General features: G+C 43.2%; 2 protein-coding genes across 4 annotated transcripts; both read left to right on the top strand.

Moving 5' to 3' along the window:
* The first annotated feature begins 8,185 nt into the window (after positions 1–8,185).
* LOC140118033 (complement component C9-like) lies at positions 8,186–31,364 on the top strand. Its single transcript, XM_072135409.1, has 11 exons — positions 8,186–8,486; positions 11,539–11,644; positions 14,276–14,420; positions 16,032–16,173; positions 19,929–20,067; positions 23,263–23,487; positions 23,809–24,049; positions 24,858–24,986; positions 27,351–27,529; positions 29,771–29,999; positions 30,950–31,364. Exons 1-11 carry the CDS (start codon positions 8,404–8,406, stop codon positions 31,120–31,122), a joined length of 1,791 nt encoding a protein of 596 aa, XP_071991510.1. The 5' UTR covers positions 8,186–8,403; the 3' UTR covers positions 31,123–31,364.
* Positions 31,365–36,874: 5,510 nt separating this feature from the next.
* Positions 36,875–98,470, top strand: FYB1 (FYN binding protein 1). Of its 3 annotated transcripts, none has more exons than XM_072135360.1 (19): positions 36,875–37,000; positions 60,327–61,389; positions 76,179–76,305; positions 79,048–79,079; positions 79,728–79,747; positions 82,281–82,327; positions 82,914–83,037; positions 83,432–83,588; positions 85,033–85,174; positions 85,652–85,674; positions 85,790–85,862; positions 86,892–87,023; positions 91,509–91,525; positions 91,765–91,825; positions 91,935–92,031; positions 92,898–93,060; positions 94,037–94,070; positions 95,523–95,554; positions 97,324–98,470. In XM_072135360.1, exons 1-19 carry the CDS (start codon positions 36,998–37,000, stop codon positions 97,344–97,346), a joined length of 2,370 nt encoding a protein of 789 aa, XP_071991461.1. In that variant the 5' UTR covers positions 36,875–36,997; the 3' UTR covers positions 97,347–98,470. The 3 variants fall into 3 exon arrangements, with proteins under 3 accessions (XP_071991461.1, XP_071991451.1, XP_071991470.1); XM_072135350.1 differs by lacking the exon at positions 36,875–37,000 and adding an exon at positions 52,777–52,880; XM_072135369.1 differs by lacking the exons at positions 36,875–37,000; positions 86,892–87,023 and adding an exon at positions 52,777–52,880.
* The last annotated feature ends 4,011 nt before the right edge of the window (positions 98,471–102,481 follow it).

Genomic DNA, 102,481 nt, shown 5'->3' with positions numbered 1-102,481 from the left:
CCCAAGTGCACAATTCTTCCCAAAAATAGTTGTGTTAAAAAAGATAAAAATATATAACAAATGGAGGTATATTCGTGGAGGACGCTGAAGAGTATTGAATGGACAATTATCGGTATAGTTGTTAATGTCCAAATGCGGAAAAAATGACAGTCTATGTGTGTCATAAAAGTGGCGACTGGTGGTTGATGGTTAGCGCAAACTTATATAGCGCGTGAAGTCAATACAATGGGGCAGATTTACTTACCTGGCCCATTCGCGATCCAGCGGCGCGTTCTCTGTGGTGGATTCGGGTCTTCCAGTGATTCACTAAGGCAGTTCCCCCGCCGTCCACCAGGTGGCGCTGCTGCGCTGAAGAACATCGGAACGCACTGGAGTACACCGAGCCGAGCTGAGTGAAGGTAAGCGCGTGCCGAGCGACTATTTTTTTTTTTTTAAATGCGGCGGTTTTTCCGAATCCGCCGGGTTTTCGTTCGGCCACGCCCTCCAATTTCCGTTGCGTGCATGCCGGCGCCGATGCGCCACAATCCGATCGCGTGCGCCAAAATCCCAGGGCAATACAAGGAAAATCGTCGCAAATCGGAAATATTCGGGTAACACGTCGGGAAAACGCGAATCGGGCCTTTAGTAAAAGACCCCCAATGTATTGGAATAGCACTTGGTTTTTATCATAGATTTTTATGCAAGCTTGTTGTACTTGCTGCTGAAAAGTAAACGTCAGATATGCACTCACGGTTTCACCCCGATATTATTAAAGGGTTCTTGAAGCCAGCCGCCACGGACTCGGCGTTCTGTGGGTCGTTGTGCACATGCGTGAGACTGCTGTGCCTGGTGGGATTGTGTCTGCCCTGTCCCAACCAATGTGTCTCCCAGTAGTCCAAATCCACAGCAAAACGGAGGTAGCCCCGTAGGTACAAATGGATATTAACCCCTGTTTAAAGTTGTCTTAGATGCTTCATATAATAGAATCTCCTCTTTTTCTGGCGTTGATCTCCACGGTAACCATCCAAGAAGGTATTTAAGATTCAGCTACAGTGCTTTTCTTACCCCTCTTTTTTAGCCCAGTCTGAGATCCAAAACATATAGTATATTTTGTATTTCTATGTCATGTGTGAATGATATTTTGTGCAATTCTGAAATATAATGTTTTAATAATATTTTAATATTAAATATGTTTAATACTGCACACACTTATATCGTCAATTGAGTATAGATAGGTGCTCGGCTCTATATCTTTTCTTCTTGATCGTTTTTCATTATTACAGATAGGCACCTGTAATTGGCCGCTAGCACATCTATTAGCCACAATAGTCCGTTAACAGTTGGCCAGTTGGGAGATTGTCCTTGACTTTGTCTTGCTTGGTCCCGTACACTAGAGCCGTAGAGCAGCCGGGATTAGCTTTCTGCTACCTCCATACACGTCTGCTTGACTGATCTTGTCTCTTCTATTTCGAGTCTAGCAGAGTTGGAAGAAGAGAAAGCAGGACTATTGCGGGGAATGAGGGAAAGGTAAGTAACAAATGTTTTTTTGTTGTTTAAAACAGTTACAGAAAAGGGGCACAATATAAAATGGATGGAGCACAGGAGGCCACAATATGAGGAGGATGGAGGACAGGAGGCCACAGTATGCGGAGGATGGAGGACAGGAGGCCACAATATGAGGGAGGATGGAGGACAGGGGACCACAATACGAGGAGGATGGAGGACAGGAGGTCACAATGTAAATAGGATGGGGGACAAAGGGCCACAATATCAAAAACATACTGGTAGGGTGATTAGATTGTGAGCCCCATTGGGGACAGGGATTGATTTGGCAAGCTCTGTGCAGCGCTGCGTAATCTGTGTGCACTATATAAATAAAGGAATTATTATTAAGAGGCCAAAATATGAGGGGGATGGAGGACAGGGGCAACAATATGAGGGGAATGTAGGACAAGGGCCACAGTATGTGGGGATAGAGAACAGGGGACCCAATATGAAGGGCATGGAGGAGAATGCACCACAATATGAGGGGGGTGGAGGACAGGAGGCCACAATATAAGGGGAATGGAGGACAGGAGGCCACAATCTGAGGGCAGTGGAGGACAGAGGACACAATATGAGCGGATAAAGCATAGGGAACATAATATGAAGGGGATGGAGTGCAGGACCACGATATGAGAAGAATGGAGGACAGGGGCAAAAATATATGGGGGATGGAGGACAGCAGGCCACAATATGATGAGGATGGAGGAGAGAGGTCACAATTTGAAGAAGGTAGACAGAGGGCACTATATGAGGGGGTAGAGGACAAGGAGCCACAATATGAGGGGATAGAGGACACAATAAGAAGGGAATAGAGGTGAGGTGGACACAATATGAAGGGGAGAGGTAGGAGTACACATAGCCAGGGCAATATAAGTGTGTAGGGCCAAAGAAAGGGCGGATGAAATGAAGAGAGGGTCCAAAGGGGGGTTTGCCACAAGAAGGGACATTATACTATGTGGGGAACCATTACGGTTTATAGTATACTATGCTTAGATATAGATTGGGCATTGTCTATGGCACAAATTCTCTTTTGCAGCGCACTACGTGTGCCACTCTTGTCCCTTTTTCTATCTGTCAAAAATTGGGAAGTTTGCATTGTAAAACATCAGCAGAGAGAGGTGTGCAGCTGCTGCTGATGTGTTTAGCAGGGAGATAGTCCTCCACATCGGATGACTTCAGGGTTAATGTCTTTTCTATACATCTATATAAACTGATTACAAATCGCAGTGACAACATTGGGGATTATTCAGGGATATTTTACCCATAATTCAGCAATTTGTTCTCTCCTCAAACCAAGGTTTATTGTTGTCTGTTCCTCTGGAGGGTCCAACAGGTCAAAATCTCGACCTTTCCTCGATGTTGAAACCAGACGTAATCTCTATGTAAATAAGACACAGGCGGCTCATACCGGAGCCTATACATTCTATACACTGTGCTGCCTAATGTTACATAATCTGACCTGCAGCTTCATCCCTGTAATACACCCGCAATGGTGAGGTTATAGGTGTGGAAATATCACGATAAAATGATAGATGGAAAGCTGGAACAATGAGTAAGCGAAAAAGATGTGACAATGGAGGCCACAGAGTTAGAGTATATCCAGAATTGTGGGTCTTGTGGGTGTTCCTGGTATGTGGTGGTCAGTACCTACAGCATCTGATTGGCTCTTGAATGCGCAAGGTGGATATGAAGACGACAGACACAATGGGGCACATTTACTTACCCGGTCCTGTCGCGATCCAGCAGCGCGTTCTCCGTCGAGGATGTGGGTCTTCTGGCGATTCACTAAGGTCGTGCGCCCGATGTCCACCAGGTGTCGCTGCTGCGCTGAAGTCGCCGGAGTTCGCCGCAGTTCACCATCCTATCCTGGGTGCAGGTAAGTGCGTGTCAAGCGACACATTTTTTTAAAAAATACAGCGGTTTTTACAAATCCATCGGGTTTTCTGACGACCACACCCCTGATTTCTGTCACATGCAACCCGGCACCGATCCAACACAATCCGATCTTGTGCGCCAAAAACCCGATGCAATTCAGCGCAAACTGGTAATTTTTGGGAAACCTGACGAAAAAGAGTGATTCAGGCCCTTAGTAAATGACCCCCAATGACCTCATCACATTGCACCCACCGGCCTCATAGTTGCAGTAAAAATGGTGGCGCCAGGTGGCAAATATGGTTAAATAGGGTGGTGGGGGCCCCTGGGCGAAAAAAAAAAAAAATAGAATCAGTAATGTCCAAAACCTGACACTGAAATACATTATACATAAATAAATCTTTATTTCTTTGGCACCATCAAATCACATCACATCAATAAAATCATAATTCTGACCTGAACTGCTGGAGAACCTCATAATATAAACCCCAGCTGCTGCAGAACCTCATAATATAAACACCAGCTGCTGCAGTACATTATAATATAAACCCCAGCTGCTGCAGAACTTAGAATGTAAACCGTAACTACTGCAGAACATCATATTACACACCTCAGAAACTGCAGAACATCACAACACACATCTCATCTGCTGCAGAACATTTTAACTCACTCAGCTGCTGCAGAACATCATAATATACAACACAGGTGCTGCAGAACCACGTAATGCCACAAAACCTCATAATACATGCCACAGCTGCTGCAGCACATCTTAGTACATATTTCAGCTGCTCCAGATTTACATCCAATTTGCAATAAAGAGCTGTGACCATTCACCTTTCCAATAAAAAAATGTGTCTGTGTTTTATTTGTAGTTTGGTGGTGGTCAGGCTAGGGGGGTATTGTGGGTCCTTCCCTGGGTGCCGAACTCGGCCATTGCCTGGTAATGCACTCCTCTGCTCCTTTCACCTTACGCATCAACAAGAAGCCTGCGGTGCACTTGGAGGAACTACAATTGTGGAATATAAATACATATATCACAGTCCTGCTGCTACTAACTACATACACAAAGGTCTAACAACACATCTCTCCGGGGACAATCCATAACACGGGCTGCACACTACTGTACTACTGTAAATGCAATGTCCGGGTCATTTTTCAGCACCAGAGATCAGGGTTCTGCCCTTTGCCTTGGTTCTGAATTCCCCAGAACTCATTGTTATCGATCACATGTTCTATGGACTGGAGAACAAGTCTGATCTGGTCTAAAGCTGCAACAAACACATTGCAAATTTCATAGGAATTAAGGGGGTGGTCCCCAGATGAAAATACGGATGTCCCCTTGTTTGGAGAGGTCATCAATAATTTACACAAAAAGAACAAAAGTCCATGAGACTAATACACATCTGTAGAGCCATAGTACAATCCCGAGTAGGGAGATACAATCCCTGGACTGCTATGATGATAATACACCAGTCATGTAGTGCAGGCCGTGTATTCACCTGTCCTCTCTATGACTTAGAAAGTTAGAGTTTCTTAAAGGGAACCTACCACCACGAATCTACCTATAAAGGTAGATCGGGTGGTAGGTGGATGTAAGGGACGTGAGGATAGCTCTTTTTAGAGCTAATCCTCACGTCCCCGCTAACTTTAGGTACACTTTATTCCCCTAATATGTAAATTTCGTTATGCGGCTACTGGGGCGTGGAGTAGCCGGCACGAGGCTACACAGCGCGGCTACTCCACGCCCCAGTAGCCACATTACTCCTCCTACCCGGTTGCGTGCGGCGCGCAGCTCCTCGTAGCTGCGCGCCCTCGTCCGACAAGCCGGCTACTGCGCATGCATCATGACGGACGAGGGCGCGCAGCTACGAGGAGCTGCGCGCCGCACGCAACCGGGTAGGAGGAGTAATGTGGCTACTGAGGCGTGGAGTAGCCGCGCTGTGTAGCCTCGTGCCGGCTACTCCACGCCCCAGTAGCCACATAACGAAATTTACATATTAGGGGAATAAAGTGTACCTAAAGTTAGCGGGGACGTGAGGATTAGCTCTAAAAAGAGCTATCCTCACGTCCCTTACATCCACCAACCACCCGATCTACCTTTATAGGTAGATTCGTGGTGGTAGGTTCTCTTTAATGTCATATAGTAGAAAAAAATATTGGTTGAATAGACCTCCAAGAGACCTCCAACCACTCCCACAACTTGAACTCTTGATTTTTTTTTCTGGTCCCCATCAGACTGGCTGCCCTGTTAACCTCTTACTATCTTTCACCACTAGAGGGCACTTAAATATAACATTATAAATAAACATTTAACCAAATAAATAAAGACAAGAACTTTTACTCCCCGATGGGTGTAAAAATGGTCACAGCATTTATTATTATGTTTTAACAATACCTGTGTAAAAAAAACCAATGAAGGCACCTGAAAGAGTGTGACAGAAACTACTAGTTCAGCCACTGTATGCCAGCCCGACTCCCAGCTGGAAAGTCGGCCAGCTGAGCAACACCATCTCCAGTATCTCATTCTGCCAGCTGTGATTTAAGAAAGGACTAAGAGCAAATAAACTGTGTAAAACAGTAAAAAAACACATAAGTGCAATAAAAGAGGAAAGGTGGGACTGCTTGTGCACACGGTGGAGTCGGGAACCACCACTTATATCCCTCCCCTATGTGCCGCAAGAAGGAGGGGAAACGTCAAAACATCCCTAACTGGAAGTGGTGAGTGCCCCCACTTTGCAAAACCCTGCGCACTGTCCCTATCTTACAGTACTAGTCCAGGGGCACCCTCTCTAATTGGTCAGTACCTAATTCCACAGTACATTATAAGGGTACTCAGTATGCTAATTAGTTTTTCCAGGATCAAGTGGGCGGTAATGTGCTGAAGCAAGGGGTCTGGCACCACCTAACTGACCCTGGTCAGTCTGGGTTGATAACCTATTATCATTGATCGCTTACAGATCATTGAAAATGTCACCCACTGAACAGCAGAACAGGCAACATAGGAGCCAAGTCTGGGATCAGGAACCATTAAATTCTCAGATGCTTTGGTCATATCAGGTCGTGGTATCTGAGAGGTTATCTTCAAGTAATGCAGCGCAGGAGATGTTCTGCTTCTATGGTGGCCCGTAGCCTTCTGAAAGCTTCCGCCATATTGTGCAGCGCTGGGACATATACAAATAAGATAATAGGACACTACATAGTAACAACATCATCAGTTGAACAATATGAATATGATGATATATAAGATGAATTATGATACACGTGCCCCATGGAGGATGAAGCGGGTGGCACAGAAGGTGACTTGTACAATGGTCAAGCCTTGCTTTAAAGTGTAACCGTCATTCGGAGCAAAAAAAAACTAAAATACATCATTCTGCTCCAGGTGTCCCTGGGAATCATTCTTCAAAGTATTTTGCCTCTCGGTCCTCATTTAGTTCCTTTTTTGGCCAATAGCAACCAGGGTTTCCAGCTCTCAAAAAAACTACAATCAGCAAAATGGTGGGGCGGGGCCTGCCTCCTGTGACATCATCACAAGCGCCTGCTGCTGACCAATGGCACCAGAGCTATCTATCTATCTCATATCTATCTATCTATCTATCTATCTCATATCTATCTCATATCTATCTATCTATCTATCTCATATCTATCTATCTATCTATCTCATATCTATTTATCTCATATCTATCTATCTATCTATCTCTCTATCTATCTCATATCTATCTATTTCATATCTATCTATCTCATATCTATTTATCTCATATCTATCTATCTATCTATCTATCTATCTATCTATCTATCTATCTATCTATCTATCTCTCTCTCTATCTATCTCATATCTATCTATTATCTATCTCCTATCTATCTATCTCCTATCTATATATCTCCTATCTATCTATCTATCTATCTATCTATCTGATATCTATCTATCTATCTAAGTAAAATTTCAGCACAGCACATGAGGGGACAGCTTGAAGACTTGGAGAGTCTCTCCTGCCATTTCCTGCTGTAGAGTGTGAGGTGATGGGGTAGGGGGATTGTGATAGATCTGCAGTTTGTGTCTGTGTGGATTATTTGTTTATATACAAGTGTATGGAAAGCTGAGGGAGAGATAAGTGTAAGTGTTTTGTTACTACATTAGTTAGTGTTCCTTGCAGCACATGAGTAAGTGCTGGAGCACAGAGCCATGAGGTGAACGGCTGAGAGAAAGGAGAGTTAAGGGGGTGTGTCTCCTGCTCCGTAGTCAACTCCTCGGTGAAGACGGGAAGTGCCTAGCAACAGCCATAGGAGAGATCACTGACATCAAGGGGAAGTCTGCAGGATACAAGAGGAAGGAGCAAGATTTGGGTAACTAATCCAATTGCAAAAGGGCTTAAAATTACCTGCACTACAACATGTCAAAAGTTTTTTGAAATGACGGTTACACTTTAAGTGATAGAATAAATAAATAAAATAAATAATGATTAATGGACCCGTCATCAGTCACTATCAATATTTACCCACATTTATTAAAGCCCCTGCACCAATTTTTGTCTGACTTTGCACTTTCTTTTCAGTGCAAACTGCTTGTACATGTATTTATAATGTGTCCATGTTATAGTATCTATACACATTAGGGAATGCATCATTTTATACCAGAAAATGAATATTCCACATTGAAATCTACAGATATTAGTGGGTTGCGTAGTCCTGGTACACAATGTTATCCACACCGTGTGATCAGGGGTCATGGTTTGATATTTGAGGAGTTGCTCAATGTTTGTGACTTGCACAATGGGGAAGGAAATCTAGCAGAGAATTACCGTAACTACAAAGCTATAGGTACACAATGGGCAGACTCTTCCAGGAGACTTAGTGCTGGTCACATTGTATCTACCAGCCCAGGTACTTGGATACAACCCCCCTCCGGGGGTCGCTGTGGGAGGGGGCTGGGTTTCTGTTTGGGTTAATCAGTGACCTCAGACACTGCGTATAAATCTGTCCCAGGAGTCATCCCCAGCATCAGGCACCATGACCCGCTGCTACTACATATCGGGGGTGATCGCAGTGCTATGCCTGCTGTATTGTGGGGGGACGGCCTCTGACGATGCAGGGTAAGTCACCCATCTCATTGCTCTGCCTTGTTATTGATCAACATTGTCTTTATTTCATATTATTATAGGACATCTACAACCAGGATGAAAGATTGTAAACCAAGCACACTGACATTCTGGTGTGTGCCCTCTCTTCCAGGATCTGCTCTTCTTTTAGCTTCTTATACCCTGTTTTTTGTTTGAAATGCTTTTAGAATTATGCAAATGAGCCTGAGGGGCTCCAGACTCTGTAGGCGTTAATGGATCCAGGAGCCCCTCACACTTATGTGCATAATTTTCTAAAGCCTTTTTTTCTGAAAAACATGGGCATAATAAGCTTAAAGAAGAGCAGATCCTGGCAGAGGGGGCACACACCAGTATGTCAGTGTGCTTGGTTTATAATCCTTCATCCTGGTGTCCTTTAAGTTTCTTTGAATAAAAAATATGTATTTTGGGTATTGACACAGAGAAAATGTGCAAGAACTGAAGGAACCGCACCTTTGGGTGACCACTAATATTGTCTCTAGATATGGGAATACTAGTGGTTAAGTGCATGATAAAATGCTATTTTTTTACTTTTACTAGCAAGAGATATAATGCAAGTTGCGGGGGTGCATTATACTTTACACCAATGCCGTGTGGTTTGTGTGCTACGTCCAGTGTGTACTGTGTCCTGTGCAGACCAGAGACAGATCGATACCGGTGATATTAAGTGTCTATTTAGATTCACTAGATCTTAGAATAAAACATACCCAGGTATGAATAGGTTATAGTCACAGACGCGGATGTTCTGGGATAGTCTCCATTCCTTGGTGGTCTTTAGCAAAAGAGATGCCTAGCGACCTGGTGGTCTTGTGTTGCATAAAGGAAGTAAAACCCTGTGAATATTGGGGGGTTAATTTTTAGGGAGTTTAAGTAAACCTACCGTCACAATCCATCATGATAAACCAGGAACACTTGAGGAAACCTACCACCAGGATGAAGGATTGTAAACCCTTAGACTTGTAGTCTAAGTACATTAGAGGGTTAATAATATGGTGGTATAGTATAATAGAGCATTATGAAGATGTAATACAGGGTAAATTCCTCTAGTCCAAGGCTAAAATGCAGCACTAGGAATGTTTTATGTACAAGGCTGTGGGCAAGAACCTTATTCCTAACATTTCTCAATGTCCAGGTGGGTTGGAGGATCACTACTGATACTGATACCCATATTCAAATGCACAGCATTATATGATAACATTGTGACTGCATGTCCCGCCCCTAGAGGGCGCTCACTAATAATAATAATAACTTTATTATCCTAATGGAAACTTAAAGTGTCACATCCGCAATACACATTTCCAGCCACAATGTTGACTAAGATAAAACACACATACAAACAATAAAAAACATAGATTACACACAAATATAAATCTCCCTATTTCATTTCTAAAATACCCAAAATACAATCCTGACTTGGTCTACCCCTCCTTACTACCCCAATGGTATAATTTTTTTCTTAAACCTCTCCGACCTGCATCGGATAAGAATAAAACGGGAACTGAAACCACTCATCTGTGCCCGGAGGACGTCATACATGGGGGGAGGGGGGTCGATATTATCTCTGATATTATCTATTTTCCTCAATATTCCAAACTGTACCAGTTCCTCCCATTTCTCAAAGGACGCGCCAACTATTGAGGAAGCCTTCTTAATTATCTTATGCAATCTTTGAATATCTCTGCTAGAGATACAGTTACCCCAAGCTGCAAACACAAAAGCAAATGCACTCATCATAACTACGATAAAAACATAGCATCATTGTCCTGGACACATCAAATGACCTTAATCTGTGTAAAGAGAATAAGTTACTGTTAGCGCGTCTTCATACCTTTTTGATGTGTTCATGCCAACTTAACTTATTGGGGTTCATTAACTGACTGGTCCTGCACGCTATCCCCGATCCGGACTGTACGACAATCCCGGGTTGTGACGTGATTCACGTAGCTCGTGCGCCCAATATCCTGTATGTGTCGCTTCCCCGCTCAGGTCCGCCGGAGTTCACCTTCTTCTTCCTGGTGCATGTAAGTGCATTGTCTTGCGACACAATCTAACTAGTTAAATCCCGCGTTTAGTCCGAATCCGTCGGATAGTCCGTCGGCCTGCCCCCCCCCCCCCAATTTGTGTCGCGTGAAAGCTGGCACTATTGTGACAAAATCCGATTGCGTCCGCCAAAAAAACACATATTCTGACGATAATGCGGACCGTGGACCCTTAGTAAATGAGCCCCATTGTCTAAAATAACACCCAGGTATGTGGAACTATCAATCTCCTCCACTTCTGTCCCTGCTATATTCAGTGGTCGGGACGTATCACCCCATCTCCGTGAAAAATTGATAACCAATTCTTTTGTCTTATTATCATTGATCATTGAAGACCATTTGACTTACACCACTCAATAAATGTGGTCACTGCCTGTCTGTACTCACTATCATCCCCCTCCTTAATACAGCCCACTAGTACAGAGTCATCCGAATATTTCTGAAGAAAGCAGCCTGGACCATTTTCCCTAAAGTCTGAGGTGTACAGGATAACCAAAAAGGGAGCTAACACAGTACCCTGGGGGGCTCGAGTATTACACACCACCTCATCAGACCATGAATTTCTTAACTTCACCCTCTGTTGTCTTGAGTTTCAGATATGTCATCAACCATTTAATCAAAATTGGTTCCACCCGCATAACCTGTAATGTCGACTCCAGCAGCGTCCGAATGATAGCATTAAACGCGCTGCTGAAGTCGAAAAACGTTAGTCGAACCTCTGTTTTTGGGGTTTCCAGATGAGCACGTAATCTATGTATTAGATTGCATCATCGAATCATCTACTCCCAGCCCGAGGCGGTATGCAAATTGTAGATAACCCCTGCAGAAGTGAAGGATATGTGTATAATCTCTATGCAGCAGGTTGATGAGTTCAAGTTCAGACCTCCTACATGGGCTCTGGAGCTGCTACTAATACTTTTTAGAACTTTTGAATATTGATACAATGTATAGAAAAAGTAGACTTTCAGTAAACATGATGTTGTTTCTAGGTTTCCAGAGAGGTTGCGTAGATCTGCTGCGGAGCCACTTCCCGTGGACTGTGAGATGGGCGACTGGACGGAGTGGAGTGAATGTGACCCCTGTACTCGGCTGAAGGTAAATATGGACTTCGGGTCAGGGGATGTTTGTGCTCAATATTAGGAGAATGTAGAAATATGTACTGTTATGGGAATGGCTGTCCATGTAATACCCGCACCACAGCAGGGGGCGCTCTCATAGAGGAGGAGACCCTTCTATATGTATGGACACAGAGAATCATCACTATGTCACTCGGATTATCCACCATTGCCCTCTTTGGTCAACCATCTAGGACAGTGGTGGCACTCGGAGCCCTCTCTGTGGGCACCTAGGCCATCGCCCCAGCATGAAGTTCACCAGACAGGACTCAAAGAATCTGCCTGCAGAATCTTCCTACAATGTTGGGTGAATTTGCCCTCCTCCTTTCAACTGTGTTGGTGTCGTTAGGAGGCTGAACGATTGAAAGTTGTCAAAGAACAAGAGAAATAAATTACTGCTTAAATTGCTGTGCTGGCACTTTGCAATAAATAAGTGGTTGAAGTTTGGGCACTCAGGCTCTAAAAGGTTCGCCATCACTGATTTAGGACCTTCAATGGACCAGTCTTCTCCCCCAAGACTATGATGGAAACATACGATGTCATAAGAGTCACATTAAAATTTACATCTTACAGGCTAATGCATCCTAGATATAATATAGCTATCACAATCATCCTTAAAATGAAAAGGGTTGTCCAGCACCACAACAAAATGGGGCACATTTACTTACCCGGTCCAGGTCGTGCGTCCGATATCCAGCAGGTGTCGCTGCTGCACTGAGGTCCACTGGAGTTCACCTTCTTCTTCCCGGTGCATGTGAGTGCTGATCTTGTGACACAAATCGTTTTTTAAATTCTGCGTTTTTTCCGAATCCGTCCGGTTGTCCGACGGCCACGCCCCCCGATTTCTGTCGCCTGAAAGCTGGTGCTGATGCACCACAATCCGATCGTGTGTGCCAAAATCCCTGGGCAAAATGGAAATATTCGGGAGTTTTTATAAATTTGGGTGCTACCAGTGGATATGGGTTTTTGATCCCACCTCCCAGTTGCTGTGGATAGAGTGATGTCTCCATGGTCAGTGGTTCTTATGGAGCCATTATGGAGAGAGATGTCCATAACCCTGTTTTTCAATGGTAAAACCCTAAACACTGGCCCATATTTATTATGGGCTTTGCACCAGTATTCTGACAATCTTTGGACATAAATAAATGTGCAAACTCATGTATTTATGAAGAGTGTCAGCCAGAATTTTGTCGTGGCTGCACTGTGTCCGTCATACAACAACACTGGGGCACATTTACTTACCCAGTCCAGTCGCGATCGAGCGGTGGGTTCTCCGATGCTGATTCGGGTCCGGCCGGGATTCACTAAGGTCCGTGCGCCGATATCCACTAGGTGTCGCTGCTGCGCCGAGGTCCGCTGGAGTTCACCGGAGTTCACCTTCTATTTCTAGGTGCAGGCAAGTGCGTGTCAAGGGACACTTTTTGTTTTTTAAGTACCGCGGTTTTTCCGAATCCGTCGAAAATGGGAAACCTGACGAAAATGCGCAAATCGGACCCTTAGTAAATAACCCCCATTGTGCACCTAGAGGGGAAATCCCGGGCATATTAGCACCATAATTGTGGCGCATGACCATTAAACTGAGTGCACCGTAAAAAAATAATTGGTGCCACAAGACGCCCTTAGAAAATTCTATTCCGGAGTGAGATTGTTTTGTTAGAAATGTCTGTCTAGCTCTTACTATTCACATACCCATCCTGTCCTCCCTCTGTTCTAGATTGCACACTAGTTAGGCTGGGTTCACATCACGTTTTATGTATACGCTAAGCGTATACGTCGGAGAGGCACCCAACATATACACTTAGCATATACATTGACAAATAGTGGAGGTATAGTTGTTGCGTCCGTCTGGCCACTAAACATCCAGAATGTCCAAAAATGCAGGATGGAAAGAGCTAAGCGATGCATGCGCTCAGCGGAGGCTATGGGGAGTGGATGAATTGAATTGTATTGAACAGTGTATATGTCGCTTGGTAGGAAGGAGGACCCCATATTAGGACATTGACATGACTGGGGGAACACCCCATCCACGTACACAGGGAAGCCCTGGGTGCCTATCAGTGCCAAAGCCTGTGCCATACATTGTAAGGACACATCAGAATCCTACTCATGTGTCCTTACAACATATAGCAAAAAACGAGGTGTGAACACAGCCTTACATGTCCATTAGTGTGGACCTACTTCGTAAGACCTGTTTTGTTTTTGTTTCAATGTTCTTCCATATATCTATTTTACACTCGCCTTAATATAAGTGTATGGAAGATGGTTACAAGTAAGGAGGAGCGACACGGCACGTGGTCCTTCACTCCAGGTGTTGGTGTTACAACATTGTTGTTCTCTGCTATATTGTATGGATTAATGTATCTATGAAAATGCATTTATTTTCTTTACTTTGTATGTATGTATAAGAAAAATATACTTGTATAAGAAAAATTAGAATGCAGGGATGCCCCAGATTAATGAAGCTCCGGTCTACCATAATGCACCGCACTCTGCACATAAGCGAGGCACACTGCACCTAGTGCCTTACTGCCTCACTATTAATAAATGTGGCCCAATGTGTTACCCGTTATGTGTCATTATCACCTATCGATATGTCTCCCTGTCCTTATAGTACCGCTCACGGAGCTACGTCAGGTTTGCCCAGTATGGCGGTGCCCGGTGTCTGGGTGCACTGGGAGAATATCAGCGCTGTCAGCCTCATGCCTCTTGTGGAGACTCTGTGATTGACTGCGGCAACGACTTTGAATGTGAATCAGGTAGGTCCCCAAAGGTAGGAATATAGGATCTATCTATTGTTCAAAGCGACCTGCTGTATGGTATAAGAGGGAGCCAGGGGCGTCACTAGGTGGAAAGATCCGGGACACGGGCCCTGGATCTTCTGTCCTGTCCCCCAGATGTCTGTGATCAGGGACACAGCAGCCCGAGTGGACACTTTCTTATACATTGGCCCTCCAGGAGACCGGGTTCGGGGTAACATTAGGGGCAGTGAGAGGGAGCAGGGCCCAACACCACCACAGCACAGGAACCTTCTCCAGCTTTTCAGACTCCCTGCACAGGCTGTCAGATCTGCTTCCCCCAGCAGCTTCTCACACAAGCCCTGTGCATGCCCCAGTGTTCATACGGAAGTCCAGCTCTTCTTAGTGAGCTGGCTCATTAGGCTCCGCTCTTTAAGAAGAGGCTCTTCTGGCTCCTTATTAAATATACAATAGGGAGCCTCAGGCCAGTCAATCACCACAAACCACTTTTAACCCAATTTTATTGGTGAGCCGATTAGGGGCAGCATTACGTGAGCTATTGGCTCACTGCGGGGAGCAGACTTTCGTCGTTCATGCGACAGAGCCGGCTCATTGTGCCCTCTCATTCGCAAATGACTCATAACTAATACAGAGGGTGAGGGAGGAGGCTGCAGCCATAACCTCAGCCCTGCCTGTCGTATAAAAAATTGGTTTTACAGAAAAAAAGATATGTTATATAGCACCTTTCATGTGCTCTGTGACTAGGCACTCGTCCCCTGGGCGTGGCTATAGAGGAGCAGCTTCAAACTGCTCCTCCATGTGTCCTTTTCAAATATATGAAAACACCCATCACTTGGCTTAGTGACGCCCCCTGCTCCTCTGCAGCCAATCCCAAATGATGGGAGTTATTCATTAATTTGAAAAGGACACATGGAAGAGAGGTTTCCCAAGGGTGGGTGGGGCTGTTCCTCTATAGCCACTCCCAGGTGACAAGTGCCTAGTCACACAGCACAAGGCATTGAAAGGTACAATATAATATATCTTTTTTCTGTAAAACCTATTTTCTATACAAAAAACTGGAAGTGTATGTACTATGCTCTGTGGGGACTGGGGGAGTGCTAAAAATGGGTCTCCTGGTGACAGGTTCCCTTTAAAGTTCTCTAGGGGGGAGGGGGTCTCAAAAAGTAACATTTAGAAAAAAAGGTTCAAATCATCCCCCTTACCCTAGAACTGATATAAAAATAAACAAATAATTAACATGTTAGGTATTACCATGTCCTTAAAATCTTTCAAAATATAATAATGGTTACTTCCGCCATTTAACCCAAATGTCTGTGTCCACCTTCGGCCAATCCAACTTTTTAAGTTTTCATGAAACACTTCTAGAACTTTCAGCCTTGGACCCCAGTTCTAAATCTGCACCAGCCCCTCTCCCCCCCCCAGGTGCTATTTCTAGGACTGTGTGGCAATGAGACACCAGGACCCTGCTGGAACTTTTACTCTTGTTATATGTTGCTGCCGCCTAGAAAAGAGCGCCACCTAGGAACAAAACACTGCTGAATGAACCCATGGTATTGGTGCTGGTCTCTGAGGTCCTAAATCAACAGATTTTGTTTTGTTGCACTTTTCCAGGGAGATGCGTAAAAAGAAGGCTGATGTGTAATGGAGACAACGACTGCGGAGACAACTCTGATGAAGAGTGTGACGATGGCAGGGACCCGAAACCTGTCTGCCGCACAGAAATGTCAGAAATAGGAAGAACAGCAGGTAATGGGTAAGTACTATAGTAATGCTTAATAATGCAAAAAGGAAACGTGTGTCTCCAATACATGTATGTGCACCCCTCAATGAATCTATAGCACCATGTAATAATGACTGCTCAAATAATTAACACTTTCTGACCCGGAGCCGGATTGGCCCCGTTAATGCCGCGTAGTCCGTATATAAATAACCACACAGAAACCATTGCTAAACCCTTCTCAATTGTGGGGTGACTCGGGGTCGGCCACAGCTTTATTGAAACCATTAATAATTTAACCATTTCTTTATTTGAATATATACACACTTTTAACCATTTACGCAACACCAGATAACACCCTGTATGCCTGCCATATGTAAGGGCATGTAGGGCAGTGTTATGCCTAAAAAACCGCCCATTGTGGCAAATATATACGAAAAAACTATATAAAAAAGGGAGGGAGAACCGATGAAGAAGAGGGTGAGTCGCTGCTGTGCACAGTATTTAAGCATCACCTCCTGTACCGCCCACGTTGCTAGCCACGCCCCCAGCACACATCTCTCTCATGCATGAAGATGAGAGAGGGAAGAGCAACCTCCACACACCTTCTATTGTATTCTGACTGCTAGCCACCTTTGAGCAGTCATTAGCCCAACGGCTATACGCCTAGGGGCTATCAAACTACTCTATAATAAATAGGTCCTCCCCTATACAGACATTACAGGAAGGAAGTGTGTGTCTCCAATATGTCCTCCCCTATACAGACATTACAGGAAGGAAGTGTGAGTCTCCAATATGTCCTCCCCTATACAGACAATACAGGAGGGAAGTGTGTGTCTCCAATATGTCCTCCCATATACAGACATTACAGGAAGGAAGTGTGAGTCTCCAATATGTCCTCCCCTATACAGACAATACAGGAAGGAAGTGTGTGTCTCCAGATGTCCTCCCCTATACAGACAATACAGGAAGGAAGTGTGAGTCTCCAATATGTCCTCCCCTATACAGACAATACAGGAGGGAAGTGTGTGTCTCCAGATGTCCTCCCCTATACAGACATTACAGGAAGGAAGTGTGAGTCTCCAATATGTCCTCCCCTATACAGACAATACAGGAGGGAAGTGTGTGTCTCCAGATGTCCTCCCCTATACAGACAATACAGGAAGGAAGTGTGAGTCTCCAATATGTCCTCCCCTATACAGACAATACAGGAGGGAAGTGTGTGTCTCCAGATGTCCTCCCCTATACAGACAATACAGGAAGGAAGTGTGTGTCTCCAGATGTCCTCCCCTATACAGACAATACAGGAAGGAAGTGTGTGTCTCCAATATGTCCTCCCCTATACAGACAATACAGGAAGGAAGTGTGTCTCTCCAATATGTCCTCCCCTATACAGACAATGCAGGAAAGAAGTGTGTGTCTCCAATATGTCCTCCCCTATACAGACAATACAGGAAGTAAGTGTGTCTCCAATATGTCCTCCCCTATACAGACAATACAGGAAGGGAGTGTGTGTCTCCAATATGTCCTCCCCTATACAGACAGTACAGGAAGGAAGTGTGTGTCTCCAATATGCCCTCCCCTATACAGACAGTACAGGAAGGAAGTGTATGTCTCCAATATGTCCTCCCCTATACAGACAATACAGGAAGGAAGTGTGTGTCTCCAAAATGTCCTCCCCTATACAGACAACACAGGAAGGAAGTGTGTGTCTCCTATATGTCCTCCCCTATACAGACAATAGAGGAAGAAAGTGGGTGTCTCCAATATGTTCTCCCCTATACAGACAGTACAGGAAGGAAGTGTGTGTCTCTAATATGTCCTCCCCCTATACAGATAATACAGGAGGGAAGTGTGTGTCTCCAATATGTCCTCCCCTATACAGATAATACAGGAGGGAAGTGTGTGTCTCCAATATGTCCTCCCCCTATACAGACAATACAGGAAGGAAGTGTGTGTCTCCAATATGTCCTCCCCTATACAGACAGTACAGGAAGGAAGTGTGTGTCTCCAATATGTCCTCCCCTATACAGACATTACAGGAAGATACAGACAATACAGGAAGGAAGTGTGTGTCTCCAATATGTCCTCCCCTATACAGACAATACAGGAAGGAAGTTTGTGTCTCCAATATGTCCTCCCCTATACAGACAATACAGGAAGGAAGTGTGTGTCTCCAATATGTCCTCCCCTATACAGATAATACAGGAGGGAAGTGTGTGTCTCCAATATGTCCTCCCCCTATACAGACAATACAGGAAGGAAGTGTGTGTCTCCAATATGTCCTCCCCTATACAGACAGTACAGGAAGGAAGTGTGTGTCTCCAATATGTCCTCCCCTATACAGACATTACAGGAAGATACAGACAATACAGGAAGGAAGTGTGTGTCTCCAATATGTCCTCCCCTATACAGACAATACAGGAAGGAAGTTTGTGTCTCCAATATGTCCTCCCCTATACAGACAATACAGGAAGGAAGTGTGTGTCTCCAATATGTCCTCCCCTATACAGACAATACAGGAAGGAAGTGTGTGTCTCCAATATGTCCTCCCCTATACAGACAATACAGGAAGAAAGTGGGTGTCTCCAATATGTCCTCCCCTATACAGACAATACAGGAAGGGAGTGTGTGTCTCCAATATGTCCTCCCCTATACAGACAATACAGGAAGGAAGTGTGTGTCTCCAATATGTCCTCCCCTATACAGACAATACAGGAAGGAAGTGTGTGTCTCCAATATGTCCTCCCCTATACAGACAATACAGGAAGGAAGTGTGTGTCTCCAATATGTCCTCCCCTATACAGACAATACAGGAAGGAAGTGTGTGTCTCCAATATGTCCTCCCCTATACAGACAATACAGGAAGGAAGTGTGTGTCTCCAATATGTCCTCCCCTATACAGACAATACAGGAAGGAAGTGTGTGTCTCCAATATGTCCTCCCCTATACAGACAATACAGGAAGGAAGTGTGTGTCTCCAATATGTCCTCCCCTATACAGACAATACAGGAAGTAAGTGTGTGTCTCCAATATGTCCTCCCCTATACAGACAATACAGGGAGGAAGTGTGTGTCTCCAATATGTCCTCCCCCTATACAGACAATACAGGAAGGAAGTGTGTGTCTCCAATATGTCCTCCCCCTATACAGACAATACAGGAAGGAAGTGTGTGTCTCCAATATGTCCTCCCCTATACAGACAATACAGGAAGGAAGTGTGTGTCTCCAATATGTCCTCCCTATACAGACAATACAGGAAGGAAGTGTGTGTCTCCAATATGTCCTCCCCTATACAGATAATACAGGAAGGAAGTGTGTGTCTCCAATATGTCCTCCCCTATACAGATAATACAGGAAGGAAGTGTGTGTCTCCAATATGTCCTCCCCCTATACAGACAGTACAGGAAGGAAGTGTGTGTCTCCAATATGTCCTCCCCTATACAGATAATACAGGAAGGAAGTGTGCATCTGATGATAAATCTGGCATAGTTTAAGTCAGTGTAGCCTAACTCTGGACCTCCTATTAGCCCATTTATTTTACATCTAAAAAATCTGTCAAAATGACTTTTGTCCCCTTTGACATACTAGTCATTAAAGTCTCTACAAACAAGGAATAGTGGAGAAATCTTCCCCAATATTACTTCCATACTAAAATTTAACAAATTAGCTTAATCTTGCATACCTAAGACGCTGCCTATAATAACTGCTGCATTTATATGATTTGTCTCATGTCTATGATGTAACTTTTTCTAATATTTATTTTATTGTGTTAAATTCTCTTTCTTTTAGTTTTAACTACCTTGGAGTACAAACAGTGGGTAACCCCTTTGACAATGAGTTTTTCAATGGGCTTTGTGATAGAGTCCGTGATGGTAACACAAGAACCTATTACCGCAAGGCGTGGAATGTGGCTGCTCTGAACTATCAGGTAAGTGATCTGAGGCTCTCTGTATTGTGTAATTTCATTCTACTATTACATATTTACCCCTCAATGAGCATTTGGGAATCAATTGGGAGAGTTATTGAGTGCTGTGTATATGATGGAGCACTACACTGCAATTCCCTCATTCACCCTGGTTATTGTATGATCACAGGTACATTAGTCCCAAAATCAGGGTTGTTTTACAATAGTGGTCTCAGTTATGTCAGAAAGCTTTACTTAAAATATTTAAAACATGTTGAAAAGAGTAAAAGAAAAACTAAAAATAATTGTGCATTTTTAAAATAGATATACACTCACCGGCCATTTTATTAGGTACACCTGTCCAACTGCTCGTTAACACTTAATTTCTAATCAGCCAATCACATGGCGGCAACTCAGTGCATTTAGGCATGTAGACATGGTCAAGACAATCTCCTGCAGTTCAAACCGAGCATCAGTATGGGGAAGAAAGGTGATTTGAGGCCTTTGAACGTGGCATGGTTGTTGGTGCCAGAAGGGCTGGTCTGAGTATTTCAGAAACTGCTGATCTACTGGGATTTTCACACACAACCATCTCTAGGGTTTACAGAGAATGGTCCGAAAAAGAAAAAACATCAAGTGAGCGGCAGTTCTGTGGGCGGAAATGCCTTGTTGATGACAGAGGTCAGAGGAGAATGGGCAGACTGGTTCGAGCTGATAGAAAGGCAACAGTGACTCAAATCGCCACCCGTTACAACCAAGGTAGGCAGAAGAGCATCTCTGAACGCACAGTACGTTGAACTTTGAGGCAGATGGGCTACAGCAGCAGAAGACCACACCGGGTGCCACTCCTTTCAGCTAAGAACAGGAAACTGAGGCTACAATTTGCACAAGCTCATCGAAATTGGACAGTAGAAGATTGGAAAAACGTTGCCTGGTCTGATGAGTCTCGATTTCTGCTGCGACATTCGGATGGTAGGGTCAGAATTTGGCGTCAACAACATTAAAGCATGGATCCATCCTGCCTTGTATCAACGGTTCAGGCTGGTGGTGGTGGTGTCATGGTGTGGGGAATATTTTCTTGGCACTCTTTGGGCCCCTTGGTACAACGCCACAGCCTACCTGAGTATTGTTGCTGACCATGTCCATCCCTTTATGACCACAATGTACCCAACATCTGATGGCTACTTTCAGCAGGATAATGCGCCATGTCATAAAGCTGGAATCATCTCAGACTGGTTTCTTGAACATGACAATGAGGTCACTGGACTCAAATGGCCTCCACAGTCACTAGATCTCAATCCAATAGAGCATCTTTGGGATGTGGTGGAACGGGAGATTCGCATCATGGATGTGCAGCCGACAAATCTGCAGCAACTGTGTGATGCCATCATGTCAATATGGACCAAAATCTCTGAGGAGCTTCCAGCACCTTGTTGTATCTATGCCACGAAGAATTGAGGCAGTTCTGAAGGCAAAAGGGGGTCCAACCCGTTACTAGCATGGTGTACCTAATAAAGTGGCCGGTGAGTGTATTATAGTAGTTATAGTCACATAACATGATACCACGTTGAACAATACAACAATACAAAAGTTACCACTGTGAAAAAGAAAATTAATTTTCTTTTAAAAACAACTCCGTTCTTGAAGTGGTTAACAATTTTTTTATTATCAGAAACCCTAGTCAGTCGTCCATAGCTAATAGTTAACAGTGCCCCAGGCAGCCAATAGTCATAGTGTCTGCCTCCATTAGACAATAGTTATAGTGTCTTCCCCAACAGTAGCCAATAGTTACAGTGCCTGCCTACAGAGTAGCTAATAGTCACGGAAGCTGCCCCAACAGTAGCCTGTAGTCACAGCATTTGGCACCAAGTAGCTAATAGTCTGGCAGCCCTTCCAAAAAAGGGCCAATTGTCACATCGGCTGCTCGAACAGTAACCAATAGTCACAGCTTCTGCCTCCACAGTAGCTCATAGTTACAGCACCTGTCCCATTAGCCAGCAGTAACAGTGTCTGTCCACATAAGCCCATAGTCACAGATCCCCTAGAGCAGTGGTGGAAAAACTATGGCACGGGTGCCAGAGGTGGCACTCAGAGCCCTCTCTATGGGCACCTGCACCATCAACCCACCTCAGAGTTCTCCAGACAGGACTCAAGGCCTCTTGCAGTCTCACACAGCCCAGAACCCTAGAAGGATGCTACAATGATAACCAAAGCTATTTCTCCTTCTTTCTACTGAATTGGTGTCCCTAGGTGCCTATACAATTTGAACATGTGACAGAGCAGGGAGTAAGTTATTGTTTAAATTGTCGCATCGGCACTTTGCAAAAAATATGTGGGTTTTGGATGTAGTTTGGGCACTCGGTGTCTAAAAGGTTTGCCATCACTGCCCTAGACTATCCTATAGTCAAAGCTCCTGCCTTGGTCACAAAAGCTGTTCCCAGTGGCCTACTCTACAGGCTCCCCTCTTCATTCTTCTCTAGCTTCATCCTGTAGTTGGCCTATGGTCTTCAGCAAGATGGAGCTGGCTTCTCCCTAGCGACGAACAGCTTTCCAGCTCTCATTGTGAACTGAAAATGCACAGTGTTAAATTTACTATAAGAGGAGATAGTATTAGTGCCTAGTTTCCTATGTACCGTGGAGCCTTACTACAATTGTGCCTGTGTCGTGAAGAGACGTGTGCACAGATATGGCTGCCCCATATACATATATTTAGGAATGTTTTAATAAATAGTAGGGAAAATGTGTAATAAATGATTTTAATAATATACGTTGCCACACTATCCCTTTAAATTACTTTACTTGGATGGTACATAGAAATATAAACTGTATGGCAATGGAGTCTAAAACATAGATGGGATTTTACATCTTCTTCGCGTAGTTAAAACAAAAAGATGTTGTAAACCGTTGGATAAACATAGTAATAAGTAAAGATAGTAAATTTATAAAATGGAAGCCCAAATTGTAATTTTAAAACATGCAAAAAATTACTGAAAAAAAGAAAGTGATAGCAGTTTACAGAACATGTGAAAAATATGGCTGTAATGTGCTTAAAACTTTAGATACTCAATAGGACTCCTTAGCAATTGGAATTACACTGAGTTATTCCATTACAAAAATTGTTGTGTAAATTAGGACAAAATGAAGTACCGTACATTTTGTAAAATTAACAATATTTTTATTATCTATTTTATAATCTATTTATTATCTATCTTACTCTAGACCAAAGCTGATAAAACGTTCACCACCGAGACCTACGAGGATTCCGTGAGTCTTTTAACGGAGGTTTTAAATGAAAAGACCCTGGATCTCGATATCTCATTGACTGTCAAAGTAACACCTGACTCTTCTTCTCGGCTGAATGGCAGTAAAATTACAGGGAATGTAGGAATAAACGCATCAAGAAATGAGAGTATTAAAGCAATCAAAGAATATTCTTCAAAAAAGGTAAAACATTAGATATTCACGGTTTATAATACAACTGTTAAAAAAATTACATCAAGAATGTCCCAAGTAGGTCTCGACTTGGGTAATAGGAGGTCATTTATCGATACTAGTAAAAAAGCCTCGTAGGAAGTGTTGTCTTGGCAGGAAAACACCTTTAAGAATATGTTAGATCCACATAGAAGATTAAAGTATAATAGAAAGCCACCAATGCAGAATGGTGAGGATAGTGTTGAGGGAACCTACATGGCTGAATTGTGTATTATGTATTGTCTATGTAGAACTTAGAAGAAAGTGTATTCTTTCATTTATTTTTTTCCCCAGAACAAAGTTTTTTTGAGGGTTTCGGGAGCTATACAACTGGGGACCTTCCAAATGAGAACTCGAGGCACCACGTTATCGACAACTTTCATTGAAGACTTGAATGCGCTTCCTTCATCCTACCAAAAGGGAGAATATTTTGCTTTTATAGAGATGTATGGAACTCATTACTCCTCATCCGGAACCGTTGGAGGGAAATACGAACTTGTTTATGTGCTGGATTCCATAGCTATGAAATCGAAAGGTACGGTATATGACGGTACGGTAGTGCAGTGTCCCCCAACATGTGGGCTTTTCGTAGTTGCAAAAGTCCCAGGATTCCCTGAATGCACTACAATGCTGTGAGGCAATGATGGAAGGAGGAATTTTGGAATAGGTGGAAAGCCACATGTTATCGAACATAAAGTATGTGTGACCCTTCTCTGGCTAATCTACCTATATTTTTACTACCCCTCACCATGTGCCAGTTCTCCACCAACAATTTTACTACTGTGTCAAGGTATCCAAATGAAAATATTCAAAATCTGTCAATTTGTGTGTACAGCATCTACAGCATCTTAAATGTTATGTCTCCATGGTAACAGACTACACCAAGCCCCATGTAGTCTGATGTTGTAGTCATATTTCCTGCCACTTGTTTGCTACTTGAGATAGAGGAGAGATCAGTGATGGAGAAACTGTGGTGAGCCCAATCTCCAACCTAAATGTGGAACACAGAGGTGTAACAGGACAACCAAATTTGGAGACTACTATGTTTTATTTTCCAGGGGTTGAGGATGGGTCTCCAGGATCATCACTGGGACAGATTAAAGATTAGAATACACAGAGTTGGCTGTCAGTAAGGAGATGTATAGGACTGTAAATGAGCTGTGTACATAATACAATTTTACAATTAATATTTTTTTTAAAAACTTGGCTATTGAAGTATAAATTTCAAAATTCTCCAGGACCCTTCAAGGGTGGCGACATATGCATCGAGACTAGATTTTGAGAGAAATTAATATATTAATGCTATACTGTAGTCACTGAATTGTACTTACCTGCCATTTCAGAAATTACCACCGAAACCGTCACTCAGTGCCTTGGATTTGATGCTGGAATTTCTGTGGAAGCTAAAGGGGTTGATGTTGCAGCTAAAGTAAAGCCAAAAATCTGTGAAAATATTGGTTCTAGAAAAAAAGGTAATTTTTTTTTTCCTGATGTCCCCCAGGCTTTCTATATTTATATCCCTATAAGGCAGGGCGTAGTAGGATGCCATCCAAAGTGCAAAACACTGCAGACACATTGGGGCTCATTTACTTACCCCGTCCCTGGCGCGTTCCCCGAAGTGCATTGTCCGACTGGAATGCACTGTGCCGCGATTCACTAAGATTGTGCACCCGATATCCTGCATGTGTCGCTTCCCCGCTCAGGTCCACCGGAGTTCACTTTCTTCTTCCTGGTGCATGTAAGTGCTGATTCTTGCGACACAATTTGAAAGGTAAATCCCCCGCTCAGTCCGAATCAGTTGGATCGTCCGGCGGACCGCCCCTCCCTCCCTCCCCCCATTTCAGTCGCAGCAAAGCCGGCGCAGCTGCGCCAAAATCCAATCGTTTGCGACACAATCCCCTGGTAAATACCTGTCACAGCCGCGCAAATCCCCAAAATTTCAAAAATCCGACGAAAGCAAAGCCACGGACCCTTTGTAAATAAGCCCCATTGTACTTTATTGTACCAGAAAGGAAAAAGGATCCCTTGTCCAATTCTCTTGATAGACTAAAAATACAAAAGTTAAAAAAAATTATTAAAAAAAATAGTCAAACACCCGTTTTTATGTCCCCATTTATTGTAAAAAATATTTCAACAATTTTCTAAAATGTTTAAAGTACTTTAAATATCATCACACATATTTTCCCTCTGTGAAGGAAAAGAAAAGGAGTTGCCAGATTACACTTTTGGTCAGCTCTCCTTTTTTGCCAAATTTAAAAAAAATGTTAAAAAAATCATCAAAAAGCAGCACAATAAAATTAAAAAGTAACCCTTGATCAGGAAATTGTGAGACAAAGCAAATTTAAAAACAGCTGTAAAGTATAAAAACTTTTGCCTAATACACGGTAAGCAATTCTCTAATTTACTCTCTTTGGCTATCTGCAGTCGTTTGCCTGCTAGCAGGTGCTTTACCTTGTTCTTCTGGCTGTCTTTGTTTGGTTGGTTGCCATGGGAATCCGTGACTAGATAGTGGAGAAAAGTAGAGGAAGGGTGGATGTCATTGTGAGGAGCACTATCAGATGTGCACGCTTCTGATCAGTAGCCTGCTGGGTGCAGGAGAATATCAGTCCCGGCAGCATGTAAAAAAAACTCTAGGACCTTGAGTGATGTCACAAGCATGTGACTGATCACATGCTTCAGGTCATCCAATTACTAACAAGCTGCAGTCTTTATGCATCCCGATGAATGGTATGTAGCAGAGCTGTTTGTGTATGGAAGTGTAATGCAGCACTAATTGGATTCTAATGAATTCTAATGAATGACATCAGATCCTGCACACAGATCATGGTGTATATACAGTGAAACCTCTTTGCACAGCAAAGAGGTGGTGGTCTGCAGATAGGGTAAAGCTTCCATAGGGTATAATGGCAAAAAAATGTAAAAAAATTTTCTCTCTAAGAAAAAGTTAACAAAAGTTGATACGTGGCATATATGTAATGGTGCCATTCAACACCCTGACCTGTCCCACAAAAAACAAGCCCTTCATACATTGACCAAAAAATTGGATTGTATATGCAAGCCCTTTAAGGAAGCTATTTAAAAAAAAAAAACCTTAAAAGTTAAAATCCTGTTTTACTAGGGAGCACGTAACAATGTATGTTTTCCTATCCCATAAGTGAATGAATTTGTGATCGTTATGATTGTAGAGAAAAGACAACACAAAAATGAAACATAGAAACACTGGGGCTCATTTACTAAGGCCCCTTCCACACTAGCGAGTGTGATGCGATGAACTCGCATCACACTCGCAACGCAAGCTGCCGGGAACGCACGGCCCGAACCCTGCACCGCGGGAGTGAACTCAGCATGTCAGTTCACTCCCGCGGTGCAGGGTTCGGGCCGTGCGTTCCCGGCAGCTTGCGTTGCGAGTGTGATGCGAGTTCATCGCATCACACTCGCTAGCGTGGAAGGGGCCTAAGGGTCCTGCGGCCGCGATTCCATCAGGGTTTCCCGAATATTTCCAATTGTCCCGGGTTTTTGGCGCACGCGATCGGATTTTTGCGCATCAGCGCCAGCTTGCACTCGACAGAAATCAGGGGGCGTGGCCATTGGACAACCCAACGGATTCTGACAAACCGCTAAATTTTAAAACGGAATTGTGTCCCAAGATCAGCACTCACATGCACCGGGATGAAGAAGGTGAACACCGGCAGACCTCAGCGCAGGAGCGACGGATTCAGGAACTCGGGCAGACCCGAATCCTCGTCGGACAACGCACCGCGGGATCGCGACAGGACCGGGTAAGTAAATCTGCCCCATTGTTGGGAAGTGATGATTCTAATTATGTTTATCTCTAGGGGACACCGACAGTCCTGCAGTTATTGAAAACATCGTCTCATTCGTGGAGGGAGGAACCGTCAATTTTGCGACCCTGTTAGATGAGAAGATTGCCCGGAAAAACCCGGATGTGGATGTAGAATACTTTATGAAGTGGGCATCTTCCCTAGTGGACGCTCCAGCTATAATTAATAGAAAGGTAAAGAGACAGAGCAGCAATAGCGGATTATAATATGTGAGGTTTCAGGGACTCCTGGGGGTCCATAGCTGCCTTAAACATTGATCAACTATGGTCCTGCACTCTAGAGGTAATGAGGAGAAGGAACACCGGCTCTGCACTACTGGATACTGCATCACTGCAGAATAAACCAGGGACACTTACTCATAGATCCAGGCACCGTGACTGTGGTAATCTTCTTATACTGGTTATCTATGGCCTCCTTCCTTCTAAAATTATGCTAATTAGTCTGAAAGGAGGTGTTACCAGAGTGCCCCTCCGTGCTGTAAGTTCACAGGCTGTTACACTTAATAATGATCACTTCCCCCATCCCACCGTGTGCTGCAAATTTCCTCTGCTGCAGTGAGATTATATCAGGCAGAAGAAGGGGGGAGTGTGACACACTGCAGAACAGGGGGCTCTGGTGGTACCCCAGGAGCCCTTCAGGCTCACTTGCATAATTTTAAGTTGATATTAGAAGGAAGGAGGCCATGGATAACAAATATAAGAAGATACCACAGTCACAGTGTCTGATCTATGAGTAATGTCCTGGTTTATCAGGATGGATTTTTCATGGTAGATTTCCTTTAATCTATATATGGGCTCTGCACAGTACAACTTTTTCTATTCTTTCATATACAGTGCGGCACATCAAATCATTATTATTCCTATCCTGTATATATGGGCACAGCACAGTACTACTACTCCTATTCTGTCTATGTGGGAATGCTACATAACTACTACTCCTATTCTGTATATATAGACACAGCACAGCACCACTATTCCTATCCTATATATGGACACAGCACAGTACTACTACTCCTATCCTCTATATATGGGCACAGCACAGTACTACTACTCCTATCCTGTATATATGGGCAAAGCACAGTACTACTACTCCTATCCTCTATATATGGGCACAGCACAGTACTACTACTCCTATTCTGTATATATGGGCACAGCACAGTACTAATACTCCTATCCTGTATTATATGGACACAGCACAGTACTACTACTCCTATCCTCTATATATGGGCACAGCACAGTACTACTACTCCTATTCTGTATATATGGGCACCGTACAGTACTACTGCTCCAATCCTGTATATATGGGCACAGCACAGTGCTAATACTCCTATCCTGTATATATGAATACAGCACAGTACTAATACTCCTATTCTGTATATATGAGCACAGTACTACTACTCCTATCCTGTATATACAGATACAGCACAGTACTAATACTCCTATTCTGTATATATGGGCACAGCACAGTACTACTACTCCTATCCTCTATATATGGGCATAGCACAGTACTACTACTCCTATCCTGTATATATGGGCAAAGCACAGCACTACTACTCCTATCCTCTATATATGGGCACAGCACAGTACTACTACTCCTATTCTGTATATATGGGCACAGCACAGTACTAATACTCCTATCCTGTATATATGGACACAGCACAGTACTACTACTCCTATCCTCTATATATGGGCACAGCACAGTACTACTACTCCTATTCTGTATATATGGGCACCGTACAGTACTACTGCTCCAATCCTGTATATATGGGCACAGCACAGTGCTACTACTCCTATCCTGTATATATGAATACAGCACAGTACTAATACTCCTATTCTGTATATATGGGCACAGTACTACTACTCCTATCCTGTATATACGGATACAGCACAGTACTAATACTCCTATTCTGTATATATGGGCACAGCACAGTACTACTACTCCTATCCTCTATATATGGGCACAGCACAGTACTACTACTCCTATCCTGTATATATGAGCACAGCAAAGTACTTCTACTCCTACCCTGTATATATGAGCACAGTACTACTACTCTTATCCTGTATATATGGACACAGCACAGTACTACTCCTCCTATTCTGTATATATAGGCACAGCACAGTACTACTACTCCTATCCTGTATATATGAGCACAGCACAGTACTACTACTCCTACCCTGTATATACGTGCACAGCACAGTACTACTACTCCTACCCTGTATATATGAGCACAGTACTACTACTCCTATCCTGTATATATGAGCACAGCACAGTACTACTACTCCTATCCTATATATATAAGCACAGTACTAATACTCCTATCCTGTATATATGAGCACAGCACAGTACTACCACTCCTATACTGTATATGTGAGCACAGTACTACTGCTTTAGTTTTGTATTTTTCTTCTCTGCAGCTTTCTCCTATTTACACCCTGGTTCCTGTTGACCTAAAAGATGCTTATAAAAAGACAAAGAACCTGGAGCGCGCTCTGGAGGATTACATGGATGAATATAGTGTGTGTAAATGCCAGCCTTGTCAGAACGGGGGCACGGTGGTGGTGATAGACGGGGAGTGTGCATGCAAATGCACCAAATTTTATAAAGGTCTGGCCTGCGAGGAGCTGAAGGATCCAAAGTTTGGTGGTAAGTAACGTCATTGACATCATTTTCATACAAAGTTTCCAAATCTTCTGTCACAGGATTTAGAGTTACAAATGTAAGGCAACTGGCTGCAGCAGGAGCCCTTCTAGGGCCTAGGGTGCAGCACAGCAACAGAAACTGATCTCACTTCCCCCTTTCCAATTTTATAAGTGATCTGATGCCAAGGAGTCTCAAAACCCCAGGAACGGATATCAAAACTTTAGAAATCAGATGAGCAAAAGGGAAGTTGTTTTGCTCTTTTGTTTTTCTAATATAAAATTTGGAAAAACTAGATTTCTAATTTTTTTATTCATAGGTCAGAAAAAGAGTAGTAACTGCATGTAAATATACCCACTCAGAGATATCAAAGTCAGACTACTAATAGCTCTGTACATGAGAGTGTGCTGAGAGTTCCTCGCTGTGGGAGAGGGAAACAGAGCAGTTGCATTCACAGTATTGCAATATATTTTTTGAAGGTTGCTGCTATTATTGAGCCATTTCTTCACATTGGGGGAGATTTATCAAGCTGCCTAAGAGTAAGAATGTCCTTAGTTGCTCATGGTAACAAATTACAGCTTCCCTTTAAAATATTCATGAGCACTGGAAAATGAAAGCTGACCTGTGACTGATTGCCATGGTCAGCTTCCCTTCTTGCCCTAGATAAATCTCCCCCATTATCTCTGTTGCCATTTTGGCAGAATTGTTTTAGTTAGTTAAATATTTGAGTATAAACCATCAAGTCTTTATGTAAAAATCAATGATCATTCCATGAGGACGTGCTGAGGCTTCCCTGCTATGAGAGATGGAAGCAGAGCTGCATTCACAATCTTATGTTTTCTAAAGGTTACTGTAGAAATCAGATACTTGAAATACTAACAGGAGGAACTTATATATTGACCACTTACATGGACTTACCGTGGAAGTTACTGATCTGCCAGTTTCTTCTTCTCTAGGTCAACGTTATCCCGTTAATGCAGGATGGAGTTGCTGGAAATCCTCCAAATCCTGCATAAATGAAGAAGAGACTCGAACCAGAACCTGCAATAACCCAGCTCCGCAACCAGGTGGAAAACCGTGCGTCGGAGAATCTGTGAGGAAAGTGCCGTGCCAAGCGGACATTAAATAAGCTCCGGTTACATGCGTTTTTTTGTTTTAGATTCCACAATATCTTCCTTTTATATCTATACATCTCATCCTAAGGTCTGCCATATTCTATGGTAACCAGAACCCCAAAGGAGCCCAGTTCTGAGTCCTTTAGATCCATCAGTCACCCTTACATAGTTACCCATCTGTCTCGCTATTAGCCCCTTTTGGTCTGTTACCTTTTTATATATCTGATGTTCTAATAAAATTCTTCATATGAAGCTGTCAACGTCTCTCATTCATTGGTCATTTATTCATGATGAACTGGAGAAAAAGCATCAGTTTTGGGATCTTCCCTTACCGATAACACTTGAGCATTGTCTAGACAGGATACAATTGTTTCCACTTCTTAGCTGAGAGCAGGACTAGCTATGCACAGGGAAATATAGAAGATGGCACTCAATCCGATTGGATAATCAATGCTTTTATTTTTGTACAGGTCCACTTAATTACATATGACGTTTCAGTCGGAATGACCTTCCTCAGATGCGGATTGTACTTGAAAAATGATCCTGGATTTAAGAGAAAGGAGCGGTATCCGCCGTCACAGAGAACAGAACGCGGCTGCTATACAGCTAAGGTCCGGAGCGGCGGATACCGCTCCTTTCCCTTAAATCCAGGAGCATTTTTCAACTTTTTTACAGTTTTTTTTTTAAACTTTTATTATCTATTTGTATATGTATGTTGTATTTTACTTGTTTGTATATGTATAACTGTGATCATGAATGGAGGTGTTGTTGTTGTCGTTGTGACAAAGTCAATTTCCACTATGGGGACAATAAAGCATTCTATTCTATTCTATTCTACAATCCGCATCTGAGGTCATTCCGACCGCATCATCATATGTAATTAAGTGGATCTGTACAAAAATAAAAGCATTGATTATCCAATCAGATTGAGTGCCATCTTCTATATTTCTATGTATATATGGGGTTAAGACCCTAGTTTGGCACCATCAAAAACGACAATGAGTGCTATGGAATTCCCATAATCGATTGTAGCTATGTACAGGGTCTCTGCCTCTGAATGGAGACAATTGTATCCAGTCTAGACAATGCTCTGTGAGCTAAACAGCCTGGACTCCTTATTGATACATTGGGGCACATTTACTTACCCGGTCCATTCGCGTTCCAGCGGCGGCTTCTCTGACGAGCGTTCGGGTCTTCCGGCGATTCATAAAGGTCCTGCGCCCGATGTCCACCAGGTGTCGCTGCTGCGTCGAAGTCCGCCGAGGTGCCTCGGAGTTCATCGTCTTCAACGTGGTGCATGTGAGTATGGCCCGTGTGACCAATTTTTTATTTTAAATGCGGCGGTTTTTCCGAATCCGTCGGGTTACCGTTTGGCCATGCCCCCGGTTTCCGTCACGTGCATGCCAGTGCCGATGCGCCACAATCCGATCGCGTGCGCCAAAATCCCGGGGCAATACATAGAAAATCGGCGCAAAACGGAAATATTCGGGTAACACGTCAGGAAACCGCGAATCGGGCCCTTAGTAAATGACCCCCATTGGGTCACATTTACTTACCCGTCCATGTCGCGATCCCCGATCCGGAATGTCCGATAATCATGCATTGTGCCGCAATTCACTTAGATCGTGCGCCCGATAGCCTACATGTGTCGCTTCCCGGCTCAGGTCCGTCCGAGTTCAACATCTTCTTCCCAGTGCATATAAGTGTATTTAAAGGTTAAATCCCGCTTTAAGACTATATTCACACTGCCGTTGCCCGCCGTACGTAGCACTGCGGGCACGCGGCAGTGCCGGGGGAGCGGAGGAGGGGGAGAACCCCTGCTCATCCCTTCCCCTCTCCATAGGAATATATGGCGCACAGTGCCGTTTTCCGAAGAAAGATAGGACATGTCATATCTTTCTAAGGGGTACGGAGAAGTACGGTGCCGTGCGCCCATTGCAATGTATGGGGAACATATATCAGCCGTATATACGTCGCCGTATATTTGTCCCCCATACGTTCGTGTGAATGTAGCCTTAGTCCGAATCTGTCGGATCGTCCGAAGGCCCGCCACCCCATTTGTGTCGCATGAAAGCCGGCGCCGATGCACCAAAATCCTATCGCGTGATCCCCAAAAACGTCAGAAAACCTGACAGAAATGTGGTTGCGGGACCCTCAGTAAATAAGCCCCATAGTGACAAACCAGCGTAGATCTGTGCAGCTCCTGCTGATGTGTTAAGCTCACAGAGCATTGTCAAGATTGGATACAATTGTCTCCATTCAGAGGCAGTGACCCTTTACATAGCTGCTCTCAGCTGAGAAGTGAAGACAATTGTATCCAGTCTAGACAATGCTCTGAGAGCTAAACAGCCTGGACTCCAGACTGCTACATTGTTACCAACCAGCAGAGAGATTTTCTGTTATTTATTACCAATATGTGACACAATTCAGCTGCAACAACATTAAGCCAAGTGCACAAAAAAAAAAGGTCCAAGACTGTCGCATCCACAGTGCCACCCATGTGCGGCTTTAACTAGGGGTCGTCTGCAAGTCGGGTGTCTTTAGGTAGGGGACCGCCTGTACTGTATTTATCTTGTTTGGCCTGGAAGAATGTTCATCCTGAATGAATACTTCAACAATAACAAAGTATCATATAAGTGTCATATGGTCTCACCCAATGCTAAAGTATTTTTAATGATAGTAAAATTTTACAAACCCCAGAAAATTGGTACCGTGGCGTTCATAGCGACGTTGGCCAAGCAGATATAACATTATTTTACCCACAATGTAAAGGGTCTAAGAAAAATGTTAAAAACAAATTAAAATTTTCAATTTTAGTTTTTTTTTTATTATTTGCTAAAGTAGCAAATCATAAGACAACCTGCACATGTTTGCACTAATCTCTAGAATAATTTTATATTTATTATACTGTACAGTGAACTGTGCAAAAGTTTTACAGGCGGTCCCTGCTTAAGAACACTCGACTTACAGACGACCCCTAGTTACAAACTGGCCTCTGGATGTTGGTAATTTACTGTACTTTAGCCTTGGACTAGAGTAGCCAGCTATAACAGATATCACAGGTGTTTGTAATTAAAATTTATTGTTAATCCTGGTTCTCATGACAACCCAACATTTTTTAAATCCAATTGTCAGAGACCAATTATAAAATATACAGTTTCAACTTACATACAAATTCAACTTAAGAACAAACCTACAGAACCAATCTTGTATGTAACCCGGGGGCTGTCTGTAATCAAAAAAACAAAAGGCAAATACCGTATATACTCGTGTATAAGCTGAGTTTTTCAGCAAAAAAAATGTGCTGAAAAACCTCACCTCAGGTTATACACGAGTCAATTAAAAAAAAAATGTAATACTCCCCCTCCGATGCCCGGCTCCCGAACCCGATGTTAAGCACATTAAAAAATAAACCTTCCGGCGATAATCACCCCCGATCCTCGGCGGTGGCTCCCGATCCTCGGCAGTGGCTCCCGATCCCCGGCGGCGGCTTCTGTCTTCTTTCTTCTCTTGCCGGCGGGGAAATCGCATGGCAAGAGAAGAAAGAAGACAGAAGCCATTTTTTTAATGTGTTCAACATGCAGGGGGGCTGGCTGGCTGTATACATTAGGGGGCAGGCTGGCTGTATACATTAGGGAGCAGGGGCTGGCTGTATATGTTAGGGGGCAGGCTGGCTTTATACATTAAGGGGCAGGCTGGCTGTATACATTAGGGGGCAGGCTGGCTGTATACATTAGGGGGCAGGGGCTGGCTGGATATGTTAGGGGGCAGGCTGGCTGTATACATTAGGGGGCAGGCTGGCTGTGAACATTAGGGGGCAGGCTGGCTGTATACAACTTGGGGCTGGCTGTATACCACTTGGGGCTGGCTGTATACTACACCCTCGGCTTATACTCGAGTCAATAGGTTTTCCCAGTTTTGGTGGTAAAATTAGGGGTCTCGGCTTATACTCGGGTCGGCTTATACTCGAGTATGTACGGTAAGCTGTTAATAAGTTTGAATCTTCATGCTATTTGTACCATGAAAAATACAAATCTTACCACAAAAAGCAAGCCCTCATATTTTCTTTCTTTAGTAACAAAAATGTTAAACAAATGACTAGAACATAAAACTCAAGACAATACAATGTGATGTTTTGATGCTACATTGTAACTCTATTTCATTTCCATCTTTTTCTATGAAATAATACAAACATTTTGGAAACGCAGCATTTTTACAAAAGATTCCTGTTATGCAAAGCAGAAAAAAGAGAAGTTGAAGGGGCTAAAAATACATTGACACTGGATAATATCTATGAAATCTACGAAAAAATAGAAATCCATCAGTGTAAGTCGAAAATGTGAATTTTTGTATTTCATCATTGAGACAATAAGGAACAAAGTTTCTAGTCCTTGTAAAGTAAATGTATACGTTCAGTCTTGGTTATTCCTCCATCTTTTTACCAGTAGGGGTGAGACCAGGGGTCAACTTCAAACTACTGGGGCTTAAAGCCCCCCAAATACAAGCAGAATGGCTGCCCGGTGTCTATTGCTCCATACTCCGTACCACAGCTTTCAAGTGTATCAGCACCTACCGGGTGACAATACAGTTTGAAACACACACAGAGGCTTTGGATCTGTGTATACTTATTGCTGTGTTCTCTGCATTGAGCTTCTCCCCATTCCTTCCGCTTTGCTCTGAGTAAAAGCTTCAATAGGGTTCTGGTAAAATATAGCTCTTGGGGAAGCTACAATGCTGGAATATAAATCCTATTTATCAATTTTTTCATAGTCCTGCTGCTACTAACACTATACACCAATGTGTAATTTCACAATTGGACTCGGCTCCCTGCAGTGAGCCAATGGTTTACTTAACCCCGCCCCTAATTCGGACACCACGCCCCTTTTAGAAGAGGGTCACCCTGGCAGGACTGAGGCTCCTTATTATACATGTAATAGGGAACCATTCAAAAGCCAGAAGAGGCTATTTTTAGTGGGCGGAGCCTAATGATCCAGCTCACTAGAAAGAGCCGGAATACAATACATAACACTGACTGCAGAGAGCACAGTGCATAGCAGTGCGAGGACACGGTTGGAAAAGCTACAACCTTAGAATATACTGTAAATCCATATATAACAACCTTCCAGTACACTAAAAAGAGCCGGACTTCCCATCACTACAATAAGTAACACTGACTGCAGAGAGTACAGTGCATAGCAGTGTGAGGACACGGTTGGAGAAGCTACAATCTTGGAACATACTGTAAATCCATATATCACAGTCCTGCTGCTACTAACAAAATACAAAAAGGTCTGATTACGCATCTCTTAATGGACAATACCTACCACTGGCTGCAGAGAGCACAGTGCACAGCAGTGTGAGGACAACCCTCCACTCAGAGAAATAACAATTCTTCAATATAATTTTATATTTGACAGTCCTGCTGCTACTACACACACAGCATACACAAAGGTATGATGACGCGTTTCTCCAGGGACAATCCCTAATACTGACTGCAGTCTGTATGGTCGCAGCTGCTGACAGTTTCCCTTAATAATAATGACAAGAGTTCTTTAGAAAATATGAAGTAATATATAAAATCTGCAAATACAGAAGTAATAAAATACAGAGAACACCCTTCCGGAGAGGTCTGCCCATAGGGTGCTGGATCCTGGTGACCTCTGGCGGTATTACATGACCTTTTCTTGTGTCCTTAGTTGTAGTATAAATATCTATTACACGGAGAACATTCTGCAACAGTAAATCCAGATAATGGATCTATGATAAGAAGGACTGAAAGAGAAGCCAAAAAAAAGGGGAAGTTTTGTGTGCGCAGCTTCCAGTCCATGCAGAGGGATAATCATTAAGCTTCAGATCACTGCACCGCCAGCAAGTGCACACACCGGCACAATGGTGAGTAGCGAGCCCGGGGCGGGGGTATATGGGGGCAGGATACGTCAGCTTCATCTATAACATTGGATTTTGTGGAAAGGATAGACTCCATAGAGAGCAGACAGATAGTAGTGGATAGAATATCCCTACGTTGTGTTTTATTGATTTACTATGCACTGTATGGCGGTATTACTTGTTATTGCAAAATTACTGGGTGCCATTGGGTGGTGCTATCTGTACAGTATATGTCAAATTCTTAACTTTCTATAACTTGGTCCTAGGTGACTACATGATGTTAATTTCATGTCTGACCCTGGATCTTTGGCTTTTAGGAATCAGATGCTTTTGTAATTCTTCTATACCGCCATAATGTGCTGTACATATCATATCTCAGAATCCAATACACATAGGATGATCCCCAGAGCTCCGATATGTGTGATATGTGTCCTTAGGTTACAATTATGTAACATGAAAGCAAAAGCCTTCTTCCCCTTTCACATCAGAATGGATACACTGGGGGTCATTTACTAAGAGTCCGATTTGCGTTTTCCCGACGTGTTACCCGAATATTTCCGATTTGCGGTGATTTTCCCTGAATTGCCCGGGCTTTTGGCGCACGCGATCGGATTGTGGCGCATCGGCGCTGGCATGCACACAATGGAAATCGGGGGGCGTGGCCGAACGAAAACCACATGGATTCGGAAAAACGGCCGCATTTTAAAAAAAAAATGTGTCGCGAAAATTGCACTTACCTTCACTCAGCCCGGCTCGGTGTATTTCAGTGCATTCCGATGCTCTTCAGCGCAGAATCCCGGCCGGACCCGAATCCAGCGCAGAGAACGCGCCGCTGGATCGCAAATGGACCGGGTAAGTAAATCTGCCCCACTGTCATCTTACCCAGTGATTTCCAGGTCTGGGCTGCAATACCACATGTGACCTGATGACAGGGTGGTGCTGTCTGTAATCTTAGACACTTGTGGCACTGTTGTGGTGCGGTACTCTGGAGTGGGGGCTCCATCACAATTACAGGAATAATCCACTACACGCAGTGGACTGTCGAGTCAACCCCCCCCCCCCCTTCTTTCCTGACCCTATTCGTTAGATTGTACTAATCCTATTTAAAGGGTATCTGGATTTATTTTCCAGGACTGTAGCTTCTTCAATTGCACTGGGGGCATGTCCTCACACTGCTGTGTCGCCTTGGAATCTGCTCAGTGCAATGCTCTGTAAGTTAAACACATCAAAAGCAGCTGCACAAATATCTGGTTTGTTACAATGTATCCCTCTGGAGTCCAGGCTGTTTAACTCACAGAGCATTGTCTAGACTGTATACAATTGTCTCCACTTCTCTGCTGAGAGCAGGACTAATTGTGTACAGGGTCACTGCCTCTGAATGGAGACAATTGTATCCCGTCTAGACAAAGCTCTGTGAACTAAACGCAAAAGCAACAGCTACAGATCTCTCTGTTGCATTGTTACAGTGTATAAGTCTGGAGTCCAGGCTGTTTAGCTCACAGAGCATTGTCTAGACTGGATACAATTGTCGCCACTTCTCAGCTGAGAGCAGGACTCGCTATGTACAGGGTCACTGCCTCTGAATGGAGACAATTGTATCCAGTCTAGACAATGCTCTATGAGCTAAACAGCCTGGACTCTAAGATTGATACATTGTAACAAACTAGCTGAGAGATTTGTGAAGTTGCTGATGTGTTTGGCTCACAGAGCATTGTCTAGACTGGATACAATTGTCTCCATTCAGAGGCTAGTAATGTAGATTTGGGAACAGGCTTAAAATGTTAACATTAGTTATTGTGGTTACTACAGACTAATATATGTGACCATTATTGAACAAGAATGTAATTAGGATCTCTCCACCAAATAAGAATTTGTGGGCCCTACATTATCTGCCCACCCCATCAGGATAAGTCCACTCACCCCATGACAATCTTTCCACTTCATCAGGAGCTCTCCACTTTATTGGAATCTGTCTACTCCATCAGAGTCTGTCTGTTCCAGAAGGATCTTACTCCATGATCTGTCTGCCATATCAGGATTTGTCTAACCCCTCAGGATTTGTCCATCCCATAAAGAGTATTCACCCTATAAGGATCTGTCTATAACATCAGCATCTGTCACCCTTATGATCCTATCAGGATCTGTCTGTCACGGGTGCTCACCTGTGCCCCTCTCTGTGCTCCAGCACGGTCTCAGATTCACTTGCCTGTCCCCATTCCGGCGATCGTGCACTTGTGCCCCCATCTCCTTGGGCGCGTGCGTGCCAGCTCCCGAAGGTTTAAAGGGCCAGCGCACCGTTGACCGGTTCTGGCCATTCCTAGAATCCCTTATAGCCCAGCCTCTCCCTGTACACCCCGCCAGATTTTTGTGCCTTGTGCCTTTGAGAAAGCTTTGTTACTGATGCCCTGTGCGCATGTTCTGAATTCCCGTTGTGACCCTGGTTCCGTTCCTGACTATGCTCCTTTGCTGCCTGCCCTGACCTTCTGCTTTGTCCCTGACTCTGATCCGGTGCTGCCTGTCCTGACCTCCTGCCTGTCCCTGTCTATGATTCTGCTCAATGTCTGTGTACCTCACCTGCAGTGTTATATAAGATTTGGGTCTGATCTGAATGGATTGGTAGGAAAGTGAGCCTTAAGACTTTTTACCTTCCCAGGTGTCCCTACCTAATTGCCCAGCCTACCCTAAGTGGTAGGTGATACGTGGTCAGAATTCCCATCTTGCACCTAAGTGAAAACACAGAGACACAAACAAAACAATACCAAGAGGGCAATGGAGCACAAAATTGATGGGCAAACGGATAGTCAGAAAACAGGTAAAGGGTCAAAGTATCCAAAATACAGTAGAAAATATGAATGCCAGTCAGCTCAGAATAAGTCTATAGCAAGAAACGAGGAAATATTCTGCAAACCTTTAATGGGATGCCAGAGCCCAGCTCCATTTGGTGATCTCTGACATCTAGCCGAACCAGCAGGGGAGAAATGTAAATGGGGAGAGATTCTGTGCAACACCGCAGATTGATTAACTGTTTAGAAACCAGAGCAAAGTACACAGCAGACACATGGGTGTGGTGGAAATAAATCAAGGATTCTAGGAAAGGAGTAAACCAGTGTCCAGACTAGTAAGGACTAGTAAGTAATTAAACTAAATTGCACTTATTATGCATCCTCAGTCGCATTCCCTGGACAGAGGATGGTGTTGAAGTCTGACCAGACAAAGATGTTGCTTATAGATTTATTTAGTTCACTGCTGTGTTATTTGTTTTGTGCTTCTGGGGTGGAGCTTTGTGCAGCAAGGTGGTATGCAGGGGCGTAACTTGAGGGGGTGCAGAGGGTGCAATCGCAACCGGGCCCTGGAGGTTTAGGGGGCCCATAAGGTGTCACTTTCCAATATGGCCTGGCACAGACTTTGCACTGGGGCCCTTCAGCTTCAAGTTACACCAATGGTGGTATTTGTCATTTGACCGGTGAAGCTTTTGGTTTATACGGTGGTATTAAGTGTGGCACTGTAGTACTTTTGTTTCTGGGGTGGTATTTTGTGGTATACAATGGTATTTGGCGTCTTTGGGGTGGAATTTGGACTTCAATGTGGCATTTTTAGTTTCTGAGGTGGTATTTTGAGTTGTACCATGGTATTGCATGCTTCTGGGTGGTATATTGTGCTATATTGTCCTTTTCTGGGGTGGTATTTTGTGTTGCACAAATTGTTATAATTGCTGCTTTTATAATTGCTGCTTTTAAGTTTGTGATTACTAGTGCAGTTTCTTGAGATTAAACATTAATACCATGTGGTTGTGCACCCTTCCCCTAAGGACTCTAGAAAATTCCTTTAGAGTACTTTTGTATCACGTTGTTACATTTTTTGCCGCATTATGATCCTTTGTTTTCACACTTGTGGCATTCTCTTAGTTTATGACGCTTTGCATATGACTTCCGCAGTGATTCACATTCTCTTTGTTATGAGGACACCTGAGTGTTTGTTACCTGCCTCATGCAAACATCACATAGTGAGGATCCATTGTACTGTCCATGGAACAAGAGACTCTTCTATAAGCTGTGCCACAGTCCATAAACAAATGACCCCCTGCATTACAGGACCCGAAAAAGAGGAAGTCGCTCACACTGGGCATGTGTCTGGTGATATGTCTGACCTCTGTGACTGATCCAGAAATAAAGTAGGTATTATTCATGCAAATAAAGCTGACTCAGTATTCACCTATTGGAGAAGATCGGAAGAGAGAGAAAAGTTGGAGTGTGCGATGTGCACCATGTGAAATGTTCATGTATTAAGCCACATCCTTAAAATTCAGCCCTTAATACACTCCTAAGGGGCCACAAAACACTTTAATCCTACTTTAGCGGCCAACAAAGTATAATATAACCTTCCTGTGCCCCCCGGTTCATAATGTCACACTGTGGTTCCCATTTAAAGTTGGCGCCTTTTTGGTCCCCATTCACTTATAATGCCCCAACACTGTATAATATACTTACACTCTATAGTGCCAACAAGTGCCCTTCCCTTTTATTAATAGTTCCCCCTGTTCTGCCCCTGCCCACTTATTATTCATTCACTCAGAATGACCCCTTATTGTGGCTCAAGACTGTTTGCTGCAACACAGTACCCCATAAACATTGCCCTCCCATACTGCAGCCTTCCCCCAACTTATTGTAGCTTACACACTGTATAATATCGCCTTATTGTGGCCCAACACTTTATAATGCCTGTGCCATCCCTCCATGTATCTCCAAAAGTACTTGGGTTATATCCTCACACTGCTGTGCTCTTAGGTCTCTGCGCTGTCTGCACTGAACTGTTCCCAAAACCCTCAATTCTGGGTACATATTACAACTGTTACTTAGGGAAGAGAGGATTTTGTTGAGATTTTTGTAGGGGAGATCTAAGAGCTCAGTGTAATGGCCATTACCAAGTCATACTCCTATTAGATTTTATGTGTCATATAGAGCCTGATCACTTCTGTGTGCCATCTACTGTCTATGAATGGTATTGCAGCTGTCCCTGATCTGCATGGAAGGCACATTTTTTTGACCAATCAGAGAATGTTTATTAATTATTAATTGGATATTGTAACAAAGGTCCTGGTTGGATCATCTCTGAACTCTCCGTCCCAGGTGAAGTTTATATCAACTTCCTGGTGGCTGGTGAGCACCCTTTGCTGAACACAGGACAAACAGTGTCCTTGGACCTGGAACAGTTAGACTGTTACCTTGGCCTGTTGCCTCTCTCTAGTCAGTGTTCTGGAAGAAAGGAACCGTGAGTTAATGTTTCACATCCCTTGTCTAAGCGCGATCCCTGGTAGCCGCATACCATCACAGGCCTCCCCTCTATTATCTACCTGGGGATCCTCACATACATCTATACATGGGGAGTGCCGCGGCATCTTCCTCCTTTTCTTGCAGACCACCTGTCGGACACCTGCCCGATGTGGACGAGACCTGTCCCACATGTACCAAGCAACCGGGACCCAGTCGAGTGCTAGACTATGCTCAAGCCCCAAGCCCAAAAGGTCCGGCCATCGTGGGGAGATGTTTCGACAGCAGTGCGAGTACATGACTTATGTATGCCTCGCTGTCCTCCTTTGCACTTAGCTTAGTGCCAGTTCCAGTTTATGTTAGAGATCCAAGTCATTGGAGGGCATAAAATTGGTCATCCCAATATATTAAACCCAGGACATATACAGAATTGTGTCCAGATTTACGATCATATTTACCACTTAAACTTAGGCAGAATGTTCCAGGAAAGATCTGTAACAGACCTGACAAGCAAATTCGAAGTCTATTAATACTTCAGTGTATCTGAATCCAAAATTGAGTTTTGCATGGGAGCTGCAGACACAAAACGAAGGGCATAGAACTGACACACAGTGTCCACTGTATGTGCCAGACCAAGCGTTACATATTTTATCATCACCCTGATCACCATTGATACCTAAATAAAACAAAGAAACATCTCAGAGCTGAGCTTTTGTCACATGTGCAGCTTATACCCCCAGGTGTATTTACTCACAGCGCAGGACCTGGCAGCCACTACTCCAGGTAAACACAGGACAGGACAAGGCGGACAGCGTTCACTTCTACAGCGTGCACCTTCTAAAGATCTAAAATTTCCAAATGTAAATGTTCTGTCTTCCTAACGACAGCACTAGGTGGCGCACTCTGCACTGGGATTGTGTGTAGATTACAAGGAGTTATATGGATGCTATGTATAGGGAGCAGTCAGTTAAGATCTGGATCCTTAAAATGTTCTGGGCTGCTGGACATGGTCTGATTGCAAAAACAGAGACGAGAGTCACCTTCCCTTCTGTCACTTCTGCTTACTATAGGCTCTATCCTCTAAACCAGGGGTCTAAGCCAGGGGTCAGTAGCCAGGTGGCTACCAGATATATAGGTATTCACAACACATACTCCCAGTGATCAGTCTAATAAATAGTGATGGCTGCTGTGTGTCTCTTAAAGATCTGCCTGAGAGCCAGATGCAGCCAACAAGAGCCATAATTTGCTCCCGAGCCATTGGTTCCCTACCCCTGCTCTAAGCCCTCTACATATGTCTTCAATGACATCTTGGCATTTCTTCCTGTACTGTCTGTATAGGGGAGGACATATTGGAGACACACACTTCCTTCCTGTATTGTCTGTATAGGGGAGGACATATTGGAGACACACACTTCCTTCCTGTATTGTGTGTATAGGGGAGGACATATTGGAGACACACACTTCCTTCCTGTATTGTCTGTAAAGGGGAGGACATATTGGAGACACACACTTCCTTCCTGTACTGTCTGTATAGGGGAGGACATATTGGAGACACACATTCCTCCCCATATTGTCTGTATAGGGGGGACATATTGGAAACACACACTTCCTTTCTGTATTGTCTGTATAGGGGAGGACATCTGGAGACACACACTTCCTTTCTGTATTGTCTGTATAGGGGAGGACATTTGGAGACACACACTTCCTTCCTGTATTGTCTATATAGCGGGAGGACATATTGGAGACACACACATCCTTCCTGTATTGTATGTATAGGGGTAGGACATATTGGAGACACACTTCCTTCCTGTATTGTCTGTATAGGGGAGGACATATTGGAGACACACACTTCCTTCCTGTATTGCCTGTATAGAGAAGGACATATTGGAAACACACACTTCCTTCCTGTATTGTCTGTAAAGGGGAGGACATATTGGAGACACATACTTCCTTCCTGTAATGTCTGTATAGGGGGTGGACATATTGGAAACACACATTTCCTTCCTGCATTGTCTGTATAGGGGAGGACATATTGGAAACACACACTTCCTTCCTGCATTGTCTGTATAGTGGGAGAACATATTGGAGACACACACTTCCTTCCTGTATTGTATGTATAGGGGAGAACATATTGGAGACACACACTTCCTTCCTGTATTATCTGTATAAGGGGGAGGACATATTGGAGACACACACTTCCTTCCTGTATTGTCTGTATAGGGGAGGACATAGTGGAGACACACACTTCCTTACTGTATTGCCTGTATAGAGAAGAAAATATTGGAAACACACACTTCCTTCCTGTAATGTCTGTATAGGGGAGGACATATTGGAGACACACATTTCCTTCCTGTAGTGTCTGTATAGGGGAGGACATATTGGAGACACACACTTCCTTTCTATTTTGTCTGCCCATGGAGGACATATTGGAAACACACACTTCTTTCCTGTATTGTCTTACAGGGGAGGACATATTGGAGACGCACACTTCCTTGCTGTATTGTCTTACAGGGGAGGACATATTGGAGAGACACACTTCCTTCCTGTATTGTCTGTATAGGGGAGGACATATTGGAGACACACACTTCCTTCCTGTATTGTCTGTATAGGGGAGGACATATTGGAGACACACACTTCCTTCCTGTATTGTCTGTATAGGGGAGGACATATTGGAGACACACAATTCCTTTCTGTACTGTCTGTATAGGGGAGGACATATTGGAGATACACATTTCCTTCCTGTATTGTCTGTATAGGGGAGAACATATTGGAGACACACACTTCCTTCCTGTATTATCTGTATAGGGGATGACATATTGGAGACTCACACTTCCTTCCTGTATTATCTGTATAGGGGAGGACATAATGGAGACTCACACTTCCTTCCTGTATTGTCTGTATAGGGGAGGACATATTGGAGACACACACTTCCTTCCTGTATTGTCTGTATAGGGGAGGACATATTGGAGACACACACTTCCTTCCTGTATTGTCTGTATAGGGGAGGACATATTGGAGACACACACTTCCTTCCTGTATTGTCTGTATAGGGGGGGACATATTGGAGACACACACTTCTTTCCTTATTGTCTGTATAGGGGAGGACTTATTGGAGACACACATTTCCTTCCTGTAGTGTCTGTATAGGGGAGGGCATATTGGAGACACACACTTCCTTCCTGTATTGTCTGTATAGGGGAGGACATATTGGAGATACACATTTCCTTCCTGTATTGTCTGTATAGGGGAGAACATATTGGAGACACACACTTCCTTCCTGTATTATCTGTATAGGGGAGGACATATTGGAGACTCACACTTCCTTCCTGTATTGTCTGTATAGGGGAGGACATATTGGAGACACACACTTCCTTCCTGTATTGTCTGTATAGGGGAGGACATATTGGAGACACACACTTCCATCCTGTATTGTCTGTATAGGGGAGGACATATTGGAGACACACACTTCCTTCCTGTATTGTCTGTATAGGGGGGGGGGGGGGCATATTGGAGACACACACTTCTTTCCTGTATTGTCTGTATAGGGGAGGACATATTGGAGACACACATTTCCTTCCTGTAGTGTCTGTATAGGGGAGGACATATTGGAGACACACACTTCCTTTCTGTTTTGTCTGCCCAGGGAGGGAATATTGGAGACACACACTTCCTTCCTGTACTGTCTGTATAGTGGGAGAACATATTGGAGACACACACTTCCTTCCTGTATTGTCTGTATAGGGGAGGACATATTGGAGAGACACACTTCCTTCCTGTATTGTCTGTATAGGGGAGGACATATTGGAGACACACACTTCCTTCCTGTATTGTCTGTATAGGGGAGGACATATTGGAGACACACACTTCCTTCCTGTATTGTCTGTATTGGGGAGGACATATTGGAGACACACACTGCCTTCCTGTATTGTCTGTATAGGAGAGGACATATTGGAGATGCACACTTCCTTCCTGTATTGTCTGTATAGGGGAGGACATATTGGAGACACACACTTCCTTCCTGTATTGTCTGTATAGGGGAGGACATATTGGAGACACACACTTCCTTCCTGTACTGTCTGTATAGGGGAGGACATATTGGAGACACACACTTCCTCCTCATATTGTCTGTATAGGGGGGACATATTGGAGACACACACTTCCTTTCTGTATTGTCTGTATAGGGGAGGACATCTGGAGACACACACTTCCTTTCTGTATTGTCTGTATAGGGGAGGACATCTGGAGACACACACTTCCTTCCTGTATTGTCTGTATAGGAGAGGACATATTGGAGACACACACTTCCTTCCTGTATTGTATGTATAGGGGTAGGACATATTGGAGACACACTTCCTTCCTGTATTGTCTGTATAGGGGAGGACATATTGGAGACGCACACTTCCTTCCTGTATTGTCTGCATACGGGAGGACATATTGGAGACTCACAATTCCTTCCTGTATTGTCTGTATAGGGGAGGACATATTGGAGACACACACTTCCTTCCTGTACTGTCTGTATAGGGGAGGACATATTGGAGACACACACTTCCATCCTGTATTGTCTGTATAGGGGAGGACATATTGGAGACACACACTTCCTTTCTGTTTTGTCTGCCCAGGGAGGGAATATTGGAGACACACACTTCCTTCCTGCATTGTCTGTATAGGGGAGGACATATTGGAAACACACACTTCCTTCCTGTACTGTCTGTATAGTGGGAGAACATATTGGAGACACACACTTCCTTCCTGTATTGTCTGTATAGGGGAGGACATATTGGAGAGGCACACTTCCTTCCTGTATTGTTTGTATAGGGGAGGACATATTGGAGACACACACTTCCTTCCTGTATTGTCTGTATAGGGGAGGACATATTGGAGACACACACTTCCTTCCTGTATTGTCTGTATCGGGGAGGACATATTGGAGACACACACTTCCTTCCTGTATTGTCTGTATAGGAGAGGACATATTGGAGACGCACACTTCCTTCCTGTATTGTCTGTATAGGGGAGGACATATTGGAGACACACACTTCCTTCCTGTATTGTCTGTATAGAGGAGGACATATTGGAGACACACACTTCCTTCCTGTACTGTCTGTATAGGGGAGGACATATTGGAGACACACACTTCCTTCCTGTATTGTCTGTATAGGGGAGGACATATTGGAGACACACACTTCCTTCCTGTATTGTCTGTATTGGGGAGGACATATTGGAGACACACACTTCCTTCCTGTATTGTTTGTATAGGAGAGGACATATTGGAGACGCACACTTCCTTCCTGTATTGTCTGTATAGGGGAGGACATATTGGAGACACACACTTCCTTTCTGTTTTGTCTGCCCAGGGAGGGAATATTGGAGACACACACTTCCTTCCTGTACTGTCTGTATAGTGGGAGAACATAATGGAGACACACACTTCCTTCCTGTATTGTCTGTATAGGGGAGGACATATTGGAGAGACACACTTCCTTCCTGTATTGTCTGTATAGGGGAGGACATATTGGAGACACACACTTCCTTCCTGTATTGTCTGTATAGGGGAGGACATATTGGAGACACACACTTCCTTCCTGTATTGTCTGTATTGGGGAGGACATATTGGAGACACACACTGCCTTCCTGTATTGTCTGTATAGGAGAGGACATATTGGAGATGCACACTTCCTTCCTGTATTGTCTGTATAGGGGAGGACATATTGGAGACACACACTTCCTTCCTGTATTGTCTGTATAGGGGAGGACATATTGGAGACACACACTTCCTTCCTGTACTGTCTGTATAGGGGAGGACATATTGGAGACACACACTTCCTCCTCATATTGTCTGTATAGGGGGGACATATTGGAGACACACACTTCCTTTCTGTATTGTCTGTATAGGGGAGGACATCTGGAGACACACACTTCCTTTCTGTATTGTCTGTATAGGGGAGGACATCTGGAGACACACACTTCCTTCCTGTATTGTCTGTATAGGAGAGGACATATTGGAGACACACACTTCCTTCCTGTATTGTATGTATAGGGGTAGGACATATTGGAGACACACTTCCTTCCTGTATTGTCTGTATAGGGGAGGACATATTGGAGACGCACACTTCCTTCCTGTATTGTCTGCATACGGGAGGACATATTGGAGACTCACAATTCCTTCCTGTATTGTCTGTATAGGGGAGGACATATTGGAGACACACACTTCCTTCCTGTACTGTCTGTATAGGGGAGGACATATTGGAGACACACACTTCCATCCTGTATTGTCTGTATAGGGGAGGACATATTGGAGACACACACTTCCTTTCTGTTTTGTCTGCCCAGGGAGGGAATATTGGAGACACACACTTCCTTCCTGCATTGTCTGTATAGGGGAGGACATATTGGAAACACACACTTCCTTCCTGTACTGTCTGTATAGTGGGAGAACATATTGGAGACACACACTTCCTTCCTGTATTGTCTGTATAGGGGAGGACATATTGGAGAGGCACACTTCCTTCCTGTATTGTTTGTATAGGGGAGGACATATTGGAGACACACACTTCCTTCCTGTATTGTCTGTATAGGGGAGGACATATTGGAGACACACACTTCCTTCCTGTATTGTCTGTATCGGGGAGGACATATTGGAGACACACACTTCCTTCCTGTATTGTCTGTATAGGAGAGGACATATTGGAGACGCACACTTCCTTCCTGTATTGTCTGTATAGGGGAGGACATATTGGAGACACACACTTCCTTCCTGTATTGTCTGTATAGAGGAGGACATATTGGAGACACACACTTCCTTCCTGTACTGTCTGTATAGGGGAGGACATATTGGAGACACACACTTCCTTCCTGTATTGTCTGTATAGGGGAGGACATATTGGAGACACACACTTCCTTCCTGTATTGTCTGTATTGGGGAGGACATATTGGAGACACACACTTCCTTCCTGTATTGTTTGTATAGGAGAGGACATATTGGAGACGCACACTTCCTTCCTGTATTGTCTGTATAGGGGAGGACATATTGGAGACACACACTTCCTTCCTGTATTGTCTGTATAGGGGAGGACATATTGGAGACACACACTTCCTTCCTGTACTGTCTGTATAGGGGAGGACATATTGGAGACACACACTTTCTCCTCATATTGTCTGTATAGGGGGGACATATTGGAGACACACACTTCCTTTCTGTATTGTCTGTATAGGGGAGGACATCTGGAGACACACACTTCCTTTCTGTATTGTCTGTATAGGGGAGGACATCTGGAGACACACACTTCCTTCCTGTATTGTCTGTATAGGAGAGGACATATTGGAGACACACACTTCCTTCCTGTATTGTATTTATAGGGGTAGGACATATTGGAGACACACTTCCTTCCTGTATTGTCTGTATAGGGGAGGACATATTGGAGACACACACTTCCTTCCTGTATTGTCTGTATAGGGGAGGACATATTGGAGACTCACACTTCCTTCCTGTATTGTCTGTATAGGGGAGGACATATTGGAGACACACACTTCCTTCCTGTACTGTCTGTATAGGGGAGGACATATTGGAGACACACACTTCCATCCTGTATTGTCTGTATAGGGGAGGACATATTGGAGACACACACTTCCTTCCTGTATTGTCTGTATAGGGGGGGACATATTGGAGACACACACTTCTTTCCTGTATTGTCTGTATAGGGGAGGACATATTGGAGACACACATCTCCTTCCTGTATTGTCTGTATCGGGGAGGACATATTGGAGACACACACTTCCTTCCTGTATTGTCTGTATAGGAGAGGACATATTGGAGACGCACACTTCCTTCCTGTATTGTCTGTATAGGGGAGGACATATTGGAGACACACACTTCCTCCTCATATTGTCTGTATTGGGGAGGACATATTGGAGACACACACTTCCTTCCTGTATTGTCTGTATAGGAGAGGACATATTGGAGACGCACACTTCCTTCCTGTATTGTCTGTATAGGGGAGGACATATTGGAGACACACACTTCCTTCCTGTATTGTCTGTATAGGGGAGGACATATTGGAGACACACACTTCCTTCCTGTACTGTCTGTATAGGGGAGGACATATTGGAGACACACACTTCCTCCTCATATTGTCTGTATAGGGGGGACATATTGGAGACACACACTTCCTTTCTGTATTGTCTGTATAGGGGAGGACATCTGGAGACACACACTTCCTTTCTGTATTGTCTGTATAGGGGAGGACATCTGGAGACACACACTTCCTTCCTGTATTGTCTGTATAGGAGAGGACATATTGGAGACACACACTTCCTTCCTGTATTGTATGTATAGGGGTAGGACATATTGGAGACACACTTCCTTCCTGTATTGTCTGTATAGGGGAGGACATATTGGAGACACACACTTCCTTCCTGTATTGTCTGCATAGGGGAGGACATATTGGAGACTCACAATTCCTTCCTGTATTGTCTGTATAGGGGAGGACATATTGGAGACACACACTTCCTTCCTGTACTGTCTGTATAGGGGAGGACATATTGGAGACACACACTTCCATCCTGTATTGTCTGTATAGGGGAGGACATATTGGAGACACACACTTCCTTTCTGTTTTGTCTGCCCAGCGAGGGAATATTGGAGACACACACTTCCTTCCTGCATTGTCTGTATAGGGGAGGACATATTGGAAACACACACTTCCTTCCTGTACTGTCTGTATAGTGGGAGAACATATTGGAGACACACACTTCTATCCTGTATTGTCTGTATAGGGGAGGACATATTGGAGAGACACACTTCCTTCCTGTATTGTTTGTATAGGGGAGGACATATTGGAGACACACACTTCCTTCCTGTATTGTCTGTATAGGGGAGGACATATTGGAGACACACACTTCCTTCCTGTATTGTCTGTATAGGGGAGGACATATTGGAGACACACACTTCCTTCCTGTATTGTCTGTATAGGGGAGGACATATTGGAGACACACACTTCCTTCCTGTATTGTCTGTATAGGGGAGGACATATTGGAGACTCACACTTCCTTCCTGTATTGTCTGTATAGGGGAGGACATATTGGAGACACACACTTCCTTCCTGTACTGTCTGTATAGGGGAGGACATATTGGAGACACACACTTCCATCCTGTATTGTCTGTATAGGGGAGGACATATTGGAGACACACACTTCCTTCCTGTATTGTCTGTATAGGGGGGGACATATTGGAGACACACACTTCTTTCCTGTATTGTCTGTATAGGGGAGGACTTATTGGAGACACACATTTCCTTCCTGTAGTGTCTGTATAGGGGAGGACATATTGGAGACACACACTTCCTTTCTGTTTTGTCTGCCCAGGGAGGGAATATTGGAGACACACACTTCCTTCCTGTATTGTCTGTATAGGGGAGGACATATTGGAGACACACACTTCCTTCCTGTATTGTCTGTATAGGGGAGGACATATTGGAGACACACACTTCCTTCCTGTATTGTCTGTATCGGGGAGGACATATTGGAGACACACACTTCCTTCCTGTATTGTCTGTATAGGAGAGGACATATTGGAGACGCACACTTCCTTCCTGTATTGTCTGTATAGGGGAGGACATATTGGAGACACACACTTCCTTCCTGTATTGTCTGTATAGGGGAGGACATATTGGAGACACACACTTCCTTCTTGTACTGTCTGTATAGGGGAGGACATATTGGAGACACACACTTCCTCCTCATATTGTCTGTATAGGGGAGGACATATTGGAGACACACACTTCCTTCCTGTATTGTCTGTATAGGGGAGGACATATTGGAGACACACACATCCTTTCTGTATTGTCTGTATAGGGGAGGACATCTGGAGACACACACTTCCTTTCTGTATTGTCTGTATAGGGGAGGACATCTGGAGACACACACTTTCTTCCTGTATTGTCTGTATAGGAGAGGACATATTGGAGACACACACTTCCTTCCTGTATTGTATGTATAGGGGTAGGACATATTGGAGACACACTTCCTTCCTGTATTGTCTGTATAGGGGAGGACATATTGGAGACACACACTTCCTTCCTGTATTGTCTGTATAGGGGAGGACATATTGGAGACTCACACTTCCTTCCTGTATTGTCTGTATAGGGGAGGACATATTGGAGACACACACTTCCTTCCTGTTTTTTCTGTACAGGGAGGACATTTTGGAGACAACCAAATCTTTCTTGGTACATATGTTACATTACAGTTTATAGTTTTATTATCTTGTCTTATCTAGGTCTCCATAAGTAGAGAAGACCACTATTTATAAAGAGATGGCTCTGCTGACCTGGCCCATACTGTATAGCAAAGCTCAGAAATAAGCTTAAAAAAATATAAATAATGTATTATGTAGAAGGAGAGCATTTTGTTTCACTTTCAGATTCCTGTTTATCCTTCTTCCTTAATAAATATTACTGCTATAAGAACGGTGCGATTGTTTGCTATTTGGCAGGCGGCTGGAATGACTCTGAATACAATGTAGTAAGGTGTATTCACCTCCAGTTCCCTGTAGCTCAGGCGCATAGAGTTAGTATTAGTATCTGACTATGGCTGTACACAAGGGATACATGGGCTCTATGTCTGTGAGTATTAGTTATTCACATCATGTGTCTTTGTCTTCTGATATTTATGTGATTGCTACATTGGGGCTCATTTACTAAGGGTCGCGTGCTGCACTTTTGTTGGACTGCACTTTTTTGGGGGATTTCACGGCTTGGATAAGTATTTAGCAGGTGTCTGCGCTGGGATTGTTTCGCATGCAATCGGATTGTGGCAAAGCGGCACCGGCTTCCATGCGACAGTAGTCGGGCGATCTGACGGATTCGGACTGAGCACAAGATTTAACTTTCAAATTGTGTCACAAGACAATGCACTTAATTGCACCAGGAAGAAGAAGGTGAACTCTGTCGGACCTGAGCGGGGAAGCGACACATGCAGGATATTGGGCGTACGATCTTAGTGAATCGCGGCACAGTGATTATTGTCTTAAAAAGAGCCACTGACTGCTTCATGGCGTCCATATTGTATATACTTTACTGCTGATAGCCCCATAGTGAACAAAGCTGTACAGTATTAAGCACAGGCTAAGTTCTCTGCCATAGAGGAGATGAGTCTATAATAAGACTTGTCCAAGTCCTTCCAGCTTCTGTTTCTCAGCCTACTGTATGTTGTGGTTACATATGACACTGTATTTAGCTGTATACTTATCGGAATGATGTTTCTGTTATATGTTTGATGCAATTTTTGTGGATGATAAGTGATACTGTGTATCTGTATGATACTATTTATCTGGATTCTGTATGATAGTATTCAGGGTCGGACTGGGGGGCCTAGAGTCCACCAGTGATCTTGATTCTGGGGGCCCACCTACTGCTACACGGAAATGTTACCTGTATATTCTAAGGCCATGTTTACCGAATGCGCTTTCATTGCGTTTTGAAACAAATGCACAACATTTCCTCGCTCATATTGTGGCCTCTTCTCTCCACCTCATATTTTGGTCTCTCACCTCCCCCTTCTATTTTGGCCGCTCATTTCCCCCTCATATTGTGGCCCCTTTCATATCCTCCTCATATTGTAGCCCCACATCTCCCTCTCATATTGTGGCCCCTCTTCTCCACCTCATATTATGACCCCTCTCATCTCCTCATATTGTGACCTCTCACCTCCCCCTAATATTGTAGCCCCTCATCTCCCCCTCATATTGTGACCTCTCACCTCCCCCTTATATTGTGCCCCCTCATCTCCCCCTTTATTTTGTGCCCTCATATTCTGGCTTCTCTCATCTCCCCCTAATTTGTGACCTCGCATCTCCCCCTCATATTGTGGCTTTTGTCATATACCCCCTTATAGTGTGGCCCCTCATCTCCCCCTCATATTGTGACCTCCTCTCATATTGCTCTTCTATTGAGGCCTCTCATCTCCCCTCATATTGTGCCCCCTCTCATCTGCCCCTCATATTGGGACCTCTCACCCCCCGCCTTTATAGTGTGGCCCCTGATATTCCTCCCATAATGTGGACCCCTCTCATATCCTCCCAAAATGTGGGCCCCCTGGAAGAAGGCTGGAGTAGCTGAAATGTGCTTCAAGGAAGGCACTTTATGTGATTACACAGGCAATCCATATACTACTTGATATGAGGCATGTTTGCTATGAGATTCCTGAAATTTTTGTAACAGGTCCTTTTCATACCTTGTGTTGTACATATATTACCTTGTACATTTATGAACAGTTATGATTTTTGACAGTGACCCTATATTATCACTGGTGCCTTCAGTGCTGCACTGTTTCCATATTTGAATCATTGTGAATTTGTTTGTATACATAAAGATGTAAGATTTTTTACTGTCATTTTTTGTAACTTTAGTTTTGCATTTTCTTTTGTTTTAAACCCTATTATCTTCTTGCTACAGCTTATCTGCCCACTGTGTGCCCTATTGTTGGGGGGGCAACTTCTGCTGTACACAGTAGTGGATTATAGTATAGGTGGTTTGGACGGTTGCCCGGGGCCCAAGGCTCCTAGGGGGCCTATGACCCCTTGAACCAATCTGCAAGTTTGATGCTGCCCTGTAGAGATAATAATGAGAAGGACCTTCTGCCATGAAATCCCCAAGCTCTATACCCATATGTGTACAAGGGTCCTTCTAGGACAGTGATGGCTAACCTATGGCACTGGTGCCAGAGGTGGCACTCGGAGCCCTTTCTGTGGGCACTCAGGCCATCACCAGAGATGACTCCAGGTTTCTTCCTGCAGTCCCAGACAGCCCAGGACTTGCTGTGCACAGAGCTATATTAAAGTGACAGCTGTACCTGGGACTATTTTCTGCTTTATTGGTGTCCTCAGGTGGCGGTATCAATGAAATCTGTGACAGAGAAGGGAGTATAAATCACAAATTACATTTCTGTGTTGGCACTTTGCAATAAATAAGCGGGTCTTTTTAGTAGTTTGGGCACTCGGTCTCTAAAAGGTTTGCCATCACTGTTCTGGGACCTTTCAAAAGTCCCCCAAAGGTCCTCAAGCTGAAGAACTAAAAGTAGACAGAATGGTTCTGTGCAAAAATTATGCCCAATGTCCCTTATGTAGAGTCCTCACCTGTCGGATGTGATGTACAGTAGTCATCATGTAGATTATAGATTCTGATAACTGCTGCAGCACTTCCTGTGCGTAATTTACAGGAAAAATGCTACATGATGTGATTATTACAGTATCAACCCACACTAGTCCCACCTACAAGTAGCTAGGTAGATACACACCGTACTCTTCTCACTACTCTTACAGTACACAAGTATTTTTACAATTCATGTTGTAGGTGAAATATAATTGACAATTGCACAATGATTCAGGAGCAGGAATTGAACTGTGCAACATATGACAAAGCTGCAATACAGACTAACAGGTAGTGCAGCTAAAGGGGGGCAAAGCTACGCCCCAAAAGGTCATTCTGTCGCAATATGAATGGCACAGATACTGGGTGTATCTTTGGATTGCTATGGCTATGAGAACATTGCAATACTTCATCTCACCTTCGGAGGCAGCGCAGTATAACTGAATACTTACAGCCAGGTTTAAGCACAGATAATAAGCTCATCGCCAGGGGACTATTCCTAGAATAAAAAGTTTTGTTCCAAATGGTTGCTATAAGTGTAGCTACAGATTCCACGGACTCATTGTTATATTGGAAATCTTCATAGCACCAGGGAATCATCCAGTGGAAACAGGAGCCAACACAATAAACGGTTCCTGAGGGTCAGTAGAGGATATTCCAGGGTTTAGTTCCTTTGAAATTGATAGATGGAGTCCCCCCACAATCACCTAAGAGTCCAACACTAGAGACAACCACCATCCTTGTGCCCTTTTAAGGCATATGGACATCATACAGGAGGGATTTCCCACTTTGGACTCTCCTCTTTGTGCTCAAACAGGTGTAAGAGTGTCTCCTACTTTGGAGGACCAGGGAGCCATTAGTGTCCGGCATGTAATGTTACATTTGACCTATAGAGGCCGCTACAGGGACTAGTGGCACTAGACACCCCTTCTCCTAGTCATCTGAGGAAGTGACCTACATTGGGGCAAATTTACTTACCTGGTCCTGTCGCGATCCCCTATTCGGATGGTCTGACGAAGATGAAGTCTGGTGTGATTCACGAAGCTTGTGCGCCTGAGTTTCTGCATCCGTTGCTTCTCCGCCGAGGTCCACCGGAGTTCACCTTCTTCTTCCCGGTGCTTGTAAGTGCGTGTCTTGCGACACAATTCGAAATGTTAGATCCCGCGTGTAGTCCGAATCCGTCGGGTTGTCCGTTGGCCCGCCCCCCGACTTGTGTCACGTGCAAGCTGGCGCCAATGGGCCAAAATCCGATTGCCTGCGCCAAAATCCCTTGTTAAATGCGGCAAAAAACGGTAATCGTCGGGAAACCCAACGAAAATGATGTCCGCCCACCCTTAGTGGATGAGCCCCATTGTGTGATGTCTGGTGCAGGGCCAAGGAGGAGAAGCATGATGGGGATTCAAGAAAACTTTCCCCAGACACCAAAATTTCCAACACTCAGAAATAGACAAAATGCAAGACTCCTTGAGAAATCTATGCAGAGAAGTTCCTCTCTAAAAGGAGAAGGAAATTCTGGGGAAATTCACATTCATTTTACATGTTTCATGTCCAAATTAGAGGAGGATGTATCAGGAAAAAAACAAAATAGAGATTTTGTAACTATAAAATTTTTATAAAAATAATTCATAAAAATGATTAAATAACAATAAAAATGTCCTCACAAGATGGTAGAAGAGCAGTAAAAAATCCAATGAAAGTGCGCATCGCGCTTAGTAAATAAGCCCCACTGTGTTTCTGGCAGTGTACACCCAGTAAAGGATTATAATGTGGGTGAATTTCATAGCCGCCTAGGGACTAGTCACACCAAATTTAATACTGAGATGAGAAGGGAACTCCAGCCTTAAAATCCTCAAATATGTGAGCTGCCTCTTGACATGCTAGAGACTTTATGGGTCCTCCAAAGGTCCTCAAACTGCAAAACTGTAAAGCAGCTGAAGGTTGGTTCTGGTACTGTATGTAGAAAGTAAATTTAAGTTGATGAAAATCAAACTTGGTAGGGCTATCATTTGTATAGAGCCAAGAACACATGGCAGTCCTAATCCACCAATGTGTGCACCCAATGCTGTGGATGTGATGCTCCACCATCCAGAATGAAACCATCACCATAACCCAAATTTATCTGCTCAGATTTTAAACTATGGGAGACCAGTTGAGCAAGACTAATTTGCACAGTCAGCAGTTATCAGCAGTTACCTTTACATTTTAAGCCCGGCCCCAGATCCTGCCAATAACATCCATAACAATGAAAATACTCAAAAACTTCCCAGAAATGCTAATTTTGTTGTAAATGTTCTAAAGCTTCTCCACTTTTAAAGTGAAACTGTCAGCAGGTTTGAGGGACTATGGATCAGCTTAATGCAGAGATCACAGAGCACAGCAGTGTGAGGACAGCTATCAGCAGTTACAGTATCTTTGCATATTAAGTCCAGCCCTAGATCTTTCCAATAACATCCACAACAATGCAACTTCTCAACGACAACTTTCCAAAAATGCTAATTTTGTTTTAAATGTTCAAAATCTTCTCCACTTTTAAAATGAAACAGTCAGCAGGTTTGAGGGGCTGTGAAGCATCTCAATGCACAGAGCACAGAGCACTGCAGTGTCAGAACACACCTCCAGTGCAATAGGACAAGCTACAATCTTGGAATATAAGTCCATATTTCACAGTCCTGCTGCTACTAACAACATACACAAAAGGTTTGATTACACATCTCTCCAGAGAGAAGACTCTCTGTAGTAAATTTGGAGAAGCTGCAACCATAGGATTTATAAATCCATATTTCACAGTCCTGCTGCTACTAACAACATACACATAGCTATGATTACACATTTCTACAGGGACAGTGTCTAACACTGTCACAATGGGGCTCATTTACTAAGGGTCCGCAGATTCTGTTGGGTTTCCAGAATATTTCCGTTTTGCGCCGAATTGCCCTGGGTTTTTGGCGCACGCCATTGGATTGGGGCGTATCGGTGCAGGCTTGCATGCGTCAGAAATGGGGGGTGGGGCGTGCCGTCGGACAATCCGACGGATTCGTACAAACCGCGCAATATAAAAACGAAATTGTGTCGCAAGATCAAGCACTCACATGCACCGGGAAAAAGAAGGTGATCTCCAACGGACCTCGACGCGGAAGCGGCACATGCAGGAAATTGGACGCATGATCTTAGTGAATCGCGGCAGCTCCGAATCCTCGTCGGACAACGCACCAGGGGATAGCGACACGACTGAGTAAGTAAATGTTGCCCCAATGACTTTGTAGCCTCTATTACATTGTGTGGAGCTGAAACTTTTTTGTGCAGCAAGTTTCCAAAACTGTAACTTCATCTGATCTTGAATGTAGAGGTTAAACCTAACCCAGCTGTATCATACTGCGGCTGATCTGTGCAGTAGTCAGGAAGTGGCAACAATCACCTGCAGATTTACACAGACGCAACGTAACCCGCTTTATGCTACATTTCTTTTCACAACATTTATCAGACAAAAATAGGGAACACACAGCAACAGATCAATTGCCGTTCTGAGCTTGAATCTCCTGCAACCAGTACATAACCATATCTTTGTGTGTTTTGTTAGTAACAGCAGTACTGTGAATTATGGGTTTATGGTAGATGCAGCCAGTGTTATATATTGTTTCTGCAGTAGTCATGGGTCTTGTTCCGTGAACGACCTGAGCCAGCTCCTGTCAGTCAGCTCATGGCTTACTAAACCCCGCCCCTAAACAGCTCACCACACCCCCTTTAAACCGATAAAATCGTGTTAAAAGTGGTGTCATGTGGGGTGACTGAATGGCCTGCGGCTCCCTATTATATATTTAATAGGGAGCCGTTCAAGAGCCAGAAGAGCCGGCTCTTCTAAATGAGCTGAGCCTAATGAGCTAGCTCACTAGGAAGAGCTGTAATTCCCATAACTACTCTGCAGAAAAATGTAATCAGACCTCTGTGAATGTTGTTAGTAGCAGCAGATCTGCAAAATATGTATTTATATTCCAGGATTGTAGCTTCTGCAAGAGCACTGGAGGCGTGTCCTCACACTGCTGTGCTCTGTGCTCTCTGCAGCCAGTGTTAGGTATTGTCCCTGGAAACTTACTGTATTTAATCAGACCTCTGTGTATGTTGTTTGTAGGAGCAGGACCGTGAAATATGTATTTAGATTCCAGCATTGTAGCTTTACTAAGACCACTGGAGGCAGAAAGAGTTGACTTTTTATTTTATGTCTGTTTCACTGGAGGTGTATAGTCACACTGCTGTGCTTTAGGATCTCTGCATTTATTGACAGCAGAAACCATCCACTACCACCACCTGTTCTCTGAGTTACTGCTGTAACATTCAACCAGAAGCCAGAAGCATTGAAAAAGTTCAATGCAAGGAGCTAAAGGCACAGACGTGAGGACAACCCTCAGTTATTATCATTTCTATTAAGTTTCTAAGGTTTAACTGTTCTTGTTGCCCATGGATAAACCAATCGGAGCTCAGCTTTAATTTTATAAACAGCTGTGAGAAAATGAAAGCTGAACTCTAATTGGTTGGCAGGGGAAACTAGAACTGTTCTGCTCTAAGAGACTTTTGATAAATCCCTCCCCCGTCTCCTTTATCCTCTTCTGGGTGTCTCCTAAATCCTTGGCAATTTATTGCAATGAGTTAACCCAGCAATGGTGTTGGAATAGTGTAAGTGTAGTGTAATAAATACGTAAGCAGAATTGTAATATTATAGTATATCACAAAACACAAGAAAATTAGCAAGTAACTAAATACCGCTCTAAAAAGAAGCTTTAGATATGTACAGGAAGATACTTCTTCTAGAAACTCCTCCAATCAGCTCTGACGCAAGCCTCAATTCAGGAAGCCTTTGAAATAGCTGTGAGTATGTGAGAGCAGTGTAGCAACATCTCACTTCACTTCGTCTTTCTTTTACACTTGCAGGAAAAAAACACAAATGTGAGGTCCCTCACAGCTATGTTTAATGCGGCACCCAATCCCATGGAAGGAGCTGAGAAGTCCCCAGGAAACCCTCCGATAAACTCCTTTCAAGCAAGAAGAGCAGAATTTGCAAAAGCTAACAACTCCACCCCAGTAACCTTCCCTAAGAAACCTACCTCTGCTAAACCTCTGCAGGTTCCTAAATCTGCATCTGATGAAGCAAAACCCCCATTTCCAAAACCAGGAGGTATAAACAGATTTGGAGGTTCTATTCATGGACCAAGTCATGACTTGGAGGGGAAGCCTACATTTCCAAAACCACCAGGATTTAAGACTTTTGATCAACAAAAGGAGGAACCCAAGGTGCCATTTCCAAAGCCTATAGGAAGTAAACCATTTATAAGCACTAATGCTTCCCAAGAACTTAAGTTTGGAATCAAGCCACCCATTCCTATTGAGCCAAAAGAAGATCCCCAGAAACCAGCCTTTCCCAAGCCATCAGCAGTAAAAGCATCAGAGAATGACTCTCGACCCCACATACAGAAGAGACCGCCATTCGGAACAAAGCCTTCGTTAAACAGTGTGGGATCCCCAGGAGAAGCCATTTCCAACAAACATGATATAGCCACAAAGACGTTCTCCAGTTCCTTGGAGAATAGATCTTTGAAGCCAACAAAGGAAGCAACAGATGAAAATCCATCACCAAGTCCTGTATCTCAGACATTTCCTGGTGTAACATTAAGACCAACAGGGATTAAACCACTGCAAAGTCCATTTCTGAAGCAGAATACAGAGGAACCCAATGATAGGACAAAGTCAATTACACCAGTAAAAGATTATCAGGCCAAAGCCAGCCTTGATGGAGGAAATTCTTTACCTCCCTTATCAAAATATCCAAGACCACCATCCACAAATCAGATGCCAGACAACTCAAAAGTACAGAAGGACTCATCAGAACCTAAAAGAAAACCCTTGCCATCATTAGCCCAACTGGGACCTCCACCTCAGAAGCCAACAAGACCTCCAAATGTAGATATAGAACGGTTCCGAAGTAGAAAGACTTTTGGTAAGTTTGATTCTTTTCTATTTTGTAAAAATCACAAATAAGCATAAAAAGTTTCAAAAACATATGAAAAGTTTATTTTATACTTGGTTAGGAGTGAAATGTTTGTTCCTATTTTGTTTCCATGTAAATTTTTGTTTCTGTTTTGTTTTTATAGACAATCAGCTTCTCTTTTCTTAACATTCATATGTGAAGTTGAAAATAGTGGGTAGGATTTTAAAGACAAAAATATCTAAAGAAACATAAATATGTAACAGTGTTATGTGGAATAAATTTAGGGATCTTGATTTAGAGGTACGTAAATTTATACTGTGGAAATGACTTGTGTTTCCCATAATTCCAGTTGGTCTAGTTTTTGAATTACCAATAGGCTAGAAGTTGTTCTTTCCAACCACAAGTATGTAAAATGTTACTTAGAATTTTCTTCCTGATAAACCTGGTTACAACTATCATACACATATTGTGAGATTGAGGGCTTTGGGTGAACTTTTTGTACATGACCTTAAAGGACATCTACCACCAGGATGAAAGGCTGTATGCAAATTAGCCTAAGGGGCTCCAGGCTCCTTTAACAGTCCTTCATCTGGATGCACTAAATCTTTAAAGCTGCAGTCAGGAGCCATCAATAAGTATAAACCAGCTACTCTGGTTTAGATGATGATGATGATGATGACTACTAAACCAGAGCTTGTAGGCCCCATTTGATTATAATTTAAGCCATTTTTTTAAATTTATATGTTTACTATGTTTTATGTTTTAGGGAGAAATCCAAATTTTGAAAATTCCTGTTAACAAAACAGTTTTTACTTGTCGTCCTGCTGTTCCAACTTCCTTAGCATTAGGTTCGGCATCTAATATTACCCATTGTGATAAATGTGGCTAAATGAGTACACACTGACAAAACCTGTTTTATCTCTGCTCACACTTCTTCCTGCCTGAGAGTGTTTGTCATACAAGGCGATTATGGTGACAATAAATGAGATCTAGTTACAACCTTAAACGTCTTTCCCATCAAATGAAAGAGCAAATATATTCCCGGGCTCGCTGACATTGCAGTTTTTCACTTCTCGGTTTCGACAATTTGTACAATATTTACCAGCATTGTGATCAGCCTGTTGCAATATAGAGAAGTGGGTGCTGGGAGAGATATTTAGATGAGGTATATGAACTTTATTAGGTAACAGCAGTAGGCATGGTGGGCTGTGGATAGCTTCATATCTACTATTGGTCAAACGGAGTCCCGAATTGTAAGACTTGTGCAATTGTATTAGGTTACCAATAAAGATGATGCCCATTTCCTTTATGGCCCGTTGACTGCTCCGCCACCGGCTTTTAAAACTAGCGCACCATCTTACTTTGGATGCGATAAGTTAAATCTAAACATCTGTATCCTAATTGATCCAGCGGGTTTTTGTTGACACTGATGTGAGGGAAACGGCACCAGGATATTGTTCCGGTGATACTTCTTTGCATGTGTCATGCCATGTAATATACACAATTCTTCATGTGTAACGTGTTGTGTACTACCATTAAAGTATCATTGCCGGCAGAAATATGCCACATAGTGAGGACTGTCGCTATGTTGTCTGTGACCATTGGATAGACCACATCTAAGAAGGTAAGTGGTGACGAAAAATAGTGACGATGCGAAAAAGCCCCTTTTTAAGAATGTTTTCAGGACTTGGATGTACATAAACAGAATGGCTGGGTCATGAGTTAGCATTGGGCCAGGTGTGTTTTTGACAATAAATAAAAGGAGAGCCTTTCCCACCAGTAGGGATCACAGCAGCTGATGGTGACACCAAACAAATTAGGAGGCTGCTCTAAAAAAGATCAGCTTTTTGTACTCTAGTTGGCCAACCAGTGAGTTGAGCAGCACTCCCTATAGCATGGCCCCAGGGTTTACATAGGGACACAGAAGAGCACTACAGCATGAACATGAAGTGCAGCCATAATCTGGAGTGTAGAATCTAAGTTAAAATGTCTCAGTACAGTATATTTAAGAAAAGAGTTAAAGGGGTTGTCCACTATCAGCAAATAATTGATATTGTTTGTATAAGGAAGATTTATACAAATTTCCAATGTACTTTCTGTATCAATTCCTCACCGGTTTCTAGATCTCCGCTTGCTGTCCTTCTATAGGAAGCTTCTATGTTTACTTCTGGTGCATAGAAATCTGTCCATGGTCACACATAGCTCGTTATATCACACGGCTCTGATTACTCTCTGTGATACTAACGGCTCATACACCTGAGTGTCCATCACATGACCAGGAACAGGTATATATCCACTTGAAGTGAACATAGAAGCTTTCTAAAGGTGAACAGCAAGCAGAGGTATGAAAAACTGTGAGGAATTGATACAGAAAGTACATTGAAAAATTATATAAGTGTTCTTTACACAAACCATATCAATTATTTGCTGAAAGTGAACAACCCCTTTAAGTAGGTCTTCCTGTAAAGGATGAAGTAGGACCACAAGTCTGAACGTGCATGTCTAGAAGAGTTCCAAACCTGAGACCTGTGTCTAACGGACTGTAACATAGGGACTGAGAAAAGTAGATCATGGAAATGTACCACTGAAGAGAAAGGGGATTTGTGTGCAGACCAGTTACCTTCAGGGCATTTCAAAGCAGAGAAATCTGCAAGACAGAGTCAGGTGGTCTGCAATGAAGAGGACTTCTCACCACCTCCATCAATTCCAACATTTAGCATCTCTTAAGAGTAGCCACTCCAATGATTCGTGAGCAGTTGGAATGTTTCTCTGGCCCCACCATTCCAGAGCAATGAGTGTTGTTGGTGTTGGAGCCTTGAGGTTCCTGGAGAACACTTCTTAGTCTTGGAGAACACTGCTCGAGAGCCGTGCCGGGCTGTGTGGAGACCCTTGAGGTTTCAATCTCCCAGCAATGTTATTTCTAGCCTTTACCAACCTGCGGATATGATGTAACATGATTGCACACATGCTGCCTGGTAATGAGAAAATGTTGCCTCACGTCTTGCCAGTAATTTATTTTTACTTGTTCCAGCCTCCTAGTGCTCATACTCATCAGGCCAATGGCATCCATATCTGGACATGGATGGCAAACCATAGGGGGCTCAAAACATCCAACATCCCTCAATATAAAAAATTGTTATGATTACTGGGGGAAAACTAAACCCTTATACCTCCCAACCATCCCATTTGCCCCTTTAGATGCAGGATAATCCAATGGCAGATGTTGCAAAGTGGTTTGCGCCATTTTTGTGTCCATTCCTGAGCAGATCTGGGTGATTCATAGACTTATACTGGAAAAAGTTGAGTACATTTTTGAAGGTACTTTATGCAAACTTACCCTAATTGAAATATTTGAAGGGCCCTATAACCCGCTGGTACATTTCACTGTGTTCCTGGATTACTAAGGCTGCTGTAGAGACCAATTCCACAGTATTTGGCCATATGAAAGTGAAGGTAGAACATTTCAGGTATGGGGTAACATAATACCAGTGCTCACTATTTTTGAGGTTATTCCTCTACGTCAAAGCTCCAAAGTCATAGGGGCTTATTTACTAAGGGTCCTTGGATCGCATTTCCGTCTGACTTCCCAGCGTTTTCGGGATTTGTGCCAGGTATTTAGAAGGGGATTGTGTCGCATGTGATTGGATTTTGGCCCAGCGGCGCCGGCTTTCAAGCGGCAGAAATTGGAAGGGGGGGCGTCGGACGATCCGACTGATTCGGACTGAGCGCATGATTTAAGATTAAAATTGTTTTGCAACCAATGCACTTACATGCACCAGGGAGAAGATAGTGAGCTCCGGTGGACCTGAGCAGGGAAGCGATATCCAGGATATCGGGCGCACAATCTTAGTTAATCGCAGAAGAGTGCATTCCGTTCGGACAATGCACATCGGGGAATGCGCCAGGGATGGGTAAGTAAATGAGCCCCATAATGTTATGATAGATGATGGTTGCCCCACCATGTGCCCCAGAGACAGGTATACAAGACTCGCATTCAAATGGAAAATGCATTTTATTGCAATGTTGCAGGAAAAAAACAGCTTGACATGACTGAGTTAGAAGGTGAAGATAAAGTGACCCGGAGAGCTGTCATCACCCAGAGACAAGTTCTGCTATCCACCGCACTTCCTTATTTTCTTGCAGGCGATTCCTCTGTTTTGTGTATATACTTCCCATTTCTGTGCAATGCTAGAAAGTGCTAGAAAGTCAATCATTAGTGACCCACAACCGGTCATCGTTGCACCTTAGATAAAGCCTGTCATGATAGAAAAGGGTGGAACTTATATCTGTGTGGACTTCACTGCAGCTGTCTCAGACAAGATAACCAAAAGGTATCAACTGGGGTTCCTTGGACTCCCAAAGGAGATTGGATTCATCTCTCAATATACAGATGTGCCTTCCTCCACTTTCCTCTTGATTGGACATATCCAGAAAGGTGTGACACTAAATAACCCTAATAGATTAGTCAATGTTTTAAAGACACCACCACCAGGAATTACTACTGGTCCTAGGGGACCATTAATATGTCACAGCCTGGACCCCAGAACGACACATTGGACCTTCTGGTGGGACACTGTCACTTCTATTCTATTGATTCTGAATTGATAGTGTCTAGGATTTTCTAAGACCTTCTTTTCTAGTGATGTACCCTGATCTACCCTCAGTGGCCACCACACAAGAAGTACAATTCTGCATTAGTGACCTCCATAAGGTCTCTGTCTCCTTAGTGGTTCCAAAGTTTGATGCACCCTAAGTATCCTCAACATTGAAAAATCCTCTTAGGTAAAGTGACCCCCCAAAAAAGGTTAATCACGTAGGTTTGGACACACAAGACTTCTGAAGCAGTAGACATGATGGCATCATAACATCATAAAAAAAGCTTTCTGCTCCATTATATTTTACTTGTTGAAAGGGTACAGATAGAGTTGCAATTGGGGCCCCTGATGCAACAGGACCCAGGTTTTTACTATGATGTTATTCCTAGTTCAGTGTAGTAGTTTGTATCAGTTTACTATATATTCATTTTCTTGTTTACTTAATATGGAGCATAGAGTGTCTCAGATCCTACATCAGGTTCACACCCAGGAAGCGACAAGTACTCGCTATATATCTATAACCTCAAGACGTGAAATATGTCCCACACAGAAGAACAGTTTATGTCTGTGCATAGTCATGTTGTTGGATGTTGTGTGGATGATCAGCTAGAGCAGGGGTTGTGCATTGGGGCAAAAGCAGGAGAGTGGGAAGCAGGTCTTATATGATGAGCCATGTATATCACCGTTACCGATGCCATATTCTGTCCGTAGAGTATGGCTGAGGATGCACTGATTTGGTCACATTTACTTACCCGGTCCCTCTGAGTTCTCGAAAGTGCATTGTCCATCCGGAATGCACTTTGCCGTGATTCACGTAGCTCGTGCGCCCGATTTCCTGCATCTGTCGCTTTCCTGCTCAGGTCCGCCTGCGTTCACCATCTTTCTCTCGGTGCATGTAAGTGCTTATCTTGCAACACAATTTTGAAGTTAAATCCCGCGGTTCGTCCGAATCCGGCAGATCGTCCGGCGGCCCATCCCCCAATTTGTGTCATATGAAAGCCAGCGCGATTTTAAATCCCTGTCCCAGCGGCGCAAAATTGAAATCGTCGGGATGTCCGACGAAACTGTGTGGTCCGCGGGGCCCTTATGTGTCCAAACATCATGTGTTCATCATTAGTTAACCCGCTGTTACTGACAGACTCTCCCTCTACTTACATTGCTCCCTTGCTGTTCTGTCTTGTTTGGATTTGTTCTGTCTTGTACAAAAGGTTCTGATCCAATCACTCCCAGGGACCAGGATTCTGACTTCACATAAGAGGTTAGCTTTTCCTTAGTTTTTTGCCTGCTCTTGACTTAGTTCTTAAGAAGCTACTGGTATCCTGTTATTTCTGTTCCTTATATTCTGGTATTTTGACCTTCTGCCTGTTTCCAGACTATCCTTCTGCCTTGTGATTTTGTATGGCGTTTGTCCTTTTGGTTCTGACATGGCTCTAGAGACTATTCTTCTTTGTATTGTCTTGTCTTCTGTCTGTGATTTGCACTTTGTCTCAGCTAGGGAACCTCAACTAGTTAGCGGTTAGGTTAAAAGAGGCAAGCCAGTAGGGACAAATGGGAAGAGGGTTTATTCTCCAGTCCACTTTTTCTGTTCTTAGCAATTGTTAGTTCCCAGAGCCTGCGTTACACCATATCCATATGTCCTAACATAACACATTGAACAGGGACCCCATGATTATTATCCAGCATAGACCCTGCTCTGATGGAATTGCCTTTATTATAATTTATAATAACCTGCAATATCATGAGATTTTACAGAAAAAATGTGTGGCCAGACACTCTCTCCCCAGGCTCATGGTTTCTTCTTATAGTAGCAGGCTTCCTTCTAGTAAGGAGCGGCAGGGACATGTCAAACATTTTTTTTAAAAAACCTGGAAAACATGCGCAACGGAGAACAAGGAGTGGGAAGTCTAATAGGTATAGAAGAATGAACCATAGATATTACAATAATTTGTCATGAGGGCATGTTTGCTTACCAACATTACATATCATGATGCAGTGTTGAGGGCACTAACTGATTACAGTTGCGACCAACCCCATAAACAATGTAAAACAGTTTGATATCCTATGAAGCCTTGAAAATTAAGCATTATAAATACTTAAACGTTACTCAGTGCACTGAGATTTATGACACATGCTGCCAGATATTTCGCCTCCCCTCAAGGATTAATCTTTAACAATCAATACATTTGTATATAATCAATTAACTGAGGCTATAAAGTGTAGAGAATATGCAGCTACAAGGGTTATCATATCTACCTTTTATTCCACCCTAGACCCTGCAGGGCCGGGCGTAAAATTTAACGCTGCGCATGCCCCGCCGGATAAATCAGGAGGCCGGAGCCTCTTAATGTATCTGGCTGCGCCGGTTCATACGCCCACGTGCGGCTTTCCACTTGCAATAGTTCTATGTTTACGCCTGATTAATGAAGAGGTGGAAATTGTAACTTCAATGCGACTTATAAATATGTGTGATTGTATAAACATTTGTACAAGTATGTTCAAAAGAGAGTTGGGCTCCAGCACTCCAAAAGAGATTCCTATATTCGTTAAAAAAGTCATTTTATTCCATACATTTTAAAAAGGACATTGTCCGACGCATCCTTCTGTAGAGACCTACGCGTTTTGAACATACATATTCAGTTCTTAATCATGGTCCATGGCTCAGATTAAGAACTGAATATGTATGTTCGAAATTTCAAAAATTTCAAAAATCTAGAATTCTTTACACATTTTCACCAAATATCAGTTTTTTTCATAAATAAATGCAAAATATGACATCAAAATTTTTCAACTAACTTTCAGACACAGTGATACCTATTGTGTTTATGATTTTTACTGTTTATTTATATTTAGATGACTTCTAGGGAAAGGGGGGGGGATTTTTAGTTTTTTTTAATATAATTTTTTTTAAACTTTTTTTATTTTTATTATTTTTCAGACTCCCTAGGGTACTTTAACCCTAGGTTGTCTAATTGATCCTATTATATACTGTGATACTACAGTATGGCAGAATATGGGGATTTTCCTCCTCACTCATTACAATGTGCAAATCGCACAGTGTAATGAATATGTTAAAATGAGACAGCCTCGGGTTTTCGAAAGACCCGAGGCTGTCATGGCAACTGATCGCCACATTCCCCGCCACGGGGAGCGTCGATCTTCACCAGGATGGCGACGCCCATGCACTTTGCCTGTGGCGATGAACAGGTTAACACCTGCGATCAGTGCTAGCCGGTAACTGTTACCAGTAAGTGTTTGCTGCAATATACCCATGAGCATGTGAGCCCTCTCCATGCACCCGCAGCTATTAAGGCGCACATTGGGAAGGGGTTAATTGTATTAAAAGAATGTGCAAAGTACAACAGAAAACTGGAACAAGGACCTTAGTAAATGCGCCCCAATGTGCCTGAAGACAGGAGCATGGTCTTCATGAATGGCGCACCATGTGCTTGATCTGAGTGCACCAGTGCAGCTGAAGATAGGGACAGTCTGGGAATTAGCAAAATGTAAAAGTTGCCCTTTTCAGACAGACTGGATGAGATGATATCACTTCTTTATACTGAAGGTAGCACTTTTTGACATATACTGGATGTTTGGGGTGTTGTCTTGTTGCAGAATTATTATTAGCAGCTCTATTAACACTTCTTTTTTTGAAAGCTTTATTACTCTGCAGCTCTTTTCACACCCGCCTAACACTTCTACACAACTGTATTTGAGCTAAAAGCCCCTACATGACCATGCAATAAAATTTGACAGCCTTCTAGTAACCTCTAGGGGGAGCTTAGGAGCTTAGCGCAGACAGTGCTATCATAGAGAACAATGTTTAAACTGTTTGCATTAATTTCCTGAGCGCTTCCTAGTGGAAACATAAGAAACATATATGTTATCCTTAATTTCCTGAGCGCTTCCTAGTGGAAACATAAGAAACATATATGTTATCCTTAATTTCCTGAGGTCCATCATATATTTTCTTTATCCTGGAAGGACAATCTGATATGAAGGGGTACAATTTGTGACATAAAATGACATACATTAAAGAAATTCACATCTTTCTTAGGATGTGTATTGGAAAAAAAACTAAAATGGAGATAGGTTTGAATATGGCAGTATCCCTTTATTTTAAAAGAAACACTTAAAATAATAGTGATGTGTTGTGTAATAGAGATGTGTTGTGTAATAGTGATGTGTTGTGTTAGCTGTAGTATGCTTTGAGTACACAGGGGATATTCAGCCCCTCAGTTTAACACAGTGTATGGATTTGGAGTGTCCCTTTAATAACAGCTGTGAGAAGATGCTGCTGTCTCCCTTCAAACCTCGACATCACACATGACATGTGGTTACAAAGGTCTTTTCTGGTTTGGTGTAGACAGCTGATATAACATTTCTGAAGAATTCATCCTGTTTTAATCTGTTTTATTGTAAAATTAAATTAAAGTGGATTTAAAGGAATAGTTTAATGTAGATAAACAGGGCAGGATTATTGGGAGGGCTCCAGGGGAGCTGGCCTAGGAGCCCCAACCACTTTACTTATAAGGGGGCCCTCACCAACAATGTCCAACAGGTAGCTCACCGCTCTCACCACCACGCCTGCCTCCAAGCTGTGACATGAGTGCGTGCTTGCCGAGCCCACCCGTACTCAATCACACTGGGCATGCTTTTCAGGAGCTGCGCTGCATGCAGAGTGACACCTGTTCCCCCCCGCCTTTAGTCCCTGGTTGGCTGAACTGGTTGCCAGCACTCTCCGGGAAGCAGTAGCCCATGGGACTTGGACTTGGTCAGTAATACAGCCACTGCCACTGTGCCAGCTAAGCCAGCAGTTAGGCTGACATATAAGAAGGAGAAATTTTAGAATATTAATTATAATTTAGAATAGTAATGGGATACATTTACTGGGGGCCCCACCAGATTTTGCAGGAACCTCCATCTATTTTGATCCAGCCATGTAGAAAAAACATTGTCATACCCATATGAGGGAGTGGGAAGGGGGCAGGGCTGGCGTTAGGGGGCAGAAAACTGGGCATTTGCCCAAGGCCTGCTGTCCTAAAGGGGCCCCCAGCGTATAGACTTCTGGGCAGAGGATGCAGTGTTTCTTTAATACCCCTTGGTTGATTGCCAGGGTGAAGATGCTTATCATCCGTCTCCTATCTATATTTCTATCATCTATCTGTCTAGTTATCTATCTTCTATAATTTGTCTATTTCCTATCTATACATCTGTCTGTCTAACCAGTTATCTATCTAGCCTATTTATCCATCTATTTATCTATATATCTTCTACCTATCTTTTATCTATCCATCTATAAATCAATCTTTTCTCTTATATATCGTATCTATCTCCTATAGTCTCTCTATCTTTTATCTCGTTATCTATATATGATCTCCTTTATATTTCTGCATCTATGAATCTATAATCTATCATATTTATCTTCTAGCATCAATCTATAAAATAGATTTTATAGCCAGGGGCTGGCTGGCTATATACTACAGGGGGCTGGCTGGCTATATACTATAGGGGCTGGCAGGCTATATACTATAGGGGCTGGAAGGCTATATACTACAGGGGCTGTCTGGCTATATACTACAGGGGCTGGCAGGCTATATACTACAGGGACTGGCTGGCTATATACTACAGGGACTGGCAGGCTATATACTACAGGGGCTGGCAGGCTATATACTACAGGGACTGGCAGGCTATATACTACAGGGGCTGGCAGGCTATGTACTACAGGGGGCTGGCAGGCTATATACTACAGGGGGCTGGCTGTCTATATACTACAGGGGCTGGCAGGCTATATACTACAGGGGCTGGCAGGCTATGTACTACAGGGGGCTGGCAGGCTATGTACTACAGGGGGCTGGCAGGCTATATACTACAGGGGCTGGAAGGCTATATACTAAAGGGGCTGGCAGTCTATATACTACATGGGCTGGCAGGCTATACACTAGAGCGTTCTTGCAGGCTATACACTAGAGGGGGCTGGCTGGCTATATACTGCAGGGGCTGGCAGGCTATATACTACAGGGGCTGGAAGGCTATGTACTACAGGGGGATGGCTGGCTATATAGTACTGGGTGCTTGCAGGCTTTATACTACTGGGGGCTTGCAGGCTATATACTACAGGGGCTGGAAGGCTATATACTACAGGTGACTAGCAGGCTATATACTACAGAGGTCTGGCTATATACTACTGGAGGCTGGCTACATACTACAGGGGGCTTGTTGGCTATATACTACTGGGGGCTGGCTGGCTCTATACTACAGGGGGTTTTCTGGCTATATACTGGGGGGGGGGGGGCTGTGACCAATGCATTTCCCACCCTCGGCTCGGCCAGTGTCTGTCATTTTCTAGGTCTGTGGTTCAGAGTGGGTATATCAGAGGGGTCATATGCCGGACTTTGATTTAAATACAAGGGGTGTGTAAATAGGTGGAGGCACCGAAAAGGGGGAAATAATAATCGCATGCGTCCTGATTAAAAAAAAACAGTATCCACATTAAAGTGACAGAAACAGATCAGCTTTTGTTTTGGGCCTGGAGCACAATTTTATTATCTTTCATGCCTCTGCACTATGTGACGCCTGAAGAAAGTCCTACAAATGAAAAAAACTACTAGATATCAACGTGTCAGATCAAAATGAAGGATCTAAATCTAGTGCTAAAGGAAAGTGGAGCCAATGCCCATAGCAACCAATGATATCGCTTCTTTCATGTTCAAAAGAGCTTCTCAAATTTGAGAGCAGGAATCTGATTGGTTACTTTAGTTATAACCTGTTGTTTGTGTGCAAGACGAGGCATTAGGTGTATTTTTATCTTATATTTTATCCTTTTACGTCATTCTGTGGACTAAGGAGGCAAAAAAAGAGGAAGAAGCCGGCAGTAATAAATGTGCAGGAAGCCACAGGGTGATATGTAGGTGATAAGTGAGCGGGTCGGAGTCGGGCGTAATTGGCGCACTATATTACCGCCTAAGGGAAGTTGTACGATAGGAACAATGTATATCCTGTTGTAAATTATACAGACTAGAAGATAAATATTACAAAAATTTCCTATAAAGTGCCAAAGATAATAATATTATTTTAATTAAAGGGGTTGGCCACATAACATTAATTAATGTGTGTAAGTAAGGGGGGGGGGGGGTTATCATCAACCAGACATTCCTATCTATAAAATGGCCGCAGATAGAGGGTCATGTGATCTCTAACTGTCCATGAGCAATCTCCCTGCCAGGACCATCATTTTATTTAAATGAAAACCTTCTTAACCCCTTCAGGACGTAGCCAGTTTATTTACCAGAAGTAGTGCAGTGTATTATACAAGACATGAAACAATCACAAGTTCGTTTCCCCTTGTGGGACATTGTCATACAAAAAAAAATTAAAATATAAAGTTTCATATAAAAAAAAGCAGTCTATAAAAAAAAAAGTTGCTAAAAACATTAAAACTCACAAAAATCACCCACCCCTTTAAAAAAAAAACATATTAGTAATATCGCACACATTTTGTATCTCCACGCCAGTACCAACCCAGGCTATAAAACTATAATTTTATTTATCGGGTACGACAAAAAACTAAACGAAAAACGATGACCAAATTGACATTTTCTAATCATCATCAAAAAGTTTGTGCACAAATAAAATCTAACAGTGCTTCTACAAAAATAAGCCCACACAAGGCCACATTGACAAAACATTTCAAAAGTTAAAGCACTTGGAAGGTGGCGATGCAAAAGTTTTTGTTTTTTTTTTCCGTGAACTATTTTATTATGCAAAGAAAGGTCATTTAAAGAAAAAAAAAATGTATATATAAATTTGGTATCGCTGTGTGCGTGTTGTCCCAGAGAAAAAAGCTTCTTATGTTATTTAGGTTTGACGATGATGAACATTTTTATTAGAAAAAAAACTACTTCTGCACATACTGCGCAGAAAGGGTTAACAAATGTTCATCAGTAGGATATATGAAACTCAGAATTGTTCGATTAAAAATTACATTTGGTCCCCATAAAACCAAGAACCCATACAGTTATAGTGCCATTGACGTAGAAAAGGGGTGCGGAAGAAAAAAAAAAAACAAGAAAACCTTGGGTTTTGCAGGATGAGCTTCAGTTTTTTACTGTACAAATGATTTGTTGTGGTTGTTTGCATTGCATTTTGAAGATGTCATTACAGTTGTTCTCTAATAATAGTGCTGTGATAGGGGTCTATACAGTATGTATATTTTCTTTCTATTGCTTATTGCTTCAAGTGATTGTGATAATATTTATTGTGGTTTGTGAAGTCTTTCACATGCAACTGCACCGGAAAAAGAACTACTATGACCAAAATCATAGAGATAATGTTGTTGGAGTGATGAGAAATTGATGAGTGATGGGGACATTCAGTCATGGATCTTCTGAAATAGTCCATGGCCTCCTTTCTTCTTAAAGGAAACCTACGATTTGATTTGATGCATTATGAAGCAAACATACCTTGAGAATGCTGTAGCTACACTGATGTAGGAACATATTTTGGTTAATCCCTGAGCTGAGTGGTTTTGCTGATAAAACAGATATAACATTATGATAATGAAGCTCTGTCGCTTCTATGGCTGCTCTAGCGCTTGCTTTCCCGCTTCTCATAGCAGGAGAGTTTTTCTCTACAGCAGATGATGATGCAATCACTTTTCTCCCTGCCAGACAGAATAATCAATTGCTGCACCATCCCCCAGCCACTGTGTATGAGTGATCCAGCTCGGGTTGATTAGTGCTTGACTAACCACCATGTGTAATTGCAAGCTCCTGTTTGTAATGTGTTTATCTTGGCAGCCACGCTGTCTTAGCTTTCCCAAGGTCCTGAATGTTATAATTGTTTTTTCAACCAAACTAGCTCAGGGATTAACCAAGATATAGTCCTGTATCAATGTAGCTACAGCATACTCCAGGTATGTTTGCTTCATAATGCATCACATCAAATGGTAGGTTTCCTTTAAATCCATGTTTTAAATTATGCTAATGAGGGGGCATTACTAGATGACCTCAGTATTATAGCTTTGCAGGCTGTTACACTCTCTCTCTCTGCTTCCTAAGCAACTCCCCCCTCACTCTACCTGCTGTAATCACAGACAGTAGTAGAGGGAAGTGCTCTGCACAGTGAAACAATTTATAAAGCTTTAGCCCCTCCGAGCCCTTTTGACTCATTCGCATAATTGTAAAAGTTGATTTTAAAGGAAGGAGTCTATGGATAACAAATATAACTAGATTACTACAGTCACGGTCCCCGGATCTGAGAGTAATGTCCCTGGTTTATCATGATGGATTTTGATGGTGGATTTCCTTTAATACAGGACAATTATAGTGCTGTGGTGACATCATCTCCTTGCTTTGATGGCACAACCCCTTTAAACAACTGATGTTTATAAAGGCACTTTATTAACTTTCTTGTATTTATAGAGCACATTCACCTCTGAGGAACCCAACCTGCCAAAATAGGAAGAAACAACAAAAAATAGGAAATAGCATAATCATCATTTCCTATATACAAAGTGTTTATTATAAGCCATGTTTTTGTGATATAATAATGGCCTACAGGGGACGACTCAACAACTAGGGAGCCTATACCTTAAAATTGGTAAACTGCATGGCAGGGGTCTTGAGGGGGCGCCGATCGCTGTAATGGCAGCCCTGAGGTCCAGTAAGGACCCCAGGGCTGTCCTCAGGTAGTGCCTGTAAGATCCAGTCTGTGATGGGATCTTTAAGGGGTTGTCCACTGTCAGCAAATAATTGATATAGTTTGTGTAAGGAAAAGTTATACAATTTTCCAATATACTTTCTGTATCAATTCCTCACTGTTTTCTAGATCTCTGCTTGCTGTCATAATATAGAAACCTTATTCTTGACTTCCAGTCAATGAAAATCTGTCCATGGTCACACAGGTGCAGGACTTGTTATGTCACACAGCTCTGATTACTCTGTAATATAACGGGACGCGCCCCTGTGTGACCATGGTCAGATTTCTAACCACTGAATGTAAACATTGAAGCTTTCTATAGCAAGACAGCAAGCGGAGATCTAGAAAACTGTGAGAAATTGATACAGAAAGTATATTGGAAAATTGTATAACTTTTCCCTTACACAAACCATATCAATTATTTGCTGAAAGTGGACAACCCCTTTAAGCTACAAACTGGCTATGTCTTTAAGCAGTTAACCCTTTGCGGCTGTTGTGTTTTGTCAGGTAATAAAGTACCAGTCAGTGAACAGAAGTCCTCGGCGCTGTCCTCAGCACTGCCACCTCCACCTCCATTACCAAAGTCCTCGCCAGCCCCCCCACCGGTCCCAAGTCTACCTCCCCGAATCATCAGGTAAGTCTCCACTGATGAGCTATGAACAGGTTCATGTTAATCTCAGATCTGTGGGGGCTTCATATTCCGGACCCTCCACTTTTAGCTACAATGAATGGAAGCAATAGATGCAGTAACTCAGATTGGCCACTACACAGAGAGGGGAGCAGTTCTTTTCTCTGTGCTGACCAGTAGAGGACTTGATGACTCGTCATATGGGGTCTGAGTTGAGGCTGATTTGTAGCAAAATAAGTTATTTTTGAGCAGATTTGGGTCAGGGTGTAAGATGTTACAGATTTGGGCCAGTGAGTATGAAGGTAAAGAAGGGATATTGGAAGGAGGATTGGGAGAGGAATTAGTGAACGAGAAAGAAAGGAGCTTAATATGTGGAAACAGACTGATGTCTTAGGCTACATTCACACTGCCGTTGCCCGCTGTACCGTAGCACGGCGGGCACACGGCAGCGCGCGGGGAGAGGAGGAGGAGGTGAGCGCACCCCCGCCCCTCTCCATAGGAAGATATGGATATCTTTTTCTGTTTTACGGAGCGGTACGGTGCCACACGTGTGCTGCAGTGTACTGCTCCCGTAGGGCGCCGTGCGCCCATTGCCATCTATGGGGGACGTATATTGGGCGTATATACATCCTCCTTGCGGCAGTGTGAATGCAGCCTTAGACTGTAAGTTACATGGAAATGGCAACATGCAGTTATATCATTTCATTCCGGCAACTGATTCCTGGCCCCATCTAGTGGTTACTACAGTAAATATTTTGGGGGTCATTTACTAAGGGCCCGATTCGCGTTTTCCCGACGTGTTACCCGAATATTTCCGATTTGCGCCGATTGTACCTGAATTGCCCAGGGATTGTGGCGCACGCGATCGGATTGTGGCGCATCGGCGCCGGCATGCGCGCGACGGAAATCGGGGGGCGTGGCCGAACGAAAACCCGACGTATTCGGAAAAACCGCCGCATTTAAAAACCGAAAAAGTGTCGCTTGGGGAGCGCTTACCTTCAACTGGTCCGAGGTGGTGCATTCCGGCGTGATGAGATGACTTTCAGCGCAGCAGCGCCACCTGGTGGACGGCGGAAGAACTACATTCATAAATCCCGGCCGGACCCGAATCCAGAGCAGAGAACGCGCCGCTGGATCGCAACTGGACCGGGTAAGTAAATGTGCCCCTATGTCACCATACAGGGATAATACACACAGTGATGTCACAGTACAGGGATAATACACACAGTGATGTCACAGTACAGGGATAATACACACAATGATGTCACAGTACAGGGATAATACACACAGTGATGTCACAGTACAGGGATAACACACACAATGATGTCACAGTACAGGGATAATACACACAGTGATGTCACAGTACAGGGATAATACACACAGTGATGTCACAGTACAGGGATAATACACACAGTGATATCACAGTACAGGGATAATACACACAGTGATGTCACAGTACAGGGATAATGCACACAGTGATGTCACATTACAGGGATAATACACACAGTGATGTCACAGTACAGGGATAATATACACAGTGATATCACAGTACAGGGATAATACACACAGTGATGTCACAGTACAGGGATAATACACACAGTGATATCACAGTGCAGGGATAATACACACAGTGATGTCACAGTACAGGGATAATACACACAGTGATGTCACAGTACAGAGATAATACACACAGTGATCTCACAGTACAGGGATAATACACACAGTGATGTCACAGTACAGAGATAATACACACAGTGATGTCACAGTACAGGGATAATACACACAGTGATGTCACAGTACAGAGATAATACACACAGTGATGTCACAGTACAGGGATAAGGGACAGACAGTAGGTGTTCTCCTTAAGGAGACAATGCCAATTAAGGCCACCTTAAAGGCGTGTGGAGACTTAAAGCCTTAAGGAGAACACCTACTGTCTGTCCCTAGTCAATAGCCTCTCACATAGCCAAATCAGTTCCCTACGCTGTACTGAGGAGACCCAATCAGGTCGAAACAGTGCTGTCTACAGTTGGGAGTCTGTTCCTTATGGAATAGATATACTGGTTTGACTTAATCCCACATCATGTTTTTAGACTTCTTGTAAGTCATACTTGATGTTAAGGGGGCTGCCTTTCAAGGTAGCAAAAGGAGGTATTGTTTTCCATTTAACACCTTGGAAAACTTATTTGCAGTACAGGGATAATACACACAGTGATGTCACAGTACAGGGATAATACACACAGTGATGTCACAGTACAGGGATAATACAATAAGTGATGTCACAGTACAGGGATAATACACACAGTGATGTCACAGTACAGGGATAATACACATAGTGATGTCACAGTACAGACATAATACACACAGTGATGTCACAGTACAGGGATAATACACACAGTGATGTCAAAGTACAGGGATAATACACACAGTGATGTCACAGTACAGGGATAATACACACAGTGATGTCACAGTACAGGGATAATACACACAGTGATGTCACAGTACAGGGATAATACACACAGTGATGTCACATTACAGGGATAATACACACAGTGATGTCACAGTACAGGGATAATACACACAGTGATGTCAAAGTACAGGGATAATACACGCAGTGATGTCACAGTACAGGGATAATACACACAGAGATGTCACAGAACAGGGACGATTTACTAAGTATTTGTTGTGTGGATGATGATGATGTTGCTGAAGTTAGAGAAATATTAATTATTCCTTTTTACTCCACAGAAGTAACAATGAAGATAACAAGAATGATGAAGGTATGTACATGGGTATGTCAAGGGACAAAGTGGATATAACCCTTCCTTGATATAACGCATAATAACCGTAGAGAAATATTAATCCTAGTCCCGCTCTCAGTTGAGAAGTGGAGACAATTGTATCCAGTCTAAACAATGCTCTGTGAGCTAAACAGCCAGAACTGCAGATTGATACATTGTAACAAACCAGCATCTGACCTATTGGGGCCCATTAACTAAGGGCTCCGCGGCCGCACTTTCATCGGGTTTCACGACTTTTTCCGTTTTGCACCGAATTCCGACGGGATTGTGGTGCACGCAATCGGATTTCGGCGCACGTGACAGAAATCAGGGGGCGTGGCCGACGGAAAACCCAGCAGTTTCTGAAAAACGCGTAATTTAAAAAACAAAGTGTGTCGCAAAATCAAGCACTTACATGCACCGAGAAGAACCAGGTGAACTCCGGCGGACCTCGGCGCAACAGCGACACCTGGTGGACATCGGGCGCACGACCTTAGTGAATTGCCGGAAGACCCGAATCCTCGTCGGAGAACGCACCGCTGGATCGCGACAGGACCGGTTAAGTAAATGTGCCCCAATATCTCTATTCTGAACATGACATTCCTATGAATCATATAATTAATGTTATTTTTGTCTTGCATTTTGCAGGTGCTGTCATAGATGATATAGTAAGTATTGTGAGCCTGAGCAGAATGTGCCTCTGCTTCATTAAATTAGGATTAGGATTAAATTAAAAAAAGAAAAAGCATTGCACCTACCTATAGGTGATCAGTTGTGTCGAAGGTCTGTCTTACTTACATTGAGCTGCAATACCTGACATCACCTATGGAGAAATGTGGCGCTGTTTCTTAAACATTCTTACTTGTACAACCCCTAGAATTGGATTAATTAAGTTAATTACAGAACACTTTACTGTTAACCTTTCATATGCCATAACACATCATACAAGGGTGGTTGCATATCTGTAGATCAATTTTCAAAGGTGGACAATGAAGAGGTAAGATGTCATCTGGACATGTCTCTTCTGAGACCTCCTGTCATTGTAGAGACAGAAACACATGTACAATACAGACAGTGACATGGATGTCTCTTACTGACATGTAAATAACCCGAGACATCAAGACCGAGGCTGACAGGACATGGACCAGTGACAGGGAGCGCTGCTCCTGCTTACTGAATGCTGCCAGTGACTGACACCGAACTACAAGACAGAAGTGCGTCCCCTAAGATGATAGACCGGCAAATGTAAAGTCTAGTTACATATTCTACTCAGCAGATCATATCTGTATCCGGGAGAGCTGGGTGGCATACATATTAGTACACACATTCATACACTCATATATACACACATTTATATACTTTTATATACTACACACACACAGGGGGCCACATTTATTAACGTGTTTGCACCAGTTTTCTGTCTGATTAGACATAACGTGCAAACTACTTGTACACGTATTTATAAAGTGTCTGCGCCCGTATATCCACATCCATACATTGATACACACATAGGGGAGGGGTGGGATGTATTGACGCACTTTCTCCACAATTCTGGTGATTTTGCACCAAAAAAACTGTGAAAAGCCTTACACCACAGTTATCAAGGCTTTTGAGACCTGTTTTTAGCCATTTTCCAACTTGTCCGCCTGAGGAGGCGTGGCCTTCAGGAAAAAGGGCGTGGCTTGACATAAAAGGGTGCGTGGTCTATTTTACTGTGTGCCAAAAAATTGTGTCACAGAGTTTAGACCACTTTAAAGTAAGTCTAAACTACTTATCCTGCACCAGATTCATTAACACAGTGATAAATCAGGCGCAGAAAATGACTTTTCCTCCACTAAACTTGGGACACATTGATAAATCCCCCCCCCCTCTCCCCTCCATAGGGGGTTATTTATCATTAGGCTCCTTGGGACAGTTCTATGTCTATTTTTGGAGTTTCGCTGCCCATCAGATACATTAAAGTGGCTTTGGCCCCTTAATAAATGTTCTTATGGTCTATTTTCTGTCTGGGATTTTTTTTTTTTTTAAAAAGTTCCAAAAAAAGTCTCAAGATTTCAAAAAAAAAGTCTCAAGGCCCAGCACATAGACCAGCAGGGGACTGGAGTAACTGTGAGACTTTTTATAGACAAGTCATGACTCTGGCTTTGCGCGGCATTGCACTAGCAGTAGTTCTATGTCTACCCCGGATTAATTAAGAGGTGGGAATAGCCCTGTGAGATTTTTTAGCAGTGAAAAGTCTAAAAAAAAAAACCTCAATGTGACTACTTTGAGACTTTTTTACGCCAAAGAAGCCCAGGAAAACCAATGATAAATAACACTCATACAGTATATACTCATCGGGGGTCATTTACCATACGCCAGTGCTACCGCGCTGTGCTGCCTATAAGGTGCAGACGGATACATCAAGAGGCTCCGGGTGATGTCCTTTACAAACAAGCATTTTATGTAACTCTGGTGTGAGATGGCAGAGAAGTCATTATACTGTCCTTATCCCTGGTGGTCTAGGGCAGTAAGAGGTTAGTTTAAGTATCCCTGGAGGTCTGGGCAGTAAGAGGTTAGTTTAGGTCTAGGGCAGTAGAGGGGCTAAAGATGACTGTGTAAGAGAGTTATGGTAAGTACCTCTGGTGGGAGAGAACAGAGAAGTCATTTTACTGTCCTTATCCCTGGTGGTCTGGGCAGTAAGAGGTTAGTTTAAGTATCCCTGGTGGTCTGGGCAGTAAGAGGTTAGTTTAGGTCTAGGGCAGTAGAGGGGCTAAAGTATTGTCAGAGGGCAGAGATGTCATGTTATTGTCCATATTACCGGTGGTTTAGAGTTCTAAGGCTTTAGTTTAATCAAGGGTTATAGAGGGGTTGAAGCCAACATCATCACGGGTTCAATTATTTAGATCCTTGGTGGAATAGGGACAGTAAGGGGTCACTTTACTAGTCTCTGGTGGTCTAGGAATTAGAGGGTGTTAAAGTTAACAGTTCGTGTCCCTGAACTAATAATAGCGTGCAGGGTCCCCATAATCAGCTCTGATCTTTGGGGCAATGATGACACTCCTACAGCGCCTCCTCGGGCTAACCAGGTCCCCTAAAGAAAAAGATACTCGTTGTAGGTGCTTTCTGTGGCTAATAGGTGAGGGTCCTGGATGTAGACCCTCCTAGAACCTCATAATGTTGCTATAGTTTATATAATATAATCCTTATGTTTGTTTGAAGAGTGAAGAAAGTGATGAGGAATTCTATGAAGATTTTGATGAGCACAAGTAAGTAAATTGTGTATATGTGTACAGTGTCCTATCCGAAATCCCAGCATCTTGCTATTAAATGGTCCTGGAATACCAACTCTTAAGCAAGTTTGCACATGCAGTCTCGGTAAATGTGGGAGAGCCGGGAAGTACCGTATTTTTCGGACTATAAGGCGCACAAAAAAACTTTTGATTTTCTCAGAAATCAAAGGTGCGCCTTATAGTCCAGGGCGCCTTATATAAGAACCGTACTTACAGGCAACAGCTGCCTTGAACTGTGCACAGGTCTGCCACCTGCTGGTCATTCATCCTTATATTCCGGTGCGCCTTATAGTCCAGTGCGTCTTATGTATGAACCTAGACATTTTAGCATTTATTTATGGTGCGCCTTATACTCCGATGCGCCTTATAGTCCGAAAAATACTGTATGTGATGTTATATATCGGATCTGTACATAACTAGGACAACGATAAGTCAGTATGTGATCCCTGCTGCCCCCCCCCCCCTTCCCTAATGGCTGTTGGATGAAATCAATCCTCTGTCTAGAGATGATAGGAGTGAGCCTCCAGCACTGCACCTCATCCATGTGAGTCTTCCCTTCTAGTGCTCAGTACAAGAAAAGTCAAGAAGAGAAGAATGAGAAACAGCGGAAGAAAGAGCTGGAGCAAGCCAAGAAGGAGCAGAAGGAGAAGGAGAAGAAGGAGCAGGAGATACGGAAGCGATTCAGGGTAAATCCTAAATCTGTAGGGGCTGCAGAGGTAACATGAGGGTCCAATTTTCGTAGGCCAATATTACAAATATCATCCTGGCTCAGTTTTATCTCCCAGCACCTCCTACTCCTAACCTTGATTGACAGTGACCGGACCTTGTGGCCACACACATGGTGCACCAGAATCCTTATTTGTACATAAATACATTTTACTCAATTTTTATTTTTTTCCAAAAAGATAAAACCTATAATGGAAAAGGCTTCACCCACAGGACATAATTAAAAATATAGATGTGACCATGGAAGCCACTGCCTCTCACAAGCGAATCTTATGATATCACTTGTGGAGTTACCTTCTACTAAGACCTGGAGGCTCCACCATGTTGTAATTTGTCTCCCTGGTTTTTCTGTAGTTAACTGATAAGATAGAAGTCATCCATCAGGCCAAAGCCAACACGGACTATAAGGGCGGCAAAAATGAGCTGACCTTCAAAAAGGAAGATGAGATTGAGATCATCCGAGTTACTGATAATCCGGAGGGAAAATGGCTTGGAAGAATGAAGGGAAATTGTGAGTATCTGCCCAGCTTTACCATTCCTCACGCCCTGTAGAATTTATTTATTTTCCTCCCGGATTCGATTTTTTTCTTCTTCCTCCCTTCCAGCAATTCTTCCTCCTCCCTTCCATTTTTTTCCTCCTTGCTTCCATCTTTTATTCCTTTTCCCTTCAATCTTTTCTTCCTCCTACTTTCCATCTTTTCTTCCTCCTCCCTTCAATCTTTTCTTCCTCCTCCCTTCCATCTTTTCTTCCTCCTCCCTTCCATCGTTACCTCCTACTCTCTTACTCCTCCCTTCCCTATTCTCTTCCACCTATCTTCTTTTCCTTTCCTTCTGCCTTCCATTTTTTGCCTCCTCCATTCCATCTTTTCTTCCTTATCCATTCCATCTTTTCTTCCTCCTCCATTCCATCTATTTTTCCTCCTCTCTTCCGTCTTGTCTGCCTCCTTGAAACCTTCTTTTCTTCCTCCTCACTTGCTTATTTTCTTCCTCCTCCCTTCCATCTTTTCTTCCTCCTCCCTTCCTTCTCCCCCCTACTTCTTTTCTTCCTTCTCACTTCCTTCTTTTCTTCTTCATTGACTTCCTCTTCCATCCCTTCCTTCATTTCTTCCCTCCTACATTCCATCTTTTCCAATCCCTCCCTTCCTTCTAGTATTTCTCCTCCTTTACGTCTTCTCTTCCACCTCACTTACTTCTTATTCTTCCTCCTCTCTTCCTTCTTGCCTGCCTTCTTGAATCCTCCTTTTCTTCCTCCCCCTTCCTTCTTGACTTTCTCCTCCCTTCCAACTTTTTCTCCTCCTCCCTTTCTTTTCTTCCCTCTCCCTTTCATCCTTTCCTTCTCCTCCCTTCCATCTTTACCTCTTACTTCTTGTCTTCCTCCTCCCTTCCCTATTCTCTTCCACCTCCCTTTTCCTTACCTCCTGTCGTCCCTTTTTTTGCCTTTTCCATTCCTTCCATTTTCCATTCCTCCATTCCATATTTGCTTCCTCCTCCCTTTCTTCTTCTGTTCTTCCTCATTTCCTTCTTTTCTTCCACCTCCGTTCCTTTTTGTCTCCCTTCCTCCTCCTTTCCTTCTTGTAGTCATCCTCCCTTCCTTCTTATCTTCCTTCTTTTCTTTCTCCCTGCTTCCTTCTCTTCCTTCCTTCTTTTCTTCCACCTCCATTTCTTCTTGCATCCCTCCCTCCTCTCTTCCTCCTTGTATTTCTCCTTTCTTTCTTTCTTTCTTTCTTTCTTTCTTTCTTTCTTTCTTTCTTTCTTTCTTTCTTTCTTTCTTTCTTTCTTTCTTTCTCCCTCCTTCCGTTCTCTTCTTTTTCCTCCCTGCTCCCTTCCTTTTTTTTATTGCTTCTTCCTTCCATATTTGTTATATATGTTACCCTGTTAAAGTTTGCAGACATAATAATTGTGTAGCAACGCAGATGGTCGCACCCATGGTTGTAATATGCTGCTCTGCTTGTCAGACGGATATATAAAGACGGCCATGTTGAAGGTGGATTATGACTCGCTGCCCAGGAAGAGTGTTACAAAGCGCGGCCCCCCTGTGAAGGTGGAGAATGACCAGGATATCTATGATGACGTCGGCGAGCAGGACTCCATCAGCAAGTAGGAGAATCATTTTAAGATCATCGTAAGAAGGGCAACCTATAAGTACAGGATGAGGAGGGGGTGGGCCAGGCTCCGATGGAAAGGAGGCAAAGGAGATGGCAAATACATGAATATATCTAAATCACCCCAGATCATAGGAAAAATCGTGAATAACCCCTGTGTCACTCTAGACCACCCGGAATATGTTAATTGTTTCCTGTAAGGTCACTGTACTGCCCTGTGTATGGACATAGTGTGTGGATACTATGTACTACATGGCGATATTATTTAGGCAGAGCATGTATACCATGTGAACAGTGCTATGAAATGCCTTTTGTGGTATCATGGGGAATCTATATATTTCATTATTACCCTCTTGGATAAACATAGGCTATATATGATCAGTGAATGTTCTCGATCTCTGTCTATAGGAAATGGTGATAGTGTATGTTTTGCAGCTTTATTATATGATTTCTCTTAAATTTTCTCTTTCAGTCACAGCGTTGGTGGAAATACACGTGAGTACTATATATAAGTATATATATATATCTTATAGTAATAGCTACAGCATTCCCTGCTACTTCCCTGATAAATCTACCCAATAATCTCTACACAAATACTGTATATCCATAGATTTTCCACCGCCGCCTATTGTTGGAGAAGACGGGGAGATCTATGACAGTGTTGAGGACGGTCCTCCAGACAGGTAGGTAGAATATTCATTGTATATGAGGTTATGGTCTGCATGATACACCTGTGAGTAGGGGGCTCAGCATAAGCCCACCCTATGACACCCATAGATTGGTGCTACTAGGGACTGAAGGACCATATTACCCATTGAGGATGGTAATTTGGCATGGAGACTTGCAGTTCTGCAGAGTCTGCCATTTTATATGCACTAAAGCAAATTTTAGGGGATTTCAGCAGCTTAAGGCATACCCTTAATTGGCCATAAGTCTGAACCTGATAGGGCCAAAAATTAAGTGCTTATTTTATGGTATAGGTGATCAATACCAGATTGCCAAACACAACCACAACCACTCTACAGTGTACGGCACTGTGCTTGGTGAGGAATATAGAGGCTGCAGCTGATTTATGGGGGTTCTAGGTGTCGGACTCCTGACACTGAGATATTGATCACATGTTCTAAGGATAGAGAAATCTGTACAGCGTCTACTGGTGTGCATTGCATAGCCTGGGTACAATTATCTCCACTTCTCACAGTCTAGACAATGCTCTGTGAGCCAGTCTCGAGACTGATAGATTGTAACAAACTAGTAGAGAGATCTATGCATCAATTAGTGATGTGTCTATCTCACAGAGCATTCCCAGACTTGATACAATTGTCTCCATTCAGAGGCATACATAGCTAGTCCTGCTCTCATCTGAGAAGTGGAGACAATTGTATCCAGTCTAGACAATGCTCTATGAGCTAATCACAGCTGCAGCATCTGCACAGATCTCTCTGCTGGTTTGTTACAACGTATCAGTCTTGAGTCCAAGGCGTTTAGCTCACAGAGCATTGTCTAGACTTGATACAATCGTCTCCATTCAGAGGCAGTGACCCTGTACATAGCTAGTCCTGCTCTCATCTGAGAAGTGGAGACAATTGTATCCAGTCTAGACAATGCTCTGTGAGCTAAGGACATCAGTAGCAGATATTACCAGGATACAGGATACGTCTACACTGATATTCTGCCTTTCTGAACTGAACACTACGTTCTACATTACAAAGCTCGGCAGCACAGGAGGAAGAGAAAAGCAGCTTGGCGTTGTGGAATATCTTTAGGAAGCGGAAGGGGACTGAATACAAAAAGAAAAATGTTCAGGATAAAACGGAGCAAGAAGAGATGGAAGAATCTGAGGCGTAAGAGAATAGAAGCTCTGCTTCCAGCCAGTACTAATCACTGGGGTCACCCCGCACCGATCAGACCCATCACCCGCTATTAATCACATGCTTCCTATCAGATTAACTGAATGATTAATCCACGCTTCATTTTAACTAACCAAATTATAAAAGACACACAAATGATGAGTAGTGGGTTCACATGTGGCATTAATGATGCGTTTTATAAACGCAATGTTGACCATTATGCAATTAGCAAATCTCTTCGCTGTTGTGGTGCGCATGCGTTACCCCCATGTGTAACCGCAGCCTCAACACAACTGGCCTTCAGTTCTGGCAGAAGAGCATTGACATAGGGAAGTATAGGATAAGAAATATGGGGCAGCAGACATCCAGGGCCTCACAACTAAGGGGGGTCTAGGCCCAACACAATGGGGGACATTTACTTACCTGGTCCTGTCGCGATCCCCGATCTGGACGGTCCGATGAAGATGAAGTCCAGCGCGATTCACCAACATTGTGCGCCAGAGATCCTGCTTCTGTCGCTTGCCCGCTGAGATCCGCCGGAGTTCACCTTCTTCTTCCCGGTGTTCGTAAGTGCATGTCTTGCGACACAATTTGCACGTTGTCGGAATCCGTTTTCCGAATCCGTTGGATCGTCCGACGGCCCACCCCCCGTTTTGTGTCACGTGATGCACCGATGCACCAAAATCCGATCGCGTGCACCAAAAACCCCTGTTAAATGCGGCACAACTCGGAAATCGTCTGGAAACCCGACAAAAATGTGGTCCGCGGACCCTTAGTAAATCTGCCCCAATATGTGCTGACCTCCCAACTCCTATAAAAAAGGATACTGTAAAATATCCCCCTTAGTGGCCCTATACTGTAAAATATCCCCTGTAGTGGCCCTATACTGTAAAATATCCCCTGTAGTGGCCCTATACTGTAAAATATCCCCTGTAGTGGCCCTATACTGTATAATATCCCCATTAGTGGCCCTATACTGTATAATATCCCCATTAGTGGCCCTATACTGTATAATACCCCCTTAGTGGCCCTATACTGTATAATATCTCCATTAGTGGCCCTATACTGTATAATATCTCCATTAGTGGCCCTATACTGTATAATACCCCTTAGTGGCCCTGTACTGTATAATACCCCCTTAGTGGCCCTATACTGTATAATTACCCTATTAGTCGCCCTATACTGTATAATACGCCCTTAATGGCCCTATACTGTATAATACCCCCTTAGTGGCCCTATACTGTATAATATCTCCATTAGTGGCCCTATACTGTATAATACCCCCTTAGTGGCCCTGTACTGTATAATACCCCCTTAGTGGCCCTGTACTGTATAATACCCCCTTAGTGGCCCTATACTGTATAATTACCCTATTAGTGGCCCTATACTGTATAATACGCCCTTAGTGGCGCTATACTGTATAATATCTCCATTAGTGGCCCTATACTGTATAATATGCCCTTAGTGGCCCTATACTGTATAATAGCCCCTTAGTGGCCCTATACTGTATAATACCCCCTTAGTGGCCCTATACTGTATAATAACTCTATTAGTGGCCCTATACAGTATAATATTCCCCTTAGTGGCCCTATACTGTATAATATCCCCTTTGGGGCCCTATACTGTATAATAGCCCCCTTAGTGGCCCTATACTGTATAATATCCCTCTTAGTGGCCCTATACTGTATAATAACCCCATTAGTGGCCCAATACAGTATAATATTCCCCTTAGTGGCCCTATACTGTATAATATCCCCATTAGTGGCCCTATACTGTATAATAACCCTATTAGTGGCCCTATACTGTATAATACCCCCTTAGTGGCCCTATGCTGTATAATAACCCTATAAGTGGCCCTATACTGTATAATATCCCCTTTGGGGCCCTATACTTTATAATACGCCCTTAGTGGCCCTATACAGTATAATATTCCCCTTAGTGGCCCTATACTGTATAATATCCCCTTTGGGGCCCTATACTGTATAATAGCCCCCTTAGTGGCCCTATACTGTATAATATCCCTCTTAGTGGCCCTATACTGTATAATAACCCCATTAGTGGCCCAATACAGTATAATATTCCCCTTAGTGGCCCTATACTGTATAATATCCCCATTAGTGGCCCTATACTGTATAATAACCCTATTAGTGGCCCTATACTGTATAATACCCCCTTAGTGGCCCTATGCTGTATAATAACCCTATAAGTGGCCCTATACTGTATAATATCCCCTTTGGGGCCCTATACTGTATAATACGCCCTTAGTGGCCTTATACTGTATAATAGCCCCTTAGTGGCCCTATACTGTATAATAACCCTATTAGTGGCCCTATACTGTATAATATTCCCCTTATTGGCCCTATACTGTATAATAACCCTATTAGTGGCCCTATACAGTATAATATTCCCCTTAGTGGCCCTATACTGTATAATATCCCCTTTGGGGCCCTATACTGTATAATAGCCCTCTTATTGGCCCTATACTGTATAATAACCCCATTAGTAATACAATAATCCCTACAAAGTGTAATACCCCCCCCCCAACCCCAGTATAATACACTGGTGCTGTGTATGACCCCCAGTATAACACCCCAGTGCAGCAATTAGGTAGATGGAGATGTTATGGGTGAGTTTATTACAAAACCTTTTATTTTGGTAGTTTACTCTTTCACCTGTTACACCTTGGGGCAATAAATACTTTCATCACATGGTCAGTAAAATAAATTGCTCCCCGTGGAATGAGACTTCATGAATCTCCCCGTCTAACTCACAACCTACCTCCCTACCTACCTAAGGTCTCTCTGATTCTACTAACTACTGAAATGACTTTTTTCCCACCTGTGACCTTCAATTGAATGATTTTGCTCCTCGTTATGTATTCATACTGTTAACTTCTGTAAATATCGGTGTTGACAGCTGTTTAGATCCAAATTCAGATACCTTCTACTTCTCCAGTTCTCTGCTTGCTGTCCTATTAAAGGGAACCTGTCACCTTCTTCATGGCACTGCACTGTCCATATGAGTCCTATTAAAGGGAACCTGTCACCTTCTTCATGGCACTGCACTGTCCATATGAGTCCTATTAAAGGGAACCTGTCACCTTCTTCATGGCACTGCACTGTCTACATCAGTCCTATCAAAGGGAACCTGTCACCTTCTTCATGCCACTGCACTGTGTATATGAGTCCTATTAAAGGGAACCTATCACCTTCGTCATGGCACTGCACTGTGTATGTTAGTTAAATAAAAGGGAACCTGTCACCTTCTTCATGGCAAAGCACAGTCCATATGAGTCCTATTAAAGGGAACCTGTCACCTTCTTCATGGCACTGCACTGTGTATATCAGTCCTATTAAAGGGAACCTATCACCTTCGTCATGGCACTGCACTGTTTATATCAGTCCTATTAAAGGGAACCTATCACCTTCGTCATGGCACTGCACTGTGTATGTTAGTTAAATAAAAGGGAACCTGTCACCTTCTTCATGGCACTGCACTGTCCATATGAGTCCTATTAAAGGGAACCTGTCACCTTCTTCATGGCACTGCGCTGTCCATATGACTCCTATTAAAGGGAACCTGTCACCTTCTTCATGGCACTACGCTGTCCATATGACTCCTATTAAAGGGAACATGTCACCTTCTTCATGGCACTGCACTGTGTATATCAGTCCTATTAAAGGGAACCTATCACCTTCGTCATGGCACTGCACTGTGTATGTTAGTTAAATAAAAGGGAACCTGTCACCTTCTTCATGGCACTGCACTGTCCATATGAGTCCTATTAAAGGGAACCTGTCACCTTCTTCATGGCACTGCACTGTCCATATGAGTCCTATTAAAGGGAACCTGTCACCTTCTTCATGGCATTGCACTGTGTATATTAGTTGTATTAAAGGGAACCTGTCACCTTCCACATGGCACTGCACTGGGTATATCAGTTTTATAAAAGGGAACCTGTCACCTTCCACATTCAGCTTTAATTCACTGGAATGCCTCCTTTACTTAAAGGGGAACTTGTATGTCCCATGAGATCCATCCATAATGTTCCAAAACCCATGGATATCTGATAGATTCAGCCTCGCCTCTACTTTGAGAATGGAGGTCCTGTATTGCTGTGATATTTCTGGGTCTCTTCTCTCCATTCTGTTCCAAGGAGCTACAGGTAGCTCGGTGCAAGCCATTTCCACCACCTAGAACCAGGTTCCCCGGGTATAACTGTAGGTATGAGTGACGGCTCCCCACGGCGGCCATTACACCCTGTACATTGATGCACGCCTGCTCCTCAGTCCATGTGTCATCATGATATGTGGTCAGTGAGGCATGAAGAAGCCTGCGCCTCCTACCTGTGTCATGTCACGAGCTCCAGGTGATGTACCCCAGACATATAGCCCCCCCCCCCAGGTGTGTGCATAGATGTAATAGGAAGATAGAAAAATCACTAATGTTCTATTAATATAATCCTTTATATCTTTACAGGGCAAATTCTACCTTTGGTAAGTAACCTGATATATCTTTAGACGGATATGATATACTGTAGATATAGATATTAGATTGATAAAAAGATATGAGAAAGATATAAGATGGACAGACGGATATTAAGATAGATGGATATGATGAGATAGGATGTAGAGTATATTATATGGGATGGATGAATCTGTAGGATAGATATTAGATAGATACATGTGATACATATTGTTGTGTGATGACTATATATTTTGGTGTCTCGGAGCAGAGAGCGATGTTTATGATGATGTGGAATCCTGCGACTTTCCTCCCCCTCCTATTGAGAGCAGGTAAGAAGTATCCCGGTATATACGGGGCTTATAGCGTCAGATGCTACAGGTGTAATATATAATACATTCTGTGAGTGCCTGATATTAGAACATATCATGTGTCTTCCAGTCTGACAGCGAACCCCAGACCTTCCGGGAAATCCTCCGACTCCAAGACCCTGAAAAGGCTCGAAAAAGAAGAGAAAGAATTCAGGAAAAAATTCAAGGTAAATGGTTAAAGAAGATTTACCTCTCTCTACTGTATATATGTTATTGGCCACTCACATATATACACAAGTATATATAAGTAGCTGTGACACTGGAGAAATTTGTAATCACACGTTTGTATGCTGTTAGTAGCTGCAGAACTGTGATATATGGATTTATATACCAGGATTGTAGCTTTTCCAAGTGCACCGGCCTCCTCCTCACACTGCAGTGGTTTTAACTTCACAGCCCCTTCTTGCTCTGAGCTGTAGCTGTCTTCTGGTTTTCTACAATGGCAGTCCCTTAGAACAGAGGGGCTGGGTGATGGAGAAACTTAAAGGAAATCTACCATCACAATCCCTCATGATAATCCAGGGACATTACACATAGATCCAGGCACGGGGGCTGTGGTAATCTTCTTATATTTATTATCCATGGCCTTCTTCCTTCTAACATCAACTTTCCTAATTATGCCAACGATGGGTGTTTCCAGAGCCCTTCAGCTCTGAAGCTTCACGGGTTGTTACAATGAGCAGAGCAGGTCTCCCTAGAGTGAGGAGGGGGAGGAGACATGTTCTGCTCATTGTAACAGCCTGTGAATTTGCAGTAACACCACTGGAGCCCTTAGGGATCATGAGCATAGTTTAAAAGTTGATTATAGAAGGAAAGAGGCCACGTTGCCTGGATCTATGAGTGACGTCCCTGGTTTATCATGATGGATTTTGATGGTAGATTTTCTTTAAAGCAGAGAACACAGAGCACAGCAGTGTGAGGACACGCTCCCAGCTCCCAGGTTATATGCATTTAGGCCCGGTCATCCTTGCACAATCTTACAGCATCATATAGTAACTTCCCCATTGATCCAACCCTTTATTCTGTTCTGTAGTTCACAGGGGACATCCGGGTGTTGTCATCGGTCCAGGTCGTGGCCAGTCTGGCTACTAAGAAATGGGGATCTAAGGACTTACCTCTGAAGCCTGGAGAGACGCTGGATGTCATACAACACTCCAACCCTGACACACTGCTATGTAAAAACGGCGAGGGCAAATGTAAGTGCACGTGACTGCAGTACATGGCATCACCACAGGGGTCGCTAATGTCAGGGTGATACAATCGCAGATCTTATAGACGTCCTGCAGCCTCATGCACCCGCACCGCACACTAATGCTATAAATGTGCACAAAATAAAAAGTGCTACAGGCGGATCATGTGCAGTTATGTCTCAGGCTGATGTAAATGATTATAAATGCCACAAGAGGGTGTAGAAGTGCTCCTCTTCTCAGAGACTACTTTTGGGAAGTGTCCCTCTTTGTGAGAGATCGGTTACTCCTAGACATCCCTCTACAACCTTATAGCCCACTTAATAAACTTCTATAGGTGAAACCGCCATATCAACAAACAGCGGCCTAAATATTACATTGCCACCTAGTGGTCACTTTTTGCACTGCACAGACAGTTTGTTTCTGAGCTGAAGTTTTGCTGCTTTTAAAGGAAATTTACCATCAAAATCCATCATGATAACCCAGGGGACACTGATCCAGGCACCGTGAGTGTGATAATCGTCTTATATTTGTTATCCACAACCACCTTCCTTCCAGAATCAATTTCTACACTTATGCTAATGAGAAAGAGGGGCTCCTGGGGGTGTTACCAGAGTGCCTCCATGCTGCAGATTTACAGTCTGTTCCACTGTGCAGGAGCAATTCCCCTCTCTCACTATGTTGCTAAAACTTCCTCTGCTGCAGTGAGGTTACATGAGAGGGGAAGGGGAGATAGTGTAACAGCCTATAAAGCTACAGCACTTAGGGGCGCTGGTAACACCCCCAGAGCACTTCTGGCTCATTAGCATAAAATAAAAAGTTGATTTTAGAAGGAAGGAGGCCATGGATAAGACATATAAGAAGATGACCACATTCCCGGTGTTCCTGGTTTATCATAATGGATGTTTATGGTAGATCTCCTTTAAGTATAGTTCATATTGGGATCTTTGCAATTATGATAAAATATGTGTTTTTTCCCCCTCAGATGGTTATGTATCAAAAAGCCACATTGTGGATCAGTAAGTAGACAATTTTGTTCAAAATTGATCCAAAAATTATTTGTGTAAACTCTCTTCGACGTAAACTATGTGGTGCCATATTACAAGGTTATAATCAATAGGCTATTGTACTGTACTGTACTTATCTCCTCTGGTGTTAACAATTATAAATCCTTCATCCTTACTCTATGCACTGAGATTAATGACACAAGCTGCCAGGGTATCCACGTTCTATAATTCTGAGCTGCCATGAAAGAGATGTATCTAAGTTGTATTATTTTATGTTCTGTTTTTGATCAACTTTATCTAAGCTGCCATTTTATAAGTATCTGCCTTAGATAGACCTGAGCTGCTGTATCTAAGCTACCATGCTATTGACATCCACCTTAAATACAGCAGCCAAGAGGTCGTATCTCAGCTGCTATTAAATAAGCATTCACCTTACATAGAGCTGAGCTGCGGTATCTAAGCTTCCATGATATAGGCATTTACCATACATAGAACTGAGCTGCTGTATCTAAGCTGCCATTATATAAGTATCCACCCTACATAAAGCTGACCTGCTGTATCTAAGGAGCCATTATATAAGTATCCACCGTACATAAATCTGAGCTCCCGTATCTAAGCTGACATTATTATAAACACAAGCCTTACGTAGAGTGGCTGTATCTAAGCAGCCTTTATGTAGCCATGCAACTTCCGTAGAGCTAAGATACTGGGGCAGATTTATCAAGCAGTCTGAAAGTCAGAATATTTCCAGGTGCCCATGGCAACCAATCACAGCTCAGCTTTCATTTCACCAGTGCTCATGAATATTTTAAAGGGGAGCTGTGATTGGTTGCCATGGGCAATTGGAAATATTCTGACTTTCAGACTGCTTGATAAATCTGCCCCACTGTATCTAAGCTCCCATTATATAGTAATCCTCCCCAAACAGAGCTGCTGTATCTATAATCTGGTGTAAGAATACATGTATTATTTATATTCTGCTTCCAAAAATAGATCTACATTTTTGGGGGTGAGGGGGAAACATATCCTTCAGCCTTTGTCCAGTGATCTGCTGAACGGTTTTGTTGGGTGTTTAGGGCCTCAAGTGTAACTTCCATCTTGGGGCCCGTGAGTCTTCAGTGATTCCCCAGTCCCGCAGTATTGGGTGTCCAGTTCCTTCCATTGTTGTCTATGTGGGAAGTGAGTGCAGCAGGGACCATTAGTGACAAGCAATATGGCGGCACTTCCTGTTGTCACTTCCTGCTGACCCCCTACAGACATAATGGTACAACCTGGCAATATCCATAACTTTCCCTGCTCCTATTTATCTGCATGGACAGGGATGGCGCATGATGGGAAAAAACAGGAACTAGACACAAGTATTCTAAGATCAGTGGGGTCCCAGGTGTTGGACCCCCATACTACGTAATTAAGCTGAAGTGTTATGACTGTGTCCGTGATGGTTTGTTTTTGTTGTTTTTACAGTGAAGGGGACATCTATGATGATATTGGAGAGGGTACGTATCCTACCAACGTTATTAACCCCTATATCTCTCATGTATTATTAGCATTATAACGGCAGTATATAGTATGGGGGCCACTAAGATAGGGCATTATATAGTGTGGGGACCACTCATGGAGGCGTTAAATAGTTTCATGACCACTAGGGGGGCATAATATAGTATGGGGAGCCACTAATAGTCATCATATAGTATTGGGACCACTAGGGGGCCATTATATAGTATGAGGGGCACTAAGATTGGGCCTTATATAGTATATGGGCCACTAGATAGGGATTATATAGTATGGAGGCCACAAAGATAGGGCATTTTATAGGATGGGGGCCACTAAAGGCCCATTATATAGTACTGGGCCACTAGGGGAGCATTATATAGTATGGGGGCCACTAAGATAGGGCATTATATAGGATGGGGGCCACTAAAGGCCCATTATATAGTATTAGGGCCACTAGGGGAACATTACATAGTATGGGGGCCACTAAAATAGGGATTATATAGTCTGGGGGCTACTAAGCTGGGACATTATATAGTATGGGGCCACTAGGGGGCATTATATAGTATGGGGGCCAAAAAGATAGGGCATTATATAGTAAGGGGACCACTAGGAGAGCATTATATAGTATGGGGGCCACTAGGGGAGCATTACATAGTATGGGGGCCACTAGGGGAGCATTATATAGTATGGGGGCCACTAGGGGAGCATTATATAATATGGGGGCCACTAGGGGAGCATTATATAGTATGGGGGCCACTACGGGAGCATTATATAGTATGGGGGCCACTAGGGTAGCATTATATAGTATGGGGGCCACTAGGGGAGCATTATATAGTATGGGGGCCACTAGGGGAGCATTATATAATATGGGGGCCACTAGGGGAGCATTATATAGTATGGGGGCCACTAGGGTAGCATTATATAGTATGGGGGCCACTAGGGGAGCATTATATAGTATGGGGGCCACTAGGGGAGCATTATATAGTATGGGGGCCACTAGGGGAGCATTATATAGTATGGGGGCCACTAGGGGAGCATTATATAGTATGGGGGCCACTAGGGGAGCATTATATAGTATGGGGGCCACTAGGGGAGCATTATATAGTATGGGGGCCACTAGGGGAGCATTATATAGTATGGGGGCCACTAGGGGAGCATTATATAGTATGGGGGCCACTAGGGGAGCATTATATAGTATGGGGGCCACTAGGGGAGCATTATATAGTATGGGGGCCACTAGGGGAGCATTATATAGTATGGGGGCCACTAGGGGAGCATTATATAGTATAGGGGCCACTAAGATAGGGCATTATATAGGATGGGGGCCACTAAAGGCCCATTATATAGTATTGGGGCCACGAGGGGAGCATTACATAGTATGGGGGCCACTAAAATAGGGATTATATAGTATCGGGGCTACTAAGCTGGGACATTATATAGTATGTGGGACACTAGGGGGCATTATATTGTATGGGGGCCACTAAGATAGGGCATTATATAGTGTAGGGGCCACTAAGATAGGGTGTTATGTAGTATGGGGGCCACTAGGGGAGCATTATATATTATGGGGGCCACTAAGATAGGGCATTATATAGTATGGGGGCCACTAGGGGAGCATTATATAGTATTGGGGCCACAAGGGAGGGTATTATCCAGAGATTAGGGCTGGGGGGACACTGGATTTTCCTGCAGTGCCTCTTTGGTCCCTCTTCCATCATTAAATGGGAAGTAGTAGAAATTATAATTGTGTCATTTTTCTTCCTCCCTGCAGACTGCATCTATGATAACGACTGAATCCACCGGCAGACGCATCATCACCATCATCAACCTCATCCACATCATCTCTGGAATGATGGCATCCGGGACATTCTCATGTATATATAGACTGTGACAGTCAGCTCGCTGCTCTCTTCTGATTGGTTGCTGAGTAGCAGGGGGTGTATTTCACAAGAAAGTATATAAAGATGTAAGAATAAAAAATGTGTCTTCTGCTTCTCCAAAGTGAAAATTGAGGACAGATTTTAGGAAAAACTAAAACATAAACCATAATTATTATACAGTATATACAGTACATTATATTTAAAAGGGGATGCCTGGTTTTTAAAGTTCACTTTTTTTATCAAGTTACAAAGTATTTTGTTTTGGAGGATTCGGAATGTGGGGATCACATGGGGTGTCTATTAATTTACATAAGAATGTGTAATGCCTCACTTCACCTGCGGGAGTGCTGCAGGGAAATCCAACACTTAATGCTAGATCAAATTCCGATCATAGGGGTCTCCGTGGTGGCTAATACTGGGTTGGGCTCATTATCCGGAGACTCTTCTAATTTAAAGGGATTAACTAAATCTTGAAATTTGACTTCACGTTCCTTGAGATATTTTACTGAGATATAGAAACTATAACTTTCTTACAACCTGCAAAGCCCCTAGGGCAGTGGTGGCGAACCTATGGCACGGGTGCCAGAGGTGGCACTCAGAGCGCTTTCTGTTGGCACCCAGGCCATCGCCCCAGCACACCAGACAGGAATTGAAGAGTCTTCCTGCAGATCCAAGCATCTTAAAAGATTTTTGGTTGGCACCTCGCGATAAATAAGGGGGGTTTGGGGTGTCTTTTTGGGCACTCGGACGCTAAAAGGTTCGCCATCACTGCCCTAGGGTAAAAATATGACATCTTATTCTACCCAGAGGCATGATGGGATTGAATTGTGTTGGGTTTAGGTCACTATTGCTTTGTATAGTTCAGGCCACAAGGGGGCGTATCAGGTTATATTCATCCACAGGGATAAAGGCCCGGCAGAAAGCTTGATACTTTGTGTGTGTGAATATAGTCTTATGGGATGTCACCTGTAACAGCTGTATTTATTAATGATGACGCGTCTTCTGTTCCTTGTAAAGAAATAAATATTTTGTACTGTCCATTTGTCTGGGAATATGCTTTCCTATTGTTTTCCGAGTCTACTTTTCACAAAATTGACATTTCTGACAATGGTGCAAATGCTCTAAATTTATTTCAGATCTCAACTTAAAGGAATTTTCCTGGCTTGGCCAAACAAATCTGCTTGTTTCCAAAACTAGCGCCACTCCTGTCCATGTCTGGTATTGCAGTTCCAAGTAAATTGGCAAATTAAAGTACCATACAAAACCTGTGGACAGGGGCGACGTCCTTGTTTGTGGAAGAAAGCTGCCACATGTTACTCAGCTTTGACATCATCTTTAAATGACAAATGATGACATTTTCTTGGATTTTCTTAGATTTAAAGGAGTCTCCTAGTCCATACACCCTACAGGGATTGTCCCAGGAGAGGTGTGCTATCCTAATAGGCGTCGGTTCCAGGTTTCGGAAGGCCCCTGGGTGACAGAGCCTCAGTGGGCCCCTTTGCAGTGAACTCATGTGGCGGAATAAAAATGCAGAAACTAAAACAGTCTCCAGTTCCCTAAAATATTCATAGTTTATCATCCCAAACAGCCCCCTCATGGTTATTGTATATACAGCCCCCTCATGGTTATTGTATATACAGCCCCCTCATGGTTATTTTATATACAGCCCCCTCATGGTTACATTATATACAGCCCTCTCATGGGTATTTTATATACAGCCCCCTCATGGTTATTTTATATACAGCCCCTCATGGTAATTTTATATACAGCCCCCTCATGGTTATTTTATATACAGCCCCCTCATGGTTATTGTATATACAGCCCCTCATGGTTGGTTTATATACAGCCCCTCATGGTTAGTTTATATACAGCCCCCTCATGGTTATTTTATATACAGCCCCTCATGGTTAGTTTATATACAGCCCCTCATGGTTATATTATATACAGCCCCATCATGGTTATTTTATATACAGTCCCTCATGGTTATTTTATATACAGCCCCTCATGGTTATTATATATACAGCCCCTCATGGTTATTTTATATACAGCCCCCTCATGGTTATTTTATATACAGCCCCTCATGGTTATTTTATATACAGCCCCCTCATGGTTAGTTTATATACAGCCCCTCATGGTTATTTTATATACAGCCCCCTCATGGTTAGTTTATATACAGCCCCTCATGGTTATTTTATATACAGCCCCCTCATGGTTATTTTATATACATCCCCCTCATGGTTATTTTATATAAAGCCCTCTCATGGGTATTTTATATACATCCCCCTCATGGTTATTTTATATACAGCCCCTCATGGTTATTTTATATACAGCCCCCTCATGGTTATTTTATATACAGCCCCTCATGGTTATTTTATATACAGCCCCCTCATGGTTATTTTATATACAGCCCCCTCATGGTTATATTATATACAGCCCCCTCATGGGTATTTTATATACAGCCTCCTCATGGTTATATTATATACAGCCCCTCATGGTTAGTTTATATACAGCCCCCTCATGGTTATTTTATATACAGCCCCTCATGGTTATTTTATATACAGCCCCTCATGGTTAGTTTATATACAGCCCCTCATGGTTATATTATATACAGCCCCATCATGGTTATTTTATATACAGTCCCTCATGGTTATTTTATATACAGCCCCTCATGGTTATTATATATACAGCCCCTCATGGTTATTTTATATACAGCCCCCTCATGGTTATTTTATATACAGCCCCTCATGGTTATTTTATATACAGCCCCCTCATGGTTATTTTATATACAGCCCCCTCATGGTTATATTATATACAGCCCCCTCATGGGTATTTTATATACAGCCTCCTCATGGTTATATTATATACAGCCCCTCATGGTTAGTTTATATACAGCCCCCTCATGGTTATTTTATATACAGCCCCTCATGGTTAGTTTATATACAGCCCCTCATGGTTATATTATATACAGCCCCATCATGGTTATTTTATATACAGTCCCTCATGGTTATTTTATATACAGCCCCTCATGGTTATTATATATACAGCCCCTCATGGTTATTTTATATACAGCCCCCTCATGGTTATTTTATATACAGCCCCCTCATGGTTATTTTAAATACATCCCCCTCATGGTTATTGTATATACAGCCCCTCATGGTTAGTTTATATACAGCCCCCTCATGGTTAGTTTATATACAGCCCCTCATGGTTATTTTATATACAGCCCCCTCATGGTTAGTTTATATACAGCCCCTCATGCTTATTTTATATACAGCCCCCTCATGGTTATTTTATATACAGCCCCCTCATGGTTATTTTATATACAGCCCCCCTCATGGTTATTTTATATACAGCCCCCTCATGGTTATTTTATATACATCACCCTCATGGGTATTTTATATACAGCCCCCTCATGGTTATTTTATATACATCCCCCTCATGGGTATTTTATATACAGCCTCCTCATGGGTATTTTATATACAGCCCCTCATGGTTATTTTATATACATCCCCCTCATGGGTATTTTATATACAGCCTCCTCATGGTTATTTTATATACATTCCCCTCATGGGTATTTTATATACAGCCTCCTCATGGTTATTTATATACAGCCCCCTCATGGGTATTTTATATACAGCCCTCTCATGGTTATATTATATACAGCCCTCTCATGGTTATATTATATACAGCCCTCTCATGGTTAAATTATATACAGCCCCTCATGGTTATTGTATATACAGCCCCCTCATGGTTATTTTATATACAGCCCCCTCATGGTTATATTATATACAGCCCCCTCATGGGTATTTATATAAAGCCTCCTCATGGTTATTTTATATACATCCCCCTCATGGTTATTTTATATACAGCCCCTCATGGTTATTTTATATAAAGCCTCCTCATGGTTATTTTATATACAGCCCCCTCATGGTTATTTTATATACAGCCTCTTCCTGGTTATTTTATATACAGCCCCCTCATGGGTATTTTATATACAGCCCCCTCATGGTTATATTATATACAGCCCCCTCATGGTTATTTTATATACAGCCCCTCATGGTTATTTTATATACAGTCCCTCATGGTTATTTTATATACAGCCCCCTCATGGCTATTTTATATACAGCCCCTCATGGTTATTTTATATACATCCCCCTCATAGTTATTTTATATACAGCCCCTCATGCTTATTTTATATACAGCCCCCTCATGGTTATTTTATGTACAGCCCCCTCAAGGTTATTTTATATACATCCCCCTCATGGGTATTTTATATACAGCCTCCTCATGATTATTTATATACAGCCCCCTCATGGGTATTTTATATACAGCCCTCTCATGGTTATATTATATACAGCCCCCTCATGGTTATAGTATATACAGCCCCCTCATGGTTATATTATATACAGCCCCCTCATGGTTATTGTATATACAGCCCCCTCATGGTTATATTATATACAGCCCTCTCATGGTTATATTATATACAGCCCCTTCATGGTTATTTTATATACATCCCCCTCATGGTTATTTTATATACAGCCCCCTCATGGTTATTTTATATACAGCCCCCTCATGGTTATTTTATATACAGCCCCCTCATGGTTATTTTATATACATTCCCCTCATGGGTATTTTATATACAGCCCCCTCATGGGTATTTTATAAACAGCCCTCTCATGGTTACATTATATACAGCCTCCTCATGGTTATTTTATTTACAGCCCCGTCATGGTTATTTTATATACATCCCCCTCATGGGTATTTTATATACATCCCCCTCATGGTTATTTTATATACAGCCCCTCATGGTTATTTTATATACAGACGCCCTCATGGTTATTTTATATACAGCCCCCTCATGGGTATTTTATATACATCCCCCTCATGGTTATATTATATACAGCCTCTCATGGTTATATTATATACAGCCTCTCATGGTTATATTATATACAGCCCCCTCAAGGTTATTTTATATACAGCCCCTCATGGTTATTTTATATACAGCCCCTCATGGTTATTTTATATACAGCCCCCTCATGGCTATTTTAT

Source organism: Engystomops pustulosus, chromosome 1, assembly GCF_040894005.1.
Source record: "Engystomops pustulosus chromosome 1, aEngPut4.maternal, whole genome shotgun sequence".
NCBI classification, from domain to species: Eukaryota; Metazoa; Chordata; class Amphibia; order Anura; family Leptodactylidae; genus Engystomops; species Engystomops pustulosus.
Note: the sequence above shows the minus strand (reverse complement) of the source record. Positions and strands in the feature narration are given on the sequence as shown.

Coding starts and splice junctions, on each gene's coding strand:
- LOC140118033 (XM_072135409.1), top strand. CDS start 8,404: ATGACCCGCTGCTACTACATATCGGGGGTGATCGCAGTGCTATGCCTG. Junction 11,645..14,275: donor ACCCCTGTACTCGGCTGAAG/GTAAATATGGAC, acceptor CTGTCCTTATAG/TACCGCTCACGGAGCTACGT. Junction 20,068..23,262: donor TGGCTGCTCTGAACTATCAG/GTAAGTGATCTG, acceptor ATCTTACTCTAG/ACCAAAGCTGATAAAACGTT.
- FYB1 (XM_072135350.1), top strand. CDS start 52,845: ATGGCTGTACACAAGGGATACATGGGCTCTATGTCT. Junction 85,675..85,789: donor CAGCGTTGGTGGAAATACAC/GTGAGTACTATA, acceptor GTATATCCATAG/ATTTTCCACCGCCGCCTATT. Junction 95,555..97,323: donor CTATGATGATATTGGAGAGG/GTACGTATCCTA, acceptor TCCTCCCTGCAG/ACTGCATCTATGATAACGAC.